Consider the following 141050-nt stretch of genomic DNA (forward strand, 5'->3'; position numbering starts at 1 on the left):
CAACCCGAGGATATATCAGCGAGCCTTTAATCTTTCCCAGCGAGTCTGCCACATGTACAATGACATGTCCTATCCTGCCCCATCATCTTACACTTTGCTACAGTAGCTTATTGTAAACGCAGGAGCAGTTCATACTTGCTTAAATATTTGTAGTTTGGTTTATCTTAATTTCCTATCTTACTTCAAAGCAAAAAGAAAGAAATACAGTGTTCAGACAAGTTAGAGTCACTCAATACAGAGCAGAGAATTAATGACAGAGGCACAGCACTTTGCTACTTCGCCTAAAGATTGTTATGGACATTAAAAAAGTACTCTTCAGGGCAATACAGAACAACAAAGTGGGATACTTGTAAGCTGATTCATCAGTAATGTAATACTCTATAATTAAATCCAACTTAACCTGCTTAGACCCAGGGAAGTCCCTTTATTGAACCCCACCTATATTGTGTCCTGTTGGTTCTATATGTTACGTAAACTTCCTAATTACTGTCCACATATACAGAACTGGGTAATAGTCTTCAGCCAACCCATATTTTTAATGCTCTGTTTCCAAAGAGCCAAACTTCTTTATGTTTATTTGTAGGCTTTTAGAACAAAAGTTCTTCAGTCTTCCTGAACATCTTCCAGAGTTTTTCTTTGTACATACAGTGGGGCAAAAAAGTATTTAGTCAGCCACCGATTGTGCAAGTTCCCCCACTTAAAATGATGACAGAGGTCAGTAATTTGCACCAGAGGTACACTTCAACTGTGAGAGACAGAATGTGAAAAAAAAATCCATGAATTCACATGGTAGGATTTGTAAAGAATTTATTCGTAAATCAGGGTGGAAAATAAGTATTTGGTCACCTCAAACAAGGAAAATCTCTGGCTCTCACAGACCTGTAATGTCTTCTGTAAGAAGCTTTTCTGTCCCCCACTCGTTACCTGTATGAATGGCACCTGTTTGAACTCATCATCTGTATAAAAGACACCTGTCCACAGCCTCAAACAGTCAGACTCCAAACGCTGCCATGGCCAAGACCAAAGAGCTTTCGAAGGACACCAGGAAAAGTATTGTAGACCTGCACCAGACTGGGAAGAGTGAATCTACAATAGGCAAGCAGCTTGGTGTGAAAAAATCAACTGTGGGAGCAATCATCAGAAAATGGAAGACATACAAGACCACTGATAATCTCCCTCGATCTGGGGCTCCACGCAAGATCTCATCCCGTGGGGTCAAAATGATCATGAGAACGGTGAGCAAAGATCCCAGAACCACACGGGGGGACCTGGTGAATGACCTGCAGAGAGCTGGGACCAAAGTAACAAAGGTCACCATCAGTAACACACTACAACGGCAGGGAATCAAATCCCGCAGTGCCAGACGTGTTCCGCTGCTGAAGCCAGTGCATGTCCAGGCCCGTCTGAAGTTTGCCAGAGAGCACATGGATGATACAGCAGAGGATTGGGAGAATGTCATGTGGTCAGATGAAACCAAAGTAGAACTTTTTGGTATAAACTCAACTCGTCATGTTTGGAGGAAGAAGAATACTGAGTTGCATCCCAAGAACACCATACCTACTGTGAAGCATGGGGGTGGAAACATCATGCTATGGGGCTGTTTTTCTGCCAAGGGGACAGGACGACTGATCCGTGTTAAGGACAGAATGAATGGGGCCATGTATCGTGAGATTTTGAGCCAAAACCTCCTTCCATCAGTGAGAACTTTGAAGATGAAACGAGGCTGGGTCTTCCAACATGACAATGATCCAAAACACACCGCCCGGGCAACAAAGGAGTGGCTCCGTAAGAAGCATCTGAAAGTCCTGGAGTGGCCTAGCCAGTCTCCAGACCTCAACCCCATAGAAAATCTGTGGCGGGAGTTGAAAGTCCGTGTTGCTCGGCGACAGCCCCAAAACATCACTGCTCTCGAGAAGATCTGCATGGAGGAATGGGCCAAAATACCAGCTACTGTGTGTGCAAACCTGGTAAAGACCTATAGTAAACGTTTGACCTCTGTTATTGCCAACAAAGGCTATGTTACAAAGTATTGAGTTGTATTATTGTTATTGACCAAATACTTATTTTCCACCCTGATTTACGAATAAATTCTTTACAAATCCTACCATGTGGATTCATGGATTTTTTTTTTTTTTTTTTTTTCACATTCTGTCTCTCACAGTTGAAGTGTACCTCTGGTGCAAATTACTGACCTCTGTCATCATTTTAGGTGGGGGAACTTGCACAATCGGTGGCTGACTAAATACTTTTTTGCCCCACTGTATGCTGCTTTTTCAATCACTTCTTTTGCTTTTTACATTGTTTTTTTTTTAATCATTTATTTATCCAGGTAAAAGTCTCACTGAGATTCAATTTTCATTTCCAAGAGAGACCTGGTATTTTTCAGTACAATCCTTGTACCTGACCATTGTCAGAGGAATGTAAGCCACTTAATACTGACGTAGGAAACATTCAAACATAAAGTCACCTAGCTTAAGAGATGAACTAATGTTGTGTCTACACTTAACAGGCAATTTAGCAAAGAATCACAGAGATCTTATCACTGCCAGCTGGTTGCAAAAACAAATAATTTGTTCCCATTTATTAACTTAAATCTACAGACACAGTTTGATGGGCTTAAATTATTTTTGCAGCAATGACGGTGATTCCAAAAGAGATATTAGCTTAAAACTTGGTGTGCAGCAAGTCCTTAACAACTTTAAGGAAACTGCACAAGTTGAGGATAAAAGAAACCAAAGAAATTAAAGCAGAGAAACAGTATCTGAAAATCATAGTGAAACAAAAATCCAGCAAAGACCTGACACGGGGCCTGAGAGCTACAGTAGATACATCTACTGTTCACTGAAGCCTCATCAGAAATGGTGTCAGAGGAAGGGTGTTTGTCAAGAAGCCGTACGTTCTTCACAAAGGGAGTCAGGAAGAAAAGTTTGAGGTATGCCAAATTACACATGAACTGGACTGAAAATGAGTGGAAACAGGTCTGATGGAGTGATGAACCTTTTGCGTCATAAGATTGTTCTGTGTAATGTGTATACAGCAGGTCAGGAAACAAGTACAACACAAACTGTTTATAAAATATGGTGGCGACTCTGTAAGGTTTTTGGCTGCATTTCAGCCAGTGTTAAACCTGAGATTTCTTTCTGATATACGCATTTCTAATCCTGCCAATCCTTTTCACTTTCAATTTTAAAAATCATATCATCTGCAGCTCTGCCACCTCCAGCTCTCTACTTAAAATCAGGTCTCATTACCATCTGGCACAAATCTCACAGGACGCTCGTCTTCACCCACTTCACCCCGGCTCCACTCTAACCCTAACCTCTTTTGTGCACTGTCCATTGATTTGGATGGTTAACCCCAGGTATTTAAACTCATCTACCTTCATTGCGTCTTCACCGTTACAAAAAACAGTACGTAAACAAAAAATACATAATGAAACCATCAAAAAGCAACATACTAAAAATGTCGTATATTAGTATTAATATATTATTCATTTCCTCGCGACCCTGAAAAGGATAAGCGGAAGCGAATGGATGGATTGATATTATCTATTTATTTATCATTCATTCAGTTCACGTTTAAAGCTTCCTCTTCACGTGACGAGGTCCGACGTCGCTTCTCAAAAACCGGAAGTGGTTCTTGTGTTGTTGCGTTAGAGCTACTGTCATGTGATAGCTCGCCCGAGAAGCTGCTGCTGCTTCTGACAGTAGCTCCTTACCTTTAGATGAGGTTATAATACAACCACGCTGGAGACAACTTTTATGTTTGCTAGAGAAGAACAGCACGACTGGTTTCTGACGGAGAGAAGGGACGCCGGGGTTGTGTAGTGTCGGCCGTCGGACGTTGCCATGGGTTGCTGTTACAGCAGCGAGAACGAGAACACAACTCAGGTAGTTAGCTGTTAGCAGGCTAAACCCAATATGTGAAAGCTGGGCAATTTAAAAGTGGAGTACCTAATAGTATATTATCCCTCTGGGCATATTTCCCCGCAGACGGTACACGTGAGTAATGCCTGACGACGTTAACAAGTGGTCGTTTTCTAGGGGCTAGCAGCTTGCTACTGTAAGCTAGCCTTTGGCTAGGCCTTTTGTGAAGTACAAGCCAGTTAAGTTAGCCAAGATGATAAACAGTCTGACTTCAGAAAGCTTTAACAGATCCAGAGGCAAAGAGATGTGTTTTGATGGTTTAAAAAAAAAAAAAAGTTATTTACTTATATAAATGGTTTTAAAGCGAGGTGAAAAGTAAAGAATAAGTTGCTAACGTGTTAGATAGGACAAACGGCAAGGTGAGGGACATTTGGGATTTTACTTTCATGTAGTCATATGACCCTAAAGATTCCCAGCTATTTTTAGTTTAGAGAAACAAGTCATTTCTTCCTCCATGCATCTTTCCAGTTTAAAGGAGCAATGGGGACAGAATGAAGATCTATCTTTCTCTGCCTGCCTGTGTTGTGCTCATATATTTGTTTTAGACTGAAGAAATTACTTTTGGAGTATTTGTAAGAGCACCACAAGTTGCAGAAGTGATACTTTGTGCATTGTTGCATTACTATAATGTAATTATATTAACTAACACACACACACACACACACACACACACACACACAAAATAATGAAATAAAATAAAACAAAATAAATGATAACTTTAAAGTGGTCTCAACTGTCATAATTAGCTTTGATTTAGAAGGAAAAAGAAGTAAGTTAAATTTCTTGATTTGTTTAAGGAAGAGACAAAGCCGCTCATCTCCCCGAACCCTCCCAGCAAACCACTAAATGGCGGGACCGGCTGGAACCCTGGAACTAGCTCATCAGCGCTGTCAAATGAACAGGCCCTCCTTTCATCCATCCTGACAAAGACTGCACAGTAAGACCCTCCTTAATGCAAATGTAGCCATGCCACTGACAATAACGCAAGAGTGTCTGTGTAATAAACATACCGTTATCCCCCTGTACATCAGGAACATCATCGACGTCTCAGCAGCAGACGCCATCATGGTGGAGCCGCATGAGTACATGGACAGAGCTCGACAATACAGGTGTGCAAATAGACGGTTTATGGCTTGATGGGTTTTGTTTACTGGCTCATAATAATTTTGGATGGCTCTTCAGCATGTTGTTTGATTTCTACCAAACAGAGCAGCCTCGTTTACACTAAAACACAGGTGCAGGTTAAACACTAGCTCCTCAAAGCACAGTCTACTGGTTTAAGAGAACTTAAATAGCAGCACAGCTGATTTCTTTATGTTTTTCTCTCTTCAGTACAAAGATGACTGTATTGAGCACCAGTCTGCCTCAAAACAAAGCCCTCGCTCTCCCCTCCCTCACCAGCCAGCCCCACCAAGTACTTGCGAGTGACCTGGTGCCATACTCAGATGTTCAGCAGGTATCCATCCATATGTAACATACTCTGATTGAATGGGGCTGTGTGATTCCTGTGCAGAATCCCCAGTCATGTCATTTTAAAGACAGCTAAGCGGTTAGAATTTGACTTCTCTTTTTTCTTTGCAGGTGTCTAAGATAGCAGCCTATGCTTACAGTGCAATATCTCAAATCAAAGTGGATGCTAAAGAAGACTTGGTGGTCCAGTTTGCCATTCCCTGATTCTGCAACTCTGGCCTGCATATTGTTGCTCCAGTCCCACTTTCTTCGTGTCACTCCTGCATCCTCAACCTCCAGCCCCACCCGTCATTAAACATTTTGGTCCTCCTGCTTTCTGCTTTAAACTGCTTCAAAGACGAAGACAATGTAGGGTCTTACCCCATGGCTGTCCTCGAGTGTAATTAATTTAGTGACAAATGGAAGATGGGTTTGAGCTCGTATGTACATCAGCGAGGCCTCCAGCTGTGGAAATCAAACTTTTTGATGATCTCTTAAAAAAAAAAAAAAAGTTTTCCACAGGTGTTTTTAGTTTCTTTGTTTTCTGAGAATCAGAGCTAGCTTGTCACCTTGCTGATACCTATGTTGGACTCACCTGGGATAAAGCTGTTGGATTTTTGACACAAAGCTGTTGGCTGTTGGTTAATACAATGCATTTGATAAAGTCTCCACTGAAAAAAAGGGATCACTGTGGCGTGGAATATCGCAAATAATCACTGCACCACATATTGAATATGTTATTTACCAGGGGAATAAAAAGCAAAACAAAACCCCCAAACATGATTTAATCTTAACTCTTCATATATGTTTAGCTCTGTTTTACATCCTTGATGTCACCAGAAATTCTTCAGTCTTTATCCCTGAGCAACAAAATGTTAATGTTAATATTAGCACCAGTAAAAAGGAATGACACGCTTTTTCTCCCAAAATTAAAATGTTATCGTTTAGTGGAGTATACTGGCAACCATAAACAACTCACACTAACCTAGTTAGAGTGAATTTCAATGACATTTGACAGTGACGGTGGAGTAATCTGTTATTCCAGTCGAGGCCAAACCTTAATAACCTTTCCTTGGCTGGTGGGTGAGGATGCAGCTTTTCTTGGGTCACAATTCTGGAGTTTACAGGTGGCGCTGTGTCCTCTGCGCTTATCTAGCATTAAATAAACGAGCAGGCCAGAAGTTCAAGTGTAATATTCAAAGATGAAAGTGCGTGGTTGGGTGTGTGCGAGTGTGTGTAGGGACAGATATTGTGTCTTCATGCCTTTGTACAGAATTTTCTGCTTGAATATAAAAACTAAACATGATGGATTGTATGAAGTCCCTCCTTTTTGTAGAGACTTCACTGGTCAGAATTGGCTAAGATCTTGTGGCGATAAGTTTTTATGAAACACAAGAACCCTTTTAAGGCCTGCATTTGTTAAGCTTTTAAACAAAGAGGTTTCCCCTGCAGATTGCAATATGATTGGATTCGTTCATAATCAGAAACTAACCGTTATAGCAGTGCAGCAGGGGGCAGGGTGTTAACAATCAGTCTATAGCAGCAAATAAAACGAATTGATCCCTTTTTGTGATTATTTATTTCTGTTTCTCGAGTATATATTTGCTCCTCGGAGGAGAGCACGACTGTATGCGTGGGCAGGGAGCACGGTGAAGCGCTCTAGACACAAAAGGGATAATCTGCTAGGCTTTGATTATTTAAACCACGCAACTGATCTGAGCTTTTTGCAATGGGTTCTTGGCATTTTTTCCCCCTTTATGTTTGTTACTCAAAAGTGTAATACTACCTGAAATATGTTTGTAATGTCTTAGGCTAGTACCAAAAAGTTTTAGTTTTGTTTTTTGTTTTGTTTAATTCATTAAAGACTTTTAACAAATCGCTCCTGTCCTGACCCCAGTGTGCTCTTATGTGAGATGTAATTATTCAGTGATGCTACAGAGATGGTCAACAGCACTTTCTTTAATTTAACTTTGTTGCAAACAGTATTAAAATATTTCCAAAACCCACATGAATGATCAGATATCTGGATGTGAATGACAACATTTTGTGATCTATGGATAAAGAACACAGTAATGTACTACAACACTACTAATTCTGAAGAACGGTTATTATCAGTGGCCTCATCAATCAGCCACGCTTGAGTTAACTGATTTAAAGAAAAGTCAGGTGTCTCTTTTTTTATGCTTTTTTTGTATACTGCCTTTAGTATATTTAATAAAGCCATGCAAAATTACTATTAAACTTAGTTCTGAGTTATAGGCCGTGCTAGTAAGCAGAAGTAGGCTGAATTTTGTCACTTTATGGCCTGTTTTGAGCTCATACCTGCTCAGTACAAGAGATTACTACACAAAATGCAACACATATAAGCTCTTTTTTTTTTTTTTTGAGAAAAAGGTGAGAGATTGTGACATACCCCTTGATATTAATGCTCAAAGGGTCATTGTTTCCCAGAGCCTCTCCCTCTTCTTTTTTATTTTTCTCTCTGTGACCCTCCTGCTTTCTCTGCAGCTCTCAGTCACCTTCTCATATACTCTTAGTATTTAAGGACTGGCTTGCCATCCATACAATGCCAGATCATACAGCTAGATTTTTAATAGTAATGTCCGCCTCTTTATTCAGTGTTTGGATTAATCCCTTTATGTGTGCTTCATGCTTAATAAAGTGTGCACTTGACAAATAGGTAAACAGTATCAGTTTATGGATGGAGACGAGCCAGCAGTCACTGGTTAACCTTGCTGCTCCTGCAGCGGCTGTTGCTCTGGTGCCAGATCTTTGCCAAGACTCGCTCCTGTCGCGTTATGGCACTGAAGTCCATTGTCTTTAACCGAGGCAGGACGGTAATCACACGATTCCTACATACAGAAAGACGCCCAATAAATATCTCAGGCACATTTTGTAGACATTTATACAGAAATAACACTGAATACTAAAAAGGCCTCGTCTTTGCAAACGCATCCAAACTTTATCTTGTGTAACCAGCACTGTAAACATGCTCTAAATGAATGAAGAAGCTGCTGTCACTCATTAGAAATCGGTTTTAAACAGAGGCGCCTCTGTCTGCAGATGGACATGAGCCTGCAGTCACTGCACTGTATGTGTTTTTTTAACCGGTGTTGCTATGCAGACTAGGACAAGTAATATGAACCCTATCTGCATTTAAGCACCTGTTACAATGTTATGAACTTAGATGCTTGCCGTGCACTCATGTCACACTTACAGACATCTGCAGAATGAGAGCAATCCCTCATTCTACACCTCTGAGGTGTCTGAGCTTCTGATTGTCTGGACTTGGTTCTGTAAACAGCAAACTATCATCAGCTTCTATAAAATATCTCCCATTTAAAACACATTAAAGCTCCCTGGGACATGTGTGACGAGTGTTTAGTGTAAAATACAGTTGAGAAAATCTCCACCTGTATGCCTTGTTGGTTTCTATGACATTTCCATGCAGAGTGATGGTGTGCAGATGTGGCAGCACTCCCAGCCTGTCCACCTCTGACAGAATAAAAATGCTGTTTCCATGAAGGTACAACACACGCAGTTCACGCAACTCACACAAGACCTGGAACACACATGTGTACACCAGCTTCAGATGTACTTCAGATGTAAAAGAAAGACAAGCAGCTGCTGATAACGACACTCACGTGGTCTATGTGTGTGATTTTGTTGAAGGAAAGATCCAACCAGGTTAGATGTGCCGGCTGAGCCAGGAAATGGCTAACAGTCTTCTGGAGGTCATGAAGCTCAGTGATGTTGTTGTTGTTGAGGCGGAGCGAACAGCTGAGATATTTCATCTCTGAATTTTTCTTTAGAGGCCGCAGACCGCTGTTGGGCTCCTCTATCCATGTGTCTGAAACCCCAAATAAAACAAAACATTATTTTATGAATATTAAGTGAATATTAAGTGCTACTAAAGTACGGGCCTGTGATTGTGTTTGACTTTGTGTGCTGCTGTATTAGTGTTGCCATCTTTTTCATTAATATAAAGGACTTGAGGCTTAACGAATCCCTCCGACGTAACATAAAATTCTCATAAAAATGGTCAGAAATTATTTTAAAAATCTTAATCGATACTCACAAATATATTTAACATTTCTCTTGGGGGGAGGGGGGGGGGGTGCTTGTAGTGAGATAAGGACAGACTAGAAATCTAAAGAGCAACTGTTCCAAACTTCAGGCTGCCATTGTCCAGTCTGAAATGTGATAATCTTCTGAGGCCCACCCAAACCCACTGTTAGAGCTTTGATCGTCACACAAGTGGAAAAATAAGTCATTTCTTTGTGTTATTCAGTTGGATCTTCTGACAATTTACTTCTTTAACTTAAAATTCCGACAACAGCTTTCCCCCCCAACTAATGTAAGTTATGTATAAATTTTAAAGCGCCATGACCCTGTTTTATTACTTCAGTTTCTTTTCAAAACATCAATATTTCAGAGTGACTTTAAATTATACATTTTAAATGGATTTGAATTACCCCAAAAGGATTATCATTTGATTTGGACTATATAAGTGCATCCTAATAGGTTCATTAAGTTAGAGATAACTAATAATTTACTTATTTATTGTAAATGACCTCTTGCAGCCCTTAAGATCCTACATAAAGAGCGATATAGCAAAGAGTATTACCTGTTAAATTGCTGATGTTTTTAAAAGATAAATCCACTGGAGCTGCATACATAGTCACCCGCCAGCAGGGGGAGATGATGTTACGGTGAAGTACTGCGTTTAACAAGAACGTCTTTAAACACAGCACGATCATAAACACAAACAGCACGAACAAAAGGTTTGTGATATGAGTGAATAACACACACTCACTGCTGCAGATAATGAATTTAAAGCTTCTGTAAAAGCACCATAAACGTGTCATGATCTGTCAAGTCATGCTAAGTATGCTAAGCAGCACATTTGAGCCATAAACGATATTTCTAACCATACTGATCAGTTTTAATCATTTATGTGGATATTTCACTTACCCAGAGTGTAAGGTATATTATACAGCTAATACACGTCACGGTGGCACAGCTTCCAGTAATGAGACAACAATTCGTTTCTATAGAAACGACCAAGTGCCATATGGAACTTGTAGTCCAAGCCAGTCTTGCCAAACGGCAGACATCTTGAAGCACTTTTTTGTGCAAAATGCAATGAAATGAACTAAATCTGTTTGAATCATCTCTACCATTTTGGATCTGTTTCGTCTGAATGTGGATCTGTCCGTTTCAGCTTCCTTACAGGAAGTTAGCAATGCTAAAGAAATGCTGGAAATGTGGACTGTGCTTGGATGAAAAATTCAAACTTTAATGAACAAAATTAAGTAATATGATGAGTAAAATATTTTTTAAAAAGCCAATGGTGAGACAATTTTCTAAAAACAGACTATTTACACAGAAATGAACACTGTTCTGATCATGTATATGAGTTAATATGATGAATTTAATTTAATTGCATGACATTAATGCAAACGTTATTTAACTGTATGTATGAACATAACATATTTAGCTTCATACATGCAGCTAAATAGCCTCCCTATGAATATTCATTGTTGTTACCATCAAATTCGATATCTGTGTACTCGAGGAAAAAAACATGAAAAAACAAAACTGGGAGGGGTATCGAAACGCAGTCCACTATGCGTTTTGAGGAGAAAATTACATAGAGCAAAGAAAAGTTTAACCCTTTCATGCATGAATTATGATGATGTCAATCAGGATTTCTTTTCTTAAGTATTTTTATTCATCTTTAGGCATAAAAAGATGAATAAAAATACTTAAGAAAATAAATCCTGATTGAGGTTGTCATAATTCACACATGACAGGGTTAAATAACAATAATTACAATGAAACACATACAGTAACATTAAACGACCAGTGGGTGGCAGGGTATGGAGTGACACATTAATGCCCAATGTAGTGGTTTATGTGCAAGTATACCATCAACACTGACACAATAGCTGTCCACTGTAGTGACCAGTATGTGTGAAAGAGTTATTTGGAGTGAACAAAATTCATTGCTGCGTGCAAGAAATGTATTTCAGTGTCTGCTATTTATCCATACACACACACAATAACAGCCCCGCTCTCTCAGTTGTTGGCGTTTGCTCTCGCTCAGATCTCTGCTCTATGTGCTGACGGACATCTGCGGACCTGCTCTCAGTGTGTTGTCCTGCTCTCAACATCTCTGCACCCTCAACTTTTTCTGTACTCGTTATAAATGTGCGACAAAACCAACTGATCACAGACTTGGGTGCAAAAACTCTGATTGGCTGTTTTGGTCTCCAATCAGCTCGGTAGCTACTGCATGCCGGAAACACTGTCCAAAGTGTAGTTAAACCCATTTTCGGTTAGTATGTTATTTTATTTTAAATATGTAATTTTTTAAGACTATTGTTAGTTTTAATCTAATTTAAACCAAACCACTCCACTGGATTTAGCTACACTTTGTGAATATTTGATGTGGTACAGATGGAGAAGGCTGTGAGTCATTCCAGCAGGCAGAAGCAACTTCTCCAGAAAAGCAAAGAGGAGGTGGATGCACTAAAATGTTCTCTACAGGTCAAAGAGTGGGAAATGCAGGCATCATCATCATCACGGAAAAACTGCTACTTCAGCTCAGGTTGGGCAACGCCCAAACCAATGAGAGGATGCTTGCAAACAGGGTGGCCAGCTTGGAGGCACAGGTTGGTATTGCTGTTTGAAGCACTGAGCAGAAATATGAGCACAGATATAAGCACGTACACTTCTTTTTCATTCTGATATGTTTTCTATCATTATATCTTTACTTTTAGTTGGGTTCTGCTGACCATACCTTTAAAGTGCACAATGAGACTCTGTTCACTGTGTTTCTTTGAGGTCCTGAACACAAACTCGAGTGTTTGCAAGAGAGCACAAGAGAAGAGAGCCATGAAGTGTGAAGATGCCAGCAGGATTAATGCGCAATAGGAGAATCAAATGTAAGCACAAAGGTAGCCCAAATAATAACAGTGACTCGTGTAAAGTTTCATGACTGACTCCTGTGTGCTTGTGATGTTATTGCAGTGAAAACCTACCTTAAACTACTTTTGTGGTAATTGCAGTAGGGGAGACTGGGGATAGTTGTAACATTTTTGACATTTCTGTCTGTAAATTGAAGCTCTTTTAAGGTAGTGGATTCAAAATGTAATGCAAAGTATTTACATGTCTCTGCTATTAAATAGTGCAGCTATTTTCTCTGCAGCACAATTACCCATTGCATGGTATGGTCTCAAACACGAAGAGTGAAATGTTACAATTAACCCCATAGTCTGGGTTAGTTGTAACATATCCTGGGGTGAAATGTAACACAATGAAATAAGGGTACTAACGAAACATTAACATGTAATCTTTGTTTATTCAACACATGAATGCACTTAGAGCCATTTATGTAGCTATGTGTGTGTGTGACAGAATGCAGAAATCTAGCTTTTGAACATATTCCAACCCCCCAAAAAAGACAAATTATGGAAATTTCTGCAACTGAATATTTCATTAATTTTGGTTGGTCTTCCTTGAGTTTGGCCTCATTGGCTCAGTGGGCATTATAACCTACAACTCTTGCACCAATTTTGAACATAACAATGAAGCTGAAAAATTGTAGTTGTGCACCAGCATCGCAATTCCATTACTTTTTATCATGGCTTACCTAGGTGTGGTTTGCAAAGTGCTTCAGAAAGATGAGGAAATCTGTTTCTTGCACCCATCCTGACTTATTTCCACTACCAGTACTTCCTACTGGTCCATCTCTGACACAGTGGCCTGCATAATGTATGTGTGGGAACACAAACAGTGGAGGAATTGTGTTGCCAATGGCATTAACCGCATATATAACTGCGACCAGTGAACCTCTCTCTGCTGATGTCGTTGCCCCAACTTGTTTAATATAAGTTAAAGTAATAGTGTGGTAAGTTGTAACATCTGCATTATTGTTACAACTAACCCAGACTGTTGCTGTTACAACTGACCCAGACTCCTATAGCCATGAACTAGCTAACATTACAGCCAACAGCTAAAACATTAGCACTAAAAACTTACACAGAATATATCCCCATAGACATACAAATAACATAATTTAAGTTTGATGAGTTTAACTGCAAAGCAGATAATGCTATTACAAATTGAAATAAAGTAGAAAAACTTACTTTTTGGCATATAAATTACTTTTTTTCGTGTTAAATTGTCTGTGTTTGACAAAATGTGCTGATTTTTCACATGTGATAGCAGAACTGAATTGGGCATGCACAGGATGAGTCACATCATTTGAAACTTAGCCCTGATTGGAGAAATTGGAAGTGTTACAAACTGACCCACGTTACAACTATCCCCGGTCTCCCCTAGTTACCAGTCACCAGGACCATGATGAGCACAACACAGAGGACCCCCTTAGAAAAAAAAAAAAAACTCATGCAGGAAAACTTCAGTGCCCCGTAAATTAAAAAAAAAAAAAAATTTAAGCTGTGTTATCTCTTTCTCTCTGCATTTACAAATCACTGCCTACACTTACTGTAGACCCTTCCAGTAATTAATAAATAACTCTTCTTAATTGTAGGCAAATGTTATAAAACTGGATTACAGGATTATTTTATTTATATTTAATTACTTCACACACCTTTCAGAAACCTTGAGTATGAATGAATTTGTAAATTTTACTTTTCATCTTTCACGACTTGTGCTGAAGATGATATGGAAGTGGATTCAGCCCCAAATAATTCAGCTTCATCTTTCAAACTTTGCAGAACCAAGCAGGTTATGAACTTCACTGGGCACTAGTTTAGCTCAGTGAGTGAGCAGGCACCATGTGCCGCATGGCTGCAGGGTAGCGGCCTGGGTTTGAGTCTGATCCATGGCCCTTTGTTGCATGTCTCATCCTTTTTTCTCTCCCTTCCTTCCTGTCTGTCTACACTGTGTCTATGAAGTAAAGGCTAAAAAATGCCCTTGAATACTTTGATTTAAAATTTCTTTAAAACTGTTCTTAATGTCTGTAATACATTTATATGGATTCCCAGTTTTTAATTACCATACTAAAAGAATATTTAAATCTTGGATCTTTTCTTCCTCTCGGGTTGTCAGCAGCCCTTTTTTGTTCACACCTACAGTACTTTAGCAGCACACAGAAATGGTCATGATTGGTGTTTGAAATTTGCATCTCTAAACATCTCTGTGCTCCCATTAAAGTGTTATTGTTGTGACCTAAATGTTGTTTTCTGATCTGTAGAAGACTCCTGGCTTCAATGAAGGGGATGAGACTTTGTACAGCCTGGCTTCAGCTCGCTCTCTCTTAATCCTGCCCAGTTCGCACTGGGCAGGATTAAGTCACATTTTATTTGTAGTGTGAACACAGCGTGTGTGTGTGGAGATGTTTGACACACCTGCAAGAAGCTATGCCACTAACCAACTCACTGGTCTTCCAGGTTACAGAGAGAGCACCGCCTCTGCCGAGTATAAGTAAACGCCTGGGGTGCCCACATGAGTACAGCACCGGCTTGCTACATTTTAGCAAAAACATAATCAAAAGTTAATAGTTTATAAAATTGAGATGTTATACTTGGAGCTTGTCTGAAAAGTCCTGAGCTCTTGTTCACATGTTCACTGCACTGCAGGGTTCACTATAAAGCTTAACAATTAAAATGTCAAATCAAAGTGCTGCAAGCTGAAATTCTGTATGAAAACAGTATTTTTAATGCAGTATTTAATTAAGCACATTATCATACTTTTCCTCAGGACTCTTTCTTTATGGAAAAGTTAAAAAGTGATCAGTTGTTAAAATAAGATTTGGCTTTAAGAACCATGATTTAGGGGGGAGATGAAGAAATGTCATCCCGGCAATGACTGGGAGGAGGCCCCGGGGCAGACCCAGGACACGCTGGAGAGATTCTATCTGGCGGCTGGTCAGAAAAGCTGGAGGAGGTGGCTTGGAAGGAGGTCTGCGTAGGCTGCTGCCCCCGCAAACTGCCCCCAGATAAGTGGAAGAAGATGGATGAACAAACGGCATTATGATTACGAAGGCTGAACAATTATGGCAAAAATCCTAATTATATTATTTTGGTCATTATTGGTCTCACTTACTTTGCAGACTTTGGGGGAAAGAACACCAGCTGCTTTTATTTGAATTTCTTTCCCTTTAAATTAGGGATGCACCGATACCGGTATCTGGTATCGGCCTCGATACCACATTTTCTAAGGTTACAGTCACAACCGAAAGAGATGGTGGAAGACTTTGGGAAGACCAAGGCCAATTTAAACCAGTTCTGTTCTGGAAGAATTTGCTTTTTTGTGGCAATGGAAAAAGTACAAAGTGTATCAGCTGTACTTGTTCTGCCCTGCAAGAAAGGACATAGGAGACTACTTCTTGATGAAACTTGAATGATTTAATGTTTTCACAATTTTTTTCCATTTTTTAAAAACCTGTTTGCTGTTGCAGTTTTCTTCGCACACAGTTGTAAAGAAAACTGCACCCAGGTAGCCGATTCAGAAGTCTGGCTTACGCAGGAAAACCACTCTGTAACTCCCTACAGTGAGTTAGTGAGAGAAAGATGTTGTACAAACTATGGACCACACCTCACATCTGCTGCATTGTCTTACTGGTTAAATAGTCTCATCAATATATTTGAATATATAATTAGAATCTATCGTATTAAAATAATTGTTACAATACAAATTATATATCACAATGAAAAAGACAATAATAGTAATATTTCAGATGATTTACATTCATATTTGTTTATACACTATTGCTGTTTTACGTTAAAAATAGTACAGTCTTATATTTAAAGTAGATTATGATGTTTAGCAAATGTCGCACTGAGACCCCAAACAGTGTAATTGTTACTGCCAGGCACCAGAAAATGATGTGGCATGTTTGAGGCAGTGCAATAAAGGTAACATTTATTAACAAGGATATTAAAAGAACCAAGGTAAAAACCCTAAACCCTGAAACCCCAAATAAAAGGAATATATGACAAAACTAAACAAAATGCAGCTTCATCTACTCCACTGTACCATTCATACCAGGTGAGCAATCAACTATAACTAAACATGAAACAAATGATCGATATTTTTCCCCCAACAAAGCCTTTAAAAACATCAGATTCAGTCCCGTGACCAAGTGACTACTGAAATGCACAACAAACTGATAATAACAAACCACACTGATAATATGTGGGAACTCCTCTAGGTGCCTTCTGTTGGAGAGGCCAAAGATAACAGAGGTTAACAGCCATTAAGTTGTATTTTAACACCAACAAGGCGATTCCCAAAGAGCTATTTGCTACACAGCATGCTGAACTTTTAACAAAATATAAGGAAACTCTACAAGTGGAGAACAAAATGACAAGAGGCAGGCTTAAAAGACGATCTATAACAGATGAAAAGTATCTGAAAGTCACATTGTTATGAGATAGGACACAAATCCAGCAAAGACCTGACACAGGTTCTAAGAGAGCTGCCCCTTCAGTTGATCCATCTACTGTTCAGTGAAGCCTGATCAGGAACGATCTCAATGTGACTGTCAAGGAGTCATTCTTAAGAAAGGGAAATGGAAATGATTACAATTCAAATCATAATTACATCATTTTAATGGAAGTTTCATTTTATTTTATTTTTTAAGCATGAAACTGATAACAATATTATACAGGATTGTTCTTTAATGCTCACCTTGACAGATGAAAGGTAGTCTGTCATGGCAGTTGGCATCCAGCAGCTTAATTTCTTGTTGCTCAGTCAGGATCATCTTTGCACAGTGGTTATTTGAGTCAGCTATGCTGCTGTTCCATTTAGGACAAATGTCTTTGGACCTTGAAATCCACATCCACTTCTTATCTTTGCCAAAAACTGAGCGTTCCAGGCCAATCCACACCCCTCGTTGCAGGTGTGTCTCATTTTGCAGGAGACTTTTCACTTCATCATTCACTGTTTGGTTGGTGATTTCAACCAGGGAGGTGTAGTCTGTCTGGCATTGCTCCAAGGCATCAATCCAACTTTTGCTTTCATTGTAGAACTCCAGGTTTGTAACTGGAGACAAAAAAAGCAAAGTGACATTTAAGATATGCTAACACTACAATAGGCCACAGCTTCCTGCTGTCTCCTTATTTATACAAAGCTCTGCTGACTCAGCCTGATAGTCAGGAATGTTTTGTATAGATTAATATATTGAGTCTACGGCATTATAATATATTAACATATACTAAATATATTAAAATGACTGTTTTCAGGCTGAAATATAAAAAAATTCCACCTGATGTAGCTGTACTCCTTGTAGACACACTAACATTGCAGGGCCTTTGATTTGAACCTGGACATAAGAAGAAAATGTAAAAATGTAAGCTTTAAAAACATATTTCAGTTTTACAAAAGAAAAAAAAATCCTGTTGTAACTATACAGTTTTTAATTCTTTTTTTTATTTTTTATTTTTTTAGGAAAGGTGGATTGTGCTGACAAAAGTACTTGCCTGTATCTATACAGTCACTGATATTGTATACTTCATGGACATCTCGAAAATCTATGTTTACTGTTTTTGGAAATCGATTAGACACTGAGATATCAATCTTTTTTCTGTTGATAGAAAATACAGAGCTGTTTAAAAAGCATTGGACAAACATGAGAGAAATTCTATAAGAGATAACACATCTGCATCTTCTGTAGTATTATATTTAAAGAGCTCAGTGCGCAAAAAACATATTTACCCTGAAATACAGTTGGTTGGCTTTTTGCTGAGAGGATTAATGGTAACTCCGCTGTTGCAACTTCCACAAATGTTATCACCATTGGAAACCTTTACACGCCCTGCAGAAAACAAAACAAATGAATCCACATGAAGAGGTGTGGCACGTGCCTTTAAAAACTACTGTGTCACTTCAGATTTTGTACTTGCTGAATTAAATATTCTAGTATACTTTAAAATCCATTTGCTGCAGACACTTCTTGCTTTATTTCAGGAATAAAATCATGTTTAAGCTACTAATATTCTGTCAATGGAAGAATATGCTGTGAAGTTGAGATTTCTTACCAGCTTCTACCTGCACAGTCAAAAGAAAACTGCTGGTTGTGCATGTGATTATAGGACATGTTTTAGAAATCACCCCAGGGTCACTGAGTTTAGTGGCTTCCAGTGTGACTTGGTTAACTTTGGGACCACCGCATTCAAATTTCAAAATCCATTTGCCATTTATGCAGTTGCAATTTTGGTTAATAATCCCTCCAACAGGGCACCGATCACAGGGAGTGATTTTGATTTTTCCATATGCAGAGTTTGGTGTTGAAAAACAGGGCAGCAGGCTCACTGCTGTAACACAGGAAGATCACATCAGGTCTGAGGACAGTTTCCATTTAGGTGTTTGCTAAAGTGAGACTTTTCTTCTTCTACAATAAATATAAAATAATTCACAGATGTAAGAAAAATATAAACAAAAACATGTACAAAAGTCAGTATTTTTGTAACTATTCTTTTTTCACTGTCCTTTCTTCCATTTTCCTTTTTGCCAAAACGTTCCCATGCCATAGAAAGAGCCAAGCGATGGGATCAGTGCCACTGTCTGTTAGATCTCTCTCCAAGTGCAAATGTATTTATTTATGTACTTTAAAAACATCTTTGTTTTATTATATATAGACACATTTGTTTGTTTAATGCATTGGTAAATAGAATGAAGAACATAAAGAAATAGATAGTGAAATAGAAATGTGTTAAAATGGATCTGCATGGCTAGATCTAACCTATGACCTTTTAAGTAATCTTTTAAATTACAAGTTACTGTTATAACAATAAACATACCTAGCTGCAGTAATGATAGATGAATCACATGTGCCATGGTCTGTAACATGCAAAAAAGTAGAAAATTGAGTAATAATGAATCATCATATCAAGAGTTTCTAAAGTTTATTTTCTAAGTTTAGTTACACTTCAGTACTTACAGTCTTTGCAGAGATCTTTGTTAACTGTAAATATCCAGAGTGTTTGAAGAAACCTCCCCACTGTCCTCTGGCTTGTTGCTCAAATCCAAAATGGAAATTCATGGAAATGTCAACAGGAGTGACTTTGCATCGTATCATCATGTAAATGTGTTCTCATCCTCCTCAAATCTAATAATGAGGGTTTTTGTCCCTTAAGGTACTGTGGATGTGCAATATTACAACTGTATTAAGGTGAATCAATCATGACTGATACAGAAGAAGATTTAAATTTTATATCTTGCTTAAGAAAATCCATACAGCAGAAAAAAACAGTTTTTTGTTTGTTTTTTGTTATTATGTTAGTTTTAATTGCAGGTATTCCTGTGAACAGTAATCATCACCCCATAAATGAATGCACAGCACATTACATTCTGCAGTGGTTGCCCTGAAAGTGTAGTTGTTAAACTATGAGGACTTTAGAAGGACTTCTTCACCACGTTAGCTTAAAGCGAGTTCTAACGCTTCTCTCAGCTCTGAAAATATTTAGATTTTATTTGTTGTTATTTGTTTCCATTTGTCATTATTATCTGGTCCTTTTATCAGTGTGGTCCCATTTCCAATCAACAGCTAAGTCCACATTAAATTTTCCATGTAATGAGTTGAGAAAAATGTCCCTGTTTCCACATTCAGTGGTGTTAGAGGTAGATCGTATGCCTAGTCAAATAGGAAGCAAATATATCCTTATCAGTTTTAATGTTACAAATAAATGTATCACATAACCAGGGTACACTGGAAAAAAGCCTCTTTCATGTTATGAATGACCAGTTCATCCATCACTACATGATTTCTGTTGCTGAACTGACTTAATACAATATGGTTAAATAAATGATGCTGACTTTTGACCTTTAGGGATCTGATAGTTTACTATACTTTACAGAGATGTGAACAGATCTATAAAACAAACTATGTTTAAAATATTCTATTTTTCCCCTCTTGCAAAATTTAAGATCTGTGTCTAAGCTGTTCCATGCACAGTAACATATAACCACTTCATGTTCTAAATCTACTAATAAAATGTACACTCCTTGCAACAATCTCAATGGTAACAATGATAATAAAAACAGAACTGCACTTATAACCTTTATTTCTTCTTTAATAGTGGCCAATATATTCATTTATATTTATTGGAAGCATTTAAAGTATCTGTACTCTGAGTTGGCGGATGGGATTAATATTTTTTCACTTTGTCTGATTCATCCCAAACATGTTCTATCAGGTTGAGGCCAGCATTAAGAGATCCTTTCACTGGAACAAAGGGGCTGAGCCCAACCCCTAAAAAACAACCCTACACTATGATCCACCAAACATTATACTTTGTACAATGCAGTAAGACTAGTACCATTCTCTTTGCAACTGCAAATGGTTGCCTCAGGAAAGGCATCTGATTAAAAGCTCATTGTCAAGAATGAGACTGCCATAATAGATTGGTGGAGGCACGCCCACCACCAGTGCTGTCGGCCAGCAGGGTGTTGGTGGACACTATGACACGGTTAGCTAAAGACAAATGCAAGGAATAGGGTGAGATGGAGACAGATGATCCACTGTGGTAACCCTTAAAGGGAGCATCCCAAGAGACATATTTATATCTTTGTATGTCACAGAAATCTTATATACAGTCTGGTGCAACTAAACATGACACAAACAACTAGAGCCTGAACTGGATCAATATCACTTGAAGTATGAGTATTTATTTTGTTGAGCTATTTTAATAAAATTCAGAAAAACAGACTTACAAGTGTACCTATAACTAATAAGTTTCCTTGGTAACTTTGGATAATGGTCTAATCCGATAGAGATGGATTATTTTTAGTAATTGCTGAATTTGAAACTGTTTTCAGAAGCATGTGTCCATAAAAGAAGAAAACCTCACTTGAAGTGTGAGAAGGTTGATTTACAGTAACTTTAACTCATTTTGTGGTGGTTTGTTTCTCTGCTAGCTTGTTGGTGGATCTCACACAACACTGTCTCACATTGTGACAGAACAACATGGTGTGTTTCTTACATAAACACACAAATAGGTGTCCACTCTTCTTTTAAACAGTACGAACAGTTTAATAATTATACATTTTAATAAACGTTCTCTTATGGAAATGCATTTTTCTTTAAGTTTTGATTTAACTTCTTTTTTGGTTCTTCTAAATTAACAGATGGTGCAAAGGATGAAAATCTGAAGACTGGTTCATTCACAACAACACAGACGAAACACAATTTATTTTAAAAATCATCGTCCGTTAGGACTTCTTTTTACAGGCATCTTTAATTTTTTTTTATTGTATAAATGTTGTTAATAAAATAATTTAAATGATCTGGTTTTTGCTATCAGATTGATCTACATGAGAATTTGTTTATCACACAACAACTTCATTTTGATGGTTAATATATTTGTGATTAATGAAAGTTTAACTACGTAATTTCACTGCTAACCTATAAAACCAAGAGTGCCCAACCGCGGCTCTCGTGCTGTTTGTGGTTGTCTTTTTTTTAATGTGCGTGTGTGCTTTGTTTGTGTTTAATCTGGTATTTTCATCAAATACGCCTGTGCATGTGAAAAAATACCGCAAAGTTTTCCAGTAGGGGCAACATCATTTGAGTATTCAAATTATGTCATGCTCGCTCTCAAAACAGCAGGGAAAAAATGCACAGCAAAAAAAAAATATGAAGAAGAACACAGAATGTTTTTAACAGAGTGGGAGAGTTTTTGTTGTTGTTGTTGAATGTAATGGCAAGTCATCCTGCCTCATATGCCAGGTGTCATTAGCGCATTCCAAAGCTTCAGATCTTCATTCAGCATCACTTCAGCTCAAGCCATGCTAACATCGACCAGGAATTTCCAAAAGGGACTGAACTTTGCAAGCACGAGTTGGTCACTTTGAAAAGTCAGGCAGAAAAGCAGATACAGTTTTTCCAAAAATATACAAAGTGCTCTCTCTGACCTTCAAGCATGTGCTTATTTTATTTTGCATCAACATCATTATGGCCATGTCTCTTTTTTAAATGGAAAAAAAAAGAAAGAAAAAGAAGCAGAAAACTGATAACAGTATTATACCAGACTGTTCTTTAATGCTCACCTTGACAGATGAAAGGTAGTCTGTCATGGCAGTTGGCATCCAGCAGCTTAATTACTTGTAGCTCAGTCAGGATCATCTTTGCACAGTGGTTATTTGAGTCAGCTATGCTTCTGTTACACTCAGGATAAATGTCTTTGGACTTTGAAATCCACATCCACTTCTTATCTTTGCCAAAAACTGAGCGTTCCAGGCCAATCCACACCCCTCGTTGCAGGTCTGTCTCATTTTGCAGGAGACTTTTCACTTCATCATTCACTGTTCGGTTGGTGATTTCAACCAGGGAGGAGTAGTCTGTCTGGCATTGCTCCAAGGCATCAATCCAACTTTTGTTTTCATGGTAGAACTCCAGATTTTTAACTGGAGACAAAAAATGCAAAGTGACATTTAAGATATGCTAACACTACAACAGGCAGTGTTGGGACTAACGCGTTAAGTAACGCGTTACAGTAACTACGTTATTATTGTGGTAACAAGCACGGTAACTAGTTATTATGCCAAAATCAGGAACGCGTCAATCGTTACTGGGATTTAGATAGGGTCGTTATTCGTTACTTTGTGTGGTGGCTATCGCGGACCTTCCACAGATTCAGCAAAATTAGCAAGTGGTGGAGGCCAGTAGGTGGATGAGGGAAAGGGGAGGCAGGAGGAGCCGGCCGCCGGTCCAAGCGTCAGGTGAACTGAACTTCAGGTAAGAAGTTATGACCTGCAGTCTATCTGGGTCAGATATAAACCAAGTTTAGGAGTTTATTTTCGTTGTGCTGACTTTTTCGTACTGGGTACTAGCTAGCATGATGGAGTTTCTATACAGCTGGGTGGGTGCTATGATGTTACTGATGTTGAACTTTATTTTGTTCATAAGGTTAATTATTAGAGTTGCCAGCCGTCCCCTAAAAACGGAATCGTCTCATGGTCAGAGAAAATATTACGCATTTCGTATTGAGCTGAAAAGGAACAGTTTGTCCCGTAATTCAGCTAGAATGAAAAAGACACAAAGCTGGAGTTATTCTGTCTTTGCTGCACAGCTGCCTCTTCTTCTCTCATTCACTCCCCCTCCCTCTCCTGTTTCTACTTCAATCATGAAACTGATCAATGATCAGCTGATTGGCTTTTCTCTCTTGCTTGTTTATCGCCCACTTTGTGCCAGAAAGAAGAAACCAGCGGAGGTCGCGTTAAACAACAACAGCGCGTTTAAGCTTGATCAGCTGTTGTTAGAATGTATTTAATATTAATTTCTAGTATCAGCTGATGTTTGCTGGAGCCAAAGCTGTAAAAGCTGCTGGTCATGATATCGGTTTGGTTATCTGGTGAGACGGAAACATGAAGATGAAACCAGGAGATGTCCTTACTGGATCATCAGAGCTGAACAGGTGATGGAGAAACAGGTTTACCTTTTAGGTCACATGAATGAGTTGAAGGGAAGTTATGAACTGTTTCTGAGAGACGAATAACCCCAGGATCCTTTTTTAGGTAGCTGACAGCTGGTAACTGTCCAGGGGCGGATCTAGCAAAGTTTTGCCAGGGGTTTTCGTGTTGGATGTAAAAAGCGCACATGACGCTGTGACGTAGGCTAGAATCATGGTGGTGGTCAATGATGGTCCAGGCGTGGGATTTCTCTCGTGGAAATATGCACATTATCTTTTCCTTTCTATTGGTAGGTGGCACAGTGCACTTGTGGCCAGTAAGCGAGCTAGAAGACTGGTAATCTCGCGGGGTATCCAGTTATGGAAGCGGCGCATTAACAAGAGAATTCTGAGTAAAGCCAAAGTTACTTTCCCTAGTAACTAGTTACTTTGAAAGTAACGAGTAACTTGAAGTAACTGAGTTACTTTTGATAGAAGTAACTAGTAATGTAACTAAGTTACTAATTTAAAGTAACTTACCCAACACTGACAATAGGTCACAGTTTCCTGCTGTCTCCTTATTTATGCAAAGCTCTGCTGACTCACCCTGATAGTCGGGGATGTTTTGTATAGATTAAAGTATTGAGTTTACAGCATTATAATATATTAACATATTATTTTATTCACATATTGTTAAAAGTAAATGACTGCTTTCAGGCTGAAATATAAACATTTCCACCTGATGTACCTGTATTTGTTGTAGCAACATTAACATTGCAGGTCCTTTGATTTGAACCTGCACATAAGAAGAAAAAGTAAAAATGCAGGCTTTAAAAACATATTTCAGTTTTACATAAGAAAAAAAGTCTTGTTGTAACTATACAGTGTGTAAATATACATGTATGTATAAAATTTTTACAGATTCATCTTATGTTGTATTTGTTTTCTTGTTTGTGGAAAAAACGCATCAGTTTATTGTTTTGCACATCAACAATTTACTTTTGTTGTTTGAGAAAGAAAAACTATGTAGCAAATTAAATTCTTAAAGCTGCTCTTTGGAGGAAAGGCTGATTGTGCTGATGAAAGTACTCGCCTGTGTGAGCCTCTATACAGTCGCTAACACGGTGTTGTTGATGAAACCTCTGAAATTTGAGCTTTACTCTGTTTTGGTTTTGCTTAGGAACCGAGATATGTATCTTTTGTCTGTTGAAGAAAACAGAAAGCTGTTTTAAAAGTATGTGACAAACATGATTTTGCCTATGAGGTACCAATCTGCATCTTCTTCATCATCATATTTAAAAACAGATATAAATATATTTACTTTTTTTTTTTTAAAGCTGTTACATTTTGTGCCGGCAGTAGTTGAAGTTCCAGAGCAAGATTCACAAATGATCTTATTGTCACTCGTATGATTTAAATACCCTGGTACATGGAAACAAAACACATGAATGCTCATCTATAAACAATATAATATGCATCAGGTTTTAAAGTTCTTAGATTTCATTTTAAAGTCAGTCAGCCGACTTTAAACCAGCGATAAAATCATTTTTAATGTGTTGTGAATTTTAGATTTCTTACCATTTTCTACCTCCACAGACAAAACAAACATTTTTGTTTTGTATGTGATTTTACGGCATTTATTAGTACAGTCCTCTGTCTCAGTGTAATTGGCTGTGGCAGTTGCTTCCAGTGTGACTTGGTTAGCAGTGGGCCCACAACATTTAAATTTCCATATCCACTTTCCAGCTGTGCAATTGCAATCATGTGTAATATTCCCTCCAACAGGGCACAGATGATAGGGAGTAAATTTGATTCCTCCATCTGGAAAGTCTCGTATGGCTGAAACACAGGGCAGCAGGCTCACTGCTGTAACACAGGAAGATCACATCAGGCCTGAGTACAGTTTGCATTTAGGTGTTGACCTGTACGTTGGTAACATACCTAGTAGTAATGATAGATGAATCAGACGTGCCATGGTCTGTAACATGCAAAAGAAAAAAAAAAGATAGAAAATTGAGAAGGAATTGATCTTTCACATTAAGAGTTTATAAATAAAACGTTCACCTTCAGTGCTTCCAGTCTTTGCAGAGATGACTGTTAAATATCCAAAGTGTTTGAATAAACCTCCCCACTGTCCTCTGGCTTGCTGTCTTTCTCCAGAATGATAACTCAGAGAAATGTCGGCAGGAGTGACTTTTTATATTGCTCTTTATATTATCATATTTTTGATTAAATAAACACAAATGTGTTCTCAGCTTCCTCAATTGGAATAATGTTGCTTTTCCCCCCTCTAAGGTACTGTGGATGTGCAGCATTACAAACTTAATAAGGTGAATCAACTTGACTGATATAGAAAACATTTGGATTTTAAATGTTGTTTAAATGTTGTTAAAGCAAAAAATCCACAAAAAAAATATTTTTTTGTTACACATTATTATTATATTTGTTTAAATGGAGGTTTTCCTGTGATCAGTAATCGCCTCCAACCTGTTTCATGAATGCACAGCACATTAACTCAGCGTTTGCTCTTAAACTGTAGTTGTTAAAATCTGAAGGCTTGCCTAGTCAAACAGGAAGCAAATATATCCTGATCAGTTTTTATTTTGATCTTATAAACAAATTGGGTATGTAACCAAGGTTTACTGACAAAAGTCTCCTTTATGTCATCAGGTACAGAAACTGGTAATAAATAACCAGTTCATTCACCACCACACGATTTCTGCTGCTGCATTAACCCTCAACTTAATACTTTCAATAACTGACACTGACTTTTCACCTTAAGGAAATCGATATAGTCCCCATTCTATACAGCGATCGAAACAGATCCATAAAACAAACAATTTCAAATATAGTATTGTTTTTCCTCTTGCATGATTTTGACCTGTGCCTACACTGTTGTAAAGTTTTAAGTACACTCAGTACAACAACCCGGATGGTAATTGGACATGTGTAATGACAATACAGTTGAATCCTAATCCTTTATTATGTCGGCCCATTCTTTGTAGCTATAACATCTTCAACTCTTCTGGGAAGTGTTCATGTTAATTTCTGATCATGCAAGCAATTGTGAGGTCAGACACTGATAATGGACAAGAAGGCAATCCACCCCAAAGGTGTTCAGGTTGAGGGTCAGGACTCTGTGTAGACCAGTCAAGTTTGTGCACTAGTGTGCAGTCATGTTGGAACAGGAAGGAGCCATCCCCACGCTGTTTCCACAAAGTTGGCAGCATGAAATTGTCCAAAACGTTTTGGTATGCTGAAACATTAATTCTTTCTTACCCACGATACAGTCAGAACAAAACCCAGACTCATTGATCAGATTGCCAGTTGGAGAAACATGATTCATCACTCCAGAGAACACATTTCCACTGCTCTAGAGTCCATTGGCAGTGTGCTTTACACCACTTTATCTGACATTTTGCATTGCACTTGGTGACATAAGGCTTGGATGCAGCTGCTTGGCCATGGAAACCCATTCCATGATGCTCTCTATGCGCTAATCGGAAGGTCGGGTAAATACTTTGAAGTTTGGTAAAAGTTTGTGATGGTGAGTTTGAAGTGTTACTAAAAACAAACAGCTGGACGAATAGTTTGCAACACATTAGTTTAACTGACAACAACATGGTAACATTCTTGGGCATAAAAAGGACAGGTGGACAGATTTCACCCTAGGTGTGTGAATGGCGTCTGTGACAGATTGGTATACCCCACTATCTCTTGAATCAAGATATCGCTGAAATAAACACAGTTTGCATTTTGTTAACTTTACATTTTATTATTAGCACAGAATTAATATTCTTTAGTTTTTTGTTTGAGAGAAAAATAAAATGTTATTTCTTATAACCGCTCAGTTAAATTAGCCAGATATTTAGGTTTTTAATGACAAAAATAATACATCGACTCTTTACATAGAAGCATCTTTGACAAACACAGGTACTTCTGAGAAGTGGTGGGTAAATGGTTAATTTAACAAGGCTTGCAAATGATAGTAACCAAAGTAGTTTTCCTGTGAAACACAACACTACAGCTACAGCATACAAACATACAAACAGCATATATACTGTTATGAGTTCAAATATTGGGGATGGAGACAAGAGAAAAAACCACAATAACAACACTGGTCCAGCCGGGTTAAGTCAAACGATGATTTTAATAGTCACACGCGTGGGAGATGGACACTGTATGCAGACAGCCTCAGATCTCAAAATGGTGGAGCATTAATCAAACTCTTATAGCCTCTGGTGCCCCCACCTTATCATAAAAGCCTAAACATTCACATGCTTTTCTCTCACACGGCGCCTAAGCTACGACCTTGGCTCCCCGTTTTATCTGCTCCTGCTGAGATGGGGCAGAAAACTCCAGCATGCTCTGTTCTCTTCTAATCAGACAAATAAGGCGATGACTCTCTGCAAACAGTATTTCTTATAACATCATAAAACAATATCATTCATCCACAATAAATCAGCAGTCTAATGTAATGCAAATCAGTTTAACTAATGCAATAGTTATCAGCTTCTTCTAATTCAGGAGAATAATGCAAACTAAAACTACATAATAATTCACAATCTTTAATTAGGGGTATAACATGGCATAAAATAATATTATAATCTAACAATACACATTGGGTTTGCTGGGTCATCCATCTGCTTCTCCAGGAATCTCACCTTGATGTGATGACGATTGAGACGCTGCGAATCGTTTTCTTTGGTGCTATCAGTTCAGTCAATGTCAATGAAAAGCTCTGTGGCCCAAAACACAAATATTAATTCAAAAATATATAAAAAGCAGAGTGGAATGGCTTCATTTTAAACTTCCCATTGACCTTTATACATCTACTTATATGTAAATATTGCAGCTTACAGTGACATGTGTCACACAGATAAAAAAAAGATGCAGAATATAAAGTAAAACGTCAATTTATGCCTACGGGCTAGAAAACATTTTGGTAGATATACCTGACTTCTCTGTATATTCATCAGTACAGGGCTTTTCATTCATTCCTGGAGAAAAAGAAAAAAGAAAAACAATAAGATTTAATAAAAACCAGGTGAAGAAGTCTGACTGGACAACAAAACAGCAACTTACTTTGACAAATGTATGGTAATTTTTCATGGCAGTCGGCGTTGGACCACTTGATTTCTTCTGTCTTATTATCAAAGATGACTTTTCCACAGTGGTTGTCAAAGTCAGAGTTGGTGGACGAAGTTCTATTCAACTGTGATTTTACAACATTATACCCTGAAATCCACTTCCACTCAGGTCTGTAGCCAAAAACGGACCTTTGCAGTCCAATCCACACCCCCGTCTTTGAGTCTGTTTTATTTTGCAGTCTTTTCACATCATCCCTTACTTTCCTTTCGCAGATCTCAACCAGGGAGAAATGATCCCTCTGGCAGTCCTCCAAGGCATCAATCCAACTTTTACTTTTGTTGTGTAGACTGACTGGACACAAAAATCGAGAGTAGGTTTTAAAAATGTAATGCACACATATTGTACATAAACTCCATGTCATTATGTTAAATTAAATGCAGTCTTTAAGCAATTTTACTGTGTTGGGTAGAGCTTACTGTTAGCAGCAGGGTACTCAGCACATTGAAATTTAATCTTTACTTTCATGCCATTCTTTGATGTCATGTTAAAGCAGATATTTCCATTCCTTTTGTGGAGGAAAATATACAGGTGATTTATTGAAAGCATGTGTGGCACCAAATATACTGAATCTTTGTATTCAGTAATTGAGTACACATGAAACATACTGTTGTGTAAGATTAACAGCTGTTTTGTTGAAAGTGACATTTGGGTGGCATTCAGGCTGAGTGTAGTTTTCCTTACAAACTGTATCGTTTACAGAGACCTTTATAATTCCTGATACACAAAACCAACATATAAAGATTCATCAGAGAAAATAACACTGCATGTGTGCTTAAAGTATTTCTTAAACAATGTACTGGTTTGCAGTGCTTACCATTTTCTACCGCTAGAGAGGAATTCAAACACTTTCGCTCTCTGTAATTGGTGCCAGGACATGTTCCTGAGCTGTACATCGAGTACATCGAGTCCAACGAGTCCAATTTTTGAGCCACAATTTTCAGTGTGAATTGGTTTCTGTTGCTCATACAACATTCAAGTTTCCAAGTTAAATTGCCAATTTCTAAATCTCCTGCATTTGGGCACACATAGGAAGAGAAAACAAAGTGCAGCTGGACTGTTGCTGTAACAGAATAAGACCAGATCAACAGTTTAAGTATCATTTAGTCATTTGTTTTTTTTTGCATTACTGTTATCTAAAGAAATTTAGAATTTAAAGAAAGGTGACTGGACTTCTTAAAGATGTTTCAGCTGAAGAACTTCTCAGGTAAGAGGTGAAAGTCTACAAGAAACTTTAAAAAGTCCAGTTGCTTTTCTTTCCAAACTCCTTAGACCTGAGAACCTGCACAGACACATTACTGTTATAGTTCATCTTTAAAAAACGTACTGATATATATGTAGTATATTTATGTATATGCAAAAATGTAAATACAAAAAAAGTGCATTATTTTTACATTTCTAATTATTTAAATTTTAAAGGCAAATATGTTTTTGTGTTATTTTCTTCAAGACCATGCAAAAAATTTGAATTTCTTTACTCTTTTTGAATATAGACTGTAATGTTCAGTTCACGTTACTCTTCTTGCTTTTTAAATGTTTGCACCACTTTAACTAAATAGACTCAATACTTGAAATGTGCAATTCACTTGTATTTTTATTTTTATTCCTATTTATTCTATTTATCCCCTTCGTATATTTTATTTATATTGTCTCTGTATTTATATATATATATATGTGTGTGTGTGTGTGTGTGTGTGTGTGTGTGTGTGTGTGTATTATATATATATATATATATATATATATATAATATTCTGTAACTCTGTAACTTCTGTCGGTGCTGTGCTTTTTTGGAAATCGAATTTCCCAGAGGAACCCACCCGAGGGATTAATAAAGTTCTATCTAATCTAATCTAATCTAATCTAATCTAATCTAAATGCTGTAAGCTCCATAACAACAGGAAATATTTGTTTATTTATTAATTTTAGAATCTAGGTACATCATATTCAGTGATGGGAATAACAGCGTTACAAGTAACGGCGTTACTAACGGCGTTACTTTTTTCAGTAACGAGTAATCTAACTAATTACTATTCCTATCGTTACAACGCCGTTACAGTTACTAACAAGAACATGCGGTCCGTTACTATTTTTCAACAAACAGACTGTTGAAGCTGTGTTCATCTTACCACATCTTATATCAGTTGCACGGAAGTAGCTGACTACATAAGTAATCTGGACGCTACAGCTTTAAGCAGCTGTGCGCGCTCCCGCGGACGGTAATCACGATCACTTTCTAGCACAACACCTGGAGCTAAGGAGGCAAAACAATCGCATGGGTGCTGCTGTTTGACTGAGGAAGAATAAAGTAGTCGTGGCAAGCCAATCACATGACCACTTCAAGACAAAGCAACAAGGTGATATATACCAGTTTTTAAATTGTGTCGAATAAAACCAGAGTCACGATAAACAATATATAAACAATATATATATATATATATGTATATATATATAGTATTTTAAAATTGACAATTTATATTTGCATTTAAAGTTATGAAATATGATTCATTAAACATGTTTGTGGTTATTACAGTAAAAAATATAACTTTTTCTACTCTGGTTTTGTTTTTTGTCTGATTTTAGATCAATTGTGTTAATACGGTGTGTCAAAATGAAAACATAACTGTAAATTCAGACACGTGAGGTTGTGCTGAAAAGAATGATACCAAACAAGGCAAATAAACTGTTTTTAAAGGTGAAATGTGGAGGGAAAATCAAAAGTAGTTAAAAATGGCCAATTATACCCTGGACCCCAGAGGGTTAAACGTTTTTTTTTTAAGTAACGCAATAGTTACTTTTCCAGTAATTAATTACTTTTAGAATATTGTAACTCAGTTACTAACTCAGTTACTTTTTTGAAGACGTAACTAGTAACTCTAATTAATTACTTTTTCAAAGTAACTTGCCCAACACTGATCATATTTAACATTTATAACAATGATCATTCACCAAAAAACATACCTAAAAGTAGTGAAAGAGGGCTCAGCAATTCCATGGCCTGTAAATACAAAAATAAAAATAAAAACCCAACAACAACAAAAAAAACAGAAAAAGTTGAACACATGGGATTTTATGCAAAATAATATACCGTTAATATTGGTACATCAAAATCCAACATGACAATATGCACTTTGAATAGGGCAGTATAGTACTTTGGTAGTCAAATCGTGACAGATACCACTGACAAACAAAGGCTTGTCTGTGCAGTTCTCTTCTGATGAAATACACAAACTTCTGCCAATGAACTCACATGAACTTGACCTTTAACTCGAGACTATCAGAGAAGTTATTCTTACTAAAAAAAGGCTCATGAAGGCTATCCCTGTGGACCTTTTGCCAGTTTATATAATGTTTACACAGAAATATTAAAGTGTTTAATAATTAATAATAATAAACATTTAATCATTCTACGAGTTCTTTTTGTGTTAATTTTAGAAGGAAGTTCTTAGGATTTACACATTCTGGTAATTAGTAATCTAATTTCAACTTACCTTCTCAGTGAAAACTTGCTGTTGGTCTCTGAAATATAACAGAGCTTTAGACTGGGAAATGTAAACTTGTGTCTCTGTATGGAGATACTAAACTCATCCCTGTTTTGACTATACAAACACGCCCACCAACACACCATACAGGGCTAGGATCTTATTAACACTGGGGGCCTCGCCCAGCCTTTTTTTTTTTTCTAATTTGTCCAGCTCTGGTCTCATAGCTTCTGCCTCTGTTGCACCTTCTAAATTGATAATCTGTCTTCTTCTTCTTCTTCAACTTCCCTGCTGTTATTTTTACTCTGAAATCTTAAGCTTGATTTACTTTGTAAGGACATAGTAACCCGATATTCTTTATTAGAAGTCCTGAGAGTTTCAGAGTAACAGACAATTGGCGTCACACAGTAACCATGGTTACGCACTGTCACGCGCACCTGTGCAAACAGTCTGAGAGAGACTGTGCTGTTGTTTAATAACAGACATCACTCTGAGCATTATGCATGATTTCATCTTTACATGTTGAACTTGTTGGCATTTTTCACTACCCACCAGCGTAAACTAAGAATACAAATATTTACAATGGTTTGTGTGTAACCTTTGAGGACTCGCAGTGTGTCGACTGAAGAAGGCATTCTGTCCACGCACAGACACAAAGCAATTTGAGCACACACTTAAAACTATTTTACAAATGCATACATCCAAACCTGAGCACACACTGTGCACACAAATGTCTAAAAGTACACGCAACTGCCTTCTCGCTCCCTTACAAAACCTTAAATGTGTGGACGAATCGTCTGATACGCACCGATCATGTTGCATGCCCACGTGGGGTTTTGAGGCAAATTTAACGCTGTCACTCAGGGATGGGCAACTCCAGGGCTCGAGGGCCAGTGTCCTGCAGGTTTTAGATATCACCCTGGGTCAACACACCTGAATCAAACGATTAGTTCATCACCAGGCCTCTCGAGAATTTCAGGACATGTTGAGGAGGTAATTTAGCCATTTGAATCTGTTGTGTTGGATCAAGGACACATCTAAAATCTGCAGGACACCGGCCCTCGAGGCCTAGAGTTGCCCACCCTGGCACATATCATCTGCAAATGTAAGCTGCGATCATGTCACAGTGTAAAACTGGGACATCTGGGCCTCCAATGCCTAACTATTAGTTAGCTTATACTCACTCCAGAGTCTGATTCACAGCCACGCTGAGCACTGGCTGACTTTTCCTAGCATCTAGCAGCAGATTATTTAAACTGTATACTAACGTTTATAGGCTACTGTATAGTTTCTCTAATTGGTAAATCACATTTTCTAGTTGACTTAGAAAAAGACACGTCCACGTCCCCAAAACAAGACAAAACATTTGTGTGCACAGAAAGGTTTTTCAAAGAAAAAGAATATCTGATTCGTAAAACTAAACAAATTGCCTTGTATTTGTGTGTGGATTGAGGCACGCACTTGTGAGCCCTCAAAGGTTACACACAAATGATTGTACATATTTGTAAATCTTAGTTTATGCTTGTGGATCATATCGTAGGTTTTGCAACCCTTTTGAGGCAACTTTCCCTCCATAAGTCTATGCTGCAACAGTAACAGGAGACGGCTCCTCTGTTGAAGTGCTTTAGTTATAATAAGAGGCATTCAAACAAGTAGACATCTTAAATGTTTTTGTACATTCAAAGAGTAAGTAGAGTAATGTTTATTTATATACCACTTTAAGATACGAACGAGTCACAAATTGCTTTACAGAGGTAATAAAAATGTGGTCAAAATGGACACACCCGAATTACGTAAAGCAACACAAATCACAAAAAATTACTCAAATGCCTTTCTAAATACATTAATTCACAGCTATTTTTTAAAGGATGCCACAGTGTTGATGGGCCAAAGACAGAGGGGTAAGTTGTTCTGCAGTTTTAGTTTCAAAAGGTTTCGATCTCTGGACCTCAGGATTTGGTTTGAAGAATAGGTGTCGAGTAGACCGGAGACATATAAGTGGCATCCTCTCCTCCGAAGGCCATAAAAGAAAGAATGAAGATTTTGAACTGATATGTAAATCTAACAGTAAAGCCAGTGCAGACACTTTAATAATGGAGTGATATGAGAGAATTTATGAGTGGGATAAAAGCCTTACAGCAGCATTTTTGGCAGATTGGAGATGATTAATAGATGATTTAGACAGACAATACCATAGAGCACTGTAGTAATCTAAGTGGGAGGAGATGAAAGGATGAACAAGCATCACCATTTTTGAAAAAAGTAAAATAAAAATACACATGGCAAAAATAAACCGTACAATAACATTAGGGTGTTAGACTGACCATCTCACAGACATTCTGAGTTAATGTGTAAATTCACATTGTTGCACTTTAAAGTCTCTTAACTATTAATCCACTACATCAACTGCAACATGTTACAGGCCTGAATGCATTTTCCTTGTAACGAATCCTTCTTTTATGAGGTTTGACCCTATTCAAACAACATCTGGGACTCGAGAGCAAAAGATTGAAAATACTCTGAATATATATTTTAGGTGTAACTGAAACCACTGATGAAGCATGTTTTTTTCATGATGACATATTATATTTGTTTCACAGGATCCAAAGACTCGAACCTATTTTTCATCTATTTATAACTAATGTGTTTCCAGTCATTGTTCTATAATTAGTCTTTATTTCCAGGAAAGCTTTCATTACAATTACTTGACATGTTTTTTTGTTTTTCGCAAAGAAAAGGAAACACATCTGCTTCCACCTCATGCAAATCTAAACCCGGAAAATAATCGCGCGCATGCGCACACGCACACGCACGCACTAACACATTCTCCAACCACACACACCCATCTTTTGCTCCATTGCGGTTTATTTCACACCTCAAACATTTAGTAAACAATTAAGCAAATACAAGTAATCTGCAATAAATTACATTTAGTAAGAAAATAAACTACTAACTCTTTTACGCTACGTCCACACCTACACGGGTATTTCTGAAAACGCAGCTGTTTCGTCCACATGTAAACGGCGTTTCAAATCACCGAAAACTGAGATTTTTTAAAACTCCGGTTTTGCGTTTATGTGTGGACGAGGAATACAGAGTTCGTCACGCAACGTCAAAGGTATGTGTCTTTTTTCACGTCACGCTGTGCGCCACGTTATTGTTTACATGAGATGAATTGCAGAATAGCAGGTACACAGCAAAATCTCCAGTGTTAAATTAACACTGGAGAGTGTCTATATGGGTCCACACCTCTGAGTGTTAAATTAACACTTTTGACAGTGTTATATGTTTAAAAGTAACCTAGTCAGTTTTGAAGATTAACAATGGCTAACACTGAGCAGTGCTGATTTTCTAACACTGGAATATTTCTAACATTTTGAGTTATTTTCCAGTGTTAGAAAATCAGCACTGCTCAGTGTTAGCCATTGTTAATCTTCAAAACTGACTAGGTTACTTTTAAACATATAACACTGTCAAAAGTGTTAATTTAACACTCAACAGTGTTGTATTTAACACTCAGAGGTGTGGACCCATATAGACACTCTCTAGTGTTAATTTAACACTGGAGATTTTGCTGTGTAGAGACAAAATACTGTTAATCTGACAATCTGCAGGTTTTACACGCTTACATACACACATGCAGCTACTGTTCCTCTATTTACAAAGGCAGAGGCGTCACGGTGTGATTACTTTACATGTAGTTGTTTTTTTCCGGTGTAATAATATTCAACATTGCTGTCAATACATTTTTCAATCCCTCTGCAAAATAGGTTTAAAAACATAAACAACTGTGGGATGCTGTTTGTCCGTGATTTGAACCGGGGGAACAAATTGTGGCCTGATGTCATTTGTATCCCGCTGTATCTTTACTGTATAAAGAGCTAAAATCTCCAAAATGTCAGGAGTAGTTAGTAATTACAACAAGTGTTTGTGAACTAAAAATCAAGAATGTGTGATACTGTTTGTCCGTGATTTGGAGAGCCCAGCGCTGCTCCCGACGAAGGGAAAACCAATTCTGCAGGGGAGACCTACCTCGGCACTTGTGCAGGTGAAGCCAAAGGGAAGATTTGCTTCATCATATTTTCTAGTCTTTGGCTTAGAATGAAGTTGGTTTGGAAACATATTCAGCGATGCTTCATCTCCTGATTTGCGTTTGTGGAGGCGCCCCATGCTAGCAGTGTCCAAGCATTGTTTTTTTTTTTTGTTTGTTTTTTCCTTTTCATACTGCGCCTCCCTTGCAATGGCTCTGTGCCCTCCTTAGGGGGCGGGCCCCACACTTTGGGAAGGTCTGGTGTAGAGTATGGTGAGGAGGCTCTGAAGAAAGTTGAGCAAATGGAGGCTGATCTTGGAGGAACAGAGATCCTGGAGCCCCTCAAACATATTTACAGCCAACCCTGCATTACACACACACACACACACACACACACACACACACACACACACACACACACACACACACACACACACACACACACACACACACACTTTAATGATGTCATTCTTTAGTCCTTCCTTTTTTTCTCATTCATTACTCCAACTTGTAAGTTGACCATGAATCAAGCCCTGTATCAGTCTCATATAATCTGCTAATTATACATGAGTTGATCTGTTGAGTGGCTCCTACTGTTCCTCTCACTCTTGCTTTTTTTAACTTGTTAAAACACTTTACTGACAGCATACATACATGAAAAAGTGTGTGTAAACTCTCCTCTCCAGCTGTTTGTCTTTACTGATGCAGAGGTGGGGAACACCAAAGAAGTGATCGATCTGGTGAAGAAGAACTCATGTCCTCTGTGTACTCAGCAAAAGCTGTTGTATTGCAGGTGTTTCTCTTTTGGGATTGGGGAAGGGGCCAGCTCTGCTCTCATCAATGGGATGGCCAAGGAAGGAGGTCATGCTCAGTTCATCACAGGGACTGACAGGATGCAACCAAAAGTAAGACATAAACACAATTACAGGTCAAGTTAAACATTGCAGCAGCAGCAGATACATATTTGAGATCAGACCTGCAGTGAGTAAAATGTCTGTTCCAGCTGTTTGTGTATATTTGGAGAGTTTTTCATTATTTTTCAGGTGATGCAGTCGCTGCGATTTGCTCTGCAGCCAGCTGTGGTCGACATCTCAGTCACATGGGATTTACCAAAGGAAGTGTCTGTCACTGTCCTCTCTCCACCAATCACAACACTTTTCCAGGGTCAGAGGTCACTGATTTATGCCCAGCTCACTGGACAGGTAGGAGCAGCAGCCTCTCATGTTGTTGTTTAGGTATTTGATGACAGTAATTAACGTGACTTCTAACACTGTAATTCTGTGTCAGAGCTCAGAGGCAGCAGAGGGCTGTGTGACGCTGACGTACAGCCTGGCAGGTCATCCCTCTGAGAACCAGCTGCACTTCAGTCTCAGACCTGCAGAGGACGCTGGGTAAAGCAGTTTAACACAAACAACACTTCTGTTTTGAATTGTGAGTTTCCACGTGTTGAATTTAAAACAGTATTTTCAGAAACGTAACTGTACTTACTGGAAAACAGTTAATAATACCCAAACCTAATGCTGTGTGTCTAGTTTTAAATATGTTTCACTTTTTCCTAATCATTATTTCTTGGATTAGGGATATCATAACATCTAATAGTATATCATTACTGACCACAAACATATTAGACATGACAGAGTAATCTCAGTCTGCCGTTTGTTTGAATTCAAGTCCAAACACTATTGTGCAATAATCTGACACTTTTACTCTAAAATACACTAAGAACAGACAGATTGACACACACAGGAACATCACCAACAACAACTAATTTGTGTTCTCAGAGCCTGCTTTTGTAAAGAATGACAGACTTGTCTGCACATTGCACACTGTCATAGTGTTTGTTTAGAGAAGAAAACAAAGTCTGTCTGACTTTTAGAGGCAAATCCATCAGCAGCAGAAAGAAATCGAGATCCTGTCAGGACTCCTTCAGCCTGATAACTGGGGTTAAGTAAAGACAGCATGTCTGTCTGGACTAAAGGTCACCATCCTCTGTCAGTATGTGCGATAGAAACAAAGTATAGCACGATAAATCTTGAAAATATAGTCACTGGCAATACTGCATAATTTTATTTTTTAAAAAAAAGCATTTTTAGAGTTTAGTAGGAAGAAACACAGAGGTTTTACAGTGAGTTAAATGCACTGTTGTCTATGTTTACCAGATTCTCGTTAAAAATCTTTAGATTTCTATTTGGTTTCTTAACAATGTCTCCATGAAGCCCTGTAACACAAATCAATTAGTTAAAGTACAGTCATGTCTTAAAGACATCAAGGCCTGGATGACCTCGAATTTCCTGCTTCTAATTTCAGGCGAAAGCGAGTTTTTGTGCTCGACCCTAAAAATGTTAGAAACACAGAGTCAAGATACTTGACTCCCTCTGCATCCTTGTCTTTCCCCTCACCCCCAACCAGCAGATAGTTGCCCTCCCTGAACCTGGTTCTGCTGGAGGTTTCTTCTCTTTTAAACAGAGTCGTTCCCTCCCAATGTTGCCAAGTGCGTGCTCATAGGGAACATCTGGTTGTTGTGTTTTTCTTCTCTAATATTATAGGGTCTTTAGCTTAATATGCAAAGTGACTTAAAGCAACTACAGTTGTGAAGTAGTGGAATATAAATAAAATTCAAATTGGCTAATTGCAAATGATAAATGATCATTTATACAGTCTATCAAAGTGATTATGGGGGATTTCTGCTAAGCTGCAGCCTCTCTTCACTATAACTCCTGTTAAAACTATTTTAGGATCATGTTCTTTTACCAAAACAAATACCACAACATTGAAGTCTAGGGAGCCAGCTTCAGTGTTAACTTAAGCACAGCTCAGTAATTTCTTAAGCTGATGGGTAGTTTTTGTTTTTACTACCCAAGTTACTAGCTGCTTGTTAAACAGTAACTTCAAACTGTCAGTAAAACCAAGTCCAGCTTAGTTAACTCATGGATCATTCCATTTGTAATCAACACGGGTCTTCTGCTCAACCATCCATCATTTTCATAAAAAATGTTAAGATACAAAGTGTGGGCACATATGATGAGTGCTGTGAAATTTTAGGTTCAAATAATAAATACTACTCAAAATAAGTTCCTTTGAAAAATGCTCTGTCAACCCACTTTCAGGCATGTTATTTTTTCACGCACTGAAATCTGATGCCATCTCAAAAACCAAGAAAACTCCCTGAAGTTTTCAGACATCAAAATGAATGAGGCTCTATAATTTTGGAAAAATTATGCTCTTTCATTTTATTTTCAACCTGGACTAAGCAAAGTTGTACTACTAAAACAAAAATATCAGTAGATTTTTCTGTCCAACAAGAATATGTGCATATTTTTCATTTGCGAGACTTGAGGGACTCCATTTCAAATCATCAGAGCTGCGGTTGCAGGGTGGTTGGTGCCTGTTGTGGTGGTAACCACTGAACCATACCGCCTAAAGATTATGGCCACCCGTTTGGCGACTCAGGAGGGGAAAGAGGTGATCTACCTGCACTGTGCATAGTGAGGGTGGAGTGCTGCTGACTTCGAATGAGAACACTGTCGGGTGGTGGAAGGAATGCTTCAAGGACCTCCTTAATCCCACTGGCATGTCTTCCATGGAGGAAGCAACAAGGAGGTGGAAAAGTCAAAGCCTGAAAAGATGCACTGCTGTCAATTTAAATATTAACACAAAATGATGATGTGAGATAAAACAGATTTGATTCTATAATTTGAACAAAATAACATGATATAATTAAAAACACACCATAAAACAAATAAAATGAAGTCAAACTAAACGTAGGCCTGCCTCACAGCCTGAGAATAAACATCTGCATATCAGAAGCTAAAACACTGGTGGTAATCACACTCCTAACCTCCCACTGAGCTGCACCAGCGTCTGATATTATCCAGAAACCACACGGCAGCAGAAATTATTTTCCTCATCAGTTGTTGTAAAAACATGTCAGCACATTATTTTAGAGCATTTATGATATCACAGTTTGGGATTTCATCAGGAAGAGCATCCAGTGTAATAATCTGCCAAATCAAGTCGAGTGTGTGGATGCTGGAAATGTTCTGCTGGGCTGCAGCGTGAAGAAAGAAGCTCTGGGACTCTGAGGGTTTTCTTAAAGTAGCTTCATCTTCAGAGTGAACAGAAGCAGGTCTGCTTACTCCACACTGCCTTTGATACAGAGCTGTTTTATATCATCAACCCCTTTTACATGTTTATTTGTCATGAATTATGTACCTAATATTGGTTTTACCATTGTGGAAAAAAAGTATGTCAAAATTGTCTGAATACTCCTAACACAGTAGAAGATTGGACCACTGCTGTGGCAGCTCATTCACAAAGTGTTTTAATTCCCTTTCTCTGCCACTAGATGGCGATTATGTTCATGTTTTTACTGATTTCACACAGAAACACCAAAACCAATCTAGAATCTCATCAATTCGAGAAAGACCACAACCAATACAGCCTTCGTTCGAACAAAATCATACAATTGATTGTCCCAAAAATCAGAACAGAATTGGGGAAAAAGGTTTTAAATACGCTGCCCCTGCTTCCTGGAATAATCTGCAGAAGGAACTCAAATTATTAGAATTGGTTACCTTGGGAGAGTTTAAGTCTGTCTTAAAAGAACGAGAGAACAGCTCTTTTACTCAGTGTGATTGTTTTTAATGTGTTATTGTATATTTTACACATGTTGGTATGGGATATTGTATTTGTTTTAAATGTTATGTGGTATGTGACTTTTGTTGCCATGATGCCAGGTCTCTCTTGGAAATGAGATTTTTAATCTCAATGAGATTTTTTTTACCTGGATAAATAAAGGATTAATAAAAAAAGAGTGTCTTTCTCTCCATCTTCAAGCTGGCCAAACGTCATGACTTTATATCAGTAAATGGTTTTAACTAATTAAGAAAATGTTATGTGGAGTTTCCCTTATTTTTTCCAAAAAGTTAGATCATAAAGAGGTTTATAATTACTTAACACTCACTAACTTGCGCTGACATAAAATCTTATATCACTTTAAAGGTTTGTTTTAAAAAAAGAGAGGCAAAAATGATGTTTTCCTCATTATACTGATATTTGTCATTATACCATCCATAGATCATAAAAGTCAAGAGCATATTTACAAAAACAAACATATTCCTTTTCTGTCACTTTTTATGGTTTTAAACTAAAATAGCTGTAAAATAGTTTTGGTTGTCCAGTGATGTTTCTTCTGTCTCCTCTCCTCGTCCAATCCATAAAGTAGAGTCCAACTGCTCCCTGGACCCTCTGCAGTACCTCAACACTGATCAAACCCAGGCCACGGTAGGTAGAGTGCTGATGTGTCTGCTGCGTGTGGTTGTTACTTCTTCCTGAGGAATAAATATGAATGTGTTTGTGGTGTGCAGGTCAAGCTGGCTGCAGGACACAAGTTTGACAGAGATGTTGAACTGCTGATTTATTACAAAGACGCCCACCAGCCCACTGCTGTGGTGGAGGCAGGACAGGCCTCTGCTGAGCCGGGTGAGTGAAAAATAAGTGAAGTCATTAGTTTGCAAATAAAAATTCAAGATCCCAGTTCTTCAACCTGGAATTTAATTGTATTGGAATATATTAGAAACTGTAAACTTGACATTTTTCTGTCCTTTTCATGTCTCTGATGTGTTCAATGGCTTCATGTGGAGAGTTTGTGTTGGTAGTGAATCAATCTGAAAATATGAGTAATACTCGCACCAGCAGTGCCAGAGTATTCATAAAGTGGTGTTAGAGTTACAAAATATTTCCTCAAATCTTTCCTCAAATCGTTCCTCTCACACAGTGGCCTCACCATCTTTCCCTCTTCCCTTCAGGACAGTCCTCTGCTCCTGTTGAAGAGTTTACCAATGGGCTTCTATTCAAACATTTTACAGTTTGGGGTCTCGTTGTGAACACATCTTCCCGTGAGTTGTATTCATGTGATCTCAGTGACTTAAAGTGATATCACTGTAAAACACCATGTTGCCTTTGGATGATTCTGCAAAACTCCAGGTTATGTTTGATTTACTTGCTAAAACAGATTACTGAAAGCATACTTGTATACCTGCCAAAGAGTTGAGCTTTTGCTTGTGTAGGTGAAAAAACTCTCCTCTCTTGCTGTTTGTCTTTACTGATGGAGAGGTGGGGAGCACCAAAGAAGTGATTGAGAATTCAGGTTCTCTGCGTACCAAACCTGTGTGTCTTAAAAATAGCTGTTGTATTGCAGGTGTTTCTCTTTTGGGATTGGGGAAGGGGCCAGCTCTGCTCTCATCAATGGGATGGCCAAGGAGGAGGTCACGCTCAGTTCATCACAGGGACTGACAGGATGCAACCAAAAGTAAGACAATGAGTCATAACAATTATCATGAAAAGGCAAGATGATATTAGTATTTGAACAGCAGACATAAATTCCAAAAACATAAATGTATATTTTTTCAGGGTTTTTCATTATTTTTCAGGTGATGCAGTCGCTGCAGTTTGCTCTGCAGCTGACTGTGGTCGACATCTCAGTCATATTGGATTTACCAAAGGAAGTGTCTGTCACTGTCCTCTCTCCACTAATCACAACACTTTTCCAGGGTCAGAGGTCACTGATTTATGCCCAGCTCACTAGGACAGGTAGGAGCAACCTCTCATGTTGTTGGCAAACTAGATCAATCTGCTGGAACATCTGATTTTAGGACAATCACTTGCTTTTCCAAAGGACACTGACAACCAGACATTAGATGCAACAGCCCTGGCCCACGGTATCCCCCCCCCCATGCATGCGGTGGGCCTTCTGTAGAAAGAGAGCAGCTTAATGAAGGTGACAAGGTGAAAATAGGGTGATTGATGTGCCGGTGCTGTGAGGGCATGTATAACACCACCTGCCCAAGTGTTGAATATAAGGAGGCTTTGAAGAATCTACAATAATTGTGTGTTGTTTGTACATGAATCACAATGTGTTACTTCAGAGGAGTGATGTTTTCAGGGGGTTTTTTTCTGCGCTGCAGAAAATTGAAAAACTACTGTGAACTTGGTGGATCTGTCCAGATCTTTGACTGGAAACTATTTCTATGAATGAGTGGTTCAAAAATGTGTAAGTGAAAAGCTGCCATATTTCAGGTCCCAAAGTCAAACGAACACTGAGGGATCACTGAGAGCTAAAAACTGTCTAACTTCTTTCATCTTTAATAAAATGATCGGCGTTGCTGTTTTACCGGGTTTAACAATTAAGTTTAACATCCAGGCATCCAAGAAAACAGAGTTTATTCAATTTAACTGAGTTAGAGGTTTGCAGTAAGTTAGCTCGCTAGTTTCCACCTAAACATGATCATCATAAGCAGTGTTACCAATTCATACACTGGTTTATCATCTAGACTTTTTGTCTCATGCAGCACCATGATCAGGTCCAGTTTTTATTTCATCTTTGATTTTTCAGCTGCTGTGCCTGAGCAGCCTCCCAGAGACCCTTTGTTGCAGTTAGTCTTCCTCCAGAAGCCATCTGGCTGCTTGATCCAGCTCTGGCTGCTGCACCGGGAAAGAGCAGTGAGGAGGTGGATTGATAAATGAAATTCATAACAAAAATTCATAATGGACTTTTTCCATTTAGGAATAATAAAAATCAGCTTTCTTTTTAATTGCTATTAACTGATAGTCAGATAACCAGCTTTTAAAAACATATTCATAAACACTTTGCAATCAACAAAATTTACACAGAGGTTATAGATGAAATAAAAAGTATCACGTGTTTTCGTGTTTATAACTCTGTTATTGTACATATTCTGTGTTATACATCATAATCATTCCAGTCTCTCTCTTTTTTTTTTTACTGTTTTAATCTTTATAAAACTCTTATTTATTTATTTATTTTTATGATTTCTGCTGCCCTATTGGTCTGGTCTCTCTTGAAAATCTGAAAACGTGATATTCATAATAAAAGGATTTAAAAGTTTACTGCCAAAAATTATTAAACTTCATAACAGAAATGTGCTAACTGGCTTGAAATAGATTGAAACTGTTATGAGATTGCTTCAGGGAGCAGACATGACACCGTCTTTTAGGTTTCGCCATCACTTTGTATTATGCGCACAACACCACCCTCCTCTGGCTTCCACGTGAACTGCACCTTAAACATCAACTGTTTACAAATGTCATGACACAAACAAACGTTTCAATACCGTAAATCACTTTTTGGACTGCGATCACTTTTTGGCACAACATCGGCTCTGATAACATTTAAAGCGCATTGAAAAACTATTCTGTAATGCTAAAAATCCATTATCAATTGTAATTATTTATTTATTAATTTAAATTTCAGATATCGATCTTCATTTTTGTAAACTGGTGAATTAATGATTTTTTTAAAGAATTAAAACGACAAAGTTTGGCAACATATTTTTTATAAAGGATGAATAAAAGAGTAAAATAAAATGAGAAATATATATATTTTTGAAAAAGCTATGATAATTAGACGAACTTTATTTTAAATAAATAAAATTGATTTTCGGTGGCACTGGGAGTCATGGTGATGATGACGTGTTTGAGTGCAGGTATAAAAGCAGGAGGCAAAATTGGAATTCGGGTTTCACGTTTGAGCGCAAACAGGAGCTTTTTCCCACTAGTGCTGTGAAAACTCGGATTTTTCAAACTACAGCCAACGTTTGAAAATCTTCAAGAAGGATTTGCAAAATGACTTCTACAAACTTCAGTCGCGAGATGCACCTGTTCTCCCTTTTCATTGACGAGGTGTTAGATCAACGCTATGGTGAGTACAGCAGGCTAATATGTCAGAGTGCTAGCAAACAAATACAACTTAGATTTTTGTCTTTTATTGTTTGGAAGTAGGACTTCATGAGTGTTAACGTTTAGGATGAGATGTTTCATACTTGAGTAACATCAATTTTAACATGTGCCAGTACACTATAAAGATGGCGCCATGTTTTTTTTTAAATCGCTGGGAAAAAAAACAATTGAATGCACGCGCCCTGGAAACGACGTAAGGCATTGGAGGACGCTGACGTCAGCGCGCGGCCGTTTTTGCATGTAGAGGGTTTGAGTTGACATGTTTGGGCTGCTGGCGCTGAGTTATACGTGAAAGTTTCATAAATTGTGAATTTTATAAAGCTGGAGAATGGAGTTTTAAAAGTTCACAGAGTCGCTGGATGAGTTTGAGATTGAAACAGTGTGTGCCTGCAATAAGGAGGTGGGAGGTTTCTCACCTAAATGTAGCTGCTTTATTCTCAAAATATCGATGCTCAACTAATATGAAGATATTACTCCTTAATGTGAATGCGTATTAAAACCTCAGTGAAAGTCCATGCAGCCTTACACTGCATGAAAACTTTTACCAAAAAAGGTGAAGGCTTTCATAAACAATGAGTTCTGCTGGGAGCTTCTTACTGTTTGTGTGTGGAAGAGCTTATGATGATGTAAAGCCATGTCTGGACAATTTAAATTCAGGCTTTAGTTTGTGTGATCACATGATTAACGTACACGCATGCTTTGCTTTCTCGTAGCTGAGCTGGTGAGTCCAATCACTGCTCCTCAGATGGTCGTCATTAACTTGAGGAACCGTGAACTGAGCAGCAGCCAACTGGACTCCATGTCCCACCTGGTCCTCACTCTTTACCATAACCTGGTGACGGGGTCCAAGGACTTTCCTTACATACCTTTTAAAGGATTGTTCCATCGGGACCAGGTGACGACACCATTTGTCCATGTGAGGCAGAGCCAGAGAGAGAACACCACTCCTTCTCCTCTTACGGACTCACCAGCTGGCATGATGCTGCCGCCTGCGGGCTCCAGCTCTCATCCACGCTTCCTGACTCCAGTTCTTCCAGAGAAAGCGGATCTTGCTGTGCTGAAGGCAGATCGGAGGAACCGTGTCGGCACCTTGACTGTCGACGGCCTCCTCGTCACCAGAGTCATCTCCACTGTTTACCGAACAGAGGACACTGAGATGACGAACCGCTGGAGAATAACAGACTACAGCGCGGACGGCAGAGTTCTCACTTCGGTGCTCTGCCGTTTTCTAAATATGTCGGCAAAGCGTGCTAAGAGGAAGGCTCCGGAGGAAGAGAGCAGCATCCGGAGCCCGAGTCCAGCAAGGAAGCGCTTGAGATTATAATATACAGTGAAGCATGTCGAACGTCAGCAAGCCTGAACAAAGTGGTAAGTAGTAAATAGTGCTTAAGGTTGTTTCTAAAATAATGTCCTAAAATATTTGAAAATCGTCGAGGTTTTAACTTTTATTCTTTCTTTTCTGCCTCTTGTTTCTAAAAGTCAGGAAAAAGAGTCACGCTGCGAAGAAACTCCACACAGAAGATTTTCCCTCAGTAAAATGGTAAATATATTCATCTTGTTATGACGTTTGCTCACAATAACCAGGAGTGTTCCTGTGTTTCTGAAGTGATTTACTCTCATTTGGTGTTATTTCATCCAAAGACAACTGAGGGTCTTCAGAGCAGCGTGAACGGCCGTCACCTGAGAGCAAGACAGTCCTGGCGCCTTTGTGGTTCCCTCCAGGTACTCCAGCTTCATCCCACAGTCCAGAGAGATGCAGTTAGGTTGAATGTGAGTGTGAATAGTTGTCTGTTTCTCTGTGTTAGACTGACCTGTCCAGGTTGTACTCCTGCCTCTGGCCCCATAACAGCTGGGATGGCTCCAATCTTGAATTGGATAAGCTGAAGAAATGGATGGAAGGATGATCCAAAGAGAAACATTAAAGGCCCTCTCACAAAAAAAAGATAAGAACTCATTTTACACATTGTTGAAACATCCTGAAAGTTATTTGTTCTGTTTAGAAACTTGTTGAACTGTTGTTTCGACTTGTTGTTCATTTCTTATTCGGTTCAGCTGTGTTTCTATGTGTCCTTAGTTCCCATAATCAGCCTCCTGTGTGTAAATATTGTGTCAGTCTCCCTTTGTCCCTTGTCAGAGTGTTAATCTCCGTCCCCTCGTGTTTCCTTGCCTCAGTAGTTCTGTTTCCTATAGTTTTCCCCCAGTATAGGTTTTGGTTTGACTTTTTCAGTTCCCTTTGTCAGTCTTTGTATTTAGTATTTCTTCATCAGTCTCATCACTTTCCTCTGCAGAGAGAAAACAATAAAAAGACCTGAAGAGGTCTTTTTATTGTTTTCACCAAATAACACCAAATGAGAGTGAATCACTTCAGAACAACAGGAACACTCCTGGTTATTGTGAGCAAACGTCATAACAAGATGAATATATTTACCATTTTACTGAGGGAACATCTTCTGTGTGGAGTTTCTTCTCATCTTGGCTCTTTTTCCTGACATTTAGAAACAAGAGGCAGAAAAGAAAGAATAAAAGTTAAAACCTCAACGATTTTTTAATGTTTGGGATATTTTAGAAACAACCGTAAACACTATTTACTACTTACCACTTTGTTCATTCTTGCTGACGTTCACTCTCCTCATCTTCTCTCTAAAGGACAAATGACAGTAAAGAGGGAATCGTTTTAGTAACTTTATCAACCAGGTGAGCAGAATTTTAGATATTTATCAATATTCTGATTAAAAGCAGAGTGAATACTTATCTTTTTACGAGAAAGGGTTCAATCCGTCCTGTCTTAGGTCTTAATGTCACCTTGTCTCCTCTCTGTTTTCTCTGAAAAACAAAAGACAAATGGGAAGAAAAAAATTAGTAAATGATTTCAGCAACTAGAGGAAGTGTTCACTGAGGAGGAGCTGTCATAATAATATAAAATCAATATGTACTTATCTTTTTTTTAATGAGAGTTTACAGAGCACGCTGGCTTCGCTCCTCTCTGAAAGTTACCTGGATAAAGGATAATAACAATTAATAGCATCATCAAAACAGACAAACCTGAAAGAATTGCTGATCAGAGTTGTCTGTCTGCTTTTGGCTAAAGGCCAACGTATCGACCTTCCTTGGGACAGAAAATAATCTGTGTCTTAGTCTTAATACTCGTCAACAACACACACAAAACAAAAATGAGCATTTAAATTTAAATGACATAAATAACACTGAATATAAACAGTCTGGTTTTCTAATATTGAAATGAAAGAAATTCTATTTTTTAAATTTAATCATTTTGAATTTTTAACAGCACTGCCAAACTCTGATTCCTTCTTTAATAAACCTGGAGAGTCACTTACCTCTGTGTCAGTACTTACCAAAATATTGCCTCTTGCCCCTCTGACAGATGACCTCGCCTGAGAAAAAACAAAAAACAAACCTTAAAATGGCTGCAACTGCTGTGCTCCCTAAATTAGTACAAATAGGGGGAAAGGAGAGTAGGCATGTTAAATATTACAGTTAGATTTTCTTAAACTTTCACTCTTAGAAAGCATTCTGTTTTAAAGCGAGCACTTTAAAGACATGATGTTTGTGCAGGTCTCCACTCCTTCCTCCTCATGTTATCCAGCCACTGGTTCAGTCTTGCTGCTCCATCATAACCTTTAGTAAAACGAGAGGCTCAGAAGCAACAAGAGTATTGTGTGAAAAGAGATCTGAATAAACAAAGAGTGGCAGACCCCCGGCTGTGTTGTGTTCTTGCTATTAGCAACTTTATGGTGATTCAGAACATACAGAACATACAGAACATACAGATCCTTTTTTATAGATGATGTTTGCTGAGTATTCATGCATGCATCATCCATTAATGTTTGGGAGGAGGGGCTGATTGACTTTGTCAGGACTGTTTTTCCCAATAAGCCACCACTATTAAACTTTGACGAGCCTTATGGCCAACTCAACCCATCAGATCTTTGATGTGTTAAAGCCAAAAACCTGCTACAAGACACAATCGAGAGGACTGATGAGAAAAGAAAGTGAACTGGATTTTCTTCAAATTTAAAGAGCACCGTTAGCTTTAGCTCATTTAGCTTTGTTAGTGAGCATACATGTAGCTTACAAATAAGTAAATTGAATTAAGGGAGGGAAGAATCAACTTGAAGGCTGAACTCCAGGAAAAACTAGGAAGCTTGAAAGGGAAACAGCAGTTACTTTGGCTGCTGCCACAGCCGCTCCTTAAATACCTGGTCTTGCTGACACACTTAATTATCACGCTGGTGCCTACATGAAGGTGAGAACTTCACTCCCAACCACTGAATAGACAAGATTGTATCCACACGACGGCTTTATTGATCCCTTTGCAGAGGTTTGAAATTTCTTAAAATAAATCTCAGAAAATCGGTTTGGTTTCGATGTTTAAATTATTTTTCCACAACAACAAACAGAAGCATCGATGTGAGCATCGGTCCAAAGAAAAACAATACAAAGATATTATTAGTAGCTAACATATTGCACTTTGGGCTACTGACTAGATAGCCACTAATTACGCGAGGAAATACAAGAATAACTGAATGCAATTTGATTTATTGAATTTGTTTATTGAAAATGACTTGAAGAAAGACGAGAACATTTGTTGTCGTTTAAAGTTTTCTTTATTTTGTGCCAAATTGGTGCCAAATCAATAAATGAGCAGTAGAAGCTACCGTTCACAGATGGAAAATGTAAAACACTCACTTGCCACTCTATTAAGAACATGTTGCTTTTTGGTCAATGTGACGGACCAAAAAGCAACAAAGTTATTGTACCCAATTGATCCCTATGAGCGACCGTGGAGAGGAAAAACTCCCTTTTAACAGGAAGAAACCTCTGGCAGAACCACACTGTAAAAAAATATTCCGTAGAAAAACGGAAAATGTCCTGGTAATTTTCTGCCAGTACATTTTCTGTTTTTTTACGGAAGTTTGACGGACTTTTCTGTAAACGATAAAACGGAAAATTCTGTAGATTTACAGTATACTCTCTGTACTATTTACGGACATTTCCTTCAGCTATAAAACGGAAGATTCCGTTTATTCACAGTATATTTTCTGTATCATTAACTGATATTTTCCGTAAATAGAAAATTTGAAATTTCTGTTTATATTACTATTTCCAAGCACTTCTTTTCACTGTAACTCATTAAATATAGTTCTTTATATCCTTGAACGTACATTTCTATGCAATTACAACCTAGTACACCATGTACTCAAAAATTCATAAATTAAAACTTAAATTAATTTGTGCTTCGTACACAACAACATTGGTACAATTAATGTTAAATATTCTTTTATTCTCCTCAACTCTAAAACTATACTAAAATATAATGACAGCATCCATCTTGTCATAAAACTACTAAACAGCTGATACATGAACAAAATAACTCACAAGCTTTCAAATTTGAGCATTTTTATTTCCTTAAAATCAGGTTGCCCTCATGTAAATGTGTTTATTTACATTCATTCAAGTGGCTACCAAGTGTTTTCTTCAAACAGGACACCCGACAAACAAAAAATGTCATATTTAACTATATGTTCACATGTAATAATATCCATAGTACCTTTTAGTTAGAATCACTGCCTTGTGGTAGTTTTGCCTCAGCCAAATGGTTAAGGTGTGGTTTACATCCATGTCTGTCCACTTATGATACAGTATACACATGTAGTCAGTTATAGCCAAACACCTTTGATTACTGAATTACATTCACTTCATTAATGAAAATGCTCAAAATAATCCTTAGACTCAAACGTTAGAACAGGCTTTTCCTCGCAGCACGCCGTGAAATAAATACTCAGAAAGAAAATGGCAGCCGTTTAAACTCATGTCTAAAAATGTATCGTTTCATGCATCGGTCAAAACACTCGACTCCAGGTACACGACGCCCAACTGAAAACACTTCACATAAGTCGAGTTGCCCGAGAATCACAGAATTTACAGAAAATGCACTATTTTGTGATATATATCGTTATCAGGAGAGAAATGTCTTATATTGGGATGTGAGATTTTGGTCATATCACACAGCCCTACAAAGGATTATAATTCACGTAGTTGCATACACATAACACCATTCTGTTGCAACAAAAGCAGTTTATAATTAAAGTAACATACATACCGGTACCTTGAAAAACGAAATCAACCACAACATTAAACTCACCTTGTGTTTGTAGAGAAGGTGGTCAGGGTTTTTCTTCATTTCCTGAGACCAGCTGCTCTGGATCATTACCAGCTTGTATCTTCATCTTTTTTTTCACTTGGTGAAGTCTTTCATTGCTCTGCACTGGAAAACCAAAGTGTGTGATCAAAGGTGAAATAAGGGATATTTTTCCACTGCAGGACTTAGAGTCAAGTAGTGATAGCTGTTGAACCATTTCTCAAATAATCTGTAAGGATCTGGATTTTTAAGAAAGATACAAATATCTCTGCTTATATTTGGCTAAAAGCTTGATATAGACAAGGCATATAAAGCCCCTGCACACCAGCACTGCGCTTACATTATAGTTCAATCAAGAAATAGTTATTATTGATTTATTATTGAATTTTTTTTAGTAATAATTATTAGTATTTAATCATATTTGCACAGTGGGGTGACAAAAGTATTCCACATACTAGAAATGCTGCTCAACATTTCATAAATTACATTTTCAACAAATGCTGGAGTAAAAACACAGTTACAGGGAAAATGTGTCTGTCTATAAATATTAACTAAACATTTCTATGTGCTACAAAATAGACATGTGGTGAGGTGAAACTATACTTTCAATAATATTACCACTACAGTCTGTTAACCACCGAAATAATCTATGCTGGTCAGCTAGCTAAAAGTATTTACTTTAGCAGCCCAAATCAGAGTGCTGCTAAAGTATCATCAGCAAAAGCTAATGCTACATTAGCATTTGCTAGCGTCAGCCAGGAAGGTCTGAGGGTTAAACTAGGGTTAGTGTAACTTTGCCCGAAACCCTTTAAAGTGTACAGTAGAGCCAACTGTAAAACATGGGTATTGATACAGTACTTATGAGAGTCCTAGAATAATTTCTAGGACCATAAGTTCTCACTTTCCCCAGTTATCCACATCGCTGACTTTCGCTAATTAGCTAGTTAGCAGTCACAGCTGTGTAATACCCAGAGAGACACAGACAGCTAACTATAATATTTATGAAAACTGGTTCAGCCACTGAAGGGCAAAACTGGTGGTATCACAGTAAAAATTATTTTAACATTAACTAAAATAAAGCTTAAGTCATGTTAAACCTAAATAACAATTATTTTTTTAAAAATGAGTCAGCAAAATATTCCTGACTTGTCTGGAGACAGCCGAAACCAGTTAACAAATAAATTAACAATTCTTTCTAAATAAAAACGCAGAGTCTTTTGAAAAATATTATTTTGATAAAAGGAAACATGAGTTTTAATACTTACCACAGAAATTTGAAGACAGTTTCTCCAACTTCAGAGTCCAAAATCCAGATGAAGCCTGAAAGAATGCATTGCAGTAGTTGAGAAATACAGAAAAATACCTGTAAATGACTAATACGGAAAATTCCTTCACGTTTATACAGTAGATAGTACTGTATTTTTACGGATTTTTTTTACAGTGTGTGTTTCAGCGTCTTTACGGAAGGCTGCGAAATAAAAAGATGCTCATATTCACTTGCATTTGTTACCCTGTTGTTATCTTCATGTCGGTTACCTTCACGTGCTGCTCTTTGGCAGTTTTACAGATTTTATTCTGAACATCTTTCTGAAGTGACTGGTTTTTGCTTGTATTCAGCAGAAACTGGAAACTAATCCAACTTGCTGAATGTATTTACACAGTCTTGTTTGCCTCCAGTGCAGTGTCTTTGTCACAAATGTGAGAAACAAATTAAAAGGTGATCATGCCAAAAGGTAGTGAAATTAATACAAAATTGTGAAGGCAAAGTGCCAGAAGAGTAAATACATGGTCACAAACTGTGTATCAGGTAAAATTGTCTAAGTGAGGGTTATGCTTGTGTTTTACTATAACACCATCTAGTGGATATCTAGTGCTCATTGTTCTTTGACAAATACTTTCAAATAGCTTCACAGTGCAAAGCAACCAGAACTGAAGGCAGATACAGTAAAGGCCTCGCAAGGGAGGAAACAACATTTGATATCTATGAGTTCTACACTCCAAACGGTCAATTATTAACAAAAAAACTTGCTTGTTCAATCCAATTTGAGCCTTTGAAAATGGGGGGATTGTATGAAAAAGGCCTAACTCCTGAACGAGCATTTTCAAGGATTTCAAGCACCTGTACCTGTTCAATGTTCACTTGAAAGACCCCCTTATAAAGTACTTCTAGCTGAAATGATGAGGACAAAATCCATGCTGCTTGTTTGTGAAAAATCTGAAAGTTGTGGCTGTATAGACAAACACAGTGAAAAATTTCTGAAGTCTCAGTGTCTCCCTGTGTGTTGATGCAGAATGTGTGCACACAGAAGACTCAGTGCCAGTTATCAATTTAGTTATTTATTTTTTGCACTGCATTAGATAACATCAAAATAGTGTTTTCAAAAATGACAATAATATTCCCAATTGTGTTATTTTTATGTTGTAATCTTTATGAAAAAACTTAAAAAACAAACAAACAAAAACAAAACACCTACCTCATAATCTTTTGAGTCTGGTATATGGCGGGGCGCTGTGGACACCCAAGTTTGTGAATGCAATAGCTCAAGAACGAGACAATGTAGAATTTTTTAATTAATACCATGGTAGCATTTACTAAAAATCTCTGTAAGGTTTAAATCTCAGGGACCTTGACTTCAAGGTCAGAGCTTAACTTTTCTAAAGAAAAGAGGATTTTCCCATTTATAAAACATGTATGTCTACTAGGAGGCTAAAGGTTAGCACTATATTTAAAAAGAGTTACAAACAACAATTAGATGATGCTTAAAGCTGGTTTATTTAATAAACATCCAGTTTATTTCCAATTTGGATCAAATTATGTCTGATTGAAGGACTGATGTAATGGTAAGTTGTCCGCTGCTCCGCTTTGAATATTGGTAAGAACTTGACACAGAGATTACTTAATGGATTTTAAGCAAAATTGTGCCTTAGTTCAAGAACATATTCATCAGTTGTTTTTATGTTTTTAGGCTTTTTTTCCCTTTTCAATTTTCACAAGAATTGCTAGTTCCCCTAGAGTTTTGGCCACCTCAACAATCAAGTGATTCCCTATGAGCAAGCAATGAGCGACAGTGGGAAGGAAAAACTCCCTTCTAAAAGGAAGAAACCTTCGACAGAACCAGGCTCTTAAAGGGACAGCCATCTGTCGCGACTGGTTGGGGTGGGGGGAGTGAAAATTAAAAAAGACAAAAAAGCCAAAGTGATCATTATTGGAGCAGCTTAATTAATTCTTGCAATGTAATCTGCTGTTAATGGCTTTTTACAATCCCTGTTTGTGTTTTTGTCATTTTTGTCCGTGGTTGAAGCAATGCTGGAGATTGATTCTCTATGATCTTTCTGTTTTGAAGGCTGCTGAGAGACCACAAGGTTTGGTCCCCGTTTGCTACTCATGTCAGGGAGAACTCTTAGAGAGGCCAGGACTGAAAAAGGGGTGGTGGAGAACCTCCGAGGGTGTTATGCGCTGGTTTGGATCCAATGCTAACATCTCTTTGATTAGGCTGACAAATACATTTTGGATTTTTTCCTTGCCCCACATTATACTCAGCATTAGTCCAAGGTCATCGAGGCACTTAAGTTTTATGGATCGAGTGTCGTTGGACTGATAATCTGTTTCATCTTGAAATTGTCTTTCGGTCTTAAATGTCCAGTGTTGTCCGTTGTAGTTGTCTTTTATGAAATAGTTATCAGTGTAAAAGCCAGAGTCTAAAACATGATCTGGTGGCTGTCCCTGGGTCTGTATGATGAATTTCAAAACATCATAATCATTTCTCCCAGGGTAGAAAGGATACCCAGTAGCAAGCTCCACAGCTACCAGCCCCAGGGACCACATGTCTATTGCTTCATTAAATAGACTACCAATCATAACCTCAGGTGCTTTATAACCAACCGTCCCCACACAGTCACCAGGAATCACTGTAGATGCGGGACATGCAATGCCAAAGTCTATAAGTTTGACTTTGATGGGACACTCATAGCGGTCCACAACCATTATGTTTCCAGGTTTGAGGTCAGCATGCACTATTCCCAAAGAACCCAGGTGGGACAAGGCATTTGTGAGTTGATGTAAAATTGGCCTGATTTCGCTTATGGGGAGACCCTGGTTTTCCGGGTCCTCTATGTAGTCCCACAGGCTTTGGTCAAGGAGTTCAAAATTTAAGCAGATGCGGTCACCGTCGATGAAAAAGTCGTTCCATTGAACAATGTTGCATCTATCTGCATCCAAGCCTCGCAGCTGCTCCAGGATGAGAATTTCCATTTTTGCCTGTTGGAGAATTTTAGGGTTATTTTTGTTGACTTTAATAGCAACAACTTTGTTGGTTTTTGTATTGCAACATTTGGTTACAATACCAAAGCCCCCTTCTCCAAGGAAACCCTCGACCTCGTAGTGACCTCCCAAAAGGGTCCCTTTAGATATTTCAAGATCATCTATAGAGGAGGATGTGTTGGCTGATGCGTTGACGTATTCTTGTTGAGAAAATTCTTCTGAGTATTGGGAACTGCAGCTGATTTTCTGTGATTCTTCTCTTTTGCAACTAGAAGGCTGCTGAGAGACCACAAGGTTTTGTCCCCCTGTGCTACTCATGTCAGTGCAGGGAGAACTCTTAGAGAGGCCAGGATTGAAAAAGGGGTGGTGGAGAACCTCCGAGGGTGTTATGCGCTGGTTTGGATCCAATGCTAACATCTCTTTGATTAGGCTGACAAATACATTTTGGATTTTTTCCCAGCCCCACATTATACTCAGCATTAGTCCAAGGTCATCGAGGCACTTAAGTTTTATGGATCGAGTGTCGTTGGACTGATAATCTGTTTCATCTTGAAATTGTCTTTCGGTCTTAAATGTCCAGCGTTGTCCGTTGTAGTTGTCTTTTATGAAATAGTTATCAGTGTAAAAGCCAGAGTCTAAAACATGATCTGGTGGCTGTCCCTGGGTCTGTATGATGAATTTCAAAACATCATAATCATTTCTCCCAGGGTAGAAAGGATACCCAGTAGCAAGCTCCACAGCTACCAGCCCCAGGGACCACATGTCTATTGCTTCATTAAATAGACTACCAATCATAACCTCAGGTGCTTTATAACCAACCGTCCCCACACAGTCACCAGGAATCACTGTAGATGCGGGACATGCAATGCCAAAGTCTATAAGTTTGACTTTGATGGGACACTCATAGCAGTCCACAACCATTATGTTTCCAGGTTTGAGGTCAGCATGCACTATTCCCACAGAACCCAGGTGGGACAGGGCATTTGTGAGTTGATGTAAAATTGGCCTGATTTCGCTTATGGGGAGACCCTGGTTTTCCGGGTCCTCTATGTAGTCCCACAGGCTTTGGTCAAGGAGTTCAAAATTTAAGCAGATGCGGTCACCGTCGATGAAAAAGTCGTTCCATTGAACAATGTTGCATCTATCTGCATCCAAGCCTCGCAGCTGCTCCAGGATGAGAATTTCCATTTTTGCCTGTTGCAGAATTTCAGGGTTATTTTTGTTGACTTTGATAGCAACAAATTCGTTGGTTTTTGTATTGCAACATTTGGTTACAATACCAAAGCCCCCTTCTCCAAGGAAACCCTCGACCTCGTAGTGACCTCCCAAAAAGGTCCCTTTAGATATTTCAAGATCATCTATAGAGGAGGATGTGTTGGCTGATGCGTTGACGTATTCTTGTTGAGAAAATTCTTCTGAGGTTTGGGAACTGCAGCTGATTTTCTGTGATTCTTCTCTTTTGCAACTAGAAGGCTGCTGAGAGACCACAAGGTTTTGTCCCCCTGTGCTACTCATGTCAGTGCAGGGAGAACTCTTAGAGAGGCCAGGATTGAAAAAGGGGTGGTGGAGAACCTCCGAGGGTGTTATGCGCTGGTTTGGATCCAATGCTAACATCTCTTTGATTAGGCTGACAAATACATTTTGGATTTTTTCCCAACACCCCCTTATCTTCAGTAGTTGTTCAAGGTCATCGAGGCACTTAAGTTTTATGCATCGAGTGTCCTTGGACTGACAACCTGTCTCATCTTGAAATTGTCTTTCGGTCTTAAATGTCCAGTGTTGTCCGTTGTAGTTGTCTTTTATGAAATAGTTATCAGTGTAAAAGCCAGAGTCTAAAACATGATCTGGTGGCTGTCCCTGGGTCTGTATGATGAATTTCAAAACATCATAATCATTTCTCCCAGGGTAGAAAGGATACCCAGTAGCAAGCTCCACAGCTACCAGCCCCAGGGACCACATGTCTATTGCTTCATTAAATAGACTACCAATCATAACCTCAGGTGCTTTATAACCAACCGTCCCCACACAGTCACCAGGAATCACTGTAGATGCGGGACATGCAAAACCAAAGTCTGTAAGTTTGACTTTGATGGGACACTCATAGCGGTCCACAACCATTATGTTTCCAGGTTTGAGGTCAGCATGCACTATTCCCAAAGAACCCAGGTGGGACAGGGCATTTGCGAGCTGAAATAACACTGGCCTGATTTCTGTTACTGGGAGAACCCGGTTCCTCCGGTACCGCATGTACTGCCACAGGCTTTCATCGAGGAGTTCAAAATTTAAGCAGATGCGGTCACTGTCGATGAAAAAGTCATTCCATTTAACAATGTTGCATCTATCTGCATCCAAGCCTCGCAGCTTCTCCAGTATGTAAATTTCCATTTTCGCCTGTTGCAGAATTTCAGGGTCGCTCTTGTTGACTTTAATAGCAACGACTTTGTTGGTTTTTGTATTGCAACATTTGGTTACAATACCAAAGCCCCCTTCTTCAAGGAAACCCTCGACCTTGTAGTGACCTCCCAAAAGGGTCCCTTTACATATTTCAAGATGATTTGAGGTGAAAGTCATCTTGACTGAAATGTGTTTGTTTGCTCAGTGAATTGGTGAGAACGTTTAAAAAAAATTTCAGTGACTCTGAAGAGGTTTACAAATACTTTCAAATATAGCTCTGGTCGAACGTTTGAAGGCTGCGAACAAACTGACTAAAACTTGCTGCTCCTGACCCCTATTTATAGAAAAACTTCAAAGGCTCAAAGGCATGTGCTTGTGACATCCTCACATGTCCTTGTGACATCATCACATGTCCTTGTGACATCATCACTCTTCATGAATCAGATTGTCACATGACATTTTAGAATGGGGATGTTTTTTTTTAAAACCGTTTTCAAATTTAACCCTCTGTGGTCCAGGGTATAATTGGCCATTCTTGACTATTTTTGATTTTACCTCTATATTTCACCTTTAAAATATGTTTTTCTTGCCTTATTTGGCACCATTATTTTCAGCACAACCTCAAATATCTCAAAGTCAAAGTCAACTTTATTTGTCAATTCTGCCACATGTACAGGACATACAGAGAATAGAAATTTCGTTACTCTCAAACCCTAGATGAAATAGCAAATGAACATTTAAATATAAGAGAGTGATTAAAAAATGCAAATAAAATAATTAAAAAGTAAAAATTTAAATAAATACAATACAATTTAACAAGAAAGCTATGCAATATACAATATACAATATTCAGGTATGGGTAAATGACATTGAGTGTAAACCAGGCAGAGTAGTGCAAATAGGCAAATAGTGCAAATGGACATCTAGTAATATACGGTTAGAGATAGTATAACAACAAAGTCTTATGAGGTAATGGCAGTCCAATGCTCCACAAAGTGACTGGTAACTGGTGCAGGCCAGTGAGTGTGTGTGTGTGTATGTGACAGAGTTCAGTGAGACCATGGAGGAGAGGAGGGGAGAGGGGGCAGAATCGGGAGGGAGTTAAGCTTCCTGACAGCCTGATGGATGAAGCTGTCCTTCAGTCTGCTGGTCCTGGCCTGGAGACTCCGCAGTCTCCTCCCTGACGGCAGCAGCTTGAAGAAGCTTTGCATTGGGTGCGTGGGATCAGCCGCTATGCAAAGGGCTTTTTTAGTGAGACGGGTGCTGTAAATGTCCTGGAGGGAGGGGAGAGAGACACCAATGATCCTCTCTGCAGCTCTCACTATGCGTTGGAGGGTTCTATGACAGGACGCATTGCAGGCTCCAAACCACACAGTGATGCAGCTCGACAGGATGCTCTCGATGGTGCCTCTGTAGAAAGTGTACATGAGAAATTTGAGTTATTGTTTTCATTTTGGTATACTATATTAGCACAGTTGATCTAAATTAATAACACAATAAATTGTGTGTGCATCTCCTGTTTTGTCATGGTTGTATGTCCCGGTTCGTGACAGGCTGCATGAGCTCATCTGGTGGGAGTGTAGTACTGTAGAATTTCAGGCATAAAAACGTGGTTTTCACAGACCTTGTCACAGGGTCTGAGTTGGAAGATTTTGGTAAAGCTTTGTCCCTGAGGTAGTTGAAAAACCCCAGTTGGGTAAAGCGTTTGGGTTTTTTTGTTAACAGACATGCTTATCTATTTAGTTGGTGTTATTTTTTCAGCTAAATTTTTTAGTGCAATTAGCACTTTCAGCATCAATCCATAGCAATGTGTTGTATTTTTCACATTGTCTGTGTGTAAAATACATATGTAAGCATAGATTACACAAAGGATCCTGCACGCCAAGCTGGATACAAATAGAAATCCCTGGAAACAATTCTTTCTGCGCTTAAGAGCAGCTTCCTATTGCAACGCTGGAGGATTTGTCACCATTACTGGATATGCTGCAGAAGCACAGCAAAGCAGTGACTGTGTGTAGTCGGTTGCAACGTTAGAGCTCACGATCGTGAAGGCAAGAAACTGGATTAATCTTTTCATCGTTTTCCATCCTGGCGGCAACGTGAGGGATCCCATGTATCCACCAAACAAAGACGCCAGGCATGGATTGCAGCGGTGAGACGAGCGGATATCGAGTTCCGTGCAATCCCCAGCTTTTTGTTGGTTTGCTCGCGGCATTTTCTCTCCGGTGAGTTCTAAAGTAATTCATATCACTATCCGATTGTTCAGTCTGACGTCACTAGCCGTGTCTGGGCCTAAACTCTGCTGCAGGTCCATATATCAAATGATCACTGTGGCATTACTGAGAGTTAAAACACTGTCTTAAGTCTTTCATCTTTAATAAAATTATCAGCGTTCTGCTCTACCAGGTGTAACAACTGAGTTAAACATCCAGGCATCCATGACAATGGAATTTATGACATATGAGTTAGAAGTTAGCAGCAAGTTAGCTCGCTAGCTTCTATCTAAATACAATATAGCATGTCCTGACTGCGGGGTTTTGGAAACAAATTAAAACGTACAGCTTTCTTATCACTTCCAACATAAATGAAGACAGAAAACTAAACAGCAGTGACATTTGTAGGGTTACTGAACTTGGGCTAGCTGGTATATAATGATGTGCTACGTGACCGCTAGCGACACAGCTATGTTAGCATAATATAAACACGCTAACTTTTTTTCCACTCGATAAAAGTTAACGTGAGTGTTCTCGGTGGTCAGGAACAAATGTAATCGCATGGCAGGATGCTGTAAAAGGACCAAACTAAAAGGCTTTTAGTGGGTTTTTTTTTCAATGCGCTGCGGTCATAGATAATGAGATAAAACATGCTAATGTGTGATGCTGCAGAACCACGTCATGTCGACTGAGTAGCTTTTGATTTGGCATTATTGCAGGCAAACCAGCATATGAAATGGATGTAACAAATCCAGTGGTGATGGGAGTGACAGCGTCACGGAAGCTGAAGGGCAGACGAAGGACTGTGTGTGCAGTCAACAGGGCAGAGCAGAAATAAACCGGCTGTTGGAGGAGAACAGACTGCTTCGAGCACAGTTGCAAAAGACAGAGCTGAATGAAACTTTCTTAAAGGACGATACCGAAAAAGTAAGATATTACACTGGACTATATTGTTATGCAGTCTTAATGTCCCTCTTCAACACTGTCAAAGATTTCCTGCCAATATCGAAGAAACTGACAGGTTTCCAAATGCTCTTACTCACACTAATGCGTCTGAGACTTGATCTTCCAGTCCAGCATCCTTGTCATCTATTCCATGTGTCACTGTCTTCTGTCTTCACCGATACCGTTGATGTTTTGGGCAGACTGACAGAAAGAAGGATGACCTCAAAAAGTGATATAGTCCAGACAGAGCTTACAAATGATGGGCCATTTGCTAAACCTGCAGCACACACTGCTTTCTATGTGAAAGAACCATTCTGTGAGAAAAACTCTACTGCTCATTTGATCTATGACCTCTGAAAAACAGTTCATGATTTCCATTACTATTCAATTATAAAAAAAAAAGTACATTCCCTGGGTTATACAGCACTGATATGCAAAGCTTAATTGTATATCTGTAACTCTAGAACTGCAGTATTTATAGTTTTCTTAGTTTAATATTTCAATTTCATATTCTTCTTCTAAGTATAAAATCCCTTTTGTTATATTTGTCTCGTTAATTTAACTGAAATACACTGAAAATTGCTCACAAATTAAGGTTTATGTGTCAATACAAATGCAGGTTTTATTGCTGGGAGCTTCCCGTGATGCACTGACTATTTCTTCTTCCATGACACTAATGTTTTGTCTTTGCTTCATCATTTATGTACTGTACTGTATCCCCAGTTTTCCAGCGAGGGCTGCGTACATTTTGATTGCATTAACGTTTTTATCCAGCCTTTATGTGCAATAAAGGCTATACTTTTACACTGTAAAAGTATAGCCAATCAGAAGCTGCAAAATTCAAATGTAGTTACTGACAGGCCAAAGTGCAACAGGGAAGAGATTAAATGGGATCAAAGGGAGTGGCATTATAAATTCCTTCCTTCCTGAGATTCAAATCCTCCAATCAAAACGGTGCCAGCAATGCAAAGACAGATTTCTTTAAAAGATTGGACACAATAACAAAGTCAGTCGTTTATTTATTAAAGCACTGTTAATAATTTTAGTTGCTGCTATTTCAAATAAATGTTTGGTACAACAAATTTCTCCGTGTTCTGTCTCAGGCTTTATTCGGGCCCTGGTACTAGAGCTATGGTCTGTTCTTGAGTGCAGCAGTGACGACATCAGAGTGGTCCGTCCCAAACCAACTCCCATTGACCCCACAGATAGGAGTTGCATTAAGGTATTGTATGTATGTGCGTGCGTGTGTGTGTGAGAGAGAGAGGGAGAAGGAGAAACTTCCTGGAGCCCACAATGCCCCAATTTTTAGATATCTACATAATAGTACAGACACAGATCTCTTAGAAGTTTTGCTTTTCCATCATGTTTTTAGCTCACTGGTTACAAAGGTGTTTAAATTGATTAAAATTAAATTGATTCCAATTATTATTAACCCAGGACTCAGAATAGTGGTCCATGTGTTGCTGTGATACCAGCAGCCATGTAGAAAATTCACTTGTGAATATTCATATTTAAGAAACTGGCAATAGTGATTTTGTTAACAAGAAAGGCTTTTTGCTGATTGGTTTATGGGTGTCTGGGCAAATAAGCCTTACTTTCATAAGACTGCATTTTTAGTTATGTTTTTGGCAGAATTTCTCTCAGGAAAGCTTCAACAAGCTCCAGCGTGAGCCTGTCTGTGTGTGTCTGATGCTTGGCCTCTGACAGCAGCCAAGTCATCTCTCTCAGAGAGACTAGCCAAGTGAATACGGACAGCCAGTGATGTGTAAACTGTGTCCTGCCACAGGCGACTTTAAAGTCTGCCTTATCAGTGGGTTATACATATATGCTGAGGTCAAAGGAAAACTAAATATACACACACCAGCACTTTGGTGAATTAACTCGAGTCTTTGCTTTAATCTGTGCTAAGTACAGTAGGAGGTTTGGTAGTACATATGAAGATAAGTTCACACATGCACAGAAACATCAGAAGACACATGAAAGTATAGATATTTCTATTTTAGAAAAAAAAAATCCATCGTATCTTGTTTTTTTCTTTACGTTTCTTTGAAGCTGTTTAATATAATCTAAGTTGTAGCTCGTTTGTGCAAGTGTCTCTCTTTTTTTCCTTTGATGCTTTTGATGATATGTTTTCCCTGTTCTACCAGACCCAGTGAAAAATGCAGGGAGCTTTCCTGTAGTTTAATATTCTTCAGGCTGCAATAGGTTTCTGCTCAACCACTCTGCTCAGAATATATGTCTTATTCAGTTTTGAGAGTGTGGTAAACCATGTTTTATCTTTGCAATCATAAATTCTTTTTACATTTTGTTTTGCTTTGAATACTACAGATATTATTTGTCATATTATCGGTAGTGTTTGTAGTTGAATAGTGTTATATTATTATTATGTGTTAGGATTTGATCAATCCATGACGTGCACAAATGCATTCACAATGGTCTTTAAAAGCAAATACATTTTTTCTCTCTAACAGCTGCTGTATTTACTTTCCTCTTCAGTCCTTCCTGTACTTGGTCAACCTCCTCTCCTCTTCCCAGTCGGTGTGGCAACTGCTGGGCCGACAGTCTTTGGCCAACAAAAGCGAATACACCCTGAGGGAGATGCCAACCTCCATACCTGTAAGTGTTTTTCTTCTTCTTCTTTTCCACACACTGCAGTTTTTTTTTGTCATCCATCTGAGGGCATGTTTGCACTTTTTATTTGGCCTCCAAACACCACCCACCCATTTGTTTTACTTCAAACGCATTCAAATAAACCCTCTCACACTGAGACTGATATACGTTCTCCACCTTACCCATTGTAAATTTCCACACAGTTTTCGTTTTGCACCCTATCCGGTGCATTCTTGTTCAAAGCCTCTCATTTTACTCCACAGGATTTGATTGACAGACTGATTGCCGTGAATTCGGATGGGAAGATTCATTCTCTCTTCCACTACGAAGAGAGTCACACATTCGGCCTAAGGTGGGATTCATTTTTTTTTTCATATTACTTAACATGGTAAATGGTAAATGGCCTGTATTTATATAGCGCTTTACTAGTCCCTAAGGACCCCAAAGCGCTTTACATATCCAGTCATCCACCCATTCACGCACACATTCACACACTGGTGATAGCAAGCTACATTGTAACCACAGCCACCCTGGGGCGCACTGACAGAGGCGAGGCTGCCGGACACTGGCGCCACCGGGCCCTCTGACCACCACCAGTAGGCAACGGGTGAAGTGTCTTGCCCAATGACACAACGATCGAGACTGTCCAAGCCGGGGCTCGAACCGGCAACCTTCCGATTACAAGGCGAACTCCCAACTCTTGAGCCACTATCGTACTTCCCCACTAACATCAGTGGGGAAGTACATGATATCAGATTATCACCTGGTGACTGCACACACACTTCAGCCTCTGGCAATAGGAGACTGGCATGGTTCTTTATACTTTGATTACCCAGCATTGAAAGGCTGATGAAAGGATTTCTCTGGATAAGAGAGAAATAAGCTGGTGTGTGTGTGTGTGTGTGTGTGTGTGTGTGTGTGTGTGTGTGTGTGTGTGTGTGTGTGTGTGTGTGTGTGTGCTTGTGTAAATACTCACATCAGCCTGTATAAAATACAGCAATGCATAAGTGTTTTGAATGAATAGAAATGTGACACATGAGAAGGTGTGTCTGTGACTGTTCCTGTATAACTTATTTTCAGACTAGTTAACAAGTTATGCTCCGGTCATTTGATGTTACCAAGATAGATGTCCTTTTGTAATATAGTTAAATTTTCTTTGTACATTTCATTTATCCACCATCATACATTAAGCCAAGAAGAGTTCATTATACTAACAAGAGGTATCAACGCTGGGCCAAAGTGCAGCACGTGGTTAAAGTTTGTAATCCAGCCGGGGTGTAAATATCACTCAGCAGCCAGTCGCAGAGATGAAGCAGGCAGCATCAACACATAAATCTACTCTACCCGGCTTAAATCAAAAGACCACCTCTGACTGAAAAGCTGTAGATTTTACTTTTTTGCACAAATTAATTCAGATTCACACTAATTCTGTTCACAGCTCCAACAAAATGAGGAAGAGGAGGGGGAGAAACACAAGTAGATTGAAGTACAATTGGATGAAAGTCGAGGAGAAGGAAGTTTAGGATGAGGAGGAAGAAAAGCAGCAGGAGCATCTTTAGGGATCCCTATGATGTCATTGAGGTTTATTTCATTAATATTGTCCTCTCACAAAGAAAGATGACTTGTTTTAGTTCACCTACCTACTTCCTGTATTAAATAGTGATGTGCAAAATGTTGTGGAAAACCACGGAGCAGGCACGTATAGTGCATCTGCAGGTAAATGAACATCAGATCTCTCAGACTAAAATCTGTATTATACTTTTAGTCTTAAGAACATATGTTGTATATTTATCACCCTTATGATAAAACCCATGTCAGCCATTGGTTTATGGACTTTGTATTTAGAAGCCTCAACATTTGCTTTATTGCTATCGCTATGTTGTTTTTTGTGAGCCTTTTAGGACCATATTAGGACGAGGGATCAGAATCTGGAGTCGTGCACACTACTGTTTCATTTAGCGTGTATCCATAAGATTTGTGCAGCAGATCCAAGTTGTGCCTTGAAAACAGGAAGGTTGTCTGCATAGAGGAGAACTTTAATAGCAGGCTTGTACAAAGTGAGGCTTTGTGCTCACATTTGCTGCAAACACTCGTTTTAATTCTGTTACCCTGTTTTGATGCAGAATTGAGTTGAAATCAGGCACCTTCTGTTTTAATGTGTTCTTGTGAATTGATTGTGTATCGCATACATTTGATTTGACTTTCTGCGAGACAACAGTCGTCCGCTGGCCAAAAAAAGTTTTCCAAATACCTCCACGTGATCAAGCCTGGATTTAGAAAACAATAGCAAAAAAAATCTGCACCTCCTGCTTCACATGCAATTTGTGTTTGTGTGTTCAGAGGCGGCGGCGAGAGGGGAGACCTCGGCTCATCCAGCTGGAGAGCCTGACCAGGAGGAGTCGAACATTAACTCTGCTCTTCCAGGGCACCCTGCAGACTTGGCTGCTGGCATTGGCGAGGGAGTGCGGCCGCCGCTGGGATGACGTGAACGCCAATCATAGGTCGACTGCAGGTATGCGAGTCAGACCTTCTCAGGAGGGTTTCACTTTTCTCTCTTCTTTATAATTGACCCTTGTTTTCTCTCTCAGCTCCTTGTCTCAGAGTGGGAGGGATTTGAAGCACAAAGGGAGGAGCTTGTCGTTTGGTTGGCTGATATGGATGTCCACCTGAGTGAGGTTGACCAGCTGACAGGAAACACCTGTGAAAAACTGAAACAACTGCAGGTGTGGGGTTGTTTTGATATGACATAGTTTTGATATGATACATACGTCATCCTAAACTGGACTAACAAAGAACCATGAGTCCAACATGAAACTTACCTTGCATAAGCAGGGCTCGCAAAATTTCAAAATCCCTGGTAGCCCTTCGGGCAGGCACTCTTCAGTTTTTGGTAGCCCAAAATAAATTTAAGAAGCCCAAATAAAAAAATAAAAAAGAGGACAATTTTTAGATTGATGTTTTGTTTCCTTTACAATATTGTAAAGGAAACAAAACATCAATCTAAAAATATTTAAAACACAAATTACAACAACAATTTCAACCATCAACTCAAATATTTGGTTCTAATTGAACAGAAATTTCTATGAACTTGCAAGAACTGTGTAGGACATGAAACAGTGTGTGTCAGATCCTGAATTTGAAATTTCCACTGAAATCACGGGTAAGAGGCAAGTGGAACCAAGCTGACTTCTGCTAAATGGGTCAAACTGGGCAGAAAGTACACAAACACATAACATCCTTATAGAATATGATGTAACACTATAGATCAACTTACCTCAGAATATATAAAGCATATAAACAATTACAGCAATATGATGCAACAAACACAGCAGTGCTACTAATCCAAAATACTCATAGAACTTCATAGAACTGAAACAAACATTTATTTTTAGGCCTTCGTCGCGTCGCTGTGACGTAATCGGCCTTAAAATGCGGCCTTTAAGGCTGCAGACCCTGAATTGGGATACAGCCTCTGAATCGCTGCATCTTGTAGCTGTGTCGTCTTAAATTGGTCATGTGATTTTGACGCGCCGACGCGTCCGGCAACCCCAGAGGTTTAACTTAATATTTAAGTGTCTCTTGGTTTTAGACTAGTTGTTTAGTCTAATTTGATGTTTTAAACCAGAAAAGGAAGAAGAGGGCTTAGAATTACAGGTAAGAACTGCTCAGTGGTATGTGATAAACTGTAAATGTAAAGCTTACAGGTCAGTCCTCATGTTTTTAAATCAGATTTTGAGTCTGTACATGGCACATTATGCTTTTGCATGTTGTGAAATGTGCTGCAAAACAAACTGAGGTAAACTAACTGGTTTACTGTGATGGATTTAAAGTGCGTGTGACTGGTGCGCAGTGGCTGTGGTGCTCACGGTCAGAGTTCAGTCACAAAGAGGGTAACAGAGATGAATTTAAAGTTAAGGTGATGGTGCTTAGATTCATTCACAGACTGAAACCTTCACACCAACTTTATCCTGTGTCTCTTAGTTTTAGACTAGTTGTTTAGTCTATTTTGATGTTTTAAACCATATCACAGGGTTTTTACTTCACCATTTACGGGGTTTTAACAAGCAAACAAAAGACAGATCGTGATGTTTGAAAATGTTTTGGAAATATTCTTTAAAGATTAGATGTAAAATACGCAGAGGATAAATTCAATTGGTTTATTAGTTTATTACATAAGTTGAAAAAAAGTTAAACAAGTAAATAAAGAAACAACATAAAAGAAAAGTAAACAAAACAAATCGGTAAATAAAGGAAAATGGTAATAAGAAGGGAAAAAAAAAGAAAAGAGAAAACCCCAACAATCCCCTCTGAGCAAGCACTAGGCGACAGTGGGGAAGAAAAACTGCCTTTAAACGGGCAGAAACTTCCGGCAGAACCAGGCTCACGAGGGGCAGTCAACTGCCGGGACTGGTTGGGGTGAAAAAAGATGAAGGAGAGAGGGAAGAAGTGTTAGGAGAGAAGGGGAGAGGAGAGGTGAAAATTAAGATGGAACAGAGGTGGAGGGAGACGAGGTGACGTCAGCAGTAGAAAAAATAGAAAAAGTAGAAAGAGCAGGAGTGTCCCTCCTCCAGAAGAAGCGGAAACGTTTTTTCTTCTTTTCCATGAGCTTTTCCACGACCACTTTTTTCTCTAGGATGAGGGTTCTCAACTGATCGGTTGTTTCTTCAACTTCCTTCTCAAGTTTCTGGCATCTTTGCTCCATTTCTTTTAATAGATTGCACTTGTCTGTATTTTGCTGTTGTTTTTCCTTGTGCATCTTTTCTAACTGCTCATTTCTTCTTGTGATTTCTTGAAGCTTACGCTGCAGGTCTTCATTTATTTTCTCTTGTTGCTGCTTTTGTGCAAGCATTTCAGCGTTTTCGCGCTTCAAGTTGTCTGAGTCCTGGAGAATACGTTTTTTTTCTTCTTCCTGTTGCTCTTTCTCTTGAAGAAGCTCTTTTTTTTTGCACTCTGTTTCATCCAGCCTGACTTTCAGCACTTCGTATTTTTTCTTTATGCCTTTGAGTTGGTCCTGCATTTGTGTGACCCCTTCCTTTTTCTGTCCGAGGATTTGTGCAGTTTGTTCCATAGCTTCATCAAGCGTTCCTTGGAGCGCCTGATTCTTTTGCTCCATGTTTTGGAGATCCCTTTGCATCTCCCCAATAGTAGCATTCGCGCGTTGAAGCTGGGCAGACGTTTCTTTTAATTCAGCACTCTTTGTCTTGTTTTCCTTCATCAGGAACAAAATCTTCTGTCGTGCTTCACCAAACTTTCCTTCCCAGGCCTCACTAATAATTTTTGTGTAAGGCTGGCGTTGCTGTTGTTTTTCCAGCTCTTGATTTCGTGCTTCCAATTGTCTGCACTTCTCCTCCAGTTGAAGCTTCTCTTCTTCAATTTGTTTAATTTTTGCATGTAGGTCGGAGTTTTCCTGTAATGTCCTTTGGACTGATGAGGCACCAATGGATCGTGTCATATCAGGCTTCCCTCTTGAAGTGAGTGGCCGGCCAGACCTCGAAGGAGAGGCAGCAAGATTGTTTATTCTTTGTTGGCATTTTCGTGGATACATTTTTAATCCTGTGCACAGTGACTCTGAAGAGGTTTACAAATACTTTCAAATATATCTCTGGTCGAACGTTTGAAGGCTGCGAACAAACTGACTAAAACTTGCTGCTCCTGACCCCTATTTATAGAAAAGGCTCAAAGGCATGTGCTTGTGACATCATCACATGTCCTTGTGACATCATCACATGTCCTTGTGACATCATCACTCTTCATGAATCAGATTGTCACATGACATTTTAGAATGCGCCCCCTGCCGCCATCACAGTAGGCCAGACAAAGGATACAGCTTCAGCTATGGTGGTACGTGTGTAGTCGGTTGCAATGTTAGATCTCACGATCGTGAAGGCAAGAAACTGGATTAATCTTTTAATCGTTTTCCATCCTGGCGGCAACGTGAGGGATCCCATGTATCCGATATCACCAAACAAAGACGCCAGGCATGGATTGCAGCGGTGAGACGAGCGGATATCGAGTTCCGTGCAATCCCCAGCTTTTTGTTGGTTTGCTCGCGGCATTTTCTCTCCGGTGAGTTCTAAAGTAATTCATATCACTATCCGATTGTTGAGTCTGACGTCACTAGCCGTGTCTGGGCCTAAACTCTGCTGCAGGTCCATATATCAAATGATCACTGTGGCATTACTGAGAGTTAAAACACTGTCTTAAGTCTTTCATCTTTAATAAAATTATCAGCGTTCTGCTCTACCAGGTGTAACAACTGAGTTAAACATCCAGGCACCCATGACAATGGAATTTATGACATATGAGTTAGAAGTTAGCAGCAAGTTAGCTCGCTAGCTTCTATCTAAATACAATATAGCATGTCCTGACTGCGGGGTTTTGGAAACAAATTAAAACGTACAGCTTTCTTATCACTTCCAACATAAATGAAGACAGAAAACTAAACAGCAGTGACAGTGGCTGCAAATTTTACCAGGGTTTTAGTCAAATGCCCCCCTGTGATTTTACCTGCACCCTGCGATTTGATTTTTAGTTATTTTAACAGCAAACTGAAGAAAAGCCTTGACTCCGTTGCTCCACTCACCACCAAAAAGATTAACGTAAAACATGCATCACCCTGGAGAAACGAAGAAGTCAAAAAACTCAAAAGAAATTGCAGGGCAGCAGAAAGGAGATGGAGGAAAAATAAAAATAATATCAACCATCAAATATTTTCCGAGCAATTTAAAATGTACAATAATACATTAAGGAAGTCAAGAAATTCATACTTCGCCAAAATAATCAGTATTAACAAAAATAATCCCAAGGTCCTCTTTTCCACCATAGATCATTTATTTAACCCTGATTTTAACAGCTCCCAAAGAACCCCCACAGACTCGCTCTGTGAGCAGTTTGCAGACCACTTCAGGGGAAAGATCAGCGCCATCAGATCTGATATTTTATCTAATCGCGATATGATTGTAAACACATCTGAGGGCTCGATTGTACCTGAGGAGACACTGGACAGCTTTGTCCTGGTTAATGCTGAGAACTTTCAGAAGGTTTTCTCCACAGTGAGACCCACCACATGTCTTTTAGATCCAATCCCCTCTTCACTCTTTAAAACACTTTATGGATTTTTTGAGGCTGAGCTTTTATACATGATGAATTGCTCTCTTCAGTTGGGTGTCTTCCCTGCTGCCTTTAAAACGGCGGTGGTGAGGCCCCTTCTGAAGAAGAGCAATTTGGATTGTAATGATTTTAATAACTACAGACCTGTATCCAACTTACCATTTTTAAGTAAAGTCTTAGAAAAACTTGTTTTTACTCAGATTACTGATTTTCTCAATGATAGACAGATCCTGGAGATATTCCAGTCTGGATTTAGGGTGAACCACAGCACAGAGACGGCTCTCCTAAAGGTTTTAAATGATCTTAGATGTAACTGGGACGCCCAAAAGCTCTCAGTCCTGGTGCTGCTGGATCTAAGCGCAGCCTTTGATACAGTAGACCACGCTATTCTTTTAAACAGACTAAAACACATGGTGGGCCTCTCTGGTGCTGTACACAACTGGTTCACTTCCTATCTCTCTGACAGATCTTTTATGGTGAGTATGGATACATGCTCCTCTAAGATCCATAAAATGACATGTGGTGTGCCTCAAGGGTCGGTTCTAGGCCCTGTACTTTTTAATTTGTATATGTTGCCTCTCGGCAGTGTCATCAGGAGGCATGGAGTGAACTTCCACAGTTACGCTGATGACACGCAGCTGTACATCTCCGTGTCTCCTGATGACACCAGACCAATGGATGCCCTTTTTAACTGTATCTTGGATATAAGATCTTGGATGGCAGAAAACTTTTTACAGCTTAACCAGGACAAAACTGAAGTTTTAATTGTCGGTCCTGAGGCTCAGAGAGAGAAACTCTTGTCTAAATTAGAGGCATTTTCACTATGTCCTTCGCTACAAGTGAAAAACCTGGGTGTTATTTTTGACTCTGAGCTTGGTTTTATCCCACATGTTAAACATGTAACCAAAATTGGATTTTATCATCTAAAAAATATAGCCAGAGTCCGCCCTATTCTCTCTCGGGCCAACACGGAGATGCTGATGCATGCTTTTATTGCCAGTCGCATTGATTACTGTAATGCCCTGCTCTCTGGTCTTCCTAAGAAGAATATTTCAACTTTACAACTCTTGCAAAACTCGGCAGCTCGTGTGCTGACGAAGACCAGAGGGCGGGCCCACATTACACCGGTTTTAGAATCGCTGCATTGGCTCCCCGTGTGTTTCAGGATCGATTTTAAAGTTCTTTTATTGGTTTTTAAATGTCTTAATGGTCTTGGGCCTTCTTATCTCTCAGATCTGCTTTTACCATACGAACCCTCGCGGACCCTGAGGTCCTCTGGTACTGGCCTTTTGATTGTCCCTAAAGTCAGGACACATACTCACGGAGAGGCAGCTTTTCAGTGGTATGGTCCTCGTCTGTGGAACAGCCTGCCGGAGGAGCTCAGGGCCGCAGAGAACGTACATGTTTTTAAGAACAGGCTCAAGACCCACCTTTTTAATTTAGCTTTTACTTAGCGTTTATTTATTTTTTATGCTTATTTATTCTATCCTGTTATTCTATTATTAATTTAGGATTTACCTAATATTTTTTGATTTTATTCTTATTCATTTTTTAATCTTCTTACTCTATTTATATTTATATTTATATTGTATCCTGTTCTTATTTATTTTATCATTTTACCCTGTATATATCGTATTGCGTCATATCTCCAGTGTTTCCTCGGAGGGCGCTCTCTGCACCGGGGCTGTTATTGACCGTGGCTGCTGGTCTCTGGGGTCCTCTCAGCCTGGTTGGGGGGCTCCTTGGCCTCCCTCCGGCTGTGTGCCCAGCCCGGAGGCTGCGGTCTGTGACCGGCTCCCGGTGCAGACGGCTCTCTGTTATAATGTTTCCTCACTTGGCTCATGCGAGCCCAGCCCAATTTTTACTCTTTAAGTGTGCGCGTGTGTGTATGTGTGTGTGTGGGTGGGGGTGGGGGGATATATGTGTATTGAGAGTGTGGGGAGTGAGTTGGAGGGTGGGGTGGGCTGCTTTTAACTATGTAAAGCACTTTGTGCTACATTTTTTCTGTATGAAAAGTGCTTTATAAATAAAGCTTGATTGATTGATTTGTAGGGTTACTGAAGTTGGGCTAGCTGGTATATAATGATGTGCTACGTGACCGCTAGTAACACAGCTATGTTAGCACAATATAAACACGCTAACTTTTTTTCCACTCGATAAAAGTTAACGTGAGTGTTCTCGGTGGTCAGGAACAAATGTAATCGCATGGCAGGATGCTGTAAAAGGACCAAACCAAAAGGCTTTTAGTGGGGTTTTTTTCAATGCGCTGCGGTCATAGATAATGAGATAAAACATGCTAATGTGTGATGCTGCAGAACCACGTCATGTCGACTGAGTAGCTTTTGATTTGGCATTATTGCAGGCAAACCAGCATATGAAATGGATGTAACAAATCCAGACTGGGCACCAACACTGCACATGGGGCACGACGACAAACCTGTGTCAGACTCGGACCGGCACGCAAGGCGTATGCAACGGAAGCGAAAAAGAGCACCCATTGCAGGTAAACACCCCCCTCTGAAAACATACTAAATTGCTCTTATGGTACACTAATCCGCACATAACTTAAAGATGAATCACACACCTGTCATTGGAATATTGGTGTACATTAACCTTAAGTCTATGCACTATTTTTTATCTTACAGGCTTGATGATCGATGAAGGTCTGACAGAAGAACAACAACCATGTCATGGAGGCAGTGGACAGCAGTTGTGTTGGACAAGTGGAGGTTGACGTACCAGCTGCAAATGTGGACAGTGGTGATGGGAGTGACAGCGTCACGGAAGCTGAAGGGCAGACGAAGGACTGTGTGTGCAGTCAACAGGGCAGAGCAGAAATAAACCGGCTGTTGGAGGAGAACAGACTGCTTCGAGCACAGTTGCAAAAGACAGAGCTGAATGAAACTTTCTTAAAGGACGATACCGAAAAAGTAAGATATTACACTGGACTATATTGTTATGCAGTCTTAATGTCCCTCTTCAACACTGTCAAAGATTTCCTGCCAATACCGAAGAAACTGACAGGTTTCCAAATGCTCTTACTCACACTAATGCGTCTGAGACTTGATCTTCCAGTCCAGCATCTTTGTCATCTATTCCATGTGTCGCACAAAACACTGTCTTCTGTCTTCACCGATACCATTGATGTTTTGTATGCCCACTTAGGAGCACTGGTGCACTGGCCTGAGAGGCACTGTCTGCAGGCGACAATGCCTCCACAGTTTACTGAAACTTTTGGAAAACGAGTAGCAATCATTGTTGACTGTTTTGAGATTCGAACAGAAAGACCATCTAATTTAAAGGCACGCGCACAAACATACTCTCATTACAAGGGTACACAGACCATAAAATACCTCATCGGGATTACACCCCATGGAGCTATTTCTTTCATTTCCAGGGGATGGGGGGGTCGTGCATAGAGCAGGGCGATATGGCCAAAAATATTTATCACGATATATATTTGAAAATTTGCGATAATGATATAACCGACGATATAATTGATGCGAGACAAAATACAACTCCACAACATTACTAGCGCAAAAAGACAACCTTCCATTTATTTTCACCTAAACAAGAAGCTGGTTTTTATGTACATTAAAGCTTTATAAAAATGTAACAGTGCAAATGCAAATTCCTTGCTGAAAGTTTAACCAAAAGGCATTTCCAGTAGAAATGGGCTGACATATCCTGAGCATAACCATGTATAATATCCACTGAAGTTAAAAAGAGGTGCTTTGCAACATTAAACTGCAGTGTGCAGTACGCATTTTTCGGACCATAAGGTGCACGGGATTATAAGGCACATTAAGCGAAACAAAGCAGTCAGATAAATCAAACTTTATTAAACTCATTCTTCTTGCTTCCTCCACTTCTGTACCATTGATTCATTAATGTTGAATTCTCTGGCAGCTGCTCTATTCCCATGTTGTTGCAGTATATTAATGACTAACCTGGTATTGTGGATAGATTATCTCAGTTGTTCTCCTGACTGAAGTTTGGTCCGTTTACAGCATCCTGCCATGCGATTGCATTTGTCTCTAACCATGAAGAACCTTCACGTTAACTTTTATAAGTGGAAAAGTGTTAGTGTTCGTCCTCCAGCTTCACTGTTTATGTTATGCTAACATAGCTGTGTCGCTAGCGATCACGTAGCACATCATTATATACCAGCTAGCCCAACTTCAGTAACCCTACAAACGTCACTGCTGTTTAGTTTCCTGTCTTCATTTATGTTGGAAGTGATAGCAGAGCTGTACGTTTGATTTTTTTCAGAAATCTCTCAGTCAGAACATGCTAAATCATGCTTAGGTAACTAGCGAAACTAGCGAGCTAACTTCCGCTAGCTTCCTGCTAACTTCTAACTCCATTAAATGTAATAACTTTTTGTTTTCATGGAAGTTAAACTTTATAGTTACACCTGGTAAAGCAGCAATGCTGATCGTTTTACTAAAGATGAAAGAATTTAGACAGTTTTTAACTCTCAGTGATGCTGCAGTGTTGTTTGACCTGAAGCATACGGAGTTTAGGACCCAGATTACTCCCAGATTTAAGAGCATCTTAGTCCGACAAATACGACAATAACGACGACCGCTTGCATGTTCTGCAAAAAAATGTGCTTTGTCGTGTATCTGACAGACAAACACCAAACCAGTTCCACATCACGGAAGTTGCACCATTTTTACAAACCAATTCTGGTTCATCTGTTTCACTCAACAATCGGCCATGTGCGTATGAAAACAAAGGCACTGCGCATGCGCGTTTTACTCCCATTCTATCGCGATATTTCATTTTCCTATCGTTGCCTAACATTATACCGGTATTACCGTGAATGGTATAATATGGCCCAGCCCTAGTCGTGCATCAGATAAACACATCATAGAGAGATGTGGCATTCTTCAAAAGCTGTTACCAGGGGACGTAGTATTGGCTGACAGAGGCTTTGACATCAGAGATGCTGTAGGAATGATGTGTGCGGAGGTCAAGATTCCAGCTTTCACAAAAGGCTACTGTCAACTTGATGCAAGGGACGTTGAACAAACGAGAGCAATTGCCCACCTGAGAATTCATGTTGAGCGAGTAATAGGTAGTTTGCGCAACAAGTTCAAAATGTTACACACAGTCTGATTACTCTTATCATGTGAGGCTGAAGACACAACACTTCTTGATAAGATCGTTAAGGTTTGCTGTGTTTTTGTTAATATGTGCCCCAGTGTTGTTGTCAAACCAGGGCCAAATGACACTTGCTCCTGTTGAGTATTCTTAAAGCTGTTCTTTTGGATGTACTGTACATTGTAAATAGTTGTACTTTGTGTGAAGTTGTTTTAATAAAACAAAAAAGAATAGTATATTTGTTTGTTTTTCTTTATTATAGATCTATTCACATGTACACAGCAATCACATAAAAATGAAATGCAAACTATTTACATCGCACCACACAGCTGTCATCAATCTTTAACCACAACATGAAACATTACAGGCTATTTAGAGCAGCACGTTGTTTCGAGAAGTATTTCCCAACAAGTTCAGGAAGGCACATTTTACGAAAGAAGTCTTGTGCTTTCTTTAAGCGCGGTTTCCAGAAATCCACAGCAGGGAAGACGCGAGTCACAGCAAGGTCTCTCTGTGTCCACACAACGAGGCCACAGTGGCTGGCGCCCGTAACAAAGACTCAGCGTCTCTGTTGTGTAAACACGCCAGTGATTGGGGTAATGTGGGTGACTGTGTAGTGTAGTTGGTGTAATAGTTTTCGACTCCACACAGTCACTGCTTTGCTGTGCTTCTGCAGCGTATCCAGTAATGGTGACAAATCCTCCAGCGTTGCAATAGGAAGCTGCTCTTAAGCGCAGAAAGAATTGTTTCCAGGGATTTCTATTTGTATCCAGCTTGGCGTGCAGGATCCTTTGTGTAATCTATGCTTACATATGTATTTTACACACAGACAATGTGAAAAATACAACACATTGCTATGGATTGATGCTGAAAGTGCTAATTGCACTAAAAAATTTAGCTGAAAAAAATAACACCAACTAAATAGATAAGCATGTCTGTTAACAAAAACCCCCAAACGCTTTACCCAACTGGGGTTTTTCAACTACCTCACTGACAGAATGAGCCCAGGTATTGCCAGTGCCACTGATGGAAATGAGCCACAGCAGCTCTTCAGCACCTACAAATGAGACCTGCCCACACCAACAAGCAAGAAGGGAGACCAGGTGGCGAGCATCGCCACACTTTCCAATCCAATAAACTACCATTGCAGTTAGTAGTAAGTGGTTGATTAGTGCAGCAACAACAAAAACACACTGAATGTCATTTTAAAATACACAAAATGTTTTATTTTACATTCTATCGAAGTTCCTGCTGGAAAGTGCTGTACTGTACAAGATGCTTCCCTCACCGCAAACTCAGGTTTACTGCTGGATAAATTTTATTTCCACATTAGTCAACTCAACAACCAAGACAGAGCACAATAGAGACAATAAGGGGGTGGCTGTAGCTCAGGCGGTAGAGCAGGTCATCTGCTGATCGGAAGATTGGTGGTTCGATTCCTGGCTTCCCCCAGTCTGCATGCCAAATATCCTTGGGCAAGATATTAACCCCAAATTGCTCTCCGATGCATCCATCGGAGTATGAATGTGTGTGAATGTTACTTAGAAAGCACCTAGAACAATGTGCTTGTGCGAATGGGTGTGAATGGGTGAATGCACAAGTTGTGTAAAGCGCTTTGAGTGCTCAGAAGAGTAGAAAAGCGCTATATAAGAACCAGTCCATTTACCAATATGTGCACTGGTCTAATGATGTTTATGGCTCCCAAAGTATCGAGTATTGAGGTCTATTGCACTGTTGACTATTTACAAAAGTATTGCACAAAAGGTATTGCACAGTGAGGTGAAGAGGCACTACAGCTTAGTTGTTCCCCCCTCCTTTGTCCTCCTGTTTCCCCTCCCTCTCCCCTCCAGAGAGGAGTTAAACAGTCTGATGGCGTGTGGGACAAAGGAGTTTTTAAGTCTGTTAGTTCTTGTCTTGGGGAGAAGCAACCTGTCACTGAACAGACTCTTCTGGTTGTTAATGGCCGTGTGCAGAGGATGCCTGGCATTGTCCATAATGTCCATCAGTTTCTTTAGTGTCCTTTTCTCTGCCACTGTCACCAGGGTGTCCAGCTTCATGCCGACCACAGAGCTAGCCTTCCTGATCAGTTTTTCCAGCCTGGATGAGTCCTTCTTTGCTGTGCTGCTCCCCCAGCACACCACAGCATAGCACTTTAAGAATCTAAAAGATAACAAAATCTGATAGGTAAAAATAACATTTTGAACCAACTAGGTGGTTCCCAAAAATCTGGCGTGCTGTGAGTCCTTAAAAAAATTGAGGAAACCGGAAAAGTAGCAGGACTAAATAACTCTGTACAGCAGATGAACTGTATCTGGAAATCATGTCCTTAAGATGTAGAAAAATATAAAGAAAAGCAAAGACTTGAAGTACCTGAGAGATGCACTGGCCCTTTAATGGATCCATCTGCTGTTTGCTGAAGCCTCATCAGAAACGGTCTCAGTGGAAGGCTGTCAGGAAGCCATTTTTAGTGAAGAGAAACAGGGAGAAAAGGCTGAGGTATGGTAAATTACACGAGAACTGGACTATATCAGTGGCAACAGGTCTTACAGCATTATGAATTCATATTTGACATTTTTGGTTCAAATAATTGTTGATATGACTCCAACAGAGGGTGTTTACATCCATCTGTAAAACACGATGAAGGCTCTGCCAGTGGTGTTGGGAATCTTGAGAAAGCTGATGGAAATATGAACCAGATATTAAGATTTTCATTAATCATGCAGTCCCAGCTGAAAAGCATCTAGTTGGAAAAGGCATATTTTTATTCATTACGACAATGATCCCAAACACACGGTGAATGCAGTAAACGTATACCTAGATCAGTCATGGATTGGCCTCCCCAGAGCCCAGACCTCAACATTTATTAAAGCAGTGTGTTCCGGAAAGAGAGAGTCCAGGCTATGTTCGATAGTAAAGGTGGCCATACCAAATATTGACTTTCAAGTACATTTTTGCCTTATGTACTGTATTTCCATTTATGTTTGCACGTTTCAGTGAATTGCTCTGCCTATTTCCCATTTTCCCAGCAGAATATAACGAAATGAGGATGCCTCAAGACTTTTGCAATATTGTATCAGAAGGAGAAAAAAGGTGACAAATGTCCCAGTTCTTCGTGGTTAATCTTGTTAATGTTGCCTTCTGTTTTCTAATGGTTTCCTGCCAAAAACCCTAAAAAAGTGTTCTCCAACCTCGTGAATTGAAAACACTGGATTTGTTATAGAATAACTTCTAATTAGCTATTATTTCACAGAGGAAATAAGATAATCGATAAAAGAAAAAAAGACGTGAAAAGGAGACAATAAAAGAAGCCCCTTCCTTTCCCACATGTGCTAAACTTAGAGCCAAAGCCTCACCCTGCCGCTTTCCGCTTCATTAGAGCTGTTTAAACAAAACAAGTTTAAAATAGGGTTTCTATCTGAAACAGCACATGCAGTTAAAAGGCCAATGTGGAAAATAAATCCTTGTGATTATAGTTGAACAGGAAGCAGCACTTGCTCTGCCTTTCAGCCCCATTGAACAAGACGTCAGCAGCTCTATGGAGGTAGTTTAGTCTTTTTTACAAATTCAAAATTAAATATGCGAGCACTCAAAAATTAAGGTTCACTGAGAAATGTCCTCATTTTTTAAAAAGAAAGGCATATTCCTTGTTATTTAATACAACATTCAATTGATCAGAAATGTTAGAAATCATGGTAAATGGGCTCATCAATACAAAATCATGATTGTCTTTTTAATTGTATAACTTTGTAGACTACTTTTCCCAAACCATCACTCTAGTGCTCCACTGGCACCTCGTATTACTTAATGCAAGTAGTTTACAGGTGTTGTGTCGTGTCTTTCTACAGATGTAGAAAGGTCAGCTACTCAAGAGACCTTCCCCAAATCTCCCTCATCTTCATCTTCGTCAACGAGGCTCTGTCGGTGATCCTGCGCTCAGTCCACTCAGCTGTCAATCACACACTTGCTCAAGGAGGTCATCCTGGTGGACGACAACAGCGATGACGGTCAGTATAGATTAAATATTTTCTTCAGCTAATACCAAATAAGAAGAGTGGCTTTTTCGCCCTCTGATTAGAAGATGGTTTATAGTGAGTGAAACACAGAATTTCCATCTAAAATCCACTGAGTCATCAGCAGGATTTCTACTGAAAGCAACAAAATACACATCAAATTGTCATTCAGCATCCCAGAAATAATTATCTTATACAATAAGTGTCATGTAACCTGAATATAATTATATAATTAAGTTTTATATTATTATAAAACTGAAACTAGTGAATAACCTTTGCACTGTCCTCTTCCTGCTGTGACAAAACAAATTTCCCACGTGTGGGACTAATAAAGGTTATCTTATCTTATCTTATCTTATCTTATCTTATCTTATCTTATCTTATCTTATCTTATCTTATCTTATCTTAAAAAGGTGGCGCGGTCGTTGATGCTCAGGAAGCAGTAGACCCCCGTTGGTGTTGTTTAGAGTGAGTTGGAGCTTAAAACAGCACCGCAGGGAGCTGAGTGAGAACTTTTATGTCATCTCTCTATTTGCATGTGTGCTTCTGTATTTCTTTATTTATCAACTGTGTTGTTGTGGTGATGAATTTGTATGTTTTTTATGTTTGTTTTCAGCTTTTGATAGTGTAGCAGTGACAATAGTTGGCATACATTAGTGGTTATTTAGGATAGGATGAGCTAATAAGCCATCATGTCTTTGTATTTTGCTAGGAAAATGGGAAATAGATGCAGCAGTTTACTGAAACTTGCAAACATAAGATGCCAGATGCATCGCTCAGGTTGTGTGTCAGTTTTGTGTTATTTCTTAAGGACACAACTTTCAAATTCTGTTCGTCTGCTGTAGATGTTTTTATTTAAGCTGCCAGTTCTTTTGTCCTCTACTTGTTTAGTTTCTTGACATATGTCAAGTTTTTGGCTAATAGCTCTTTGGTAATCACCTTGCTGGTGTGTTATCGTTGTCATTTTTTGTGCAGGAAACAAATTGTGTATTTGTGACAAGCTGCTGGTAATGTGCCAGTAACGAATTTGTCCCTTGAGTTAGGTGCCTTTATTATGTGTGAATGATTCATAGGAACAAACAAATAAAGGACTGCACTGAAAATTATAATAAAATGATGTCCAAAGAAAAATTTGAAGGACCTTCAGAAAGCCTGAAGAACGTGAAATAAATTACAGAATTAAAAGACAGTTCGGTTCCTTGGAAGCAAAATGTAAAGACAAAATGTTCACACATGGCTCTATGCAACTAAATAAGAGCTTTAGGATTGTCTGAAAGTATTTGTTTGGGTTTTTGCTCGTAATTATCTGCTCCACTCTATGTTCACCTGTTCCTTATTACCCGGCTGCTCTAAAGTGATTTCTGCCAATCTTTGTCAGCTCATCTGTGAGCTTGTTTCACTCATGCGCTCTGCAACAGTCCCTCATGTTATTCTCTGCTTCACAGGTTTTTTACTCATTTTCCACCCCTTGGGCTTTGTTCTCCCAATATCAGCTTTATTTAAATAAGCTTTCTTTATGGTGGTTTTGCTGATTTTCTGTATTCATTTGGAAAAGCTTACAAACCTAACACAAATAATTGGGGTATAACCCTCAATCTCATTGGGCCTGTTTGAGTGCACATATGTCAATGAACTTAAAAAGGGCTAGTATGTGCACTTTGCTAAAGAAATGCTTTGATTATATATATATATACAGTGAGTATATTTTCATAGGTACAGTGGGGCAAAAAAGTATTTAGTCAACCACCGATTGTGCAAGTTCCTCCACCTAAAATGATGACAGAGGTCAGTAATTTGCACCAGAGGTACACTTCAACTGTGAGAGACAGAATGTGAAAAAAAAATCCATGAATTCACATGGTTGGATTTGTAAAGAATTTATTCGTAAATTAGGGTGGAAAATAAGTATTTGGTCACCTCAAACAAGGAAAATCTCTGGCTCTCACAGACCTGTAACGTCTTCTGTAAGAAGCTTTTCTGTCCCCCACTCGTTACCTGTATGAATGGCACCTGTTTGAACTCATCATCTGTATAAAAGACACCTGTCCACAGCCTCAAACAGTCAGACTCCAAACTCCGCCATGGCCAAGACCAAAGAGCTTTCGAAGGACACCAGGAAAAGTATTGTAGACCTGCGCCAGACTGGGAAGAGTGAATCTACAACAGGCAAGCAGCTTGGTGTGCAAAAATCAACTGTGGGAGCAATCATCAGAAAATGGAAGATATACAAGACCACTGATAATCTCCCTCGATCTGGGGCTCCACGCAAGATCTCATCCCGTGGGGTCAAAATGATCATGAGAACGGTGAGCAAAGATCCCAGAACCACACGGGGGGACCTGGTGAATGACCTGCAGAGAGCTGGGACCACAGTAACAAAGGTCACCATCAGTAACACACTACAACGGCAGGGAATCAAATCCCGCAGTGCCAGACGTGTTCCGCTGCTGAAGCCAGTGCATGTCCAGGCCCGTCTGAAGTTTGCCAGAGAGCACATGGATGATACAGCAGAGGATTGGGAGAATGTCATGTGGTCAGATGAAACCAAAGTAGAACTTTTTGGTATAAACTCAACTCGTCGTGTTTGGAGGAAGAAGAATACTGAGTTGCATCCCAAGAACACCATACCTACTGTGAAGCATGGGGGTGGAAACATCATGCTATGGGGCTGTTTTTCTGCCAAGGGGACAGGACGACTGATCCGTGTTAAGGACAGAATGAATGGGGCCATGTATCGTGAGATTTTGAGCCAAAACCTCCTTCCATCAGTGAGAACTTTGAAGATGAAACGAGGCTGGGTCTTCCAACACGACAATGATCCAAAACACACCACCCGGGCAACAAAGGAGTGGCTCCGTAAGAAGCATTTGAAAGTCCTGGAGTGGCCTAGCCAGTCTCCAGACCTCAACCCCATAGAAAATCTGTGGCGGGAGTTGAAAGTCCGTGTTGCTCGGCGACAGCCCCAAAACATCACTGCTCTCGAGAAGATCTGCATGGAGGAATGGGCCAAAATACCAGCTACTGTGTGTGCAAACCTGGTAAAGACCTATAGTAAACGTTTGACCTCTGTTATTGCCAACAAAGGTTATGTTACAAAGTATTGAGTTGTATTTTTGTTATTGACCAAATACTTATTTTCCACCCTGATTTACGAATAAATTCTTTACAAATCCTACCATGTGGATTCATGGATTTTTTTTTCACATTCTGTCTCTCACAGTTGAAGTGTACCTCTGGTGCAAATTACTGACCTCTGTCATCATTTTAGGTGGGGGAACTTGCACAATCAGTGGCTGACTAAATACTTTTTTGCCCCACTGTATATTAAATATTTTTTAGTTCTTTGTCTCTGGACAGCCTAAAATAAAAATCAAAAACACTGCTTAGTGGGGTGGCTGTAGCTTAGGTGGCAGAGCAGGTCAGCCACTAATCAGAAGGTCGGTGGTTCGATCCCAGGCTGCCTCCTGGCTGCATGCCAAATATCCTTGGGCAAGATACTAACCCCGTGTTTGCCTACTGGTGGTGGTCAGAGGGCCCGGTGGCGCCAGTGTCCGGCAGCCTCGCCTCTGTCAGTGCGCCCCAGGGCAGCTGTGGCTACAATGTAGCTTGCAGCTGCCCTGGGGCATTCACACACACATTCACAGTGTGTGAATGTGTGTGTGAATGGGTGAATGACTGAATGTAGTGTGAAGCGCTTTGGGGTCCTTAGGGACTAGAAAAGCGCTATACAAATGCAGGCCATTTACCATTTAGTGCTTAGTGGGTTGCCCTTTGTGTTCTTATCATGTTGTTTCACACAACCAATACTAAGGCTTGATGTGCGGTTTATAAAGGAGTGCAGGCTGCCAGTGAGAGAAGTGAGACAAAAGAGTTGTCATACTGGGAATGGTTGCTTAAGCTCACTCTGCTGTCCTTTCATATTTATCGACATGAATTCCAATTATTGTGATTGCATGAAAATAATTATGCAAGCTAGGCATAATGTGTCAGGCTTTGATTGTTGCTGCCAGAGGGGACTCTGGAACAGCATTTTTCTTTTTTTCCTCCTTTCTTCAGTAAAGAGGGCTGCAATGGATCTGATGTTAGAGAAGCTAAGAAAAAAATACAAGCACTTTCTTTAGCATGTAGGGATTCTTCTTAAACTCGCCAACTTAGCTGCAATGGTGATATATTCTTTTCAGGCTTTATTAGTCCTGACATCAGATCAAATACTGGAAAACTCCAGCTGGCAGACTGTTCAAGGATAGATGTGCAGATTATAAGCTAAACGGCAGATTCAAAGATCAACTAAAGATCAGTCTTTATAAGCATTTCTGACTTGTTTTGTTTGATGTGTTATCTTCATTTTCTGAACTGTAGAGCAACTGAAAGGTCCACTGGAGGAGTATGTGAACAAACGCTATCCCGGCCTGGTGAAGATTGTAAGGAACCAAAAGAGAGAGGGATTGATCAGGGCCAGGATCGAGGGTTGGAAGGTAGCCACTGCTGAGGTGACAGGATTTTTTGATGCCCATGTGGAGTTCACCCCATCATGGTGAGTGGGTCCTATCATCTAGCGGGAAGCACGGTGTTATTAACAGTCAGGAGTGAATTTTTGGTATTTGGAAAAAGGCTTATTTTAGTGTAAATTAAAGTGAAACACAGCATTCAAAAACAAAAATGACATGTACTCAAAATTAAATCTGGAAAAAAACATATCTTTGCCAAATGTATGAACATTGGAATAACTTATTCATGATAACAACAATGACAATAATAGAGCTTTGGGTATCAGTGTTAAAAGAGTGCTACAAAGTGCAAAGAAACCATGGAAAGAGAAGACAAAGGATAGCTGAAGCTGCATAAAAGGAAGAGCCAAGCTATTTCACGCCTGAGAAGTTTTAAAATGAGACACTTGAGGCTGTGGGATCAGGTTGAACGGATTTTATTTAAAAAAAAACATCACAAGCACACATAAAACACACACCAAAACAGGACCCCTCTTGGAGAACTTGTCGTAAAAGTAAATTTTTAGTAACCATAAAAAATGAAGGTTTTGTACTAATTCAAAAAAGCTGAGCGCTTGGTGGTGAACTGAATCAAAGGCTAAATACTGTCAAGAAATTAGCATGCAATGAGGGACCTTATTAACCCCGCTAAGACAACTGCCACATCCTGTTGATGTCTTTTTGTGGATCTCATTTTCGAGCTCAGTGCATAACTTAAGGTATACCGTGCAGTTCTCTCACTGCCCCCTGCAGAGCTCAACTCGGCTGAATCAAACAGAATTAGTGATAAAACTGGGACGACACAAGGAACTTTCTATTTGACTGAAGTGGATGAAAAAAGTGGTGCTCTTAAAAGATGTTATAAACTTTGTTTCTGCACAAAGTAAAGTCAACTAAATGTGTGAGTGTGTGTGTGTTTGCACTTTTTTCAGGGCAGAACCAGTTCTAGCTAGAATAAAAGAAAACCACAAGAGGATTATCTTGCCGTCAATCGACAACATCAAGCACGATACCTTTGAGGTGGAGCGCTATGAGAACTCTGGCCATGGCTACAACTGGGAACTGTGGTGCATGTACATTAATCCACCCAAAGAGTGGTGGGAGGAGGGAGACATGTCTGCACCAATAAGGTATGCCAGCTTCTCCCATTTAAACGTGAACACAGATCTCACACTTCTGAGATGTATTTTTTTCCACTTCTTTAAGATTTTCAATAAAACTGCCACCAAGTTCTTTTTTTAGTTTTGGGGAAGATTAGGGGAAAACAAGAAAAAAAGCTCCTGATGGGAAACCAGACTTCATTAAAGCAATAAAAAAATTACAGCCTAAATTAGAGAGTGGTGAAAATAGGATTTTAATTATCTGATTATCACCCATATATTTGTGTTAAATTGGATTTCCTTCCATTCTTTAATTAAAAATAAGAATAAATTGCATGAGTATGCACAAAAATGTTTAGATTTACCCTCCACATAATAGGCTGAAATATAAAGTGTGAAACTTTGCATAGTGGAGATTTGGGTTGTAGAAAAGTACTCCAAAATAAACATCAGATAAAGCCACAAAAAAACACATTCTGGTGTTTGCAAACGCTCAGTGTCACATGATAGTGTGTTTTCCTGGCTGCAGGACGCCTGCCATGATTGGATGCTCCTTTGTGGCCAATCGGGACTACTTTGGAGAACTCGGTCTACTCGACTCAGGCATGGACGTCTACGGAGGGGAGAACATCGAACTAGGCATCAGGGTTTGTGTGTCACCCAGTTTCCTCTTGTTCCTGCTCCCTCTTTACCCCTGTAGGTTTTAAGTGGAGCAGTGGCCACCGTAGCGTGGCACCACTGATAAATGAGGCCCCATTAAGAGTCCTGGAGGACCAGTCCTGTGTGAGCAGCTCACAGCAGGGCAATGGAGATAAATAGGTCACGTAGAGCAGAGCAGGAAGGTTGGAGTTTGTTTCTGTACATTTTGAGAGATTGGAGAGTCTTTTGTTTTTCTGCAAGGTTATTAGATTTTTCCTGAAAAAATAACGTCAAACATTTTCACAACCCGAGTGTGTTGGCTTTTATCCAGCAAGCTAAACAATCAAATATTTTTAGAAAGACAAAAACGGTTGCCTTGTCTTTGAGTTGACTTGGTCATAACTTGAATCTGAAATGGAAAGTTCTTATATCTTGTCATCAAAAATATCAAGATTCCCCCCAAAATTAAGTCTAGATAAGTAAACGTGTACAGATGCAATAAAACAGCTAAAATTCAGCTTCAACGCACCTATAAATATATTACAACTGCTGGAGATGAAGTATTAGCAAAGACATGAATCTAGCCCACAATGTCACATCTCAAGAACCACATTTCTTTCTGTTCCTCTTTTACTACAAAGCAGTGGGACACATATCCAGAGTTGCCCTGCGACAACAACATTTCTACATTTCACTACAACCCTTACAAGAGGATTGTTTGGATGTGTCCAGGGAGAAGGCCCTCATTCAGAGAAACTCTTTCATAACAAGCACTTGAATCAATGACTGTTTGGGTTTTAACAGGATTCTTGGGATAATGAATGTTAAGCGGTAGATATCAGCACCTCTATGGGGCAATTTTGCATGGTTGTTGTCCAACATCTTTTACATGAAATCATAGTACTGCTTATTTATCTTAGAGTGTGGCAGAGAGCAGTAAAATGTTTTTTTTTGGCATACCCTCTGTTGGTTAGCACCCGTGTCCTTGGGTAACAGAAACACATAGGTTATCTTTAAAACCTATGTGCCCATTTTCTGTTTGTAGTGCTCCTTATCTGTGGATGGAACATGTTTCATATTGTTCCCAGTGTGAAGAAAGACTGACGGACCTACTTTTTATCCAGTAGGAATGTTTGTCAGGAGTGAAATAGGTTGCATCTGTGCAATTGTTTGGCGACCTGTCAGTTTGAAGTTTCTGTTACGCTCACATCACTTTGACGTGGGTTCAGATAGCTTGGATATCCATGTCTTCATTATGTTCACAGCAGAAGGCTCGTGGGTTGGACACACTCAGCAGATACTTTATTAGATACACCTTGTCAGTATTAGGTTGGACACTCTTTTGCCTTCAGAGCTGTTTTAATTCTTCATGGCATAGATTCAACAAAGTACTGGAAACATTCCTCAAAGATTGATCGTGGCATGATGGCCTCATGCAGTTGATGCAGATTTGTCAGCTGTGCATTCACGATGGGAATCTCGTGATCTATCTGATTGAGATCCCCTGACTGTGGAGACTTTCCTGTTAGCTCACAAGAGTAGCACCTGATATGGTCCTCTGCTGCTCTAGCCCAAATTCTTCAAGGTTCACGGTTCAAAGTAATGCAAAAGTGGTTTTTAAGAAGAAGTTATCTGTTTTACTGTTGCCTTCTTGTCAGCTCAAAGCAGTCTCTGGTCGGGTCTGGTATCAACAAGATATTTTCACCCAGAGAACTGTCTCTCATTGGATATTTCCTCTTTTTTGGACCATCCCTTGGGATAACCCTAGAGATGGTAATACAGAAATATCCTAGTAGATCAGGAGTTTCCAAAATACTCAGACCAGTCCTTCTGTCAACAACAACCATGCCTAACGTGTCTTAAATCTTCTTTCTTTTCCATTTTGATGCTCAGTTCTTCTGTGAGTACCCTGCCGAGATCCACTTTCTGGGTAAATTATTCATTATGAGAGCAGTTAATCTCCTTTTGAAGCTTGTGGATGTGCACAACAATTCTACCTAACAGTGAGAGGTCAATTCAGGGTCCAGTGGTTTGATCTCACTCACAGTCCTGCATGAATGAATTCACAGCACCATGTCCTGTTCTCATCTGTTCTTCAAGGGGTTTTCCTCTGAAGCCTCTGTGTTTGTTTAAGGGCTGTGTTTTTCTGTGGCTGGGATAGTTCCTAATTGGTCAGTTGCTGGCTTTGCACATTTGTTCTCCAAACCTGCAGAGGATACCTCAGTCTTGACCTGCTGATTTTGATGGCTATCATTGTGAATGAAGTAAGGATTACAGCTAGGTCATTGGATTCCACCACTGATCAACTTAGAGATTGTAGCTACATGATGCCCTTATTTGGGCATGTCCATTTTTCCTGAGGTTGTGTAGAAGCTTTTGGAAAAAGGGATGAGTACCACTGGCTGTTTCCAGAGAGGATCCTGGGAGGAAGTTATCTTGTTCAGCTTCCTATTTCTTCAATAGCAAGTCTGCTAGGTCAAAAAGCTCTTTTTTAAAGTTTTGCATTAAGAGCTGTTTCAGTAGCTCTAGATGCACCATAACATTGTTCTAGCCATTCTGATATCATTTTCAGCTCAGCTGCTGGGTGGTTTGTATGAGGAGATAATTGATTCAACCTTCATGCTCTGAGGTTTCTTTTCTAAACCACTTCACAAGCAGGTGAAGCTCTTCTGCTGCAGTTAATTCTTAAACCTTTAGCACCAAAAATGAATGATGTCCAGTAGTTCTCCACTTTATCATTATACTTTCTTTGACCTCTGTTAATGAGAAGCAACAAAAGGAACGAATCTTGGTCAGGAAGAAGAAATACTCTTGTACACATTTAAGGCTATTCATCATCTCTCTCCTCCATATCTCTCTGATCTGGTTCAGATCACTGCCCCATCTCGATGTCTTAGATCTTCTTCTTCCCTTTCTCTCTCCGTCCCTTCCCCCCGTCTTGCCACCATGGGGAGCAGGGCTTTCAGCTGCTCTGCTCCACGACTCTGGAATTCCCTACCTCCTGATTTAAGAAATATCTCTTCCATCTCTCTCTTTAAGTCCCAACTCAAAACTCACTTGTTGTCTTATGCTTTTATGATTGTGTAAACTGCTTGCTTTTATGCTTCTTTTTTTATTCTGTTGTTGTGTAGCTCTTGGGGCTATGCTAGCATTCATGTCTTATTGTTCTGGCCCGCTGTCCTACATCAAAGCTGGGAAATAGCATGGTGAACTGTAGAAGATGTTTTGGCCACATCTTCAAGCATGACTTGTGCTTCTGACCGTCTCTTCTTGTTGATCTTTAATGACATGCCTGGAATCATCATGGTGTATTCGCTGACTGGGAGAGTGCTCTGGATGATACGTTGTCACAGCAAACAATATAAGTAAAAAAACATGCATTTATGTATGTATACTCACAGTTGGAGCTTAAAAGTTAACCCAGTGCTGAAGTGCCGAAAACCTCAGCTCCTCTTGATGCCCCTTAAGGTTGGCTAGAAAAAAATGAATAAAAGCAACAATTAGATATTTTTTATATAACAGAAAACAAGAAGAAAAACCGAGAAGGACTTCTAAATGTACAGATTTAGCTTTCATTAGTTCCAGCACAAAGAAAACACGTCCTTCCAGGTGCTCTATGCTCCAGCTGTTAGCTGTAATTGACTTTATAAATCAGGACATCGCGGCGACTGTGCATCTGCCTATTTATATTTCCTGCTGCCCAGCAGCCAGCAGTATATTATTGTGAGCTTTAATTCATACTCCTACTACCCACAGGTGTGGCTGTGTGGAGGCAGTATGGAGGTGCTGCCTTGCTCCAGAGTGGCTCATATTGCACGAATGAAGAAACCTTACCACAGTAACATAGCTTTCCACACACGCCTTAATGCCCTGCGTGTGGCAGAGGTCTGGATGGATGAGTACAAGTCCAATGTCTACCTGGCCTGGAACATCCCCATGGAGGTGAGAACGGCATTTTTCTGCACCAAGACCTCTCTTAGAGAGGATGCTGTCAGTCATGCTTGTCTGTTTGTGACTATCAGATGTCCATGTTCAGAGCCAAACAGTTTTTCTTTTGGTTCCACAATTTATGTAGAGACTTTAGGCATAATAACTTCCTTTGCTCTTGCAGAACCACGGTATTGATTACGGAGACATATCACAGAGGGTTGCACTGAGGAAGAGTCTGCAATGTAAGAGCTTTCACTGGTACCTAGACAACGTTTACCCAGAGATGAAGAGGTACAACGATACGCTGTTCTACGGTGAGGTGAGCCATGAAGGACAAAGACACAGGAAAAAGTAAGTTTGTAGATGTAAGATCTGATGTACAAATTAAACCACTGAAATTAAATAAATGATACTTACACAAAGTCCTAAGAAACTTGTATCTCCTCCACAGACCAAAATATAACAAGAAAGCAGGGACTCAGACAGCATGTACATCCACATCTTCTCAGCTGTTAATAGAAAATAAATGAGATTTAGAACTTTGTCTGATCCACACTGACACATCCTTGTTTTTAGCCTTTATACATTTTTAATCGGTAATTATTTTGGGGAATATTCATATTTTATGAATTAAGTCTGACTCTTTTTTTTTGTGTATTTAAGGTCCGCAATTCTAAAGCAAGCCACCTGTGTATGGATCAGGGTGTGAAGGAGAACCACACAGCCACCCTGCACCCATGCCATGGGTGGGGTCCTCAGGTACAACACTCTTCCTCACCACCATACTAAAGAGTATACTCCATCTTTTTCCAGTTGCTTTGCTTTCTCATGAAAACATACAGTGAGCTTCTCCGGTGATGTGATTTGCAGCTGTGTCTCAATCACAGGCTCAGCTGAAATCCTCCAAGGAGCGAGTTCTGCTGTCAGAATAAAATTGTGTCTTGCACTTTTTGTGTTGAAGCCCTGAGTCAGCCAGTGTCAGCTCTTCATCCCTTCAGCCCTAAGGGCCTCTCTTTTTAGCTCACAGTGGTAAACAGGTGCTTTAGGCAGAAAGTCAAGGCTTCAGTGGTAAAATGCTAAAGGAGCTAAAATTTCAATTCAATTCTGGAAAAATGAGTGCCGCTGATAGGTTTGTAGCTTGAACCCATCCGCTGGAACGTTAAAGGCAATATAATTACACTGCAAAGCAAGACACGAAGTAGGCAAGCTTCATGTTACTCGTGCACGGGAGAGAACCGGACAATCGCCGTTCCTTCGCTTGGCCCCAGTTGCTCTCGTCCGTCCTCCCGTACCACTGTCCTTTTATTGAGGTTACATGAATATGCATAAGTTCGTTAACATATGACGTCTACATACACACAAAGAGTAATAAATTCAAATTCAAATTTTATTTGTCACATACACAGTCATACACAGTACGATATGTAGTGAAATGCTTGGACAACTGCTCGTGACCTAAAGAAAACAAAAAAGGAAAGGCTATGAATAAGGTAGGAAATAAATATGAAAAATTAAAAAGGGGTAAATTTAACTAGGAAGGAATAAAATATAAATTAAGGTTAAAAATGAAATAACTGTACAACACAAATTAGAATGAAGGGTAAATTTAACTGGGAAGAATAAGATAAAATATATAAATTAAAGTTGAAAATAAAATAACTGTACAACAAAATACACCAATACACAGTATAGAACTATATAAGAATGTATGAAGAAATCTAAATATAAATAAATATATACACAATAACAGCAGCTGTACAAGTATTAACCGGAAATGAAGAATATAGTGACCAGTGTTGTGCAAAAACAAAGTCCAGAAAGTCCAGTGTGTGTGTAAGAACTGTATGTGTGGGTCAGTACTGTGTGGTGGTGTGATTGAGAGACCGTATCGCCTGCGGGAAGAAGCTCCTCCTCAGTCTCTCTGTGTTGGTCTTCAGGGAGCGGAATCGCTTTCCTGACCTCAACAGAGAGAACAGTCTGTTGTTGGGATGGCTGAGGTCCTTCACGATCTTCCTGGCCTTGGTCCAGCACCGCCTGCTGTAGATTGAGTGCAGGTCAGGGAGCTCGGAGCGGATGGTGCGCTCAGCTGACCGCACAACCCTCTGTAGAGCTCGTCTGTCCTGCATGGTGCTGTTCCCGAACCAGGTTAAGATGTTTCCCGCCAGGATGCTCTCTATGGTGCACGAGTAAAAGTTCCTGAGCACTTTGGAGGGCAGTTGGAAGTCTCTCAAGCGTCTGAGGTGGTAGAGACGCTGACGGGCCTTTTTCACCACGGTGTTGATGTGACAGGACCATGACAGTTCCTGCGTGATGTGAACTCCGAGGTATTTGAAGCTGTCCACTCTCTCCACTGGGCACTCGTTGATGACGGGGGTCTGGTAGTTCCTCTCCTGCTTAGTGCTGAAGTCCACTATCAGCTCCTTTGTCTTACTGACGTTTAGAAGGAGGTTGTTCCTCTGGCACCAGTTCTCCAGATTCCTAATCTCCTTCAGGTAGGCCGTCTCGTTGTTATCAGAGATCAGGCCCACCACGACGGTGTCGTCAGCAAACTTGATGATGGTGGTGGAGCTGGTAGTGGCCACACAGTCATATGTGTACAAAGAGTACAGCAGGGGGCTCAGAACACACCCCTGGGGGGCTCCAGTGCTGAGAGTGGTGGAGGCTGAGACATGTCCGCCCATCCTTACTGCGTGCGTGTGTGTGTGTGTGTGTGTGTGTGTGTGTGTGTGTGTGTGTGTGTGTGTGTGTGTGTGTGTGTGGACTGCTGATCAAAGGGTCAAACATCCTTGGTCAGGAAGAGGGTAGCCTCCCCCTCACCCTAGATGGTTCATCCTAGATAACACGGTGAGGAAGTCCTGCAGTTCATCTAAACAAAGACTAGACTAGAACAGACGCAACTACGTTAATCCTACCATAAAACAATAAAACACGGTATGACCTCTCATGCTCCCAAAGTGCTGTCTAATACACACACAGTTTGCAGACTATCAAGGATCAAAACCTCTACCAATCTACAATTAATTACAAAACTCTAAGCATATATAAGTAAATATTTCTAAGCATAAATGACAATCAACAATACAAATCTAACAGCCGCATCACACTTTCTTCACAAGACATGCTTCAGTTGCATTTTTTAAAGTTATCCTTTTGATGGAACAAAAAGTCTTCAGTTTTTATTAGACCACCAGTTTTTCACACTTGCACTTCCACGGAGATAAAAGCGACCCCATGGTGTCTTAGCGTGGGTTCTCTCCAGGTAGTCCGGCTTCCTCCCACAGTCCGATGACATGCACGTTAGGTTAAATGGTGACTGGCTGTAGGTGTGTATGCAAAACAGATAAAGCACATAAGTGCATAAAATAAAGTGCGATATGAATATCTGTGAAAAGATGAATGTAACTTGTAGTGGTCAAAGATACTAGAAAAACATTTTAATAAATACTCTGTTCTTAAGAAGAAGCAGTGACATCTAGGGACCACAAGTGGGATTTTTTAAGATTTTGAGTCCAAACGCTGTTAAATCACCTAACTTTTGTATGATGTACTGCAAACAGGATGCAGTTACTCTGCAAAAAGACCCAAACTGGGCTGACTGGGTGGTTGATGGAAAGCTTTATCTTTATATCTTTTGCAAGGCATTGCAACCACTATTCATGCTTTGTTAGGAACAGAATGCGATATAAACAATTTCCCAATCAGTCTTTATCGTCAGCACACTCAAAGCCTCAGAGCTAGATGCAACCAAAGGAACTGTTTTATCTGCACTGCTAAAGTGGAAATTACTATTAATCTGAACGAAAAAGCTGAAGTGAAAGACACAAAGGTTAGAAAACAGAGCGGGAAGAATCTGACTCACTTCTGCTTTTTCTTTCTGTCAAGTTGAGAAAACTGCAGAATTTGGTGTATATAAAATGTTAGGGCTATATGTGGGTTAGAACTCTGCTGAAACAACACTGTGATTAGCAGTGATGTACAGGAAAATCTTTGTGTTTAGCACTCAGTGAAGAACAAAGACATGTTTTGCCTCTCAGCAGTATTGGGAACAACACCATCCTCTTGTTCAAAGCAGCAAAAAAAAAACCCAACAGCTTGCATAATCAAGGAAAATTCCTGCCAGGTTACCTTCAACTTGTACATCATCACATACTTATTTCATCGTTAGCTAATAAAGAGAAGAGTATTCACTCAGCCAGTTCAGTAACTTTCCGTTTACTGTATGTGTGACGTATCTGTTTTCCTCTTAGTTAGGACGCTACACTAAAGAAGGTCAGCTGTTTCTGGGACCCCTAGGCAGCACTGGTGAGGACACTCGTTGTGTGGTGTACGATCAGATGAGCAACTTTCCTCAGCTCCTCAATTGTGAAAAGGTGACCAACGTGAAACAGAAGACATGGCATTTCTCTCAGGTCAGAAGTGTAAAGAAATCTCTTTTTCAATGATATAACTGAGTGTTTATAAGAGAAACTAAAATTTACTGGCATAGAGTTGAGAGGAAAAGTATCTATATGTCAGATTTTAAAAGGGACCTATTGAGCTCATGTCTGGGTCCATTCTTTTTTCTCTTGGACTCTAATATGAGAGTAGCTTTGCATGAATCTTCATTTCTCTCATACTCAGCATTGCTGCAGCCCCGTAGTTCATGCTTTATCTGACAGAACCGCCTTTATATTCCGAATACCTCCGTTGAAGCCACCTTTCTTTGTGTTAAAACCCTCACAAACAGAAGGTTTTAACACCGGGGCCAGTAGGACTTCACAGATAGATCTGTCTGTTTGTGATGACTATATTAGGATATCATCTCTGCTATTACTGAAATCAAAGCAGTCTGGTTAACGGGGATTATTTGCACATAAATTGAGACTTTGGCTATGATTAATATGAACAATAACTGTTGTAAAATTATATTTATGCTAGAAAATAAGGGGTCCTCTTAAGACAACTAAACCCAGACTGCTTAAAGGGTAACAAGCGACTCAATATACCTTTTACTTTGGCATTGATTCTCTTTTTCTTTTAATGTGAAAAACCTTTTGTAAGTCAATTTTCTGTTGGTCTTTTAGTTCTGTTTGGGTAACCTTTAAAAACTAAAGAGTTACAGCCTGTAGCACGGGAAGAGGAGAGCTTGAACAGTGATGCTGCAGACCTTCTGCCACATCGATTCTTTGTCACACAGCAGGACAAGCAGTGAAGAGTCCTGCAGACGTAGAAGTCTTAGGGAAATAGGGAGACCTTACTTATTTTATATAGATGTAAGGTAAAAAGTTAGTGCCATTTGTTTAAGAAAGAGGTTGCAACAGTTCACATAAGGCCCGGTCTGGTTACATACTGTTCTGTCACCATCACGCATTGTTCACAGACCATCTGTGAAATCTGTTAAAACCAAAGTATTGTATCTCCTTCTGCCTTGCAGAACGAATCGATCATAAATCGGGCTACTGGACGCTGTCTGGAGGTGGTGCCGGCTAATGTTTACTCCGGCCACCTGCTGGTCCTGCAGCCCTGCTCGGGGCAGAGGTGGACCATCAAGAACACTATGAAGCAGTGATCGCCTGGCCAGTTTCATTGGGACCAATTACAAAGGCTATTTCCAAGAGCTGTCACCTGACGTTACCTTGGCCAGTGGACAATCAATGATGCGGGGGCTCCTTAGCTTTTGAAATAAGACTCAAAAATAGATGGCTTTAAGGAGACGAGTGATGAGGTGGTTTGGAAACAATTGATGTTTTTTTGTTTTTGTTAGTTTTTTTTTAAAAACATGGACATTCAACGTGGTGAAAGTTTAGCATGAGGACCATTTCTCTATATGAATTTTACAAACTTTCAATGTGATGTTGCCATAATTCCTGTGTGCCACTTCTTTACAGTGTTTAAGTTTTAGTAGACATTTAATCGACCAAAAGCGTGTTCTTTCTTATGTGAAGGGGAAAAAAAGTTTCCATCTTCCATCAGTCTTTCTGCAATATTTCATTCATTTTGTGCCACGGACCGGCCCTAAATAACTAAAATGTGTTCATAACACACGGGAAAAGACACAGGGGAACTGAGGTAACGATAAAAACAATAAATATGAACGATAAAACGAAGAAAAAAACCCCCGGTAAACCATAAATTGCACACCTGAACCTCAACACTCGCGGCCCGGTACCAAACGACTCACGGACCGGTACCAGTGCATGGCTCGGGGGTTGGGGACCGCTGGTCTATGGTACTTAGAAATTAAGGAATGGCTACTCGTGACAGGAGAAAATTTTACACAGTTTAGCAAAAATGCCTGAAAAGTGATTCTTATGTTTTTCAGAAAATTCAAATCCTTGTAAATATTTATAATTTGAAGAAAAATATGCTAAAAATATTACTTGGTGTACTTTTTTTTTCAAATCACCCCAACAAGGACTCTGGGCTAAATCTCACTTCTATGTTTTATGGATTCTGACTTTTATTGCTATTTTTCCACCAAGCATTCTGTAGCATCAGATGCAATATATCTCGTAGCATGAAGTACTGTAAGCAGTTGGGTACAAAGTTTCTTTGCGCTAAGTTAATTTATTTGGTTAACTGCTGTGTGCCATAACTACTGAAAACCTAGTCAAACATAGGAAGCACTTTTTTGGACAAAGGGTTGGAACATGAACGAGAGAGGAGGATTGAATCAGGAATGCACAAAAGTACCAATAGTGGAAATGCAGGAGGCCTTAAAGGCTGAAATTATTAACGTACTGAGATGTATATGATGTCATATATTAAATTGCATAAGTGTGATCAGCTGGATTTTTGCTCCCAAGATTGTCTTCCAATAAACAACTGGTTTCCTGGGTTGTGCTTTGTTACTGTGTTTTAGGATACATCTGCAGTCTTTAAATTTGTCATACTTTAATTAGTATGCTTATTTTTTTCAGTTTAATTTTATTTTCAAGCTTGTTTGTAATTTTTTGCTGCTAAACTCATGCTTTATTTTGCTTTTCTGGACTATAAATAAGGTAGAGACAGCAAAGATGAGCTACCATGCTGGCCTGCTCTCCTTTTAACTGCTCCATCCATTTTCATGGTTGTGGTCAAAATATTTTCGGCATGCTGTGAGATTAGTCCTCAAAATCATCCCCCAAAATAGACTACTTCAAAAGAGATTTCACCCTCAGCTTCCAGCTGCATGGCATCTGCTGTAACTTACACCAACTCGACTTAAGAGTACTTTCATCACATTTTTTATAAAAGCGCTTCTACACAATATTACCCAGCCACAAATAAAGCAGCCAGGTGGCCGAACATTAAAGGGACTGTTCTATAAATGACAAGTTATGGGTTCAATCCTGAAGCAACCATATGTCCTGTAAATAGTGTCCTTGAATCAGACACTGACCTCCTACTGCTTACTCTCGCTAAACTGCTCTGGATGAAGCATCAGCTTAAATGCTTAAGATGTAAATAAAACAGGAGGAGACTGCTGGGAGCACAAGGGCCTGTTTCTAGCAGAGAGGGGGAGAGAGGAGTGAGGCGGCTCTGAGGGACAGAGCCTGCATGCTAACATAACACTGAATGCTGATCAGACTCTTAACGAAGAGACTGCTCATCGTTCTCTGGCGTGAAATAGGATTACCATATGTTGGTTAAAGTCCTGCTAAATGTAAGCCAGCAGTAAATGCTAACAAGGACAAACTGATCAAATAAACTCACTGCGTTACTTAGATAAGGTTGTATTTATGGGGATGGAAATTTGTATAATTTGTAGATTTTAGCATGTAAAAAAATGGAGCTATTTTTAAAGGATGACAAAAAATCTAGAAAATGAATGTAATTCATTGACATTATTGTATCATAGTTTGCATTGTTCTGACCAGCAGTGTCCTGCAGCTCCCTGTGAGCACTTAATGAAAGAGGTTATGGTTTAATGTCAGAGCAGAGAACTCACAGTTGTCAAATATGATTTTGCTCTAATATGCACCATGTGGCGCTGTATGTTTTCTGTGATTGGAGGGTAGTGTCACTGCAGCTGTCACCCCAGCCTGCTCTCTGCTCTGCCTCGGGAAAAAAGCAGCAGAGATACAGATGTAATTACTTGACAGAACAGCAACACTGTATGAAAATGTGACAATTTCATAAAACCCACTGCAGCAAGGGTAACAGATGATACAACACACAATACTGTGCACAACTCTTTAGGCACAGATGTTGGCAGCGAAGCATGGTGAAGCATCCCGCTGTTTTAGTTTTTGTTGTTTTGGGGGTTTTTTTGCAGAGAGCATGTCAAAACTAGAGACTAGAACTACAATTAGATCTTTTATCATGCAAAATAATCAGATCGCTTAAGTTCATTCTGTAGCGTGACAATGACCCCAAACAGAGCCAGAGTAATAGCTTCAGAACATGTACTGAATGTGCTTTATTAAAGGGTTTTTATCAGACTGTGATTTACGTTTACTTCACCTTATGTGTTCATTGTTGAGTAAAAGCTATTGATACCAATTATTTTTATACTATATCCTCACTTCACAGTGAGAATCAAAATCTGTTTCTTCTTTCTTTTGTACTAAACATGTTCTCACACTCTGGAGCCATTTTGGTAACATCTCCAGGCACTTATTTGTCCAATTATTTTTAAGCTATATCTATATTAACTTTAATTTCAGTGATCATAAAAGTTATATACTAGAATAAAAACAGTTTTAAAGTTTTAGAATAGAATAGGATAAACCTTTAATACTGCACAGATGAGAAATTTGGGTGTTACCCAGCTCTTATGGCAAGGGGAATATAAAATATAAAATTGAAAAATTTATAAATTATAAAATTTGCTGACTTTGCACCAAAATGGCTCCAGAGTGTGAGAACATGTTTAGTACAAAAGAAAGAAGAAACAGATTTTGGTTCTCACTGTGAAGTGAGGATATAGTATAAAAATAATTGGTATCAATAGCTTTTACTTTTACTTTTACTGTTAGCGCCGGTGTCCTTCTATTATAGTGATACTAAACAAGGCAGGAAATTATATTTTTATTCTACAAAATGAAATGAATGTATCTACTCTGCAGAAGTGTTTGTGAATTTCAACAGATCGATTAGCTTGCTGCATTATATGTATGAACTGCATTTTTATCAGTTGCAGTTTCACCATCTCAGTGCCTAATGCTTCCCTCTTGTGGTGTCATGGTGGTTAGAAATAAATATGATATGTTATATGAAGTATATAATAAAAGCAAAGGCTTCACGTAAAGAGGGATTGGGACAGCTTTTAAGCAGGGTGACCTGCAGTATCCCACTGATTAACAGCCTCAACTGACACGTTCATGATGACTTTTGCTTTGTTCCCATTCCTCAGATCGATTTTCCCTTTATAAGGTTTGCTAAACCAGATGCTATATTTATGCTAAAAGTGGCCATAAAGAGTAAGGTCAGAAGGAGGAAAGGTAATACAGCAATGAAGAATAAAGGCAAAGTCAAAGACCGATTCCAGCTTTAAAAGCTATCTATGTATTTTTTTGTACATAGATTTATATGAAAAAGATGATCTGATTTCTAGCAGCAAAGGGCACATGCAAAAAAGCATTGGCAGGATAAATTCAGTTAAAGCAGTTAAATCAGTGCAAAGGTACAGAAAAATACTTATATTAGTTTGGAAATCAACAAGCAAAGAAATCCAGATAGATGTGATTTTTCCCATTCAATAGTACTTTTAATGTTCATAATTAAAAATGCTTTTGATTAATTTTGTCAGTAGGAGTAAAAGTTTGATGATTTTTTTCTCAGTGTTACTGCTCCATTAATAATAAGTGTTTAATAATTAATAATAAGTGAATCCAAGTTTTACCCCAATGTTTCCACCATTCCTCTCACCTAACCCTCATTTCCTCTTCAGGCCTTGCCTTTCAACCACACACACCCTCTACAGCAAATTAACAATATCTGAAAGTCATGTCCTTAAGAAATAAGAGGGGAAAATCGAGTTAAGACCCAACACAGGACCTGAAAGGTGCATCTAGCCCTTCAGCTGATTCATCTACCGTTTGCTGAACCCTTGTCAGAAATTGTTAGAAGAAGAAGAAGCTATTCTTAAGGATGGGAAACTCTTGATTGATGGAATCTTGAATATAGAAAAGTAACAATGGATTTTAATCCACAATGTAATGCCATTGGGAAAGCATGTGATTGGCAAATGCATCATTTTTCAGGATAGCAATGATCCCCAAAATACTGTCAGTACAGTAAAAGCATACCTGGATAGAAAAACATACAATAGAACAGCATCAGTCATGGCTTGGCCTCCCCAGAGCCCAGACCTCAATATTACTGAAGCAGTGTGGGATCATTGTGACACGAGAACGGAACAAAAGGCGGACAACACCCAAAGACGTGCTCTGAATATCCTTCAAGAAGCCTGGAAAACTGTTCCTGTGGAAATGACAAGAAAACTAGAACTGAAGAATAACAGTTACAATGCCAAATATTGACTTTCAAGCTTGTTATATTGTTATAAACTCTATTTTACGTATATTTCCATTTATGTTTGCACATGTTCAATAAAATCATTGCTCCTGAGGCAACGAGGAATGGCTAAAGATTTCTGCCACTACTCCATAACAAACATCAACTAAAAGTGTTTGATAAATGCATTCTATTTGCTTTTTTAAAAATCACAAAGTGAGAGATTTTTTTTCAATTTAAGTGAGCATTATGTTAATGTTTTAAATGTCATGGCATAGGATCAGATCGCTTCAAAGTAAATTATATTTTGAAATGTACAATCCCTTAAACACTGTGTCCTGATCTTGAACTAATAACTACTGAGATCTCAAGTCTACTGCATAATAAGACAAACAGCACCATTTAGAAAATTTCTTTTTATTGCAAGTATTCTTAATGCTTTGATGTTTTGTACAGATTTTCATATTTACAGTGATAATTAGTATTCGTCTAATAAATAATACAACTGAAAGTCATTCTCTAGCCTACATGTTTAAATATTGCACGTGCAAAGTATGTATAATATGTGCTTGTCCAATAGATATGCTGTCTTAGCAGCTATTTACAATGTTACATAAGAAACAAATGTGGGATCCAACCACCATGCTACTAAAGAGACACTGTGCGTTTCCCCTCCAAAGCAAACCCTCCACTTCAGTGATGGAGTCATGCAATTATTCTACTGGGGTGAAGACAGTTTAATTACAGCATCACTGCAATAACAGTATCCATCCAAAAAAAAAAAAACATCAAATAAAATTTTAATTATTTCTAAATAAGAAATTCGTGATAAAACAGTTTTCCAATTAACCACTACATAACAGTAGTGTCTAGTTCTTATTTGGTAGGAAATGTCCACCAGTGCTGTAACGTTTTCAAAAATAATAGTAAAAGAAAAAAAGCATTTTGATGAAAAACTAAACCAGCGTGACCTACTGTACAAGTTTGTTTAGGCTGCTTTTGCAGCAGTGCTCTTTATAAAGTCTCCAGGGTGTGATAGTAATAAATCATCTGTGAATGAAACCTTTTACACGTTTAAAATCACTTTGTCTGCCATAGGCAAGAAATCTGTTCCTATAAATACACCGTTTAATTATGTGTTCGCATTGCAACTGCTGCTCTGCCAGAAGTGTAGGTAGAGCAAAGTCAACCTATACATTATACATATCCTCATATTTGAACATTCAATATCAATATATTTTCCACATATTGTGAATATAACGCTGAGTGTGCAGAGAGGGAGAAACACGCAAACACCGTGACGAGACAAGAGCACGGGCAGTGTGATGTTACTTCACCTCTAGATGGCACTATTGCACAACCTACAACCTTCTGCATCGTTTCACTGGAATGGATGACAAGTACAGTGCAAAAACAATAACAGGAACAAACTGAGTCCGATATGATATACATATTTATGCCAAAAAAAAATGCCCGTTTGATCTTGTGTTTCCATGTAGGAACAGGGAAAAATGTCTATATTGTGTTGTCTGGTTCACCTCGGCAGAGTTCTATGGCTTTGGCAGGAGGGTTGAGAGGAAACAGAAAGGGCCTTTACCGCCTGCACCTGGCATGTTTGTGATGAAGCAGCTGCCTCTACTCCTGCTGAGCCTCCTCCCTGTACCTCTGAACCCGAGTGAGCAGAGAGCACCGACGGTCATGCACACACACAGATACTGTACACTTCAACAGACACTGGAGATACAAATGATGGGCCATTTGCTAAACCTGCAGCACACACTGCTTTCTATGTGAAAGAACCATTCTGTGAGAAAAACTCTACTGCTCATTTGATCTATGACCTCTGAAAAACAGTTCATGATTTCCATTACTATTCAATTATATAAAAAAAAAAAGTACATTCCCTGGGTTATACAGCACTGATATGCAAAGCTTAATTGTATATCTGTAACTCTAGAACTGCAGTATTTATAGTTTTCTTAGTTTAATATTTCAATTTCATATTCTTCTTCTAAGTATAAAATCCCTTTTGTTATATTTGTCTCATTAATTTAACTGAAATACACTGAAAATTGCTCACAAATTAAGGTTTATGTGTCAATACAAATGCAGGTTTTATTGCTGGGAGCTTCCCGTGATGCACTGACTATTTCTTCTTCCATGACACTAATGTTTTGTCTTTGCTTCATCATTTATGTACTGTACTGTATCCCCAGTTTTCCAGCGAGGGCTGCGTACATTTTGATTGCATTAACGTTTTTATCCAGCCTTTATGTGCAAGCTTGAGCTGCAAAATTCAAATGTAGTTACTGACAGGCCAAAGTGCAACAGGGAAGAGATTAAATGGGATCAAAGGGAGTGGCATTATAAATTCCTTCCTTCCTGAGATTCAAATCCTCCAATCAAAACGGTGCCAGCAATGCAAAGACAGATTTCTTTAAAAGATTGGACACAATAACAAAGTCAGTCGTTTATTTATTAAAGCACTGTTAATAATTTTAGTTGCTGCTATTTCAAATAAATGTTTGGTACAACAAATTTCTCCGTGTTCTGTCTCAGGCTTTATTCGGGCCCTGGTACTAGAGCTATGGTCTGTTCTTGAGTGCAGCAGTGACGACATCAGAGTGGTCCGTCCCAAACCAACTCCCATTGACCCCACAGATAGGAGTTGCATTAAGGTATTGTATGTATGTGCGTGCGTGTGTGTGTGAGAGAGAGAGGGAGAAGGAGAAACTTCCTGGAGCCCACAATGCCCCAATTTTTAGATATCTACATAATAGTACAGACACAGATCTCTTAGAAGTTTTGCTTTTCCATCATGTTTTTAGCTCACTGGTTACAAAGGTGTTTAAATTGATTAAAATTAAATTGATTCCAATTATTATTAACCCAGGACTCAGAATAGTGGTCCATGTGTTGCTGTGATACCAGCAGCCATGTAGAAAATTCACTTGTGAATATTCATATTTAAGAAACTGGCAATAGTGATTTTGTTAACAAGAAAGGCTTTTTGCTGATTGGTTTATGGGTGTCTGGGCAAATAAGCCTTACTTTCATAAGACTGCATTTTTAGTTATGTTTTTGGCAGAATTTCTCTCAGGAAAGCTTCAACAAGCTCCAGCGTGAGCCTGTCTGTGTGTGTCTGATGCTTGGCCTCTGACAGCAGCCAAGTCATCTCTCTCAGAGAGACTAGCCAAGTGAATACGGACAGCCAGTGATGTGTAAACTGTGTCCTGCCACAGGCGACTTTAAAGTCTGCCTTATCAGTGGGTTATACATATATGCTGAGGTCAAAGGAAAACTAAATATACACACACCAGCACTTTGGTGAATTAACTCGAGTCTTTGCTTTAATCTGTGCTAAGTACAGTAGGAGGTTTGGTAGTACATATGAAGATAAGTTCACACATGCACAGAAACATCAGAAGACACATGAAAGTATAGATATTTCTATTTTAGAAAAAAAAATCCATCGTATCTTGTTTTTTTCTTTACGTTTCTTTGAAGCTGTTTAATATAATCTAAGTTGTAGCTCGTTTGTGCAAGTGTCTCTCTTTTTTTCCTTTGATGCTTTTGATGATATGTTTTCCCTGTTCTACCAGACCCAGTGAAAAATGCAGGGAGCTTTCCTGTAGTTTAATATTCTTCAGGCTGCAATAGGTTTCTGCTCAACCACTCTGCTCAGAATATATGTCTTATTCAGTTTTGAGAGTGTGGTAAACCATGTTTTATCTTTGCAATCATAAATTCTTTTTACATTTTGTTTTGCTTTGAATACTACAGATATTATTTGTCATATTATCGGTAGTGTTTGTAGTTGAATAGTGTTATATTATTATTATGTGTTAGGATTTGATCAATCCATGACGTGCACAAATGCATTCACAATGGTCTTTAAAAGCAAATACATTTTTTCTCTCTAACAGCTGCTGTATTTACTTTCCTCTTCAGTCCTTCCTGTACTTGGTCAACCTCCTCTCCTCTTCCCAGTCGGTGTGGCAACTGCTGGGCCGACAGTCTTTGGCCAACAAAAGCGAATACACCCTGAGGGAGATGCCAACCTCCATACCTGTAAGTGTTTTTCTTCTTCTTCTTTTCCACACACTGCAGTTTTTTTTTGTCATCCATCTGAGGGCATGTTTGCACTTTTTATTTGGCCTCCAAACACCACCCACCCATTTGTTTTACTTCAAACGCATTCAAATAAACCCTCTCACACTGAGACTGATATACGTTCTCCACCTTACCCATTGTAAATTTCCACACAGTTTTCGTTTTGCACCCTATCCGGTGCATTCTTGTTCAAAGCCTCTCATTTTACTCCACAGGATTTGATTGACAGACTGATTGCCGTGAATTCGGATGGGAAGATTCATTCTCTCTTCCACTACGAAGAGAGTCACACATTCGGCCTAAGGTGGGATTCATTATTTTTTTCATATTACTTAACATCAGTGGGGAAGTAGACGATATCAGATTATCACCTGGTGACTGCACACACACTTCAGCCTCTGGCAATAGGAGACTGGCATGGTGACGTAATCGGCCTTAAAATGCGGCCTTTAAGGCTGCAGACCCTGAATTGGGATACAGCCTCTGAATCGCTGCATCTTGTAGCTGTGTCGTCTTAAATTGGTCATGTGATTTTGACGCGCCGGCGCGTCCGGCAACCCCAGAGGTTTAACTTAATATTTAAGTGTCTCTTGGTTTTAGACTAGTTGTTTAGTCTAATTTGATGTTTTAAACCAGAAAAGGAAGAAGAGGGCTTAGAATTACAGGTAAGAACTGCTCAGTGGTATGTGATAAACTGTAAATGTAAAGCTTACAGGTCAGTCCTCATGTTTTTAAATCAGATTTTGAGTCTGTACATGGCACATTATGCTTTTGCATGTTGTGAAATGTGCTGCAAAACAAACTGAGGTAAACTAACTGGTTTACTGTGATGGATTTAAAGTGCGTGTGACTGGTGCGCAGTGGCTGTGGTGCTCACGGTCAGAGTTCAGTCACAAAGAGGGTAACAGAGATGAATTTAAAGTTAAGGTGATGGTGCTTAGATTCATTCACAGACTGAAACCTTCACACCAACTTTATCCTGTGTCTCTTAGTTTTAGACTAGTTGTTTAGTCTATTTTGATGTTTTAAACCATATCACAGGGTTTTTACTTCACCATTTACGGGGTTTTAACAAGCAAACAAAAGACAGATCGTGATGTTTGAAAATGTTTTGGAAATATTCTTTAAAGATTAGATGTAAAATACGCAGAGGATAAATTCAATTGGTTTATTAGTTTATTACATAAGTTGAAAAAAAGTTAAACAAGTAAATAAAGAAACAACGTAAAAGAAAAGTAAACAAAACAAATCGGTAAATAAAGGAAAATGGTAATAAGAAGGGGAAAAAAAAGAAAAGAGAAAACCCCAACAATCCCCTCTGAGCAAGCACTAGGCGACAGTGGGGAAGAAAAACTGCCTTTAAACGGGCAGAAACTTCCGGCAGAACCAGGCTCACGAGGGGCAGTCAACTGCCGGGACTGGTTGGGGTGAAAAAAGATGAAGGAGAGAGGGAAGAAGTGTTAGGAGAGAAGGGGAGAGGAGAGGTGAAAATTAAGATGGAACAGAGGTGGAGGGAGACGAGGTGACGTCAGCAGTAGAAAAAATAGAAAGAGTAGAAAAAGCAGGAGTGTCCCTCCTCCAGAAGAAGCGGAAACGTTTTTTCTTCTTTTCCATGAGCTTTTCCACGACCACTTTTTTCTCTAGGATGAGGGTTCTCAACTGATCGGTTGTTTCTTCAACTTCCTTCTCAAGTTTCTGGCATCTTTGCTCCATTTCTTTTAATAGATTGCACTTGTCTGTATTTTGCTGTTGTTTTTCCTTGTGCATCTTTTCTAACTGCTCATTTCTTCTTGTGATTTCTTGAAGCTTACGCTGCAGGTCTTCATTTATTTTCTCTTGTTGCTGCTTTTGTGCAAGCATTTCAGCGTTTTCACACTTCAAGTTGTCTGAGTTCAACAACATCTCATTAATGACCTCTGAGTGTTTTTTCGCCATTTCATTGATCCTACGCTGCATCTTTGAACGTCGTTTTTCCAATACTTCTCCTTCCAGTTCAGGTGTTCTGTCCTTCATTGTATTAATTTGTTCAGTTGTAGATTTCTTCTCTCCAAGTCCTGGAGAATACGTTTTTTTTCTTTTTCCTGTTGCTCTTTCTCTTGAAGAAGCTCTTTATTTTTGCACTCTGTTTCATCCAGCCTGACTGGATTTGGATTTATTGAAGAAGGACCACCAAAATCTTTGTTCTATTTGGTGTACATGTTAAGAGTTGCTGGACTAACAGTTGGTTTGATTTGCTTCAGAGAATCCTCAAAGTCTTTTATCTTAATGTTGCGCACCTCAGCAGCAGCTATAACACGGACTTGTTCTGGTGCCAACTCTCTTATTGGGCCAAGTGCAGCATCTTTGGCTAATGCTGTCAAATCGCTCCCTGAATATCCTTCAGTCACTTTTGCAAGACAGGACAGTTCGTCTTGGCTCAGTGGACTCCCGTGCGTTCCCAAAAGATTTTTCAGCAGCGTAAATCTTGTCTTCTCATCGGGTAAGGTCACATATACTCTTTTTGCAAAGCGCCTTAATATTGCTTCATCGAGCTCCTGGGGCCTGTTCGTTGCTCCCATTACAAGTACTCTGTCATCCTTTCCTGACTGCAACCCGTCAAACTCAATGAGGAACTCAGTTTTTAAACGGCGAGAGGCGTCGTGCTCCCCCTCCCTCCTTTGACAGAGCAAGCCGTCCACTTCATCGATGAAGATTACTGAGGGCTGTCTCTCTCTTGCAACTGCAAAGAGTGCTCGTACGAGCTTCTCGCCTTCTCCCACATATTTGGAGGTCAAACTAGCAGCACTGATGTTGAAGAATGTTGCATTAGACTCTGCAGCAACTGCTTTGGCGAGCATGGTCTTCCCATTTCCTGGTGGGCCAAATAAAAGCAAGCCACGTGCAGGAGCTCTCAGACCAGTAAAGAGATCAGGTCTTAAGGCAGGAAGGATGACAATTTCTTGAAGTGCTTGCTTTGCCAGATCCTGCCCTGCGATGTCATCAAATGACACAGTCGCTCCACTGTATACAATTTCATTTGTAATTAAGCTGACCAGTTTACTGTCCACATTCTTTTTCATATCCCTCTTCGGGGGCTGTTTCACAGCTGCCGGTCTTCCATTCTGAGTTTTTCCCACCCGAGCGGTTTTCTTTGCATCAGTTATTCTTAATGGAGGTCTTACAGAAGTGGAGGGTCTGATGGTGGTGGAAACACCTGCGGGTTGACTTTTAGGAACTGACTTTGGCTTACTTGCAATTGTTTTGGTCGACATTTCTCTTGCGCGACTTCCCCCCTGTTCACAGTCATAACACGGTAAACTAGTCATAAACGAAAACGTTTAGGCTATTTATCGCATTTAAAGGTCTTTCTTTGGGACAACGTCACAGAACACAGAAACGTCACAGGGCTTTGGAGCGTGATGTTACAGAGGTTTACAAATACTTTCAAATATAGCTCTGGTCGAACGTTTGAAGGCTGCGAACAAACTGACTAAAACTTGCTGCTCCTGACCCCTATTTATAGAAAAACTTCAAAGGCTCAAAGGCATGTGCTTGTGACATCATCACATGTCCTTGTGACATCATCACATGTCCTTGTGACATCATCACTCTTCATGAATCAGATTGTCACATGACATTTTAGAATGGGGATGTTTTTTTTTAAACCGTTTTCAAATTTAACCCTCTGTGGTCCAGGGTATAATTGGCCGTTCTTGACTATTTTTGATTTTACCTCTATATTTCACCTTTAAAATATGTTTTTCTTGCCTTATTTGGCACCATTATTTTCAGCACAACCTCAAATATCTGAAATTTGAGTTATTGTTTTCATTTTGGTATACTATATTAGCACAGTTGATCTAAATTAATAACACAATAAATTGTGTGTGCATCTCCTGTTTTGTCATGGTTGTATGTCCCGGTTCGTGACAGGCTGCATGAGCTCATCTGGTGGGAGTGTAGTACTGTAGTATTTCAGGCATAAAAACGTGGTTTTCACAGACCTTGTCACAGGGTCTGAGTCTAAGATTCAAATTGTAAACACACAAACACTCAGGCTTGCTGCAAACCTTAGCTGATCCCCCGTGGGCTTAATTTACTGCCATTGTTTACGCACCATTGTAATTGCTTCTCTAGTTTGGCATTACACTTTAATTATGGAATGTAATTATATTTTGTCTATTTTTAGTTGTGGCATTGTGTTGTAATTAATGAAGGGCCTGCACACTCCAATATCAATTTACAATTTAAATTCTCCACAGCATGTTTAACTACATTATGTTGTGCCTTTCCAGAATCCCAGATTTACTTACACATCTCCCTTTATGATACATTAGTACTACATTTGACCTAAACCTTTTCCATCCTTTTTCCAAACTCTCATTCATTTTTTACCTGATAACCAAAAACTGTGATAGTGAAAGGCTGAAATATTTCTAGGGGTATGAGATTTCTGTGTGTTTTCTGTAGGTGAGCAGCTGCGAGAAGTTTGGCTACGGGGTGATGGTGACACAGGTGGCAGCAACTGCTCCGGGAGTTGTGGCTCTGCACAGTTCAGGTACTATTGCAGTTATTTGGACACAACAAACACTTGTCAGCTGTGATGCTTAAGGCTTATATTATAAGTTGTTGTTGTTGTTTTTGTGTTGTCGGTATAAAGGAGACTTAAGGCAGCTTAGGGAGAAATGTATTTGTCAAACCGTTTTTGTTTGGGTAAGAAAGAGTAAGAAGAGGCGTTCTTTTTTGATAAATGGATTCACATATCAGTTGTATACTGATACTAGGTTTATCCATATGCAAAAGGCTCCAGGAAATACCGTACTCTTGTCAAAAGAGGTCAAAAAATGAAGCTAGTGAACAAATATTTTAATCCTGCATTCTTTCTATTGGCTAGAAGGGGCGACTCAACTGGTTATGGGAAAAGAAGTCTGATTACTTATCAGCCCTTCGCTTATAACAGCACCGCTGCGTTCTGAAACCTATTCTCTCCTATGACTTTACCCACGCAAGAACAGTTCCCTGCTGTGTTGAGCAGCGCTGGCTGTGGAGCACTCATGTGTTCCATGATGTGACATATGTTTGTGCCATCGATAAAAAGGCAGACTGACAGAAAGAAGGATGACCTCAAAAAGTGATATAGTCCAGACAGAGCTTACAAATGATGGGCCATTTGCTAAACCTGCAGCACACACTGCTTTCTATTAAATACTGCACGTGCAAAGTATGTATAATATGTGCTTGTCCAATAGATATGCTGTCTTAGCAGCTATTTACAATGTTACATAAGAAACAAATGTGGGATCCAACCACCATGCTACTAAAGAGACACTGTGCGTTTCCCCTCCAAAGCAAACCCTCCACTTCAGTGATGGAGTCATGCAATTATTCTACTGGGGTGAAGACAGTTTAATTACAGCATCACTGCAATAACAGTATCCATCCAAAAAAAAAAAAAACATCAAATAAAATTTTAATTATTTCTAAATAAGAAATTCGTGATAAAACAGTTTTCCAATTAACCACTACATAACAGTAGTGTCTAGTTCTTATTTGGTAGGAAATGTCCACCAGTGCTGTAACGTTTTCAAAAATAATAGTAAAAGAAAAAAAGCATTTTGATGAAAAACTAAACCAGCGTGACCTACTGTACAAGTTTGTTTAGGCTGCTTTTGCAGCAGTGCTCTTTATAAAGTCTCCAGGGTGTGATAGTAATAAATCATCTGTGAATGAAACCTTTTACACGTTTAAAATCACTTTGTCTGCCATAGGCAAGAAATCTGTTCCTATAAATACACCGTTTAATTATGTGTTCGCATTGCAACTGCTGCTCTGCCAGAAGTGTAGGTAGAGCAAAGTCAACCTATACATTATACATATCCTCATATTTGAACATTCAATATCAATATATTTTCCACATATTGTGAATATAACGCTGAGTCCTGCCTGACAGCACATTCCCATGAGTGTGCAGAGAGGGAGAAACACGCAAACACCGTGACGAGACAAGAGCACGGGCAGTGTGATGTTACTTCACCTCTAGATGGCACTATTGCACAACCTACAACCTTCTGCATCGTTTCACTGGAATGGATGACAAGTACAGTGCAAAAACAATAACAGGAACAAACTGAGTCCGATATGATATACATATTTATGCCAAAAAAAAATGCCCGTTTGATCTTGTGTTTCCATGTAGGAACAGGGAAAAATGTCTATATTGTGTTGTCTGGTTCACCTCGGCAGAGTTCTATGGCTTTGGCAGGAGGGTTGAGAGGAAACAGAAAGGGCCTTTACCGCCTGCACCTGGCATGTTTGTGATGAAGCAGCTGCCTCTACTCCTGCTGAGCCTCCTCCCTGTACCTCTGAACCCGAGTGAGCAGAGAGCACCGACGGTCATGCACACACACAGATACTGTACACTTCAACAGACACTGGAGATACAAATGATGGGCCATTTGCTAAACCTGCAGCACACACTGCTTTCTATGTGAAAGAACCATTCTGTGAGAAAAACTCTACTGCTCATTTGATCTATGACCTCTGAAAAACAGTTCATGATTTCCATTACTATTCAATTATAAAAAAAAAAAAAGTACATTCCCTGGGTTATACAGCACTGATATGCAAAGCTTAATTGTATATCTGTAACTCTAGAACTGCAGTATTTATAGTTTTCTTAGTTTAATATTTCAATTTCATATTCTTCTTCTAAGTATAAAATCCCTTTTGTTATATTTGTCTCATTAATTTAACTGAAATACACTGAAAATTGCTCACAAATTAAGGTTTATGTGTCAATACAAATGCAGGTTTTATTGCTGGGAGCTTCCCGTGATGCACTGACTATTTCTTCTTCCATGACACTAATGTTTTGTCTTTGCTTCATCATTTATGTACTGTACTGTATCCCCAGTTTTCCAGCGAGGGCTGCGTACATTTTGATTGCATTAACGTTTTTATCCAGCCTTTATGTGCAAGCTTGAGCTGCAAAATTCAAATGTAGTTACTGACAGGCCAAAGTGCAACAGGGAAGAGATTAAATGGGATCAAAGGGAGTGGCATTATAAATTCCTTCCTTCCTGAGATTCAAATCCTCCAATCAAAACGGTGCCAGCAATGCAAAGACAGATTTCTTTAAAAGATTGGACACAATAACAAAGTCAGTCGTTTATTTATTAAAGCACTGTTAATAATTTTAGTTGCTGCTATTTCAAATAAATGTTTGGTACAACAAATTTCTCCGTGTTCTGTCTCAGGCTTTATTCGGGCCCTGGTACTAGAGCTATGGTCTGTTCTTGAGTGCAGCAGTGACGACATCAGAGTGGTCCGTCCCAAACCAACTCCCATTGACCCCACAGATAGGAGTTGCATTAAGGTATTGTATGTATGTGCGTGCGTGTGTGTGTGAGAGAGAGGGAGAAGGAGAAACTTCCTGGAGCCCACAATGCCCCAATTTTTAGATATCTACATAATAGTACAGACACAGATCTCTTAGAAGTTTTGCTTTTCCATCATGTTTTTAGCTCACTGGTTACAAAGGTGTTTAAATTGATTAAAATTAAATTGATTCCAATTATTATTAACCCAGGACTCAGAATAGTGGTCCATGTGTTGCTGTGATACCAGCAGCCATGTAGAAAATTCACTTGTGAATATTCATATTTAAGAAACTGGCAATAGTGATTTTGTTAACAAGAAAGGCTTTTTGCTGATTGGTTTATGGGTGTCTGGGCAAATAAGCCTTACTTTCATAAGACTGCATTTTTAGTTATGTTTTTGGCAGAATTTCTCTCAGGAAAGCTTCAACAAGCTCCAGCGTGAGCCTGTCTGTGTGTGTCTGATGCTTGGCCTCTGACAGCAGCCAAGTCATCTCTCTCAGAGAGACTAGCCAAGTGAATACGGACAGCCAGTGATGTGTAAACTGTGTCCTGCCACAGGCGACTTTAAAGTCTGCCTTATCAGTGGGTTATACATATATGCTGAGGTCAAAGGAAAACTAAATATACACACACCAGCACTTTGGTGAATTAACTCGAGTCTTTGCTTTAATCTGTGCTAAGTACAGTAGGAGGTTTGGTAGTACATATGAAGATAAGTTCACACATGCACAGAAACATCAGAAGACACATGAAAGTATAGATATTTCTATTTTAGAAAAAAAAATCCATCGTATCTTGTTTTTTTCTTTACGTTTCTTTGAAGCTGTTTAATATAATCTAAGTTGTAGCTCGTTTGTGCAAGTGTCTCTCTTTTTTTCCTTTGATGCTTTTGATGATATGTTTTCCCTGTTCTACCAGACCCAGTGAAAAATGCAGGGAGCTTTCCTGTAGTTTAATATTCTTCAGGCTGCAATAGGTTTCTGCTCAACCACTCTGCTCAGAATATATGTCTTATTCAGTTTTGAGAGTGTGGTAAACCATGTTTTACCTTTGCAATCATAAATTCTTTTTACATTTTGTTTTGCTTTGAATACTACAGATATTATTTGTCATATTATCGGTAGTGTTTGTAGTTGAATAGTGTTATATTATTATTATGTGTTAGGATTTGATCAATCCATGACGTGCACAAATGCATTCACAATGGTCTTTAAAAGCAAATACATTTTTTCTCTCTAACAGCTGCTGTATTTACTTTCCTCTTCAGTCCTTCCTGTACTTGGTCAACCTCCTCTCCTCTTCCCAGTCGGTGTGGCAACTGCTGGGCCGACAGTCTTTGGCCAACAAAAGCGAATACACCCTGAGGGAGATGCCAACCTCCATACCTGTAAGTGTTTTTCTTCTTCTTCTTTTCCACACACTGCAGTTTTTTTTTGTCATCCATCTGAGGGCATGTTTGCACTTTTTATTTGGCCTCCAAACACCACCCACCCATTTGTTTTACTTCAAACGCATTCAAATAAACCCTCTCACACTGAGACTGATATACGTTCTCCACCTTACCCATTGTAAATTTCCACACAGTTTTCGTTTTGCACCCTATCCGGTGCATTCTTGTTCAAAGCCTCTCATTTTACTCCACAGGATTTGATTGACAGACTGATTGCCGTGAATTCGGATGGGAAGATTCATTCTCTCTTCCACTACGAAGAGAGTCACACATTCGGCCTAAGGTGGGATTCATTTTTTTTTTCATATTACTTAACATCAGTGGGGAAGTAGACGATATCAGATTATCACCTGGTGACTGCACACACACTTCAGCCTCTGGCAATAGGAGACTGGCATGGTGACGTAATCGGCCTTAAAATGCGGCCTTTAAGGCTGCAGACCCTGAATTGGGATACAGCCTCTGAATCGCTGCATCTTGTAGCTGTGTCGTCTTAAATTGGTCATGTGATTTTGACGCGCCGGCGCGTCCGGCAACCCCAGAGGTTTAACTTAATATTTAAGTGTCTCTTGGTTTTAGACTAGTTGTTTAGTCTAATTTGATGTTTTAAACCAGAAAAGGAAGAAGAGGGCTTAGAATTACAGGTAAGAACTGCTCAGTGGTATGTGATAAACTGTAAATGTAAAGCTTACAGGTCAGTCCTCATGTTTTTAAATTAGATTTTGAGTCTATACATGGCACATTATGCTTTTGCATGTTGTGAAATGTGCTGCAAAACAAACTGAGGTAAACTAACTGGTTTACTGTGATGGATTTAAAGTGTGTGTGACTGGTGCGCAGTGGCTGTGGTGCTCACGGTCAGAGTTCAGTCACAAAGAGGGTAACAGAGATGAATTTAAAGTTAAGGTGATGGTGCTTAGATTCATTCACAGACTGAAACCTTCACACCAACTTTATCCTGTGTCTCTTAGTTTTAGACTAGTTGTTTAGTCTATTTTGATGTTTTAAACCATATCACAGGGTTTTTACTTCACCATTTACGGGGTTTTAACAAGCAAACAAAAGACAGATCGTGATGTTTGAAAATGTTTTGGAAATATTCTTTAAAGATTAGATGTAAAATACGCAGAGGATAAATTCAATTGGTTTATTAGTTTATTACATAAGTTGAAAAAAAGTTAAACAAGTAAATAAAGAAACAACATAAAAGAAAAGTAAACAAAACAAATCGGTAAATAAAGGAAAATGGTAATAAGAAGGGAAAAAAAAAGAAAAGAGAAAACCCCAACAATCCCCTCTGAGCAAGCACTAGGCGACAGTGGGGAAGAAAAACTGCCTTTAAACGGGCAGAAACTTCCGGCAGAACCAGGCTCACGAGGGGCAGTCAACTGCCGGGACTGGTTGGGGTGAAAAAAGATGAAGGAGAGAGGGAAGAAGTGTTAGGAGAGAAGGGGAGAGGAGAGGTGAAAATTAAGATGGAACAGAGGTGGAGGGAGACGAGGTGACGTCAGCAGTAGAAAAAATAGAAAAAGTAGAAAAAGCAGGAGTGTCCCTCCTCCAGAAGAAGCGGAAACGTTTTTTCTTCTTTTCCATGAGCTTTTCCACGACCACTTTTTTCTCTAGGATGAGGGTTCTCAACTGATCGGTTGTTTCTTCAACTTCCTTCTCAAGTTTCTGGCATCTTTGCTCCATTTCTTTTAATAGATTGCACTTGTCTGTATTTTGCTGTTGTTTTTCCTTGTGCATCTTTTCTAACTGCTCATTTCTTCTTGTGATTTCTTGAAGCTTACGCTGCAGGTCTTCATTTATTTTCTCTTGTTGCTGCTTTTGTGCAAGCATTTCAGCGTTTTCACACTTCAAGTTGTCTGAGTCCTGGAGAATACGTTTTTTTTCTTCTTCCTGTTGCTCTTTCTCTTGAAGAAGCTCTTTTTTTTTGCACTCTGTTTCATCCAGCCTGACTTTCAGCACTTCGTATTTTTTCTTTATGCCTTTGAGTTGGTCCTGCATTTGTGTGACCCCTTCCTTTTTCTGTCCGAGGATTTGTGCAGTTTGTTCCATAGCTTCATCAAGCGTTCCTTGGAGCGCCTGATTCTTTTGCTCCATGTTTTGGAGATCCCTTTGCATCTCCCCAATAGTAGCATTCGCGCGTTGAAGCTGGGCAGACGTTTCTTTTAATTCAGCACTCTTTGTCTTGTTTTCCTTCATCAGGAACAAAATCTTCTGTCGTGCTTCACCAAACTTTCCTTCCCAGGCCTCACTAATAATTTTTGTGTAAGGCTGGCGTTGCTGTTGTTTTTCCAGCTCTTGATTTCGTGCTTCCAATTGTCTGCACTTCTCCTCCAGTTGAAGCTTCTCTTCTTCAATTTGTTTAATTTTTGCATGTAGGTCGGAGTTTTCCTGTAATGTCCTTTGGACTGATGAGGCACCAATGGATCGTGTCATATCAGGCTTCCCTCTTGAAGTGAGTGGCCGGCCAGACCTCGAAGGAGAGGCAGCAAGATTGTTTATTCTTTGTTGGCATTTTCGTGGATACATTTTTAATCCTGTGCACAGTGACTCTGAAGAGGTTTACAAATACTTTCAAATATATCTCTGGTCGAACGTTTGAAGGCTGCGAACAAACTGACTAAAACTTGCTGCTCCTGACCCCTATTTATAGAAAAGGCTCAAAGGCATGTGCTTGTGACATCATCACATGTCCTTGTGACATCATCACATGTCCTTGTGACATCATCACTCTTCATGAATCAGATTGTCACATGACATTTTAGAATGCGCCCCCTGCCGCCATCACAGTAGGCCAGACAAAGGATACAGCTTCAGCTATGGTGGTACGTGTGTAGTCGGTTGCAATGTTAGATCTCACGATCGTGAAGGCAAGAAACTGGATTAATCTTTTAATCGTTTTCCATCCTGGCGGCAACGTGAGGGATCCCATGTATCCGATATCACCAAACAAAGACGCCAGGCATGGATTGCAGCGGTGAGACGAGCGGATATCGAGTTCCGTGCAATCCCCAGCTTTTTGTTGGTTTGCTCGCGGCATTTTCTCTCCGGTGAGTTCTAAAGTAATTCATATCACTATCCGATTGTTGAGTCTGACGTCACTAGCCGTGTCTGGGCCTAAACTCTGCTGCAGGTCCATATATCAAATGATCACTGTGGCATTACTGAGAGTTAAAACACTGTCTTAAGTCTTTCATCTTTAATAAAATTATCAGCGTTCTGCTCTACCAGGTGTAACAACTGAGTTAAACATCCAGGCATCCATGACAATGGAATTTATGACATATGAGTTAGAAGTTAGCAGCAAGTTAGCTCGCTAGCTTCTATCTAAATACAATATAGCATGTCCTGACTGCGGGGTTTTGGAAACAAATTAAAACGTACAGCTTTCTTATCACTTCCAACATAAATGAAGACAGAAAACTAAACAGCAGTGACAGTGGCTGCAAATTTTACCAGGGTTTTAGTCAAATGCCCCCCTGTGATTTTACCTGCACCCTGCGATTTGATTTTTAGTTATTTTAACAGCAAACTGAAGAAAAGCCTTGACTCCGTTGCTCCACTCACCACCAAAAAGATTAACGTAAAACATGCATCACCCTGGAGAAACGAAGAAGTCAAAAAACTCAAAAGAAATTGCAGGGCAGCAGAAAGGAGATGGAGGAAAAATAAAAATAATATCAACCATCAAATATTTTCCGAGCAATTTAAAATGTACAATAATACATTAAGGAAGTCAAGAAATTCATACTTCGCCAAAATAATCAGTATTAACAAAAATAATCCCAAGGTCCTCTTTTCCACCATAGATCATTTATTTAACCCTGATTTTAACAGCTCCCAAAGAACCCCCACAGACTCGCTCTGTGAGCAGTTTGCAGACCACTTCAGGGGAAAGATCAGCGCCATCAGATCTGATATTTTATCTAATCGCGATATGATTGTAAACACATCTGAGGGCTCGATTGTACCTGAGGAGACACTGGACAGCTTTGTCCTGGTTAATGCTGAGAACTTTCAGAAGGTTTTCTCCACAGTGAGACCCACCACATGTCTTTTAGATCCAATCCCCTCTTCACTCTTTAAAACACTTTATGGATTTTTTGAGGCTGAGCTTTTATACATGATGAATTGCTCTCTTCAGTTGGGTGTCTTCCCTGCTGCCTTTAAAACGGCGGTGGTGAGGCCCCTTCTGAAGAAGAGCAATTTGGATTGTAATGATTTTAATAACTACAGACCTGTATCCAACTTACCATTTTTAAGTAAAGTCTTAGAAAAACTTGTTTTTACTCAGATTACTGATTTTCTCAATGATAGACAGATCCTGGAGATATTCCAGTCTGGATTTAGGGTGAACCACAGCACAGAGACGGCTCTCCTAAAGGTTTTAAATGATCTTAGATGTAACTGGGACGCCCAAAAGCTCTCAGTCCTGGTGCTGCTGGATCTAAGCGCAGCCTTTGATACAGTAGACCACGCTATTCTTTTAAACAGACTAAAACACATGGTGGGCCTCTCTGGTGCTGTACACAACTGGTTCACTTCCTATCTCTCTGACAGATCTTTTATGGTGAGTATGGATACATGCTCCTCTAAGATCCATAAAATGACATGTGGTGTGCCTCAAGGGTCGGTTCTAGGCCCTGTACTTTTTAATTTGTATATGTTGCCTCTCGGCAGTGTCATCAGGAGGCATGGAGTGAACTTCCACAGTTACGCTGATGACACGCAGCTGTACATCTCCGTGTCTCCTGATGACACCAGACCAATGGATGCCCTTTTTAACTGTATCTTGGATATAAGATCTTGGATGGCAGAAAACTTTTTACAGCTTAACCAGGACAAAACTGAAGTTTTAATTGTCGGTCCTGAAGCTCAGAGAGAGAAACTCTTGTCTAAATTAGAGGCATTTTCACTATGTCCTTCGCTACAAGTGAAAAACCTGGGTGTTATTTTTGACTCTGAGCTTGGTTTTATCCCACATGTTAAACATGTAACCAAAATTGGATTTTATCATCTAAAAAATATAGCCAGAGTCCGCCCTATTCTCTCTCGGGCCAACACGGAGATGCTGATGCATGCTTTTATTGCCAGTCGCATTGATTACTGTAATGCCCTGCTCTCTGGTCTTCCTAAGAAGAATATTTCAACTTTACAACTCTTGCAAAACTCGGCAGCTCGTGTGCTGACGAAGACCAGAGGGCGGGCCCACATTACACCGGTTTTAGAATCGCTGCATTGGCTCCCCGTGTGTTTCAGGATCGATTTTAAAGTTCTTTTATTGGTTTTTAAATGTCTTAATGGTCTTGGGCCTTCTTATCTCTCAGATCTGCTTTTACCATACGAACCCTCGCGGACCCTGAGGTCCTCTGGTACTGGCCTTTTGATTGTCCCTAAAGTCAGGACACATACTCACGGAGAGGCAGCTTTTCAGTGGTATGGTCCTCGTCTGTGGAACAGCCTGCCGGAGGAGCTCAGGGCCGCAGAGAACGTACATGTTTTTAAGAACAGGCTCAAGACCCACCTTTTTAATTTAGCTTTTACTTAGCGTTTATTTATTTTTTATGCTTATTTATTCTATCCTGTTATTCTATTATTAATTTAGGATTTACCTAATATTTTTTGATTTTATTCTTATTCATTTTTTAATCTTCTTACTCTATTTATATTTATATTTATATTGTATCCTGTTCTTATTTATTTTATCATTTTACCCTGTATATATCGTATTGCGTCATATCTCCAGTGTTTCCTCGGAGGGCGCTCTCTGCACCGGGGCTGTTATTGACCGTGGCTGCTGGTCTCTGGGGTCCTCTCAGCCTGGTTGGGGGGCTCCTTGGCCTCCCTCCGGCTGTGTGCCCAGCCCGGAGGCTGCGGTCTGTGACCGGCTCCCGGTGCAGACGGCTCTCTGTTATAATGTTTCCTCACTTGGCTCATGCGAGCCCAGCCCAATTTTTACTCTTTAAGTGTGCGCGTGTGTGTATGTGTGTGTGTGGGTGGGGGTGGGGGGATATATGTGTATTGAGAGTGTGGGGAGTGAGTTGGAGGGTGGGGTGGGCTGCTTTTAACTATGTAAAGCACTTTGTGCTACATTTTTTCTGTATGAAAAGTGCTTTATAAATAAAGCTTGATTGATTGATTTGTAGGGTTACTGAAGTTGGGCTAGCTGGTATATAATGATGTGCTACGTGACCGCTAGTAACACAGCTATGTTAGCACAATATAAACACGCTAACTTTTTTTCCACTCGATAAAAGTTAACGTGAGTGTTCTCGGTGGTCAGGAACAAATGTAATCGCATGGCAGGATGCTGTAAAAGGACCAAACCAAAAGGCTTTTAGTGGGGTTTTTTTCAATGCGCTGCGGTCATAGATAATGAGATAAAACATGCTAATGTGTGATGCTGCAGAACCACGTCATGTCGACTGAGTAGCTTTTGATTTGGCATTATTGCAGGCAAACCAGCATATGAAATGGATGTAACAAATCCAGACTGGGCACCAACACTGCACATGGGGCACGACGACAAACCTGTGTCAGACTCGGACCGGCACGCAAGGCGTATGCAACGGAAGCGAAAAAGAGCACCCATTGCAGGTAAACACCCCCCTCTGAAAACATACTAAATTGCTCTTATGGTACACTAATCCGCACATAACTTAAAGATGAATCACACACCTGTCATTGGAATATTGGTGTACATTAACCTTAAGTCTATGCACTATTTTTTATCTTACAGGCTTGATGATCGATGAAGGTCTGACAGAAGAACAACAACCATGTCATGGAGGCAGTGGACAGCAGTTGTGTTGGACAAGTGGAGGTTGACGTACCAGCTGCAAATGTGGACAGTGGTGATGGGAGTGACAGCGTCACGGAAGCTGAAGGGCAGACGAAGGACTGTGTGTGCAGTCAACAGGGCAGAGCAGAAATAAACCGGCTGTTGGAGGAGAACAGACTGCTTCGAGCACAGTTGCAAAAGACAGAGCTGAATGAAACTTTCTTAAAGGACGATACCGAAAAAGTAAGATATTACACTGGACTATATTGTTATGCAGTCTTAATGTCCCTCTTCAACACTGTCAAAGATTTCCTGCCAATACCGAAGAAACTGACAGGTTTCCAAATGCTCTTACTCACACTAATGCGTCTGAGACTTGATCTTCCAGTCCAGCATCTTTGTCATCTATTCCATGTGTCGCACAAAACACTGTCTTCTGTCTTCACCGATACCATTGATGTTTTGTATGCCCACTTAGGAGCACTGGTGCACTGGCCTGAGAGGCACTGTCTGCAGGCGACAATGCCTCCACAGTTTACTGAAACTTTTGGAAAACGAGTAGCAATCATTGTTGACTGTTTTGAGATTCGAACAGAAAGACCATCTAATTTAAAGGCACGCGCACAAACATACTCTCATTACAAGGGTACACAGACCATAAAATACCTCATCGGGATTACACCCCATGGAGCTATTTCTTTCATTTCCAGGGGATGGGGGGTCGTGCATAGAGCAGGGCGATATGGCCAAAAATATTTATCACGATATATATTTGAAAATTTGCGATAACGATATAACCGACGATATAATTGATGCGAGACAAAATACAACTCCACAACATTACTAGCGCAAAAAGACAACCTTCCATTTATTTTCACCTAAACAAGAAGCTGGTTTTTATGTACATTAAAGCTTTATAAAAATGTAACAGTGCAAATGCAAATTCCTTGCTGAAAGTTTAACCAAAAGGCATTTCCAGTAGAAATGGGCTGACATATCCTGAGCATAACCATGTATAATATCCACTGAAGTTAAAAAGAGGTGCTTTGCAACATTAAACTGCAGTGTGCAGTACGCATTTTTCGGACCATAAGGTGCACGGGATTATAAGGCACATTAAGCGAAACAAAGCAGTCAGATAAATCAAACTTTATTAAACTCATTCTTCTTGCTTCCTCCACTTCTGTACCATTGATTCATTAATGTTGAATTCTCTGGCAGCTGCTCTATTCCCATGTTGTTGCAGTATATTAATGACTAACCTGGTATTGTGGATAGATTATCTCAGTTGTTCTCCTGACTGAAGTTTGGTCCGTTTACAGCATCCTGCCATGCGATTGCATTTGTCTCTAACCATGAAGAACCTTCACGTTAACTTTTATAAGTGGAAAAGTGTTAGTGTTCGTCCTCCAGCTTCACTGTTTATGTTATGCTAACATAGCTGTGTCGCTAGCGATCACGTAGCACATCATTATATACCAGCTAGCCCAACTTCAGTAACCCTACAAACGTCACTGCTGTTTAGTTTCCTGTCTTCATTTATGTTGGAAGTGATAGCAGAGCTGTACGTTTGATTTTTTTCAGAAATCTCTCAGTCAGAACATGCTAAATCATGCTTAGGTAACTAGCGAAACTAGCGAGCTAACTTCCGCTAGCTTCCTGCTAACTTCTAACTCCATTAAATGTAATAACTTTTTGTTTTCATGGAAGTTAAACTTTATAGTTACACCTGGTAAAGCAGCAATGCTGATCGTTTTACTAAAGATGAAAGAATTTAGACAGTTTTTAACTCTCAGTGATGCTGCAGTGTTGTTTGACCTGAAGCATACGGAGTTTAGGACCCAGATTACTCCCAGATTTAAGAGCATCTTAGTCCGACAAATACGACAATAACGACGACCGCTTGCATGTTCTGCAAAAAAATGTGCTTTGTCGTGTATCTGACAGACAAACACCAAACCAGTTCCACATCACGGAAGTTGCACCATTTTTACAAACCAATTCTGGTTCATCTGTTTCACTCAACAATCGGCCATGTGCGTATGAAAACAAAGGCACTGCGCATGCGCGTTTTACTCCCATTCTATCGCGATATTTCATTTTCCTATCGTTGCCTAACATTATACCGGTATTACCGTGAATGGTATAATATGGCCCAGCCCTAGTCGTGCATCAGATAAACACATCATAGAGAGATGTGGCATTCTTCAAAAGCTGTTACCAGGGGACGTAGTATTGGCTGACAGAGGCTTTGACATCAGAGATGCTGTAGGAATGATGTGTGCGGAGGTCAAGATTCCAGCTTTCACAAAAGGCTACTGTCAACTTGATGCAAGGGACGTTGAACAAACGAGAGCAATTGCCCACCTGAGAATTCATGTTGAGCGAGTAATAGGTAGTTTGCGCAACAAGTTCAAAATGTTACACACAGTCTGATTACTCTTATCATGTGAGGCTGAAGACACAACACTTCTTGATAAGATCGTTAAGGTTTGCTGTGTTTTTGTTAATATGTGCCCCAGTGTTGTTGTCAAACCAGGGCCAAATGACACTTGCTCCTGTTGAGTATTCTTAAAGCTGTTCTTTTGGATGTACTGTACATTGTAAATAGTTGTACTTTGTGTGAAGTTGTTTTAATAAAACAAAAAAGAATAGTATATTTGTTTGTTTTTCTTTATTATAGATCTATTCACATGTACACAGCAATCACATAAAAATGAAATGCAAACTATTTACATCGCACCACACAGCTGTCATCAATCTTTAACCACAACATGAAACATTACAGGCTATTTAGAGCAGCACGTTGTTTCGAGAAGTATTTCCCAACAAGTTCAGGAAGGCACATTTTACGAAAGAAGTCTTGTGCTTTCTTTAAGCGCGGTTTCCAGAAATCCACAGCAGGGAAGACGCGAGTCACAGCAAGGTCTCTCTGTGTCCACACAACGAGGCCACAGTGGCTGGCGCCCGTAACAAAGACTCAGCGTCTCTGTTGTGTAAACACACCAGTGATTGGGGTAATGTGGGTGACTGTGTAGTGTAGTTGGTGTAATAGTTTTCGACTCCACACAGTCACTGCTTTGCTGTGCTTCTGCAGCGTATCCAGTAATGGTGACAAATCCTCCAGCGTTGCAATAGGAAGCTGCTCTTAAGCGCAGAAAGAATTGTTTCCAGGGATTTCTATTTGTATCCAGCTTGGCGTGCAGGATCCTTTGTGTAATCTATGCTTACATATGTATTTTACACACAGACAATGTGAAAAATACAACACATTGCTATGGATTGATGCTGAAAGTGCTAATTGCACTAAAAAATTTAGCTGAAAAAAATAACACCAACTAAATAGATAAGCATGTCTGTTAACAAAAACCCCCAAACGCTTTACCCAACTGGGGTTTTTCAACTACCTCACTGACAGAATGAGCCCAGGTATTGCCAGTGCCACTGATGGAAATGAGCCACAGCAGCTCTTCAGCACCTACAAATGAGACCTGCCCACACCAACAAGCAAGAAGGGAGACCAGGTGGCGAGCATCGCCACACTTTCCAATCCAATAAACTACCATTGCAGTTAGTAGTAAGTGGTTGATTAGTGCAGCAACAACAAAAACACACTGAATGTCATTTTAAAATACACAAAATGTTTTATTTTACATTCTATCGAAGTTCCTGCTGGAAAGTGCTGTACTGTACAAGATGCTTCCCTCACCGCAAACTCAGGTTTACTGCTGGATAAATTTTATTTCCACATTAGTCAACTCAACAACCAAGACAGAGCACAATAGAGACAATAAGGGGGTGGCTGTAGCTCAGGCGGTAGAGCAGGTCATCTGCTGATCGGAAGATTGGTGGTTCGATTCCTGGCTTCCCCCAGTCTGCATGCCAAATATCCTTGGGCAAGATATTAACCCCAAATTGCTCTCCGATGCATCCATCGGAGTATGAATGTGTGTGAATGTTACTTAGAAAGCACCTAGAACAATGTGCTTGTGCGAATGGGTGTGAATGGGTGAATGCACAAGTTGTGTAAAGCGCTTTGAGTGCTCAGAAGAGTAGAAAAGCGCTATATAAGAACCAGTCCATTTACCAATATGTGCACTGGTCTAATGATGTTTATGGCTCCCAAAGTATCGAGTATTGAGGTCTATTGCACTGTTGACTATTTACAAAAGTATTGCACAAAAGGTATTGCACAGTGAGGTGAAGAGGCACTACAGCTTAGTTGTTCCCCCCTCCTTTGTCCTCCTGTTTCCCCTCCCTCTCCCCTCCAGAGAGGAGTTAAACAGTCTGATGGCGTGTGGGACAAAGGAGTTTTTAAGTCTGTTAGTTCTTGTCTTGGGGAGAAGCAACCTGTCACTGAACAGACTCTTCTGGTTGTTAATGGCCGTGTGCAGAGGATGCCTGGCATTGTCCATAATGTCCATCAGTTTCTTTAGTGTCCTTTTCTCTGCCACTGTCACCAGGGTGTCCAGCTTCATGCCGACCACAGAGCTAGCCTTCCTGATCAGTTTTTCCAGCCTGGATGAGTCCTTCTTTGCTGTGCTGCTCCCCCAGCACACCACAGCATAGCACTTTAAGAATCTAAAAGATAACAAAATCTGATAGGTAAAAATAACATTTTGAACCAACTAGGTGGTTCCCAAAAATCTGGCGTGCTGTGAGTCCTTAAAAAAATTGAGGAAACCGGAAAAGTAGCAGGACTAAATAACTCTGTACAGCAGATGAACTGTATCTGGAAATCATGTCCTTAAGATGTAGAAAAATATAAAGAAAAGCAAAGACTTGAAGTACCTGAGAGATGCACTGGCCCTTTAATGGATCCATCTGCTGTTTGCTGAAGCCTCATCAGAAACGGTCTCAGTGGAAGGCTGTCAGGAAGCCATTTTTAGTGAAGAGAAACAGGGAGAAAAGGCTGAGGTATGGTAAATTACACGAGAACTGGACTATATCAGTGGCAACAGGTCTTACAGCATTATGAATTCATATTTGACATTTTTGGTTCAAATAATTGTTGATATGACTCCAACAGAGGGTGTTTACATCCATCTGTAAAACACGATGAAGGCTCTGCCAGTGGTGTTGGGAATCTTGAGAAAGCTGATGGAAATATGAACCAGATATTAAGATTTTCATTAATCATGCAGTCCCAGCTGAAAAGCATCTAGTTGGAAAAGGCATATTTTTATTCATTACGACAATGATCCCAAACACACGGTGAATGCAGTAAACGTATACCTAGATCAGTCATGGATTGGCCTCCCCAGAGCCCAGACCTCAACATTTATTAAAGCAGTGTGTTCCGGAAAGAGAGAGTCCAGGCTATGTTCGATAGTAAAGGTGGCCATACCAAATATTGACTTTCAAGTACATTTTTGCCTTATGTACTGTATTTCCATTTATGTTTGCACGTTTCAGTGAATTGCTCTGCCTATTTCCCATTTTCCCAGCAGAATATAACGAAATGAGGATGCCTCAAGACTTTTGCAATATTGTATCAGAAGGAGAAAAAAGGTGACAAATGTCCCAGTTCTTCGTGGTTAATCTTGTTAATGTTGCCTTCTGTTTTCTAATGGTTTCCTGCCAAAAACCCTAAAAAAGTGTTCTCCAACCTCGTGAATTGAAAACACTGGATTTGTTATAGAATAACTTCTAATTAGCTATTATTTCACAGAGGAAATAAGATAATCGATAAAAGAAAAAAAGACGTGAAAAGGAGACAATAAAAGAAGCCCCTTCCTTTCCCACATGTGCTAAACTTAGAGCCAAAGCCTCACCCTGCCGCTTTCCGCTTCATTAGAGCTGTTTAAACAAAACAAGTTTAAAATAGGGTTTCTATCTGAAACAGCACATGCAGTTAAAAGGCCAATGTGGAAAATAAATCCTTGTGATTATAGTTGAACAGGAAGCAGCACTTGCTCTGCCTTTCAGCCCCATTGAACAAGACGTCAGCAGCTCTATGGAGGTAGTTTAGTCTTTTTTACAAATTCAAAATTAAATATGCGAGCACTCAAAAATTAAGGTTCACTGAGAAATGTCCTCATTTTTTAAAAAGAAAGGCATATTCCTTGTTATTTAATACAACATTCAATTGATCAGAAATGTTAGAAATCATGGTAAATGGGCTCATCAATACAAAATCATGATTGTCTTTTTAATTGTATAACTTTGTAGACTACTTTTCCCAAACCATCACTCTAGTGCTCCACTGGCACCTCGTATTACTTAATGCAAGTAGTTTACAGGTGTTGTGTCGTGTCTTTCTACAGATGTAGAAAGGTCAGCTACTCAAGAGACCTTCCCCAAATCTCCCTCATCTTCATCTTCGTCAACGAGGCTCTGTCGGTGATCCTGCGCTCAGTCCACTCAGCTGTCAATCACACACTTGCTCAAGGAGGTCATCCTGGTGGACGACAACAGCGATGACGGTCAGTATAGATTAAATATTTTCTTCAGCTAATACCAAATAAGAAGAGTGGCTTTTTCGCCCTCTGATTAGAAGATGGTTTATAGTGAGTGAAACACAGAATTTCCATCTAAAATCCACTGAGTCATCAGCAGGATTTCTACTGAAAGCAACAAAATACACATCAAATTGTCATTCAGCATCCCAGAAATAATTATCTTATACAATAAGTGTCATGTAACCTGAATATAATTATATAATTAAGTTTTATATTATTATAAAACTGAAACTAGTGAATAACCTTTGCACTGTCCTCTTCCTGCTGTGACAAAACAAATTTCCCACGTGTGGGACTAATAAAGGTTATCTTATCTTATCTTATCTTATCTTATCTTATCTTAAAAAGGTGGCGCGGTCGTTGATGCTCAGGAAGCAGTAGACCCCCGTTGGTGTTGTTTAGAGTGAGTTGGAGCTTAAAACAGCACCGCAGGGAGCTGAGTGAGAACTTTTATGTCATCTCTCTATTTGCATGTGTGCTTCTGTATTTCTTTATTTATCAACTGTGTTGTTGTGGTGATGAATTTGTATGTTTTTTATGTTTGTTTTCAGCTTTTGATAGTGTAGCAGTGACAATAGTTGGCATACATTAGTGGTTATTTAGGATAGGATGAGCTAATAAGCCATCATGTCTTTGTATTTTGCTAGGAAAATGGGAAATAGATGCAGCAGTTTACTGAAACTTGCAAACATAAGATGCCAGATGCATCTCTCAGGTTGTGTGTCAGTTTTGTGTTATTTCTTAAGGACACAACTTTCAAATTCTGTTCGTCTGCTGTAGATGTTTTTATTTAAGCTGCCAGTTCTTTTGTCCTCTACTTGTTTAGTTTCTTGACATATGTCAAGTTTTTGGCTAATAGCTCTTTGGTAATCACCTTGCTGGTGTGTTATCGTTGTCATTTTTTGTGCAGGAAACAAATTGTGTATTTGTGACAAGCTGCTGGTAATGTGCCAGTAACGAATTTGTCCCTTGAGTTAGGTGCCTTTATTATGTGTGAATGATTCATAGGAACAAACAAATAAAGGACTGCACTGAAAATTATAATAAAATGATGTCCAAAGAAAAATTTGAAGGAGCTTCAGAAAGCCTGAAGAACGTGAAATAAATTACAGAATTAAAAGACAGTTCGGTTCCTTGGAAGCAAAATGTAAAGACAAAATGTTCACACATGGCTCTATGCAACTAAATAAGAGCTTTAGGATTGTCTGAAAGTATTTGTTTGGGTTTTTGCTCGTAATTATCTGCTCCACTCTATGTTCACCTGTTCCTTATTACCCGGCTGCTCTAAAGTGATTTCTGCCAATCTTTGTCAGCTCATCTGTGAGCTTGTTTCACTCATGCGCTCTGCAACAGTCCCTCATGTTATTCTCTGCTTCACAGGTTTTTTACTCATTTTCCACCCCTTGGGCTTTGTTCTCCCAATATCAGCTTTATTTAAATAAGCTTTCTTTATGGTGGTTTTGCTGATTTTCTGTATTCATTTGGAAAAGCTTACAAACCTAACACAAATAATTGGGGTATAACCCTCAATCTCATTGGGCCTGTTTGAGTGCACATATGTCAATGAACTTAAAAAGGGCTAGTATGTGCACTTTGCTAAAGAAATGCTTTGATTATATATATATATACAGTGAGTATATTTTCATAGGTACAGTGGGGCAAAAAAGTATTTAGTCAACCACCGATTGTGCAAGTTCCTCCACCTAAAATGATGACAGAGGTCAGTAATTTGCACCAGAGGTACACTTCAACTGTGAGAGACAGAATGTGAAAAAAAAATCCATGAATTCACATGGTTGGATTTGTAAAGAATTTATTCGTAAATCAGGGTGGAAAATAAGTATTTGCTTGGTGTGCAAAAATCAACTGTGGGAGCAATCATCAGAAAATGGAAGACATACAAGACCACTGATAATCTCCCTCGATCTGGGGCTCCACGCAAGATCTCATCCCGTGGGGTCAAAATGATCATGAGAACGGTGAGCAAAGATCCCAGAACCACACGGGGGGACCTGGTGAATGACCTGCAGAGAGCTGGGACCAAAGTAACAAAGGTCACCATCAGTAACACACTACAACGGCAGGGAATCAAATCCCGCAGTGCCAGACGTGTTCCGCTGCTGAAGCCAGTGCATGTCCAGGCCCGTCTGAAGTTTGCCAGAGAGCACATGGATGATACAGCAGAGGATTGGGAGAATGTCATGTGGTCAGATGAAACCAAAGTAGAACTTTTTGGTATAAACTCAACTCGTTGTGTTTGGAGGAAGAAGAATACTGAGTTGCATCCCAAGAACACCATACCTACTGTGAAGCATGGGGGTGGAAACATCATGCTATGGGGCTGTTTTTCTGCCAAGGGGACAGGACGACTGATCCGTGTTAAGGACAGAATGAATGGGGCCATGTATCGTGAGATTTTGAGCCAAAACCTCCTTCCATCAGTGAGAACTTTGAAGATGAAACGAGGCTGGGTCTTCCAACATGACAATGATCCAAAACACACCACCCGGGCAACAAAGGAGTGGCTCCGTAAGAAGCATTTGAAAGTCCTGGAGTGGCCTAGCCAGTCTCCAGACCTCAACCCCATAGAAAATCTGTGGCGGGAGTTGAAAGTCCGTGTTGCTCGGCGACAGCCCCAAAACATCACTGCTCTCGAGAAGATCTGCATGGAGGAATGGGCCAAAATACCAGCTACTGTGTGTGCAAACCTGGTAAAGACCTATAGTAAACGTTTGACCTCTGTTATTGCCAACAAAGGTTATGTTACAAAGTATTGAGTTGTATTTTTGTTATTGACCAAATACTTATTATGTAGTGTGAAGCGCTTTGGGGTCCTTAGGGACTAGAAAAGCGCTATACAAATGCAGGCCATTTACCATTTAGTGCTTAGTGGGTTGCCCTTTGTGTTCTTATCATGTTGTTTCACACAACCAATACTAAGGCTTGATGTGAGGTTTATAAAGGAGTGCAGGCTGCCAGTGAGAGAAGTGAGACAAAAGAGTTGTCATACTGGGAATGGTTGCTTAAGCTCACTCTGCTGTCCTTTCATATTTATCGACATGAATTCCAATTATTGTGATTGCATGAAAATAATTATGCAAGCTAGGCATAATGTGTCAGGCTTTGATTGTTGCTGCCAGAGGGGACTCTGGAACAGCATTTTTCTTTTTTTCCTCCTTTCTTCAGTAAAGAGGGCTGCAATGGATCTGATGTTAGAGAAGCTAAGAAAAAAATACAAGCACTTTCTTTAGCATGTAGGGATTCTTCTTAAACTCGCCAACTTAGCTGCAATGGTGATATATTCTTTTCAGGCTTTATTAGTCCTGACATCAGATCAAATACTGGAAAACTCCAGCTGGCAGACTGTTCAAGGATAGATGTGCAGATTATAAGCTAAACTGCAGATTCAAAGATCAACTAAAGATCAGTCTTTATAAGCATTTCTGACTTGTTTTGTTTGATGTGTTATCTTCATTTTCTGAACTGTAGAGCAACTGAAAGGTCCACTGGAGGAGTATGTGAACAAACGCTATCCCGGCCTGGTGAAGATTGTAAGGAACCAAAAGAGAGAGGGATTGATCAGGGCCAGGATCGAGGGTTGGAAGGTAGCCACTGCTGAGGTGACAGGATTTTTTGATGCCCATGTGGAGTTCACCCCATCATGGTGAGTGGGTCCTATCATCTAGCGGGAAGCACGGTGTTATTAACAGTCAGGAGTGAATTTTTGGTATTTGGAAAAAGGCTTATTTTAGTGTAAATTAAAGTGAAACACAGCATTCAAAAACAAAAATGACATGTACTCAAAATTAAATCTGGAAAAAAACATATCTTTGCCAAATGTATGAACATTGGAATAACTTATAGAGAGATACTCCCATACGGTTTATGACAAAATTTAATCCAAAGTGATTGATGGCCCTAATCATGACCTTTTGACCTCCCCCCTCCCCCCCGGAAGCGAGTAATGACCGTGACGAATTGCATCCGGAGAAGGGGGGGGGGCGGGAACCCCCCGACATCCGGAGAAGGGGGGGCGAACCCCGGAAGCGCGCCATCTGTCGCTAAGCGTGTCGAATTGCATCCTGAGAAGGGAGGGGGGGTAAACCTCCGGAAGCGCGCCATCTGTTGTTGGGAAAAAAAAAGAAAAAAGTTTTTAGAGGGAGGAGAATAAAAGCAGAGAGGAGGAGTTCACAATTTCTAAGCCTCAGACACACAAGATGGATTTCATTCTGCAGCCCAGCAGCTCTCCTGTGTCCGATGAGATCTGCTCTCCCAAAGAAGAAGGCTTTGAATATGCCATATTCAATTACAGCATATTTACTAAGGAAGGCCTCGATCCGGACCTTATGACACTTCCGGAAATACTCCGGAATTGTCTAGTCATTTTCAGACCTGATGCGTCATGTTCCATATACATGAGGGGAGGGGTTTGGTTCCTGAAGCACAGCGGTGATGCAGCAGCTGATTTTGTGCTGTATAGAGAGACAGAGCGGCAGCTAGTTTTCCGCAAACTCATAGTCTGAATTCTGTTTCAATATTATGACGATTTTCTCTGTATTTCTTAATGGGAATAAAGAGTGACTTCCTGTAGAGATTTCAATAGTATTTTATTTTCCTATAATACAGACGCAGTAAAAAAAACCTTTAAGATGATCTGCCTAGCAACAAATTGCATTTTTAGGCTACACCATAGCTTGTGATGAAAAGAAGAACTTTCTATCCGCTTGTAACCTACAGGCTGCCTACCCCGTATGTGTAAAAATGAATAAATATCCCTTAGTGAATACTTTTCTTTGAATACTACTTTTCCTTTTGAGAATCCCTTTTACAAGGGACTGAAAAAACAAACCATAATTGCCGTGACAGGCGATCTTGTTTCACACACACACACACACACACACACACACACACACACACACACACACACACACACACACACACACCGCGGGTCAAGGAGGAGTGAGATATCAGATATCAGTTTTTTCTCAATGCTTATAACCTATAACGCGCCCCCCAAAACAATATTATTATTATTAAAACATCTATAAGGTAGGTTTTGCGCAGCCTGCTCCTTGTCAGACCAAAGTTTTTTTCTTCATTACTTTTAGCTACTTTTACACTGGGTTTTCTCAATAGACAGAAAATGAAAATGAGGAGTCAACAGCCGATATTATCATTGCTTGTAACCCGGTAAATAATTTCGTACATCTCCCCATAAAATAAGCCTTAGTGGAAAAAAGCTCATATTCGAATAAGTTTATTCCCCTCTGTGGGAAAGAGTTTTTTTCTCAGAGTCAACCATGAGGCGAGTTTTGTCAACAGCAATTGTCCATTTGGTAAAACAAATATCCGCCTCTAAGTCGTATTTTACCGTTGCAGAATGTGGAAAACAGACAGCCCTCACAGGAGGCACCCAGGGGCCCACCTCACACACCATAGTTAAAATATTTAAATTTCAACTAAATTTGTAGTAATGATCGGATTTCCTCACTTATCTACACCACACTCCTTGATTTCTTATCGTTTCTTATCGTTCCTCTGTCCCTTAATAGAAACTATCCTCCCTTTCAGTTGTCTTTTGCACTTCCATATCGCAAAGCAGTTACTGTAGGTTATTTTCTGCTTATGCATTAATGTAATTAATTAACTTATTTATCCTTAAGTACGGTAATGACTTGAGTTCTAATGCTTTTTGTCTCTTGAGTTAGCCGTCAATGTGGGATTTTTTTACCCTTTTGTTCAGTTAAAGCTGCCTTTCATTCTTCAACGCAGCTTAAACTCTAATAGGTAAGCTTTCTTGTAATTTCTTAGTTCTGCAGGCTTCTTGAAAGACATCCGAGACTCTTCTTTGGATGCTGGATGCCTTTTGTTTTGTTTTCTGTCAAGATGATCCCACACTGCTTCGATTATCTTGAGGTTCGAACCCTGGAGAGATCAATCCATGACTGATGCGTTGTTTCATCCAGGCATACTTTGACTACAATGGCAGTATGTTTGCGATCATTGTCGTACTGAAAGTTGCTGCCAATCAGACATTACTTGGTATTACATGGTCGATCAAAATCTGGTGGAACTTTTCTACATTCATAATTTGATTAATTTGGATAAGAGCTCCAACAACACTGGCTGAAATCCAGCCTCAAAGCACGGTAGAGTATCCACGCTGTGTTAAAGACGGCTATAGACATTCACTGTTGTATCTCTCTTCGGACCTCTTCCATGCATATTTCAAATTTGGATTCATTACTCCATAAGACATATTACAGCTGATTTCTTTTTCCAGTCAATTTCTTGTGTAATTTGGCACACCTCAGCCTTATTTTTCTCTGTTCTCCTTCCTTAAGAATGGCTTATTAACAGCCACCCTTCCAACTCAGATAACTTTTGATGAAATGTTTACAGCACTTGAGTTACTCGCCACGGCCATCCTAAATGCTAAGAACACTAAACTTTAATTCTAAATTACGTTAACCAGAAAAAACAAGCCAAAGTCGAGATGTTGCTGAGCTGACCTGTGCTATGCTATGCCTTCTAAAGCACGTATAATGTAAACAGAACTGGTCTTTGCACAGAAGCCTGTGGAGCTTCATAATTAACCTCAGTGTGTGAAGAGCACTCTCCATTTAATAATAGCTGTAATAAAATGTTATGGCCGACGGTGTTAAACGCTGCACTTGGGTCTAGCAGGGAAGATTTCAACTTTTCAATACGAATGAAGGCTGAAAACTGATTAGATTAATGTCTGATGATCTTTTCTGTGCTTCTTCAAGTTTGTAACACCAAACATATTAAAGGATGATGTAAGGCTCACAGGAAGAGTTTAATTAGACACACATTTACTATTTTCTTTATACTCTTTCTTTCTTGACATGTTTAATATGATTACTATCAGAGGAGAAAATGACCCTTGTGTAGTTTAAAAAAGTTTTATTTAATCAAACTGTAATGTTGTTGAACTCTGACGGACGTGTCTTTTAATCTTGTCAACAAATCCTTAATCATCTAAATCTGCCATTTATCATCTAGTAAAATGTTCCCTCTGCTTCTGCTGCACATCTCCCCGGACACTCTCCGCTTCACCTGTCCTGTGCAGGTGGTCCAACCCCTGCCTGCCTCCTTAAACTGGGGTGTTTAAATCTCTTTACCTCTGTTGTGAACTTCACACAAAGTTTGTGGTAACAAAATCAAACTGACGAGGATCTCGTTTGAAAAACACACACTCACGAGACAAAATAAAAACAGACTGCTCAAAGCAAAAGCAGAGCCCTCACAGCTGGTAGTACAAAACACAGCGACAACATGCGTATTAGATACCCTCAGTGCCAGAAGCATAAATATGAAAAAATGTGATCACCAAGAGTATCCTAACAACGGCGTTGAGGTGGGTGTTACAGTAAAAAAAAAAAGTAGCCAAATTTTCATCTGAAAATGTTGAATTTTAGTAAAAACAATGCTCTGTAGTTTGATACTGTCGTTACAGACTAAGCAGATGTTTAAAGCCTTCGGACGCTCATTTGAAACGCACTCATTCTCCTTATCAGCTGGAAACATTAAAGCCGTAAAATGACTTTTTCAAACGGATAAAAACTATTGAACAACAGCAATGTTGAGCCTGTTCCAAAATTTGGATGTACATGTGTTGAAGGTGTGGGTCTTGTTGAATTATTAAACATACATTCTTTAATTTTTCGAGCCACAAAAACAACAACTTTTAATTTTCTTCTGCTTGAGTATCGGCCTCGGGTAGCTCTACTTATCATTGCTCAGTCAGTTGTCTGTTTGTGCTACTTTTTTAAGGAGCAGCGTATTATTGGTAAGGGTGACTTTATGTGTTTAGCTACTTAAGTGGAAGTACTGTGGATAGTTTTACCTTACATACATAGATCTACCAATACAGCTTCTGAGGTAACTGTTTACAAAATGTTATAATCTATTCAAAGGTTCTTTGCAATTTTACATTGATAAACATTATCCTTAACACATTTGGCCCACATAAAGTACTATGGCCATCACACTGTCATTTAGAATTGTTTAAATAACTCCTGTCTTAAGTCCTTCCATCAAAAAAAAAAAAAAAAAAAAAAAAAAACATGGTTCACTTTTACATCACAAAATGTTAGAAATATAAGTCGTTCATAACAAACTGAAAGGTTGGGAGTTTAAAAATCCAAACCGATGGAAGAATCAGAATCAGAATACTTTATTGATCCCTGGGGGAAATTATTTTTTGTTACAGTGCTCCATTATAAACCAACATTAAGACAAGACAGACAATACACTAACTAAGAATAGTACAATATATACATATATATACATACATACATACATACATACATAAGTCACTCATAAATAAATAGCTGGAAAAGAAACATGTGTAGCTGTAGCAGCAAACAGTGTGTTAAGTGGATGCGTTGTACAGGGAGATGGCCACAGGCAGGAAAGATTTCCTGTGTCGTTCAGTGGTGCTTTTCGGTAATCTCAGTCTCTCACTGAACGTGCTCCTGTGACTGACCAGCATGTCATGGAGTGGGTGGGAGGTGTTATCCAACATTGTCTTTATCTTGGACAGCATCCGCCTCTCCGACACCACCTTGAGGGTGTCCAGCTCCATCCCCACAACATTGCTGGCCTTACGGATTAGTTTATCGAGTCTGTTGGCATCTGCGACCCTCAGCCTGCTCCCCCAGCATGCAACAGCATAGAGGATCGCACTGGCCACAACAGACTCATAGAAAACTCATAGAAAATAGGAAGCAGAAGTAGAAGACTATAACGTCTCAGAGCACACGGTGTCTATTATTGTGTAGACATGTATAAATAAGAGCTTAATAAAGATGCTTAATTTCTTAAGAAATAAACAGGTGGAGTGATCTTTATCAAAAGTGGATGTTGCATCTGTGGCTAAACCACTGTACCCAAAAAAACTTTAAAAATCTACTGTGTGTGAGGCTGTGTAAGTAAAGCTTGCCCTTCACACCCGCGTGTAATAAACCATTTGTTGGGGGGTTGTGGATTTGGCACCTCAGCATTGTGAAAGTGGGGAAACATGTTTCTGGCTGTGCATAAGATTTCTGCTTACAAATTAGAATCTCAGTTCTAAATGAAATTCAGATGTTTTTTTAAGTATGGCTAATGTATTATTTGACTTCTAAGACACACACACACACACACACACACACACACACACACACACACACAAGAACAACACAGAGAAGAAGAAGAGGGGGTCGTTTTACTACGCATCATAAAAACGCAATCATTCATAACATGGACAGTGAGAAGTAAAACTCGTCGTCTTACCACATGTTATATTCTGTAAACTTAAAATAATCCGCAGAAATTAGAGTTTAGTGTTTTAATTCATCTATTAAAAAACACGAGTCAACATTACTGAAGTGACGCTTTAACGATGCGTCTTATCATCGTGTTTATGATGATAAAACATGTTCTCTCGTTAGTAGATGTCTGCGCTGTCACTTGTCACGAAAATGTTCAGAGCCAGGGTTCCTCTTTAATTACCATTGATCGTTAATAGGGTCACAAAAGATTTGTCGCATTATCCCCATAAACAAAATGCTTTTATAGAAATCATTGTGATACAAATATTTAGATTCTTGATTCACAATGTGCACGAACTCAAAATCTTTAGAGGTTCATATTTATAAAGTATCGCAAATAATACATTTATACCATTGTATGAGCTACACTTCTTGTAAAAACTGATTGAAAAAAGCTCCTGTCGTGACCTTCCTTCTGTGAGGACACACACACACACACACACACACACACACACACACACACACACACACACACACACAGAGAGAGAGGGAGAGGGGGGGGGGGAGATCATTAGGATTGGAGGCGTTTTTTGGATTTTCACTTATTGTCGGCTTTACAGTCACATAAAATTCATTCCAATTTTTTGCCTTTGCTTCAATTAAGGTGTTTCTTTAAATCTACAGCAGCTCCCTTTTCAAAAGGTTTACTGACAACTGACAACGATCAATAGCAGCATACGTGGGGGGAAGAGTATGAGTCTTACGGTGACAGCGGGGCCGTGGGAGCCGGAGGGAGGGGTGAGGGTCCGCGCTAAATTTGCAAAGTTACTGATTTAAAAATTATATTTTTGAATTTTTAATTGCATGACAAACATACGATAGACTCTTGAGCATATTTATATAGCTAAATACACAACGGTATAACCGTGCTAAATAAAAGAGGTCCAAGTACCAAAGCACTCTAATGCAAGCCTCTAAACTGCATGTTGATAAGTACGTGAAGCGTACCTCTACAGCTGAAAACAGATTGTATCCATACTTTGAGGATCTGCTGAATTGTTTTTTTTTTTTGATGAACTGCAGATGATGATGAATTCCTCTTTATTGTAGAAACAGTCCCTAAGCTGTTGTTGCTCATACTTACCGAGTTCCCTAGCTACTTCCTTACTATGTCAGTAAACCTTTTGAAAAGGGAGCTGCTGTAGATTTAAAGAAACACCTTAATTGAAGCAAAGGCAAAAAATTGGAATGAATTTTATGTGACTGTAAAGCCGACAATAAGTGAAAATCCAATCACAGAAGGAAGGTCACGACAGTATCAGTAAATATGAACCTCTAAAGATTTTGAGTTCGTGCACATTGTGAATCAAGAATCTAAATATTTGTATCACAATGATTTCTATAAAAGCATTTTGTTTATGGGGATAATGCGACAAATCTTTTGTGACCCTATTAACGATCAATGGTAATTAAAGAGGAACCCTGGCTCTGAACATTTTCGTGACAAGTGACAGCGCAGACATCTACTAACGAGAGAACATGTTTTATCATCATAAACACGATGATAAGACGCATCGTTAAAGCGTCACTTCAGTAATGTTGACTCGTGTTTTTTAATAGATGAATTAAAACACTAAACTCTAATTTCTGCGGATTATTTTAAGTTTACAGAATATAACATGTGGTAAGACGACGAGTTTTACTTCTCACTGTCCATGTTATGAATGATTGCGTTTTTATGATGCGTAGTAAAACGACCCCCTCTTGTTCTTCTCTGTGTTGTTCTTGTGTGTGTGTGTGTGTGTGTGTGTGTGTGTGTGTGTGTGTGTGTCTTAGAAGTCAAATAATACATTAGCCATACTTAAAAAAAACATCTGAATTTCATTTAGAACTGAGATTCTAAGTTGTAAGCAGAAATCTTATGCACAGCCAGAAACATGTTTCCCCACTTTCACAATGCTGAGGTGCCAAATCCACAACCCCTCAACAAATGGTTTATTACACGCGGGTGTGAAGGGCAAGCTTTACTTACACAGCCTCACACACAGTAGATTTTTAAAGTTTTTTTGGGTACAGTGGTTTAGCCACAGATGCAACATCCACTTTTGATAAAGATCACTCCACCTGTTTATTTCTTAAGAAATTAAGCATCTTTATTAAGCTCTTATTTATACATGTCTACACAATAATAGACACCGTGTGCTCTGAGACGTTATAGTCTTCTACTTCTGCTTCCTATTTTCTATGAGTTTTCTATGAGTCTGTTGTGGCCAGTGCGATCCTCTATGCTGTTGCATGCTGGGGGAGCAGGCTGAGGGTCGCAGATGCCAACAGACTCGATAAACTGATCCGTAAGGCCAGCAATGTTGTGGGGATGGAGCTGGACACCCTCAAGGTGGTGTCGGAGAGGCGGATGCTGTCCAAGATAAAGACAATGTTGGATAACACCTCCCACCCACTCCATGACATGCTGGTCAGTCACAGGAGCACGTTCAGTGAGAGACTGAGATTACCGAAAAGCACCACTGAACGACACAGGAAATCTTTCCTGCCTGTGGCCATCTCCCTGTACAACGCATCCACTTAACACACTGTTTGCTGCTACAGCTACACATGTTTCTTTTCCAGCTATTTATTTATGAGTGACTTATGTATGTATGTATGTATGTATGTATATATATGTATATATTGTACTATTCTTAGTTAGTGTATTGTCTGTCTTGTCTTAATGTTGGTTTATAATGGAGCACTGTAACAAAAAATAATTTCCCCCAGGGATCAATAAAGTATTCTGATTCTGATTCTTCCATCGGTTTGGATTTTTAAACTCCCAACCTTTCAGTTTGTTATGAACGACTTATATTTCTAACATTTTGTGATGTAAAAGTGAACCATGTTTTTTTTTTTTTTTTTTTTTTTTTTGATGGAAGGACTTAAGACAGGAGTTATTTAAACAATTCTAAATGACAGTGTGATGGCCATAGTACTTTATGTGGGCCAAATGTGTTAAGGATAATGTTTATCAATGTAAAATTGCAAAGAACCTTTGAATAGATTATAACATTTTGTAAACAGTTACCTCAGAAGCTGTATTGGTAGATCTATGTATGTAAGGTAAAACTATCCACAGTACTTCCACTTAAGTAGCTAAACACATAAAGTCACCCTTACCAATAATACGCTGCTCCTTAAAAAAGTAGCACAAACAGACAACTGACTGAGCAATGATAAGTAGAGCTACCCGAGGCCGATACTCAAGCAGAAGAAAATTAAAAGTTGTTGTTTTTGTGGCTCGAAAAATTAAAGAATGTATGTTTAATAATTCAACAAGACCCACACCTTCAACACATGTACATCCAAATTTTGGAACAGGCTCAACATTGCTGTTGTTCAATAGTTTTTATCCGTTTGAAAAAGTCATTTTACGGCTTTAATGTTTCCAGCTGATAAGGAGAATGAGTGCGTTTCAAATGAGCGTCCGAAGGCTTTAAACATCTGCTTAGTCTGTAACGACAGTATCAAACTACAGAGCATTGTTTTTACTAAAATTCAACATTTTCAGATGAAAATTTGGCTACTTTTTTTTTTTACTGTAACACCCACCTCAACGCCGTTGTTAGGATACTCTTGGTGATCACATTTTTTCATATTTATGCTTCTGGCACTGAGGGTATCTAATACGCATGTTGTCGCTGTGTTTTGTACTACCAGCTGTGAGGGCTCTGCTTTTGCTTTGAGCAGTCTGTTTTTATTTTGTCTCGTGAGTGTGTGTTTTTCAAACGAGATCCTCGTCAGTTTGATTTTGTTACCACAAACTTTGTGTGAAGTTCACAACAGAGGTAAAGAGATTTAAACACCCCAGTTTAAGGAGGCAGGCAGGGGTTGGACCACCTGCACAGGACAGGTGAAGCGGAGAGTGTCCGGGGAGATGTGCAGCAGAAGCAGAGGGAACATTTTACTAGATGATAAATGGCAGATTTAGATGATTAAGGATTTGTTGACAAGATTAAAAGACACGTCCGTCAGAGTTCAACAACATTACAGTTTGATTAAATAAAACTTTTTTAAACTACACAAGGGTCATTTTCTCCTCTGATAGTAATCATATTAAACATGTCAAGAAAGAAAGAGTATAAAGAAAATAGTAAATGTGTGTCTAATTAAACTCTTCCTGTGAGCCTTACATCATCCTTTAATATGTTTGGTGTTACAAACTTGAAGAAGCACAGAAAAGATCATCAGACATTAATCTAATCAGTTTTCAGCCTTCATTCGTATTGAAAAGTTGAAATCTTCCCTGCTAGACCCAAGTGCAGCGTTTAACACCGTCGGCCATAACATTTTATTACAGCTATTATTAAATGGAGAGTGCTCTTCACACACTGAGGTTAATTATGAAGCTCCACAGGCTTCTGTGCAAAGACCAGTTCTGTTTACATTATACGTGCTTTAGAAGGCATAGCATAGCACAGGTCAGCTCAGCAACATCTCGACTTTGGCTTGTTTTTTCTGGTTAACGTAATTTAGAATTAAAGTTTAGTGTTCTTAGCATTTAGGATGGCCGTGGCGAGTAACTCAAGTGCTGTAAACATTTCATCAAAAGTTATCTGAGTTGGAAGGGTGGCTGTTAATAAGCCATTCTTAAGGAAGGAGAACAGAGAAAAATAAGGCTGAGGTGTGCCAAATTACACAAGAAATTGACTGGAAAAAGAAATCAGCTGTAATATGTCTTATGGAGTAATGAATCCAAATTTGAAATATGCATGGAAGAGGTCCGAAGAGAGATACAACAGTGAATGTCTATAGCCGTCTTTAACACAGCGTGGATACTCTACCGTGCTTTGAGGCTGGATTTCAGCCAGTGTTGTTGGAGCTCTTATCCAAATTAATCAAATTATGAATGTAGAAAAGTTCCACCAGATTTTGATCGACCATGTAATACCAAGTAATGTCTGATTGGCAGCAACTTTCAGTACGACAATGATCGCAAACATACTGCCATTGTAGTCAAAGTATGCCTGGATGAAACAACGCATCAGTCATGGATTGATCTCTCCAGGGT

General features: G+C 39.5%; 9 protein-coding genes, 2 long non-coding RNA genes and 2 pseudogenes across 17 annotated transcripts; 6 read left to right on the forward strand and 7 right to left on the reverse strand.

The window, feature by feature from the left end:
• The first annotated feature begins 3604 nt into the window (after nt 1-3604).
• LOC146693135 (ragulator complex protein LAMTOR1-like) lies at nt 3605-7255 on the forward strand. The gene is made up of 5 exons (XM_085478918.1): nt 3605-3890; nt 4724-4863; nt 4958-5035; nt 5259-5382; nt 5508-7255. Exons 1-5 carry the CDS (start codon nt 3849-3851, stop codon nt 5598-5600), a joined length of 477 nt encoding a protein of 158 aa, XP_085335044.1. The 5' UTR covers nt 3605-3848; the 3' UTR covers nt 5601-7255.
• A 465-nt stretch (nt 7256-7720) lies between these two features.
• Nucleotides 7721-10451, reverse strand: LOC146693136 (leucine-rich repeat-containing protein 51-like). 2 transcript variants are annotated; one of them, XM_085478917.1, is made up of 5 exons: nt 10350-10451; nt 10003-10114; nt 9020-9225; nt 8789-8937; nt 7721-8227 (listed from the first exon to the last, which is right to left on the reverse strand). In XM_085478917.1, exons 2-5 carry the CDS (start codon nt 10052-10054, stop codon nt 8095-8097), a joined length of 540 nt encoding a protein of 179 aa, XP_085335043.1. In that variant the 5' UTR covers nt 10055-10114; nt 10350-10451; the 3' UTR covers nt 7721-8094. The 2 variants fall into 2 exon arrangements, with proteins under 2 accessions (XP_085335043.1, XP_085335042.1); XM_085478916.1 differs by having other exon boundaries at nt 10003-10095; nt 10350-10450.
• Nucleotides 10452-15074: 4623 nt separating this feature from the next.
• LOC146693137 (uncharacterized) lies at nt 15075-19365 on the reverse strand. The gene is made up of 8 exons (XM_085478909.1): nt 19294-19365; nt 19154-19193; nt 18392-18667; nt 18069-18168; nt 17834-17937; nt 17620-17676; nt 17040-17396; nt 15075-16906 (listed from the first exon to the last, which is right to left on the reverse strand). Exons 2-8 carry the CDS (start codon nt 19188-19190, stop codon nt 16902-16904), a joined length of 936 nt encoding a protein of 311 aa, XP_085335035.1. The 5' UTR covers nt 19191-19193; nt 19294-19365; the 3' UTR covers nt 15075-16901.
• Nucleotides 19366-27457: 8092 nt separating this feature from the next.
• Nucleotides 27458-42560, reverse strand: LOC146693138 (regenerating islet-derived protein 3-gamma-like). 4 transcript variants are annotated; one of them, XM_085478905.1, is made up of 12 exons: nt 42435-42560; nt 39869-40013; nt 37052-37282; nt 36400-36761; nt 32377-32404; nt 31847-31883; nt 29706-29951; nt 29497-29605; nt 29308-29396; nt 28826-29182; nt 28696-28740; nt 27458-28481 (listed from the first exon to the last, which is right to left on the reverse strand). In XM_085478905.1, exons 4-12 carry the CDS (start codon nt 36444-36446, stop codon nt 28459-28461), a joined length of 981 nt encoding a protein of 326 aa, XP_085335031.1. In that variant the 5' UTR covers nt 36447-36761; nt 37052-37282; nt 39869-40013; nt 42435-42560; the 3' UTR covers nt 27458-28458. The 4 variants fall into 4 exon arrangements, with proteins under 4 accessions (XP_085335031.1, XP_085335032.1, XP_085335033.1 ...); XM_085478907.1 differs by lacking the exons at nt 29308-29396; nt 29497-29605; nt 29706-29951 and having other exon boundaries at nt 27467-28481; XM_085478906.1 differs by lacking the exons at nt 31847-31883; nt 32377-32404; nt 36400-36761; ... (1 more) ...; nt 39869-40013; nt 42435-42560 and having other exon boundaries at nt 27466-28481; nt 29706-30438.
• On the forward strand, nt 35170-42661 carry LOC146693139 (von Willebrand factor A domain-containing protein 5A-like). Of its 2 annotated transcripts, XM_085478919.1 has the most exons (8): nt 35170-35485; nt 37191-37302; nt 37441-37599; nt 37685-37828; nt 41619-41680; nt 41764-41878; nt 42205-42294; nt 42597-42661. In XM_085478919.1, the coding sequence occupies exons 2-4, from the start codon at nt 37243-37245 to the stop codon at nt 37790-37792; spliced, it is 327 nt and encodes a 108-aa protein (XP_085335045.1). In that variant the 5' UTR covers nt 35170-35485; nt 37191-37242; the 3' UTR covers nt 37793-37828; nt 41619-41680; nt 41764-41878; nt 42205-42294; nt 42597-42661. The 2 variants fall into 2 exon arrangements, with proteins under 2 accessions (XP_085335045.1, XP_085335046.1); XM_085478920.1 differs by lacking the exon at nt 35170-35485 and having other exon boundaries at nt 37260-37302; nt 37685-37788.
• LOC146693140 (uncharacterized) lies at nt 42626-47025 on the reverse strand. 2 transcript variants are annotated; one of them, XR_014923902.1, is made up of 3 exons: nt 46966-47025; nt 46123-46284; nt 42626-42687 (listed from the first exon to the last, which is right to left on the reverse strand). It is a non-coding gene; the product is annotated as an uncharacterized LOC146693140 (long non-coding RNA). The 2 variants fall into 2 exon arrangements; XR_014923903.1 differs by lacking the exon at nt 42626-42687 and adding an exon at nt 43602-43879.
• LOC146693141 (uncharacterized) lies at nt 44840-47968 on the forward strand. The gene is made up of 5 exons (XM_085478913.1): nt 44840-45116; nt 45868-46522; nt 46634-46694; nt 46796-46876; nt 46960-47968. Exons 1-2 carry the CDS (start codon nt 45041-45043, stop codon nt 46476-46478), a joined length of 687 nt encoding a protein of 228 aa, XP_085335039.1. The 5' UTR covers nt 44840-45040; the 3' UTR covers nt 46479-46522; nt 46634-46694; nt 46796-46876; nt 46960-47968.
• LOC146693142 (uncharacterized) lies at nt 47753-52542 on the reverse strand. The gene is made up of 2 exons (XR_014923901.1): nt 51318-52542; nt 47753-48546 (listed from the first exon to the last, which is right to left on the reverse strand). It is a non-coding gene; the product is annotated as an uncharacterized LOC146693142 (long non-coding RNA).
• Nucleotides 52543-54068: 1526 nt separating this feature from the next.
• Nucleotides 54069-58291, reverse strand: LOC146693143 (uncharacterized). The gene has a single exon (XM_085478899.1). It carries the CDS (start codon nt 58144-58146, stop codon nt 54703-54705), a length of 3444 nt encoding a protein of 1147 aa, XP_085335025.1. The 5' UTR covers nt 58147-58291; the 3' UTR covers nt 54069-54702.
• Nucleotides 58292-72836: 14545 nt separating this feature from the next.
• LOC146693144 (uncharacterized) lies at nt 72837-76192 on the forward strand. Its single transcript, XM_085478912.1, has 2 exons — nt 72837-73350; nt 73493-76192. The coding sequence occupies exon 2, from the start codon at nt 73538-73540 to the stop codon at nt 74264-74266; it is 729 nt and encodes a 242-aa protein (XP_085335038.1). The 5' UTR covers nt 72837-73350; nt 73493-73537; the 3' UTR covers nt 74267-76192.
• A 2804-nt stretch (nt 76193-78996) lies between these two features.
• LOC146693145 (polypeptide N-acetylgalactosaminyltransferase 17-like) lies at nt 78997-96938 on the forward strand (annotated as a pseudogene).
• An 8911-nt stretch (nt 96939-105849) lies between these two features.
• On the reverse strand, nt 105850-108167 carry LOC146693146 (spastin pseudogene; annotated as a pseudogene).
• Nucleotides 108168-119552: 11385 nt separating this feature from the next.
• Nucleotides 119553-122906, forward strand: LOC146693147 (uncharacterized). Its single transcript, XM_085478910.1, has 2 exons — nt 119553-120065; nt 120208-122906. The coding sequence occupies exon 2, from the start codon at nt 120253-120255 to the stop codon at nt 121036-121038; it is 786 nt and encodes a 261-aa protein (XP_085335036.1). The 5' UTR covers nt 119553-120065; nt 120208-120252; the 3' UTR covers nt 121039-122906.
• Nucleotides 122907-141050: the final 18144 nt, after the last annotated feature.

This window comes from Copadichromis virginalis, linkage group LG14 (genome assembly GCF_057382275.1).
Source record: "Copadichromis virginalis isolate Kocher_CV1m ecotype Utaka linkage group LG14, C_Virginalis_male_GT1.1, whole genome shotgun sequence".
In the NCBI taxonomy this organism is placed as follows: Eukaryota; Metazoa; Chordata; class Actinopteri; order Cichliformes; family Cichlidae; genus Copadichromis; species Copadichromis virginalis.

What these genes read in the sequence shown, in the direction of transcription:
- LOC146693147 (XM_085478910.1), top strand. Translation starts at nt 120,253, where the DNA reads ATGGAGGCAGTGGACAGCAGTTGTGTTGGACAAGTGGAGGTTGACGTA.
- LOC146693139 (XM_085478919.1), top strand. Translation starts at nt 37,243, where the DNA reads ATGGCCAAGGAAGGAGGTCATGCTCAGTTCATCACAGGGACTGACAGG. An exon ending in CTGACAGGATGCAACCAAAA is followed by an intron (nt 37,303 to 37,440) that starts GTAAGACATAAA and finishes ATTATTTTTCAG; the next exon opens with GTGATGCAGTCGCTGCGATT. An exon ending in ATGCCCAGCTCACTGGACAG is followed by an intron (nt 37,600 to 37,684) that starts GTAGGAGCAGCA and finishes ATTCTGTGTCAG; the next exon opens with AGCTCAGAGGCAGCAGAGGG.
- LOC146693135 (XM_085478918.1), top strand. Translation starts at nt 3,849, where the DNA reads ATGGGTTGCTGTTACAGCAGCGAGAACGAGAACACAACTCAG. An exon ending in ATCCTGACAAAGACTGCACA is followed by an intron (nt 4,864 to 4,957) that starts GTAAGACCCTCC and finishes CCTGTACATCAG; the next exon opens with GAACATCATCGACGTCTCAG. An exon ending in GACAGAGCTCGACAATACAG is followed by an intron (nt 5,036 to 5,258) that starts GTGTGCAAATAG and finishes TTCTCTCTTCAG; the next exon opens with TACAAAGATGACTGTATTGA.
- LOC146693141 (XM_085478913.1), top strand. Translation starts at nt 45,041, where the DNA reads ATGACTTCTACAAACTTCAGTCGCGAGATGCACCTGTTCTCCCTTTTC. An exon ending in GGTGTTAGATCAACGCTATG is followed by an intron (nt 45,117 to 45,867) that starts GTGAGTACAGCA and finishes GCTTTCTCGTAG; the next exon opens with CTGAGCTGGTGAGTCCAATC.
- LOC146693137 (XM_085478909.1), bottom strand. Translation starts at nt 19,190, where the DNA reads ATGGCACATGTGATTCATCTATCATTACTGCAGCTAG. An exon ending in TCTATCATTACTGCAGCTAG is followed by an intron (nt 18,668 to 19,153) that starts GTATGTTTATTG and finishes CCTGTGTTACAG; the next exon opens with CAGTGAGCCTGCTGCCCTGT. An exon ending in AAGGAGTACAGCTACATCAG is followed by an intron (nt 17,397 to 17,619) that starts GTGGAATTTTTT and finishes TTTTGTCTCCAG; the next exon opens with TTACAAACCTGGAGTTCTAC.
- LOC146693136 (XM_085478917.1), bottom strand. Translation starts at nt 10,054, where the DNA reads ATGTATGCAGCTCCAGTGGATTTATCTTTTAAAAACATCAGCAATTTA. An exon ending in AAACATCAGCAATTTAACAG is followed by an intron (nt 9,226 to 10,002) that starts GTAATACTCTTT and finishes TTGGGGTTTCAG; the next exon opens with ACACATGGATAGAGGAGCCC. An exon ending in AAATCACACACATAGACCAC is followed by an intron (nt 8,938 to 9,019) that starts GTGAGTGTCGTT and finishes TGTGTGTTCCAG; the next exon opens with GTCTTGTGTGAGTTGCGTGA.
- LOC146693143 (XM_085478899.1), bottom strand. Translation starts at nt 58,146, where the DNA reads ATGACTTTCACCTCAAATCATCTTGAAATATGTAAAGGGACCCTTTTG.
- LOC146693138 (XM_085478905.1), bottom strand. Translation starts at nt 36,446, where the DNA reads ATGATGAAGCAAATCTTCCCTTTGGCTTCACCTGCACAAGTGCCGAG. An exon ending in TCACCTGCACAAGTGCCGAG is followed by an intron (nt 32,405 to 36,399) that starts GTAGGTCTCCCC and finishes GTTATATTTCAG; the next exon opens with AGACCAACAGCAAGTTTTCA. An exon ending in TGAGTACCCTGCTGCTAACA is followed by an intron (nt 29,183 to 29,307) that starts GTAAGCTCTACC and finishes TTTTGTGTCCAG; the next exon opens with TCAGTCTACACAACAAAAGT.
- LOC146693144 (XM_085478912.1), top strand. Translation starts at nt 73,538, where the DNA reads ATGGAGGCAGTGGACAGCAGTTGTGTTGGACAAGTGGAGGTTGACGTA.